This window comes from Brassica rapa, chromosome A07, assembly GCF_000309985.2.
Source record: "Brassica rapa cultivar Chiifu-401-42 chromosome A07, CAAS_Brap_v3.01, whole genome shotgun sequence".
Lineage (NCBI taxonomy): Eukaryota > Viridiplantae > Streptophyta > Magnoliopsida > Brassicales > Brassicaceae > Brassica > Brassica rapa.
Window position 1 is genome coordinate 12,843,107 of NC_024801.2, and position 115,019 is coordinate 12,958,125.

At 34.2% G+C, this 115,019-nt stretch overlaps 21 protein-coding genes, 1 long non-coding RNA gene and 1 pseudogene across 27 annotated transcripts; 15 read left to right on the plus strand and 8 right to left on the minus strand.

Annotated features, from left to right (window-relative positions):
- Positions 1 to 9,675: 9,675 nt before the first annotated feature.
- Positions 9,676 to 11,483, minus strand: LOC117126895. The gene is made up of 2 exons (XM_033276149.1): positions 11,008 to 11,483; positions 9,676 to 10,677 (listed from the first exon to the last, which is right to left on the minus strand). Exons 1-2 carry the CDS (start codon positions 11,013 to 11,015, stop codon positions 9,711 to 9,713), a joined length of 975 nt encoding a protein of 324 aa, XP_033132040.1. The 5' UTR covers positions 11,016 to 11,483; the 3' UTR covers positions 9,676 to 9,710.
- Positions 11,484 to 11,514: 31 nt separating this feature from the next.
- LOC117126896 lies at positions 11,515 to 12,910 on the plus strand. Its single transcript, XR_004449619.1, has 2 exons — positions 11,515 to 11,636; positions 12,531 to 12,910. It is a non-coding gene; the product is annotated as an uncharacterized LOC117126896 (long non-coding RNA).
- A 4,375-nt stretch (positions 12,911 to 17,285) lies between these two features.
- LOC103829834 (protein FAR1-RELATED SEQUENCE 5-like) lies at positions 17,286 to 19,387 on the plus strand. The gene is made up of 3 exons (XM_033275976.1): positions 17,286 to 18,231; positions 18,580 to 18,728; positions 19,319 to 19,387. Exons 1-3 carry the CDS (start codon positions 17,286 to 17,288, stop codon positions 19,385 to 19,387), a joined length of 1,164 nt encoding a protein of 387 aa, XP_033131867.1.
- Positions 19,388 to 19,955: 568 nt separating this feature from the next.
- On the plus strand, positions 19,956 to 25,447 carry LOC103829836 (UPF0725 protein At1g23970). Its single transcript, XM_018653031.2, has 6 exons — positions 19,956 to 23,075; positions 23,341 to 23,493; positions 23,617 to 23,806; positions 23,910 to 24,064; positions 24,155 to 24,241; positions 24,338 to 25,447. Exons 2-6 carry the CDS (start codon positions 23,443 to 23,445, stop codon positions 24,668 to 24,670), a joined length of 816 nt encoding a protein of 271 aa, XP_018508547.1. The 5' UTR covers positions 19,956 to 23,075; positions 23,341 to 23,442; the 3' UTR covers positions 24,671 to 25,447.
- A 931-nt stretch (positions 25,448 to 26,378) lies between these two features.
- LOC117126931 (UPF0725 protein At1g23950) lies at positions 26,379 to 29,225 on the plus strand. Its single transcript, XM_033276301.1, has 3 exons — positions 26,379 to 26,465; positions 26,943 to 27,098; positions 27,181 to 29,225. Exons 1-3 carry the CDS (start codon positions 26,385 to 26,387, stop codon positions 27,349 to 27,351), a joined length of 408 nt encoding a protein of 135 aa, XP_033132192.1. The 5' UTR covers positions 26,379 to 26,384; the 3' UTR covers positions 27,352 to 29,225.
- On the plus strand, positions 27,383 to 27,967 carry LOC117126835 (UPF0725 protein At1g23970-like). Its single transcript, XM_033275977.1, has 3 exons — positions 27,383 to 27,460; positions 27,557 to 27,643; positions 27,743 to 27,967. The coding sequence occupies exons 1-3, from the start codon at positions 27,383 to 27,385 to the stop codon at positions 27,965 to 27,967; spliced, it is 390 nt and encodes a 129-aa protein (XP_033131868.1).
- A 2,796-nt stretch (positions 29,226 to 32,021) lies between the features above and the next one.
- On the minus strand, positions 32,022 to 38,051 carry LOC103829252 (AP-1 complex subunit gamma-1). The gene is made up of 18 exons (XM_009104903.3): positions 37,805 to 38,051; positions 37,377 to 37,679; positions 36,971 to 37,112; positions 36,687 to 36,860; positions 36,245 to 36,424; positions 35,520 to 35,674; positions 35,185 to 35,275; positions 34,937 to 35,100; positions 34,767 to 34,821; positions 34,523 to 34,645; positions 34,341 to 34,436; positions 34,090 to 34,217; positions 33,744 to 33,848; positions 33,379 to 33,635; positions 33,047 to 33,292; positions 32,785 to 32,960; positions 32,581 to 32,682; positions 32,022 to 32,428 (listed from the first exon to the last, which is right to left on the minus strand). The coding sequence occupies exons 1-18, from the start codon at positions 37,834 to 37,836 to the stop codon at positions 32,333 to 32,335; spliced, it is 2,625 nt and encodes an 874-aa protein (XP_009103151.2). The 5' UTR covers positions 37,837 to 38,051; the 3' UTR covers positions 32,022 to 32,332.
- Positions 38,052 to 38,416: 365 nt separating this feature from the next.
- On the plus strand, positions 38,417 to 39,102 carry LOC103829253. The gene is made up of 4 exons (XM_033275978.1): positions 38,417 to 38,420; positions 38,591 to 38,791; positions 38,866 to 38,926; positions 39,006 to 39,102. The coding sequence occupies exons 1-4, from the start codon at positions 38,417 to 38,419 to the stop codon at positions 39,100 to 39,102; spliced, it is 363 nt and encodes a 120-aa protein (XP_033131869.1).
- On the plus strand, positions 38,593 to 51,759 carry LOC103829254 (UPF0725 protein At1g23950). The gene is made up of 8 exons (XM_033275325.1): positions 38,593 to 38,926; positions 39,006 to 39,121; positions 40,102 to 40,577; positions 40,755 to 40,901; positions 41,001 to 41,244; positions 41,292 to 41,416; positions 41,521 to 41,607; positions 41,700 to 51,759. The coding sequence occupies exons 3-8, from the start codon at positions 40,479 to 40,481 to the stop codon at positions 41,985 to 41,987; spliced, it is 990 nt and encodes a 329-aa protein (XP_033131216.1). The 5' UTR covers positions 38,593 to 38,926; positions 39,006 to 39,121; positions 40,102 to 40,478; the 3' UTR covers positions 41,988 to 51,759.
- Positions 41,224 to 46,578, minus strand: LOC117126653 (annotated as a pseudogene).
- Positions 51,760 to 53,472: 1,713 nt separating the features above from the next.
- Positions 53,473 to 55,638, plus strand: LOC103829258. Its single transcript, XM_009104906.2, has one exon. It carries the CDS (start codon positions 54,411 to 54,413, stop codon positions 55,536 to 55,538), a length of 1,128 nt encoding a protein of 375 aa, XP_009103154.1. The 5' UTR covers positions 53,473 to 54,410; the 3' UTR covers positions 55,539 to 55,638.
- LOC103829257 (spermidine synthase 1) lies at positions 55,345 to 59,059 on the minus strand. The gene is made up of 9 exons (XM_009104905.3): positions 58,552 to 59,059; positions 58,382 to 58,458; positions 58,188 to 58,310; positions 56,696 to 56,800; positions 56,516 to 56,588; positions 56,363 to 56,434; positions 56,089 to 56,284; positions 55,884 to 56,007; positions 55,345 to 55,798 (listed from the first exon to the last, which is right to left on the minus strand). The coding sequence occupies exons 1-9, from the start codon at positions 58,703 to 58,705 to the stop codon at positions 55,733 to 55,735; spliced, it is 990 nt and encodes a 329-aa protein (XP_009103153.1). The 5' UTR covers positions 58,706 to 59,059; the 3' UTR covers positions 55,345 to 55,732.
- A 5,807-nt stretch (positions 59,060 to 64,866) lies between these two features.
- On the minus strand, positions 64,867 to 66,686 carry LOC103829255 (spermidine synthase 1). 2 transcript variants are annotated; one of them, XM_033274439.1, is made up of 5 exons: positions 66,529 to 66,686; positions 66,342 to 66,417; positions 66,130 to 66,252; positions 65,645 to 65,750; positions 64,867 to 65,190 (listed from the first exon to the last, which is right to left on the minus strand). In XM_033274439.1, the coding sequence occupies exons 1-4, from the start codon at positions 66,651 to 66,653 to the stop codon at positions 65,703 to 65,705; spliced, it is 372 nt and encodes a 123-aa protein (XP_033130330.1). In that variant the 5' UTR covers positions 66,654 to 66,686; the 3' UTR covers positions 64,867 to 65,190; positions 65,645 to 65,702. The 2 variants fall into 2 exon arrangements, with proteins under 2 accessions (XP_033130330.1, XP_033130329.1); XM_033274438.1 differs by lacking the exon at positions 64,867 to 65,190 and adding an exon at positions 65,279 to 65,537 and having other exon boundaries at positions 65,627 to 65,750.
- Positions 66,687 to 67,322: 636 nt separating this feature from the next.
- LOC103829259 (F-box protein SKIP22) lies at positions 67,323 to 68,986 on the plus strand. 2 transcript variants are annotated; one of them, XM_033274437.1, is made up of 2 exons: positions 67,323 to 67,649; positions 67,683 to 68,986. In XM_033274437.1, exons 1-2 carry the CDS (start codon positions 67,384 to 67,386, stop codon positions 68,770 to 68,772), a joined length of 1,356 nt encoding a protein of 451 aa, XP_033130328.1. In that variant the 5' UTR covers positions 67,323 to 67,383; the 3' UTR covers positions 68,773 to 68,986. The 2 variants fall into 2 exon arrangements, with proteins under 2 accessions (XP_033130328.1, XP_009103155.1); XM_009104907.3 differs by having other exon boundaries at positions 67,323 to 68,986.
- A 174-nt stretch (positions 68,987 to 69,160) lies between these two features.
- LOC103829260 (uncharacterized protein At4g28440) lies at positions 69,161 to 70,643 on the minus strand. Its single transcript, XM_009104910.3, has 3 exons — positions 69,993 to 70,643; positions 69,549 to 69,783; positions 69,161 to 69,416 (listed from the first exon to the last, which is right to left on the minus strand). The coding sequence occupies exons 2-3, from the start codon at positions 69,769 to 69,771 to the stop codon at positions 69,229 to 69,231; spliced, it is 411 nt and encodes a 136-aa protein (XP_009103158.1). The 5' UTR covers positions 69,772 to 69,783; positions 69,993 to 70,643; the 3' UTR covers positions 69,161 to 69,228.
- Positions 70,644 to 71,667: 1,024 nt separating this feature from the next.
- Positions 71,668 to 78,362, minus strand: LOC103829262 (beta carbonic anhydrase 3). Its single transcript, XM_009104912.2, has 9 exons — positions 78,353 to 78,362; positions 77,212 to 77,276; positions 76,991 to 77,131; positions 76,654 to 76,702; positions 76,222 to 76,338; positions 76,032 to 76,085; positions 75,817 to 75,905; positions 75,615 to 75,720; positions 71,668 to 75,522 (listed from the first exon to the last, which is right to left on the minus strand). Exons 2-9 carry the CDS (start codon positions 77,262 to 77,264, stop codon positions 75,355 to 75,357), a joined length of 777 nt encoding a protein of 258 aa, XP_009103160.2. The 5' UTR covers positions 77,265 to 77,276; positions 78,353 to 78,362; the 3' UTR covers positions 71,668 to 75,354.
- LOC103829261 lies at positions 74,003 to 75,154 on the plus strand. Its single transcript, XM_033275979.1, has one exon. It carries the CDS (start codon positions 74,003 to 74,005, stop codon positions 75,152 to 75,154), a length of 1,152 nt encoding a protein of 383 aa, XP_033131870.1.
- Positions 78,363 to 87,001: 8,639 nt separating the features above from the next.
- On the plus strand, positions 87,002 to 89,144 carry LOC108868970. The gene is made up of 6 exons (XM_018652846.2): positions 87,002 to 87,417; positions 87,589 to 87,690; positions 87,773 to 87,940; positions 88,022 to 88,144; positions 88,224 to 88,367; positions 88,459 to 89,144. Exons 2-6 carry the CDS (start codon positions 87,595 to 87,597, stop codon positions 88,888 to 88,890), a joined length of 963 nt encoding a protein of 320 aa, XP_018508362.1. The 5' UTR covers positions 87,002 to 87,417; positions 87,589 to 87,594; the 3' UTR covers positions 88,891 to 89,144.
- A 145-nt stretch (positions 89,145 to 89,289) lies between these two features.
- On the plus strand, positions 89,290 to 91,156 carry LOC103829839. Of its 2 annotated transcripts, none has more exons than XM_033274440.1 (6): positions 89,290 to 89,598; positions 89,690 to 89,788; positions 89,875 to 90,027; positions 90,096 to 90,272; positions 90,385 to 90,528; positions 90,612 to 91,156. In XM_033274440.1, the coding sequence occupies exons 1-6, from the start codon at positions 89,539 to 89,541 to the stop codon at positions 90,936 to 90,938; spliced, it is 960 nt and encodes a 319-aa protein (XP_033130331.1). In that variant the 5' UTR covers positions 89,290 to 89,538; the 3' UTR covers positions 90,939 to 91,156. The 2 variants fall into 2 exon arrangements, with proteins under 2 accessions (XP_033130331.1, XP_033130332.1); XM_033274441.1 differs by having other exon boundaries at positions 90,156 to 90,272.
- Positions 91,157 to 91,805: 649 nt separating this feature from the next.
- Positions 91,806 to 93,663, plus strand: LOC103829264. The gene is made up of 6 exons (XM_009104914.3): positions 91,806 to 91,979; positions 92,076 to 92,186; positions 92,285 to 92,437; positions 92,563 to 92,712; positions 92,802 to 92,945; positions 93,032 to 93,663. Exons 1-6 carry the CDS (start codon positions 91,923 to 91,925, stop codon positions 93,440 to 93,442), a joined length of 1,026 nt encoding a protein of 341 aa, XP_009103162.1. The 5' UTR covers positions 91,806 to 91,922; the 3' UTR covers positions 93,443 to 93,663.
- Positions 93,664 to 97,138: 3,475 nt separating this feature from the next.
- Positions 97,139 to 99,145, plus strand: LOC103829263. The gene is made up of 6 exons (XM_009104913.3): positions 97,139 to 97,439; positions 97,529 to 97,636; positions 97,712 to 97,864; positions 98,177 to 98,326; positions 98,415 to 98,558; positions 98,631 to 99,145. The coding sequence occupies exons 1-6, from the start codon at positions 97,380 to 97,382 to the stop codon at positions 98,952 to 98,954; spliced, it is 939 nt and encodes a 312-aa protein (XP_009103161.1). The 5' UTR covers positions 97,139 to 97,379; the 3' UTR covers positions 98,955 to 99,145.
- A 5,222-nt stretch (positions 99,146 to 104,367) lies between these two features.
- LOC103829265 lies at positions 104,368 to 107,315 on the plus strand. 2 transcript variants are annotated; one of them, XM_009104915.3, is made up of 5 exons: positions 104,368 to 105,898; positions 106,005 to 106,169; positions 106,284 to 106,412; positions 106,496 to 106,639; positions 106,719 to 107,315. In XM_009104915.3, the coding sequence occupies exons 1-5, from the start codon at positions 105,839 to 105,841 to the stop codon at positions 107,028 to 107,030; spliced, it is 810 nt and encodes a 269-aa protein (XP_009103163.1). In that variant the 5' UTR covers positions 104,368 to 105,838; the 3' UTR covers positions 107,031 to 107,315. The 2 variants fall into 2 exon arrangements, with proteins under 2 accessions (XP_009103163.1, XP_033130333.1); XM_033274442.1 differs by having other exon boundaries at positions 106,005 to 106,412.
- A 1,409-nt stretch (positions 107,316 to 108,724) lies between these two features.
- LOC103829266 (probable inactive poly [ADP-ribose] polymerase SRO2) lies at positions 108,725 to 110,975 on the minus strand. Of its 2 annotated transcripts, none has more exons than XM_009104917.3 (5): positions 110,014 to 110,975; positions 109,697 to 109,935; positions 109,487 to 109,620; positions 109,301 to 109,402; positions 108,725 to 108,980 (listed from the first exon to the last, which is right to left on the minus strand). In XM_009104917.3, exons 1-5 carry the CDS (start codon positions 110,442 to 110,444, stop codon positions 108,954 to 108,956), a joined length of 933 nt encoding a protein of 310 aa, XP_009103165.1. In that variant the 5' UTR covers positions 110,445 to 110,975; the 3' UTR covers positions 108,725 to 108,953. The 2 variants fall into 2 exon arrangements, with proteins under 2 accessions (XP_009103165.1, XP_009103166.1); XM_009104918.3 differs by having other exon boundaries at positions 109,280 to 109,402; positions 110,014 to 110,967.
- Between the last annotated feature and the right edge of the window lie 4,044 nt (positions 110,976 to 115,019).

Here is a 115,019-nt window from a genome sequence, read left to right on the forward strand (position 1 = left end):
CACTAGAGGGGAATCGATCCCTGGCCTGGACTAGCAGGGCAACTCCTTCCCTAGTAGAAACCACTAGACCACCGCAACGTGGTTTACAATATATATGTTTAAAAAATAGTTACTTTATTTTTTTGTTATTTGTGACGTAAGAAATAGTTTTAAACACATTGGATACTCATATAATAACAAAAGTTAGTAATTTTTTTCCTTGAAAAAAGGGCTTAAAATTAGGAAGTTGAGTGACTTAAAAATCTGCAGATGTTTATTTTTCATTACATATACTCATTGGTCAAAACTATTCTCAGTTCATGGAATTCGTATCAGCACACATAATTAGTTTTAGAGATACAAACAAATGGTTCCAATTACTTTCTAAGTTAGGCAGATAAGAAAAAACAGCACGTTTTCTATATCGTATAATGCAAGGATCTGCAACTGGTTCATTAAAAACAAAAACTGGTACATTTCAAGAAAAAAACTATTTTTGGTGACTCATGCAGTTATGACAGAACAATTCATCAAATCTATTTATTAAAACATAAGTATGTACGTATAGATTCACCCTAAAATTTACCACTTAGGGAGCGACTGGTTTTCCCGCTACCATCCGCAAACGCAGTTTTTGTGGTTGGTAGCGGTTGTCGGCAGTTTGCAACAATCACTCAAATCGCTCTAAACCACTTTAAACCGCTTTGAATCTCATAAATTCAAAAGCTGGCTCCAGCTAGCGTTTGCGGTTGCGGACGGTTGCGGGAGGGTAAAAATTTTTTCTTTTTTTTTAAAACAATATATATACAAAAGTAAAAATATTTAATAAAAAATTTAAAATTGAAATTATGAAAATATTAAAATATATCTATTATATTTTAATTAATATTATAAAAATTTATAATATAAACAATTTCAATAAATTTTCAAAAATTAAAATTATAACTTTCTAAATATAAATTTTATATTTATTATAATTTTATAATTTTTGATATTTTTATAACTATATTAAATATAAATATTGTTAATTTATTATTTGACTGTTACCGCATTTGGTAGTTAATCAGTCATAAGTTACCCGCAAACGCACCAATTTTTAACCGCAGTACCAGTCGTACAAATCTCTTAAAACCGCTAGAAACCGCAACCGCCCGCATCCACAAACTCATGCAACCGCAACCGTTGCGTTTGAACCAGTCAGGCCCTTATTTACAATAAGATACCACCGAAGTATTAAATAATCCTAAGTTTAAGCAATAAATGTCTTTTCCTAATTTAACTAAATCATTTTCTAAATAAAGTTTAGCTAAATTTTCATGTTCAAAATATTTTCTAAAACGATTTAGCTAAACTTTAGGAATATCTACTTTATTAAAACATGAGTACACTTATAGAATAACCCTAAAAGTTACACAATGTTTACAGCCAAATACCATTGAGAATTAAATTAATCTCACATTAAAAATGATTGTCTTTTCCACATATTCATTATTTTCCTAAAATAACTCAAATGAACTACAAAGAAAGAAACCGATTATTAATAACTCAAACGAACTACATTGTTTTTCTACATGTGATTTCCACGACTATAATAAATGAACTACATCAATCTAGAATCCAGAATATTAAAACAATCACAAAATCTTTTATTTTACTCTAATAAATAAACAAGCATAAAATCTTAAATAAACATTTACGCCTACACTTGCAGAACAAGCACAATATCTTATCACATTTTTTACATTTTGTTTTTACTTTTCCAAATTACTTCATTAATTTTATTTACCATTTTAATTCGATTTCATTTATTTTGCGTATTAACCATAATAATTTCATGTGTTTAAATGAAATTACTCCATTAGTGACAAGAAGTCAAACCGGTTAACAAAATTATTTTTATTTGTTTACTAAATCATTTAGACATGGTCATTCATGTATTCGTTCAGATACATATCGATTTTTATGGATATCAAATTTTTGGATTTAAAGTTAAACTATGTTCGGGTGTTATAAATTTTTGAATAAAGTTCAAGTTGGATTCTTCCGGATCCGGGTAAGTTTGTAGGAACCTAAAATATTTAAATAACCTATATGTTTTAAAAGTATCACTAAACAATTTATAAAAAGTAAAAACCAAACCCGCACGGATGTGCGGATAAGCTCTAGTCTAATCTATTAAATTAGGATCATGACCTATTGATATAGGTTTAGTCCAACTAATTATTTTATAACTGCATCTAAACAGCCATAACCTCCTTTTAAATATTGATACATGTTATGTCTAACTATTTATTACTAATAATAACTACCTTTTTGCGTTTAATTTATAACCTCTTTTTTTATTTCCTATATTCTAAGAACCCATAACTAGCATTTATACTAAAGAAAATTCACGAATATATTATATATAGTGAAAAAATTAAATATAAATTAGAATTCAAGAAATAATTGAGAACAATGGCAGTTAATTTAATATTTGTTAATAATTATTATCTATATTAGTAATTTTATGTTAAACGGTAGCTCCTCTAATAATAATAAGGTATAAATAGTACTTTTAAGATTTAATCATTTCAAGACTCATTAATTTTTTGGCATATTGATACCGCCAGGAAGGGAAAAAAAAAAACTCTTTCCAAACAAGCACAAGCTTATTGACAAATATTATTTATACAAGTTTAATATTTATTAAAATAAACCACTAAAATAAAATCAAATTGAAATAACAAATGATGTAGTTAAGAAAACCATAATGCGGGTCTGAATTATTTTAAATTCTTAATAAATAGTTCCATTTAAAATAAAAAACTAAATCATGTAAAGTAAATTTAATATAATTATAGAAAAGGTTTAAAACACCCAAAAATGATTTTTTTCAATACAGATCGGGTTTGAAATATAAAATATTTTATTTAAACTAAAATAATAAAAATAAAATTAGTGTGAAATAAGTTTATCAACGGGTTAAATAAACAAAATTATAATATAGATTAGAATTATTTGGAGTTTTCAAAAATTTAGTCATATTTAAAATAACAAAAAGTCATATAAATAAATTGAAGATAAATTTCATAAAAAAGAAAATTTATAATTTATTAAAGATCATAATTTTCATTACGTAAATTAATTTTTTCAACAAAAAATATTAACCCCGCATTTTTTAAACGCGGATCAAAAAATATACCTGCCTTTAGAGAGACATGTCATAATCTAGTTTTTGTTTAATTGTTATTTCTTGTTAAGAAAGAAATGAGCACAAACTATCGTCTTCAATGGCAACACTTATACTTTTCCAATGGACCATCCAATTTTCCTTTATACAAACTTTTTTTTCTGAGCATCACTTAATCATCATTTGGATAAACTAAAAGAACATGTTAATATATATTTCCAATTAAAATTTTGTTAGAAAAAGTTCTGTATTTTTCCATGTACCTATCAAATTAAAGCATACAATCTTCAATTTGATCAACACAATTTGTGTATTTTCAACTTGTCTTATTTTAGTGAAATCTGTAGTGGTATTCATAGCCAAGCCAAATAAAAATTTCTAAAACTAATTTCTAAGTTGGTTATTGAAATCACCTGAACAGTCAGTAATGGAAACCATTTTAATTTCTTTACCCACATCACATATATGTACTTTTTTGAACATTGCATATATATATACATGTACTTTGCTTTAAAATGTAATAAAGAATCAAAATGCAATTGCTAAAAAATTGTAAATTTTATCAGAAATTCTCTTTAATTTGTTGAAGTGAAAGGAAGAAATTATATATTAATTCTTCCAAATACTCATCGTTCTAATATATTACTAAAAATTAAGCACAACTAAAAGTAAATAAACAAAAACCTAAACATTTTTCAAGCGACAGTCGAGTTGTAGCACAATCTTCAATTTACAAAAAGTAAACTGACCAGACGTTCGCTCTAATATTTTCTTGGGAGAGAAATCCCTGGTCACCGTTGTGGAAAGTGACGGTGATAAACACGTGACCATATGACTTGTAGTGGATTTTCTCCTGTGAAGCCTTCCAACAGGAACCACCGCTCACTTCGCCTGCGCCGGCTAATTTTACATTTTCAGACCCGTCGGTTCCAAGGACCCAGGTTTCAAACGATTATTTTTTGCTATTACAATTTCTGAAAAATTAAACAAAGTAATATTAAAAAAAAAACTAATGAAACCATGCATGTGACAAAGGTTATTACTTTCCTTGCGCATCAAGCAAGACTACGACTGCTTATTATCCAATAAACTGATGTACTAAGCGTTTTTGTGAAACGCACATATGTGTTGCAGACAGGAAAAAAGTTACTAGAGCATTTGTTACTAGTAATCATGAGATTCATTAGTCATAACCATTTTTAATTTCATCACATACACATCAATCTGTTGATACTAAACGATAATCAATTAAATTACGCTTGGTTAGAGTTCGTTTATACATTAGGCAGCTGATATATTGAGGTAATGTGTGTTTGAATGTCCTGATTTTGTTTTTACATTGAATATATTTCTTGAAAAACCATCTCTGATATTTGTTTTGTTCCAAACAAGGCTGATGGGTTTCACTACCGTCAGCCTTGGGTGTTTGGTGTCCAGGAGCAGATGGAACGCTTACTCAAGCGTCTTGAGGAGGCAGAGGAGGTGATGAAGTGGGTGCCGAGTCTCAAAAACAATATTCAAACTCTGGAGGTGAGTAAATAATTTTGTATATCGTTTCCTATTTTGCTACAATTTTTGTAATGACTTATTACCTGACTATCACAATTTATTGTTTCTATGTGCAGGCCGAGGCAAAAGGGCTGAGTGACCAGGTTGATCGACTAACTGGGGAGGTTTACAACCTGACGGTGCAAGTTTTTGTGCTGGAGAAGCTCTGCTTCGACTAACAAGCAAAGGTAAACACTCAATCTTAACTGAACTAGAACAGAACTGCAAGTAGATGTTGGTTACTTCGTAGGTAGAAGTGAATTAGGATTGAATTAGGTTGAGTAGAGCATTAAATGTTTAAAAACGTTTCTGTTAAAAACTTTTATAATTTTTAATAACTTTTCAAACTCTTAACTAGGTAGACTACAACTCGTACTTGATGTTTAAAAACTTTTCGAAATTTTTTAAAGTGATTTGATAGGTAATGAATGGTAACTGTGAATAAGTTGTTGTGTAATTAAGTTTAGTAGTTGTGTAATTTACTGCAGTAGTTGTTGTGTAATAAAGCAATGCGAAACTAGTTTAAAACATAGGCATTTCACTTCTAAAAACACAAACAATCAAACCTTAAAAATCACACAAACCTCTTAACAACAAACCTAAATCACAAAATGGACCCTTTTTCCCTAAACTCTCACGGGTTTGTTAACTTGTTAGCTTCGTAGAGCAGTCCTCCAATAGACGTAGACTCTGCTGAGGCACCTGTTAGCTCTCCCGGGTTAGTTAAACCAGCGGAAAGGAGAAAGTGGTCCACAAAAGAAGATCTTGTGTTGATTAGTGCTTGGTTGAACACCAGCAAAGATCCGATAATTAGTAATGAGCAGAAGTTAGGCGCTTTTTGGAAGAGAATAGAGGCGTACTTCAATGCTAGTCCTCAGCTCATTGGCTCCCTTCCTAGAGAGTGGGGTCAATGTAAGCAGAGGTGGGGAAGGGTGAATGCGGAGGTTTGTAGGTTTGTGGGTTCCCATGAGGCCGCTCTGAAGCAGCAAGCTAGTGGGCAAAGTGAAAATGATGTCATGAAGGCGGCTCATGACATCTATTTCAATGATTATAATGTCAAGTTTGCGCTTGAACATTGCTGGAGGGAACTTCGGTTTGATCAGAAGTGGAAGTCACACTCTCAGCCGAAGGAGAAAAAGAAGGAATCTGGTGCGGAGCCGGTGGCTGAGGAGGCAGAGGTTAGGCCTCCAGGTATTAAGGCTTGCAAAGCTGGGAAACGCAAGAAGCCAGACAACGTAGCTTATGATCAAATACATAGCATCCTAGCTGATAAAAACACCATTTCCAGACAAAAGATCCTTGATCGTCTGCTAGCAAAGGACACACTTTCCCCTAGTGAAGAAGCTCTCAAGGAGAAACTCATCTCTGAAATGCTTTGACGTCTCATGTGTAGGAACTTGTTTGAATATGATTGATTTTGATTGTGTTCATTGAATGTGTTGATTGAATGTGTTGTCTAATTGTTTTGATTACATTTTGAATGTGTTCATTGAACTTGTGTTTTCTTTTGCAGGTACCGGGTGGGAAAGCGTCTTGAAGTCACGGGTGGGATGGTGTTGTAGGTGAAGGAATCTCTTGTCTTTTCTCTGTTTGAAGCCACGGGTATGATGTCAGTTTTTAATCACGGGATAGTGTAGAAAGTGTAGCTTTTTGTTTCATGCTACATCTTTCATGTACTATGTCAAGACTATATGTCATTTCAATTCACGGATGTTGATTGTTGTAATGTTGCTGTTGATTCACGGATGGTTGTGTAGCCTTAATCTATGTGTAAACTTAAACTCTCTCCCTTTATATAAATGTATTGTCTTTGGTTATTGTATTTGCATCTCTCTATCGTATGAAAACAGGACAAGGCAAACTTGAACTCTCTCCCTTGACAAACTTCTCTTCTATTCTCTTCTTTCTCTTCTTTATGTCTCTCCATACTCTCTTATGTAACAACACACTTCCACAAACTTCTATCTGATCGTGGTGCTCTGCACAACTCAACAAGCTTCTAACCACAACAACAACTCAACTTGAACAACCTTCACAACCTCAACAAGCTTCACAACTCAACAAGCTGCAAACCACAACAACCTTCAAACACTCAACAACAAACTCAAGGTAAGTGAACATAATTTATGAAATATTAATGAAAAATAAATAAGATTAGGAAAAATATGATAGAATTAATATAATTGAATAATGAAAACAAAAAAGATTAGGAAAAATATGATTGAATAATAAAGGTCAGTACACACGTGGTACGGGAAAGCCGACAATTGTCTTAGAAGCTGTGGCATCACAAGATCTTTGGATATGGCACGCATTTTTCGGATTACCAGGTATCCTCAATGATATCAATGTTCTTGATCGGTCACCGGTTTTCGATGACATTGTACAAGGTCGAGCACCAAAAGTTAAGTTCAAGGTCAACAACCACACTTATCGTATGGCCTATTATCTTACTGACGGAATTTATCCAAACTGGTCAACATTTATCCAATCCATCCCACTTCCTCAAGGTCCTAAAGCCGAGAAATTTGCAAAAAAGCAAGAATCCGCCAGAAAAGATGTCGAACGGGCTTTTGGAGTATTACAATCAAGGTTTGCAATTGTTAAAAACCCAGCTCTACTATGGGACAAGGAAAAGATAGGAAAGATAATGAGAACTTGTGTCATATTGCACAAGATGATAGTGGAGAACGAACGACACGGATACGCTCAAATTGACACATCTGAATTCGAGTCAGGAGAGTCAAGTAGAAGTTCGAGGGTGACAAGGAGGGATAGTATTCATGTCGATATGTTAGGCATGCGCAGAGAAGTTCGAGATCCAGCGAAACATGCTCGTTTGAAAACTGATTTAATGGAAAATATATGGCAAAAGTTTGGTGATGACGATGAATAAGCTTTGTATGTTATTGAATTTCTTGTTTTATGTATTCTACTCTTTATGTATTGAATAAAATGTTTAAAAATATTTATAATATATTTTAATGTATTATTTTATTCATGTTTTCTCAATAATTTGAAATTTGAAAAAAAAAATTATTATTATGAATAATAAATATTATTATTTTATTTCTATGAACTCTTTCTTTAGGTTCACTAATGCAGAAAACAAAAGATTCAGATTAAATATTATTAAATTATTTATTATCATTTATACATTGTTTTAAGATTTATAAGCCTTTAAAACTAATTTATAAATTTTAATACATTAATATATTTGTATATTAATTTATACATCTTAAATTAATAATTTTTAAAACTACTTACAACTTATTATAACTTTGAAATATTAAATTATTTGATATTTGGCAATAGTGATATAAAAAAATTTGTGTGTTTATATCGTCATTGTCAAATATGAAATAATTTATAGTTTCTAAGTTATATTAAGTCTTAAGTAGTGTCGAGATAATTCATCCATGAAGTCAATCTTTCTATTTAGAGTATGACACACTTTTTCCTATTTTCATGATTTCTGTCATCCGATTCATACTTCTCCCCCTCCAAAATAATGCATGATTATTTTTATTCTCATTGATTTCTGAATAACTACATTATATTTTTATTTTCTTGATCAATAATATATTTGAAACGTAAAGTAATACAATAAATCAAGAACAATATAGGAAAATAGGAAAGTATGAGCCTGATGACGAAAATAATGAAAATAAGAAAAAGTACGTCATACTCCAAATAGAAAGATTGACTTCATGGATGAATTATCCTCAATACTACTTAAGACTTAATATAACTTAGAAACTTTCAATTATTTGATATTTGAAAATGACGATATAAACACACAATTTTTTTTATATCACTATTGCCAAATATCAAATAATTTAATATTTTGAAGTTATAATAAGTTGTAAATCATGTTGAAAATTATTAATTTAAGATGTATAAATTAATTTTATAATAGATTAATATATTAAAAATATAAATTAGTTTTAAAGGCTTACAAATCAATCTAAAACAATGTATAAATGGATAATAAATAACTTAAAAACCCTTTAATGACTTTTAGTGATAAAACCCCTCAACTATTTTTGAATCGTAAAAAAAACCCTCAACTAAGTTTTCAACATTATAAACCCTCAACTTATAAACCGTTAACATATGTCACCCTCCGTCGCGGTTTTTTAGACGGAGGGTAATATATGTTAACGAAACTAAAATTGAGGGTTTATTTCACAGGATTTTTAGTTGAGGGTTTTTTTTACGATTCATCTTTAGTTGAGGGGTTTAATTACCAAAAACCCATGAAATAACTCCTTAACTTAAGTCTGTTAGTATAGTTAGGCTTGACTGTTTAAGAACGTCTAACCCCTGAAGCTTCCGTTAAAAACATAAGAAAGTGTTGTTGTTTTTTTTTTTTTGTGACAAAGCATGTTGTCAAAATTCTATACGTAAAAAAACAAGACGCTTTCATAAGCCAATTGGAATTGTGCGACAATCACCATCATCATGAACAAGCATTATAATTGTTGTTCACTGGTTCCTACGAATAAAAGTTTGAAATTTTAAAAGTAAATAACAGTTCAAAATCTGAATACACTGAAAATTAGTTTTAAAACTAAATAATTTTGATTTAAAAAAACATCTTGAACCATTATCTTTGTCTCGCCAACAATATATCAGACTAACATGATTTTACCACAAAAACATAGTATACCAAAAAAAATAAAACAGAGCACCGTATACGAGAAAAAACAGAGCATCGTAAAATGAAACATAGTTTCACCAAAACAAAAAAGCACCAAACAGTACAACTTAATAAAAGAAATTGAGTATCATCCTCTAATAAACTAAGGAGATTGTGCTGGTTGATTGGTAACCTCTTCTTCCGTCATTATTTTCTGTTTTTTTCTCGGTCTTCCTTGAGGTTTCTTAGGTGGTTTAGGCACAGCTTCACGCTTACATGACCGTATATTATGTCCGACTTGTTGACAATTACTGCAGATCTGTAAATGCAAATAAAGTAAAGTAAGATATGATAAAAAGACAAGTGATACTACCCAATGTAATACATAGTAAATGATAATACCATTTGAACTTTTTCACGTGCAGAAAGAACTTGGGATGGCAGAGCTTCAGTTGGCTCATGAATTCTATCATTGTTCTTTGGTCTCCCTGGCATGATTCTGTCCGGAGGAGGCATAACTACAACATTAGTGTGAGTTTTCCACAGCTCCATTCCATTCACAGGACGAAGACCTTGGATTAGCAACCTTTGCATCATCTGATCTGCACTCAAATTTTGATTTGTCCTAAACTCATTCAAAAAATCAGCTGCTATCTTCGGTGCACTATATAATTTCACTACACCAGTTGGATAACAAGTGTGAGTGCAATTGTACGACCGCACAACCATATTAGCAGGCCGGCTGTTTACTGAGGCATATATCCTCCAACTACAACAATCTTGTACACATACTGCAGCTACTTTCTTACTTTCAGATTTATGAAAACGAATATTGACCTTCTCTTTAATAGCATACTTCTCAATAGCCTTCTTGCAACTTTCTTTGGAGAGAAACGCTTGACCAACAAAAAAAGAAACTTGGTGGCCATCATCATCTGAATCGTCAGTCTCAGCATAATCATCACGATAAAAGTCAATAGGTTCATCTTCAGGTTCTTCTTCATCTTCCTCTTCCTCTTCTCCAACAAGCACATCTTCCAAATATGGATCATCATCCCTAACAACATATAGATTCATACTTTCCAACTCCTGAATGCAATTAATCATTTCTGCAACGTCAATGTCTGTAGACAATTCCTTCCGATTATAGTCTTCTTTGGATGGGAAATATGAAAACTTCCTCATATTATCTGCAAAACCTTCATTCTGAACCATATCTACTAACATTGATATACTTGGATTTTCAAACTCTACCCTACACCGCCTTATATCACCACCAATATACGAACCATCGGAGGTCCAATATCCACCCACATATAATCGAAAAAAACTCGTTCTGCATATACACATCAAAATGAACAAAGGAACAAATCAATATCAGATCAACAAGAATAATTTTTGGATAAGTGTGTGTGTCGTACTGATTCGTCAATGCATGTATAAAAACAAAGACACAAAGCATCAAGCATGTTTCAGTTTGTCAAATGAAAGAGGACAAAAATTAATACTTTTAAACTCCTTGTTGGTCGTAATGTGCAAATAAAAGACGGTGGGAATCAAACTCAAAATAACGTTTGCAATTATTTTTGTTTTCTCTCCCTTTTTAATTCTCCATTTGTCAAAACAAAAGTGGAAATACAAAAACCAGCAACTGAATTTGATTTACCTTATCATCTTGGAGCAAGATGAAGTAGAGATTTCCAAAATCCTTTTTTGCCTACGGAGAATGATGAGTAACGAGCAATCGTTTATGAAATTGCACTAACAAACTCTGCCTCTATAGCCACCACACTAATTTTGAGATCTCTATCATACTTGTCGTTGAACCTTTTGAGATTTTAGGGTTTATGAAATCAGATTTTTCTTGATCTCCAAACCAATGTGTTTTATTGTGGTTTAATGCAAACCAAGCATTCATAAAAAGTTTACCGTTTCTGTGATATGTCTTGTTGTTTTCTTCATTTAATAGGACATAAAAGACAAAACTCTTTGGTTTAAACGTTGCTAACGACGGAGAGTTACTTTTTCTAACAGACTTAAGTTAAGGAGTTATTTCATTATCAAAATACTTAAGGGTTAAAAACTGGATGGGCCCAAAGTTAAGGGTTTGTTTCATTAAAATCCCCATAAAAATATACTTTCTTGCTAAACAAAATATAAAGACGTAGAGGGAGAGAGAGAGAGAGAGCATGGCACTCCATGGGGATTCTTCCGGGGAGTTTGACATCAAGTCTCCGGCCGACAAATTCTTTACATCTTTCGCCGACGACATAAGTAGCACTTTTCACATAATATGTAAATCATTTAATTCTTCCACAATTCTTTTTTTTTGCAACACAAATTTTTCCATTCATACTTAGACTCCAATGTCAAAGGAGGTCATTACAAAAGGTTCATTCAACAAGGCTTGCTTAGCCAAGGCATCTGCCTCCTTGTTGTTTCCCCGTTGAATCCAAGAGAAATAAACAGACTCAAAAGCAAGAGAGAGGCTGAGGATATCAGCCACCACACAATACACCTCAGGGTATGAGGATCTAGAGTTTATCGCATTGATAAGTTGTAGCGAATCAGACTTGAAATGCACTCGGCGGATTCCCGTATCGATGCATGTTGCCAGTGCTTCTCTTAGTGCTAGCGCTTCTGCCACCAGTGCTGAGTTGACGAAGAAGCAATGCGCCATGTAAGAGCGGCTGTTGGCTCCAGTGTCGATGGTCCATCCAAGCCCTGCAAGAAACCGTTCTGAGTGCCAGGCCGCATCTGTATGTATAACAATACAATCCAGTGGGTGAATATGAGGTGGGTTCACTGGTCCTCGCAGAACAGGTACCACCGTTGTTTGCGCCGCTAACCATTCCCTTGCTGCCGAGAGGGCTTTGGTCATAGTTTCCTCTGGTGAAATTGCTTTGTTATTAAAAAGGAGGTTATTTCTGGCTAACCAGATGGACCATAAGATCCACGGCGCTAGCAGTCCCGAGCCAACACCCGTGGGCGGAAGACAGGTCAATCTGGTTAGAGTAGGCCAACAAGAGGCAAAATCTACCAGTCCTCTAGAGTCCAGACAGTGAGTATAGGGAGCTCGAGACCAGACTTTTTGGGCATACTCACAGTGGAATTCTTCCACAATTCATTCACACATATTTCTTTATCATCGATCAAACCCCTTAACTAATTAATGTTCTTTCACCGTAGCGAAGGAGAAAAGAACAGTAACGCTGAGTTTGAGTGGGAATCTAGTCTCGGATTGCTACAAGACGTTCAAAGCAACCATCACGGTCACTCCTGCGGAAGACGAGGGCAATGGTAGCCGCGTAGTGTGGACCGTCGAGTTCGAGAAGATCCGCCATGACATCGAGGATCCAATGTGGATCATCGACATTCTTATCAATTATTTGAAGACTTATTCTTAGGTCCACTCCCCTAGGGTGAACCTCTAGGTTCACCAACCAATAGAATTGTTTTATTTTATATTCGATATCTTTAAAAAAAAAAACAAAATATTGTCAAATTATATTATGTTTTTAAAATTAAAAAGTAAAAATAAAATAGTAATAATTACAAACAAAAAAAATTTACGTCGTCAGCATAACATTAAACCCTAAACCCTAAATTTTAATCCCTAAACCTTTAATCCTAAACTCTAAACCCTTGGATAAACCCTAAACTCTAGGATAAATCCTAAACTCTAGGATAAATCCTAAACTCTAAATCAAAATCACTATACACTAAAACATTCAAGTGTTTAGGGTTTAGGGTTTTAGTGTTTTTTATTTAGAGTTTAGGATTTATCCAAGGGTTTAGGGTTTACCCAAGGGTTTAGGGTTTACCCAAGGGTTTAGGGTTTACCCAAGGGTTTAGGATTTATCCAAGGGTTTAGGGTTTAGGATTTAGGGTTTAGAGATTAGGATTTAGGGTTTAGTGTTTTCTTGAGAACATTAAAAATATATATTTTTTTAATTCTTTTTTCTGTAACTATTATCTTTTTTTATTTAAAAAACATAATATAATTTGAGAATATTTTGTTTCATTTTTTAAAAGATATCGAATTTGAAATAATGAAATCCTATTGGTTGGTGAACCTAGAGGTTCACCCTAGGGGGTGAACCCAAAAATGACTCTTATTTGAAGGAGACTGATGAAAATCTTAATATATAGCTTTTTAAATCACAAGGTGCGTCTTTATTTAGGATCTAACAACTTAGTTGAAAAAGGTTTTAGATATGTTTCTAGTTTATTGCAGTATTTTGTTTTATCACGTTCGGCATATTAGAGTGTATTAACTCGTAAGGCTTTTAAGATGAATGATATATAGATCAATTTGCAAATTATTGTTTTTACTATGGTAAGTTTAAGAAAGAGTAAAAGGTAACATCTATTAGCACAAATATGATTTTTGAGTTAACTACAAGTCGACTCCTAACTATGGTATCTTAAACTTGTTGAATTATATAGGAGAGTATTTTTAATGCTGAATTTCATTTATATATATATATATATATATATATATATATATGAGTGTGAATTCATTTCTAAAAAGGAAATTTATGTTATTACTAAAGTGCATTTGATCGGCTAGACCATGTTTTCCTCGGCCAAAAAAGTAAAAGCAGTAAAAACATAAGAATATGTTTTGCAGTGCATACTGATGAGTTGTCATTTACTTCTTTTGCCTCTGGCCAGCAACATGTCAATAACGCAGCAGTCAGTTTCTGAATTTTTTACTTGCAATAATCAAATTAAAAGCACAGTTTCCAGTTTTGTATTAACTAATGGACCTTTTACTAATGGATACATATACCAAGATCCAAACTAAAATCAGAAACGAAATCGTTTATCAAATTCTCGAACTAAATTGAAGTTGCATACCGATTAACATCCCTAAATTGATAAATTTAAACCAAAACCAAACTGAAACACACACTCTATTTTTTTTTTAATTTCAGTGTTCTTCAAATATTAAAACCGGTAAAACATGAAACTAAAATATCTTATTAAAATCTGAAACATTTGAGGGGCTTTATTGGTGGTGATGTTTGGTGCATTGTCAAGAGGGAAATATGAGCTGTTAGACTAAGGCGATCCTATAATCTTTATTTTATTTTTCTGTTAACGTATATGTTTGAATTAATTAGTAAGAGAATGGTGGGTGGGACACATTCTTATTATTTTAGACCTTTCAATTTCTCTTTCTCATTTCCAATCCTTGTCCTAAACTAATCCCTACATCGGCTCCACTAGTTTAAATTGGGGAAAATCACATAAAAAACCTTGAAAGTGTCACTAACTAGCACTTTAAACCTTGAAGTTTTTTTGCTAGCACTTTTAACCTTCAAAGTGACATTTTTATCATAAAAAACCTCCAAACAAGAAAAATGACCGGTTAAACAGGTTAAAAAATGTTTTTTTTTTCAAAAAATAATTATTTAATTAATAAAATAAACAAAAAAATTAATAAAAATCGAAAAATTTAACAAAAAACTCACAAATTAAAAAATGAGAAAAAAAATATTTAAAAATTAAAATAAAAAATAACAAAAAATTCAAAAAATAAATAAGATCAAATTAAAATGAAAAAAAATTAAAAAACATAAATTTAAAAAAAAATTGAAATTTTTTGAAACTGTTTTTAAAATTTTTATTTTTAATTTTTTAGTATTTATTTTTTATTTTATAAAATTTTAAACCCTAATTCCAAAACCTCACCCCTTAACTCTAAACCCTAAAGTTTGGATTAATTAACCCAAGGGGTATAAGTGTATATTTACCTCTTTAATGAAACTTATTTTTGTGACTTTGAGCCTTGAATACTAGTTTGAGATCAAAAACTTGGTTTGGTGTTATCTTAGTCTTTTTTTTTTATCAACACATATCTCCAATGATAATTTCCGACATTATATTTGAAAATGAAAAAAAAAACTTTTTGAATTTTCAATTTTTTGAAATTTATTATTATTTTTTCTGTATTTTAATTTGATCTTATTTATTTTTTAATTTTTAGTTATTTTTTATTTAATTTTCTAAATCTTTATTTATTTTTCTCACTTTTTTAAATTTATGAGTTTTTTGTTAAATTTTTCGATTTTATTATTATTTTTGTTTATTTATTAATTAAATAATTATTTTTGAAAAAAAAACTGTTTTTAACCTGTTCAGCAGGTCATTTTTCTTCTTTGGAGGTTTTTTATGATAAAAATGTCACTTTGAAGGTTAAAAGTGTTAGTGAAAAAATTCAAGGTTTAATGTGCTAGTAAGTGACACTTTCAAAGTTTTTTATGCGATTTTCCCGTTTAAATTGTATTTGGGTTTGTCTAATTGTCTAACTAGATAAAAAACGCCGCTAAATTTTGATAACCGATCAATATCGAGAATGCAATCAAAATTTAGCGGCGGTTTTTTATCGAGTAATTCTTGTGTCCACCCTCTAGGGTGAACCTATATAGGTTCACCTAGCCAATAATAACTTGCCACATCATATTTAGTTTTTGGAAGAAAAAAAGGTAAAAAACATAAATAGAATTATCTACAAAATTAAAAAGAGAAAAAGAATTAAAAAAAAAGGAAAACAGAATATGACGTGAAGTTGGTTAACGCCGTGGAATACAATTTTTCTTCTTCGTCGGCTGAAGAAAAAATAGATCACAGAGAAGAGATGAAGCTGTGTTTGTGATTTTCTGAGTCTTTAGTTCCTTGCTTTCAAATCCAATCTCGAATTCACCTCCGATCAATGTACTGGTAACCCTAATAATCTTTTTTTTGTCAACTAAACCCTAACAAGATTTTTAATTTCTTTGCTTTTACAGAAAGTTTGAGAAAGAATGGAAAATAATCAATTAAGTGGTCAGGAAGCTATTCTTGGTGGTCAGTATGGATCTACTTTACAAGTTGTCTCAGGTGATTCCACTTTGATATATCAAAAGTTGGTTGATGGTTGGAACTCTATTTATTCCAAATTATAGAATAAGAAAATGCATAATTAAAATAGTTGAATTCGTCATTAAGTTTACCTGTTCATAATTAAAAGAGTTGAATCCATTAGTTTTGTGGGTGAATGAGAAGGTGACTTTAGTGCAAAAAACGATAACTGAAGTTAGGTGTCAGCATGTCAGGGACATGAGGTTTTATTGCTACAGGCAAAGTTGATTCTCCTTTAGTCAATTTATATTAGTAGTTGTAGGTAACAAAATAAACACGTGTTCTTATGACTTTTGTTCTCACATGTCGACAAAAAGATGAAGAGGTCTTTTTTAATCTGTTGTTATATCTCTTTTCAGTTGATTCTAGTGAGGAACATCAAAAATTGGTTGAGTTTTTAGTCGAGGAAGACGACACTTCAGTCACTGAATCTGAGGAAGAATATGAAATAGCCAACATAGAGGATGAAGTTGAAACTGAAGGTGTTAATGCGGTAGAAGCAAACAATGAGAATGAAAAGAAAGATGAATTTTCTATTGGGATGGAGTTCAGTTTTGATGAGACTGCGCATATAGCTTATTGTAAGTACGCATGCAATCATGGTTTCAACGTAAGAAAACAAAGGAGGACGAAAAAGAAAAAAGAAGATAATAAAGCAGCAAGGATTCTGTATGTATGCTCAAAAGAGGGGGTTAGGAAAGAATCTAAGGTCAAGAGATCATATACCCGACCAATCACAAGGTGTGGTTGTAAAGCTCATATGGCTTGCTACCTTCAGAGTAGCGGAAGATATAAGATTGTGTCTTTCGAGCCGAACCATAACCATGATTTAGTGAGGACACCCATGAAGCATTTGCTGAAGGGAAATCGAGCAGTCACTGTCTCTCAAAAACAACATGCTGATGATGCCGAGATGTCAGAAATTTCAGCAAAAGCAACCGTTGAAATGATGTCCATGGAAGTTGGGGGAGAGAAAATTTGGGTTTTTTGGAGAAAGACTATCGCAATTACATATACCGTAAGCGGATGTCAACAATGGTAAAAGAAGATGCTGGAGCAGTTTTGGAATACTTTCAGAAAAAGAAGGAAGAAAATTCATCGTTTTTCTATTCAATGCAACTTGATGTGGACGATATGATCACTAATATCTTCTGGGCTGATGATCGGTCTATAAGTGATTACAATCTCTTTGGAGATGTTGTTTGCTTTGACACAACTTATAAGAACAATGATTATGATAGACCGTTTGCTCCATTTGTCGGGGTTAATCATCATAAACAGACTGTTGTGTTCGGAGCTGCTCTCTTATATGATGAAACCACTGAGTCTTTTAAGTGGCTTTTTGAGACTTTTCTTGGAGCAATGTCTGGGAAACAACCAAGAACAATTCTCACAGACCAGTCTGCAGCAATGGTGAATGCAATAGTGAAGGTGTTTCCAGAAACAAAACATAGGTTATATGTCTGGCATATTTACGTAAATGCTGCAAAGAATTTGAGTCGTGTGTTTCACGGACCTGACCAGTTTGCCAAGGATTTTGGAAAGTGTGTATATGACCATGAGGAAGAAGAAGACTGGTTATTGGCGTGGGGTGATATGCTCAACAAGCATAAATTGGCAGATAATAAATTGCTGAAGAATTTTTTTGAGGTGAGAGAAAAATGGGCAATGGTATATGGTCGTCATACTTTTACAGCTGATATGGTGAGCACACAGCATAGCGAAAGTATGAATAGTATTTTGAAAAGATACTTGAAGTCCAGTTTTGACTTGTTGACCTTTTTTAAACACTATGAGAGAGTGTTGGATGATAGGCGATATAAAGAATTAGTTGCTGACTTCGGTATGATGCATACTTCGCCAGTATTAGTTGCCTCTGTAGAGATGTTGCAGCATGCAGAAGAAGTGTACACACCAGAAGTGTTTACCTTATTCCAAAAGGAATACACGGTCATCGGGGATTATGTTGCAAAAAAGACCAGTAAGTCTGAGATGGTGTATGAATACAATGTATCTTATCGTGGTGCTGCACGGGAGCATTTGGTTAAGTATGATGGTGCAAATCAAACGATACAATGTAGTTGCATGAAGTTTTCATTTGCTGGGATCTTATGTCGTCATGCATTGAAAGTGTTGGACAAAAAGAATGTTAGAAGAATTTCACCAACTTACATTCTGAATTGATGGAGTAAAGAAGCAAAAGCACGAACCATATCTTATTATCATTCAGAGATACCTAATGAAGCAGTGAAGCAATTGATTGGAAAGAGATATAGTCATATTTGTCGTACTTTCCGTGAGATTGCATCTGTTGATGCTGAACATATAGAACTGACATTGTGTGCTGATGAAGATGCGGTTGAGTTGCTTAAAAAACTGGAGGAAAAGAAAAAGGAACTTGTGAGAGCTAATAAATGGATGCCTCATGGTTCAGAGGATAAACTTGTGGAGGAAGAAGAAGACGAAGACGTTCAAAATGTGCGTGGGATAAAAAGGAAAAATCCTGTTGGGCGACCAAAGAACCAAAAAGATGGACCCAATAGTCGATTCAAAGGTGTTCTCGAAAAAAAAAATCGTGGTACATCAAAATCATCAAGTAAAGCTGGAGCAAAGAAAAAATTATCATTTCAGGTATTTGATTTATTTTATTAGTTTTAGGTTATGTCAATTTTTCATCGAAAAGTGACTTAATCAATATATGTATATACTAATTATTGAATAATTGATAAATGGTCCAGGAAGCAACTCCAAGTCAAGATACCCAATTATCGTTTGCTACCACCGGACCGATCTTACAAAATGAACAATTTTTCTCCCAAGTACCCCAGGTAAATATTTCATTATGTCTAGTATTTATAATTTAGTTATATGCCAAATATTTAAAATTTTGATAAATGATTCAGGAACCAAATCTTACTTTCGGTACCCAATTATCTGTTGCTGCCCCCAATTCAACATTATATAGTGGGTCATTTTTCTCGCAGTTACTCCAGGTAAAAATTTAATTCTATATGTTATTCATAATTAAGTTATATGTCTTTTCTTAAGTAGATTTTTTTTTTTTGTAGGATTTCGACAAGAATTATGGCGATGGTTCATCGAAGGACTTCGACAAGAATTATAACGATGATTCATAGGGTTGCATGTTTTCATTCATTTTTTAATTTTTGAATAAAATATGTTTTGGACAAGCTCGGGTATTATGTTTTTGACAAATGTATACACGTAATCATTTTCAAGTTGTCTCTATATGTTCTTTGAGCTTTTATTACAAAGATGCTTACATTTTTGACCAATGTATTCAATACTCTAGTGAATACCAACCTTTTTACAAAAGGATTACCGAGCTTAAAAGCAACCTAGAGATAATGATTAGAAGAAAGGGTTTTGTTAGTTACTTAGTTGTCGAGTATTTTAGAGCCTTCAAAATTAAAGTTCAACTTCTTATAATTATAACTGTTACAAACGTGTTTCTTGTAGATGAATCAGAGTAAAGAGACTCTTTATTTCTATTTTTTTGTAACTCTATCCCATATGTACCAAGCATGATTCAAGTGGAGGTGGAGATGGAGATGGGTTTGAAGTTACAAAGTAGGGTCATGGACGTGTTGCACTTATTGGCTTTCTAAGGTCCATCTTTAACCTCTCTACTCACATGTATATGTATTTATTTCAGCTATGCAGTCCTGATGAGGACCTCAAGTCATATCAGAGAAGGAGAAAGGAACCAGGAGTAAATCAGTGAAGAACATGAAGCTGAGGAAAGCTAAAGAAGCTAACCAGGACATAGGTGCAGTCAAAACGCCATATCTTACAAACCAGGAGAAATTTATCAATAAAACCGGTTTTCCTGGATTCTACACTCAACAAGAGCACACAGCGAATTGGTTTCATACGAAAAGTAGTAATGGTTTGGGAGATATGCCATTTACAAGTCAGACTATCTACACTGCATCCGAACTGGTTCTATTTAAGGAAAGTAACCCTTTGCTTAAGGAGTGTGCAACTCAAACTCACGTGTAGAAACCAGGAGATCATTCATTACATCTAAGACCACTTGGAGAGTTCATACCATGCACTAAACCTCACTGGATCAGCCAGCAAACCGTTCTATCAGATATCATCATCATCATCACTTCCATCCAGCCGGTTTTATAGTTGATTAGATCAATTAGAAGAACTACCCCTCTGGATCGTCCATCACTTTGATCCAAGGATCTTGTGAGCCTTTTACAGCTTAGGCTTACATCAAGTCCTCACTTTGGATTTTCTTGGTGGCTGTAATTTGGCAGTGTTGGAAAGTCCACGCTCTTGATGATGTTAACTGGAACACTCTGAAGCAGCCTCATATGAATTCACAACGCTTACAGCTATTGCTCCCTCTCAGTTGTCCTTCTTCTTTTCTGTTTGGTGTCTTCTTAGATCACCAACTTCTGATGTTCGGTTCCCTTGACCTGAATCTTAGCTTATCTGTTTTTTTTTTTTTGTCATTGGACCTTCTTGGTACTCAACTTCTGTTACAAAGTTCTGCTTCTGAAGGTTCTGGATCATGTGATCAACCTTTGATCAACAAGCTCAGTCTCTCTCTTGACAATAACCCAGGCTTAGCTTCTCTGTTTTTTTAACTTAGCTTCTCTGTTTTTAATTTAAAATCTTAGTTCAAAATAATACCAAATCATGGACACTTACTAGATGGAAGTTGGTGAATATAAAGAGCCTAGAGAAGAAGGAAGAGTAGTCATCCAACCATCTCTAGCAATGAAAGGTTTAGTTTTTATTTTATTTTTTTTGTAAAAAGGCTAACGAGGTTAGTGTTTATATGAAAAGCATGCTCAGAAAAGGATGAACATGGTATAAGGTTTCTTGAACATGGAATAAGCAAGGATTGAAGAAACAGAAAAGGATGAACATGGTTTGATTTGCTTATTCCATAATTTATTCTCCCATCCAACTCTTTCTTCTTATTCTATAATTTTCGAATTGAAGAAACAGAAAAAGATGAACATGGTTTGATTTGTCGATAAAGAAGACGACGGCGTTAAAGATTATTAGGGTTACAAGTACATTGATCGGAGGTGAATTCGAGATTGGATTTGAAAGCAAGGAATTAAAGACTCAGAAAATCACAAACACAGCTTCATCTCTTCTCTGTGATCTATTTTTTCTTCAGTACACGAAGAAGAAAAATTGTATTCCACGGCGTTAAACAACTTCACGTCATATTCTGTTTTCCTTTTTTTTTAATTCTTTTTCTCTTTTTAATTTTGTAGATAATTCCATTTATGTTTTTTGCCTTCTTTTTCTTCCAAAAACAAAATATGATGTGGCAAGTTATTATTGGCTAGGTGAATATGATATAGGTTCACCTTAGGGGGTGGACACAAGAATTACTCTTTTTTATATAGTTAGACAATTAATAATTTACAAGTCTCAGTTTTGGATTGATATTGCCTTCATCCTTTACTGGCTTCACCCGTTATCCTTTTTTTTTTTGATAATTTTGGTGTGATCTCAAAAGCATTCTAGACTTAATAACTAATCACTAAGAGATTCATAAAAATTCGGATTTTCTTGCCACTTAAGCCGTCTATGGGTGACCAAGGGGAATCGAACCCATGACGGAAACTCCAGATGAAACCCATTTACCACTAGGCCAAGACCACTTGGTTCTTCATCCGTTATCCTATCGGCTTCGTTTCGATTTTACTAAGATATAACTCTTATGTTCTTTAGTTATGAACTTATGATTGTGTAAGAAAATCGATTGACGTAGAATCTGAAGAAGTGTTTGAACTTGCCTGCGCTAGGTATTCTCCGAAGCTGTTTAGCCACGAATTGCAGTTCAAATGCAATCAGCTGGATTGGTAATGCCTGCGTTGTGTTACTGACTCATGCTTAGAGATTCTACATATATAGTTTTACTTAGTTTTTTTTTTTTTTCTTAGTCGCTATCTCAGCTCGTGCCCCAAAATAAGAATACAAACCTTGGATAAATTTTTGTTGCTAGGAGCTCATCGTGATGTGATTTGGTTTAAAATATTCCAGAAGTTCACAAGTGTATATCATATCTTTTTTTTTGGATCGAAAGTGTATATCATATCTAAAAGTCTAAATCAACGTTGATGATGGGGTACATATGAACCAAAATACAACAATGGTAGATACACCTTGAGGGGGGTAATATGACGATGATGGAGTATTTATGTGGACATAGGGAATATTAATTGGCGTCAAGTGGAGAAAATTCGAAGTAGTTTTCATTTTCTTATTGGGATTTATCCTTGATTGTGATTTGTTGGATTGTTCGTTTTGCCACACAAAAAAAAGATATTATCCTATCCATGATCCTAGTTATTCTTCATAACTTCTAAACAACTCAGTGGAATCGATCGCTTTTAGGGTTGTTTATGGACTGATTATCCTCTGAGCTGTCTTAATTAGTTTACCATAAAATTACAGTTTCTTTTTATTTAATTATCCACATAAAAAATTAAAACAATCAATAATTTGCAGTAATTTAATTATTTTTACTGGTAAACTTCTATATTCTCCAAATAAAATGGAAATTAATATCAATAGTTGTCAAGAAAGAAAAATTAGTATCACAGAATTAAACTAAAGAATATTTTAAGGAAATTAAATTAGATAGATTTATAAATGTAATAGTCATATACTCATATATATCGGTGTTCGATAATTAAAATAAAAACAAAGAAGCATCAGCCACCACTGCGACGACGAGGAGATATGTCGACCCTGGAAAATCTATTGGTAGATTCTTATAGCGTGCAGAGGGATTACTGGCGTCAAGTGAATGAATCAGAGGTAAGTCTTCCAACTTCTTATTGTTATATTGAATTTAATTTATAATATATGATGTTCTTAGAATTGATCGAACTTTCTAGTGTTTATGGAGTTGATTATTTGCTGATTGATCTTAGATTTCTGATATTTAAAATAAACCGATCGCTTCTAGATTGTTTATGGACGGATTATTATCTAGCTGATGAGTCTTAGGTTTCAATATTTAAGCTAAATTGAACCCTTCTATGGTTGTTTATGGACTGATTATTTTGCTGACTGGTCTTAGGGCTTCGATGTTGAGAATATTTCATTACCATCAAATTCTGGAGTGATCACTGGACTGATGCCCTAAGATTGTGTACGTTTTAAGAATTATCCTCATCCTGTAATGGTCAACCTTTATGCTAAGGTGGGGCTTCATCGTTACAATATGTTTAAGGTAAATTAAAAAAAAAAAACTACAAACTACTCTCCTCTTCTCTTTGTGCTTTACCAACATGCATGCTATTGTTCCCTTATACCACATTCATTCACTTTTACTTCGTCTTTTTTCATCTGCTAGGAGACAAACTTCCAGCTTGATTCCCTAGTGAAATTCAACATGTTACAGCATTGTTTATCCTCTTTCTACATCACTTTGCTTGCACACGATCCAGCTCTTCACCCACTGGAGAAAACCTTCCAGGTGAAAGTTGGTGAGCAAAAAATACACTGTTTGCATATTATCACCATTTCTAGAGTTAAAGATGAAGGTGACTTGTTTTGCACTATTGTTCATTTTTTGTTTTTGCTTTTTGTTCTTTTTTGGTATAAAATCTTCACATCTCTTTTATGATTAATCATGTTGTTGCAAAGTGAACCCCAAGAAGCCCTTTGTACCACACTTTCATGATGCAGCAAAGGAGGATGGTCTCTTCAAAGGTGAATTGCTTGCAGATAGTTTCTTCAAAGTTGAATTACCTGATTGGCCGTCAAATGATGCTTTGAATGATGGAAAACGGTTTTACTTGGTACGATTTTTTGTAAGAGACACTATTAACTTTTCTTTTCTCATGATCGATTAAGCAAGTAGTGATATCCTTTTCTTTTGGCTTTTGCAGGTGAAGGAATCAGAGTGGCAAGCCAATGATTGGATTCCTCTGTATCTGGAACTTGTAATTTGTGCAGATGCTAGACTGGTCGCAAAGGTAAATTTTACATATCAATTAATCACATATCATGATTGATACTAATGGTAATAATAACAACTAACATCAACAATGTTGTTGTTGACTCTGCTACAGAGGGATGTTGTTTCCAAATTGGAGATTCTGGAAGTGGCCATAGAAACTGGTATTGAAGATGTGGAGCCGCCGAATGAGAGACTCAAGGCCACACGTGCATATGTCTACATAAAGTTTAAGGGCCTAGCAAATGTTTGTTCCCCTAGAATGATTTTTGAGATTGGTGAGCATGTCGAACGAAAAGCTGTGGTTAGAAGAGTCCTCGATAAGTATGGATGCCTGACTATTTTGGGTAAGTTTTGTGGTGGTCGAAGTACTAAAAACCAGCCTTCTGCGGCTCTCCAAAATGGAAAGAAAATCCAGAGTTGTAAAAAGCAACCTCGCTCAGACTAGTACAACTCATGGAGTAAGGCCCTCCTCTTGATGATAAGATCCATTTTGAATGTGTGGATCAGATAATCACATGCGACAAAGACATAAACACGTGTTCTGTTTGGCTTTGTTGTTTACACCCATCTAACTTATACTAGTCTCTCTTTATATGCAATGCAATGGTAGAATCTTCTTCAACCGTAACTTGCATTAAAATGTCAGACTGTTAACATTGGAACTCTGAACTCAATATAAACTCCTCATATTGATAAATACGAACCAATTAAACATGCTTTATAAACATGTATCATCACGGATAAGAACTCATAGTCTCTTAAAAGCATACAAATACAAAATACAAACGAACAGTGATCTTCAACGGCAAGTTGAAAGCTATATTTGCAAACAAGTTGACGTGTAAGCATTAGAAACATATTTTCCTATTTTAATGGTTGGGCTGATACATAGACGTTTGTATCTTGTGTTCTTGACGAACATTCAGAGTTTCTTACGTAAGTTTTGGATTTTCTATGTTGTGTTAGTATGAGTTATTCTCACCCAAAAAATGTTAATATTACATCAAAGAACTGTTAAATACATGGAAAGAAAATAATAAATTGAATGTTCTGTTAGCAAGTAAGACTACTCTTGGGAAAGCGTCTTCAAATTCAACTTTTTATATTATATTTTTCAATTGATGATGCATATACTTGGTTGTGTAATAATTTGTTTTTCGAAATTTCTGAATATTGACTTTGTAATCTTCAATTCTTATTAATAAAATGTGTTTATTTGTCGTAAAAAAATGGTTGGGATTCAAACTGAAATGTAGTAACAATAATTGATATTGATAGTGGTTCGTAAAATCTTATCACTTGATTATATTTTATCATGATTCTATTTTGAGAAGTAATTACTTGCAATCAAACGTCTTGAGATCTATAGAGTGGAACACATAGATTCAGTGCGAAAGAACGTTAAAAAGTGTATATATATGCGATGACCGGACATATCGACAACATGTTTGTATAGGTGATGTTGAAAAAAGGCCATGATCGGACATATCGAGAGCCAAGTAGATTCAATATGCAAAGGAACGTAAAAAGTGTATATAGATTATAGGCAATGATCAGAAATATCGGGAAAAAGGTTAGGGTATATGGTAGTGTTCAAAAAAAAAAAAAAAAAAAAAGGTTAGGGTATATGGTATATACGTAATACCCAACGAGGACTAAGATTTTATCACGTCAGCCATGTGGATCAAGCGACGGCACAACAAACCCAGTGCATGGTTATTGGTCACGAACTGCCGCTCTGTATCACTTCTTCCTCTGTTAAACCCAATATACGAGTCTATTCGAAAATCATTACTAGTTAGTAGATGAAATACAATTTTATTCTACAATTTTTTTTCAAGTCAAAAATATATTTTGCTGGAGGAGCACAACTTTTTTTGTTAATGTACATGTTCTATTTTTACATGAAACGATAGTTGTAATTCTTTCCCCACAAAAATTCCTCCACGAAATTATAAAATCCTGGTTTATAAACGGATCAATTCGTATACCATACCCGATTAAAGATTCAAATCAGATCATATCCAAAAATAAACTTGACCCAAAAGAGAAACCGACTTTGTATGCTTTTAAAAACCTGTAACACAGAATTTTTTAAATAAAATTTTGTAGAAGAGCCCTAAACTCGTGTTTGAAGATCAGTCACCACGAGGAGGAGAATGATGACGACAGAAGATAATGTTCCGGACGAGTATGCAAGAGTTCGTGACGATTACTGGCGTGTTGTGAGAGAATCTGGAGTAAGTATTTTTTATCATATTCTTCTAGCTAGGGTTGCTGATTATGGATTGATTCTAGTCGATTTTTGATTATGGACTGTTTATTGTGGTGATGGTTTAGGGTTTTGATCTCGAGGATGTTTCAATTCCACCATATATGTGTGGAACACCAATTTGTGTAATGAGGAGTGAGGACTTATGAATGTAATGATCGTTACGCTGACCGTGATTTAGTGAAGAGTTATGTATTGAATATCAAATAATGTTCTTTAATGATCGTTTCTTTAGTTTGCAGATTAGGTCAAATTTTGGGCAATCCAAAGAATCATTGGAAGAATTTTCAGCCTATTACACCTCTTTGTCTTACTCTTAAAGAAAAAATAAAACCTTATGATGAGTCATGGGGACATAGAATTCACAATGTTTACTAAGAATTTGTTTATGGATTGACTCTAGTCGATTGTTGTTTATGGACTGATTATTTTGGTGATGGTTTAGGGTTTTGATCTCAAGAATGTTTCAATTCCATCATATATGTGTGGAACACCAATTTGTGCGATGAGGACTTTTGAAGGTCATGATGGTTGTTATCCTTACCGTGATTTGGTGAAGGGTTATTGTATAGTGAGACTACAACGTTATAATATGAAGCATGTAACTAAATATATTTTATTTCATTCTAGTGGGTGTTTAATTTGTTACTTCTTTCACTCCATTTCCTTTATTCATCTGTCAGGGGATAAACTACAAGATGTCTTCCCTAATCAAATTCAACATGACGACGAACAGTGTGAGCTCGTACTACCTGACCTTGCTTGCACGCGATCCAGATGTTAGTCCATCAGATAAGACCTTTCAGGTTTGGATTGATGAAAAATCTTTTGGGCGTTTAGATTTTACTTGCTAAATGTGAAGGTGACTCAGCCAAAGAGTCATTCATGCCACACTATCATGGTGATCCAGAGGCCAGCGTTCCCTTCGTAGGTGAATTGCCTCTCTGGCCATCGGCTGCTGATGTAATGATGAAAGCCAATTTTACATGGTAAGCTTACCTTTTGTTTTTCACATTATCAATTAAGGAAGTAGTTATATATTGTTGTTGATTTTTGCAGGTGAATCGATCTGAGTGGAAAGCCACTGGCTGGATTTTTATGTATTTGGTACTTGTAATTTATTCACATGATAAGTTTATCGTAACGGTAAGGTTTTGCATATCAGGTAATGATATTTCACGAGTGTCATTGTTTGTTGTTCATAATAATAACTAATACCAATATTGTTGTTTGTTACTGCTCTAGAGGGACAAAGACTATCAGTCCAAGTTAAAGATTGTTAATATGGCCATAGAAACTAGTGCTGATGATTCAGAGCCGTCGAAAGAGAGACTCAAGGGCAAAAGTGCACATGTTTACATAACCTTCAAGGGCTTAGATGAGCCTCAAGCTCCGCGACAGAGTTCTGAATTTGGTGAACATGTTGAGCGGAGAGATATAGTTAGAAGAGTCATCTTTGAGAGTACATGAGAGATGAGCCTCTTGGGTAAGCTTTGTGGTGGTAAATTTACTGGAAAGCAGAGTTCTGTGACACACCAGAGTAGAGAAGAAGCCCAGAGTTCTAAAAAAGCCCGGACTCGCCGTCGTTCTTAGACTATGGCAGGTGCATTTAACAATGTAGATCAGATTATAACAAATTGGGCTATTTTATGCGTCTGGTGGTTTGTGTTTTTTCCTTTCCCGTCAAACTGGCAATATCGAGTTTTCCCACCAACCTCAAAACCATGTTGTAATTTTGTAATTTTGATAAATCTACAAGAGACAAAATCTAATACTTGTTTAGTTTGCAGATTATACTTCATTTTATCTATCAGATCAATTGCTTACTAAATATAAACAAAACTCATTTATTTGGCATGAAAAGGCTCACATCAAACATGGTAGCATCCCAAACAACTTGTAAATTAATTGAACCATTAGAAAATGTCAATTTTTTTGCTACATGTTTCAGATACGCTTCATGTAGATGAGTTGATAAGTTGCATGCACATGATGGTTCCATTCTACATGGTAAGGAATCAAATTGTATTGGATGTCAAATTGTTTGTGAGCCATTAATCTTTTCTAACTTTGTTCTCTTATGAACAAAGAGATGTTCAAAGTAGCGTGGTTCTTGATTCCGTGAACTGTCTTATCTTGCTTCATTTTGATAAGGTATTTTTTTCTTACTTTATGTTAAAACTGTTACGTTTTGAGTATCAAACAATGTTCTTTAATTATCGTTTCTTTAGTTTGCAGATTAGGTCAAATTTTGGGCAATCCAAAGAATCATTGGAAGAATTTTCAGCCTATTACACCTCTTTGTCTTACTCTTAAAGAAAAAATAAAACCTTATGATGAGTCATGGGGACATAGAATTAACAATGTTTACTATGAATTTGATTATCTTTACCTAGTTATCACTGAAGCTAATGGTTTCCCATAAAGAACAGTTCACATTCTTCTAAAAGAATAAATATTTGTTATTTTACATGTATTCCATACAAATATAATAAACCTAAAGTATCTTCTAACCTCTCTAATTAAGTCACCAATCCGACTTCTCATAAGCCGGTTTATGTGTAATTTTATTTGCTCTCTAGTAGACAAACGTTCATTTCTAGCATGCCGATCCCTAGCATACACCTATTAAGAAAATGTATATCTCCATCATGTTTTCTTTGTTACAAACATGATTATATGCCAAAAGAAAAAAACTCACATTTGAAGGTAATAAAACATCAAGTTATTCGAGACATCAGCTAAATATCCTGCAAAAAAATCAATCTTATAACCTAGAAAAGAAACTCACACAATGAAATACAAAGATTTCAGCCACCTTCTTTATTTTGCTGGAATTCTTCCAAAAACCTCTTGCGCACCTTCCCACGTTCCTCATTTGCCTGCAAAGCTGTATTTCAAGTTCAGAGCCAAAAAACGACACCCATTTGTAATAGATTCAAATCTGAGATGTGTGTCTAGAAATTATCACTTGCTTCTCAGCCTTCTCAAGTTTCTCAATCAACATGGGTACTTCGGACATGATTCATACACTTAGGAAAGTGAGGAAAATAGCTGAATCTGGTGAAAAGTTCATTTTCTACGTTCGCTCTCTCTCTCTCTCTCTCTCTCTCTCTCTTTCTCTCTCTCTCTCTCTCTCTCTCTCTCTCTCTCTCTCTCTCTCTCTCTCTCTCTCTCTCTCTCTCTCTCTCTCTCTCTCTCTCTCTCTCTCTCTCTCTCTCTCTCTCTCTCTCTCTTCTCTCTCTCTCTCTCTCTCTCTCTCTCTCTCTCTCTTTGTTGAATTAAAGAAAATGATATAAACGTGTCATTTTAATCTTCTCGCTTCTTTAAAGAAATGTCTTTTTTCCTTTTGGAAACAATACCATGAGGTTTTCAAATTAGAAAAGATTAGCAACTAAACAACGGTATTAAGGGCTTGACTGGTTCAACCGCAGCGGTTGCGGTTGCGGGAGTTTGCGGATGCGGGTGGTTGCGGTTTCTAGCGGTTTTAAGAGATTTGTACGACTGGTTCTGCGGTTAAAAATTAGTGCGTTTGCGGGATACTTATGACTGGTTAACTACCAAGTGCAACAGCGGTTAAATAATAAATTAACAATATTTACATTTTATACAATTATAAAAATATCAAAAATAATAATATTATAATAAATATAAAAGTTATATTTAGAAAGTTATAGTTTAATTTTTTTTAAAATATAGAAAATATTTTTATTTTAAAGTTTTATAATATTAATTAAAATATAATAGATATATTTTAGCATTTTTATAATTCCAATTTAATTTTTTTATTGAATATTTTTATTTTTGTATTTATATTGTTTTGGAAAAAAAGAAATTTTTTTTATCCTCCCGCAACCGTCCGCAACCGCAAACGCTAGCTGGAACCAGCTTTTGAATTTATGAGGTCCAGAACGATTTGGAGCGGTTTGGAGCGGTTTGAGCGATTGTTGCAAAACGCCAACAACCGCTACCAACCGCAAAAGCTGCGTTTGCGGGTGGTAGCGGGAAAACCAGTCATACCCTAACTGGATTATTTTTGGAAGTTATAAAACTAATATAGTCATTAGAATTATAAAATAATTTTCTTTTTAACAAGGGTTTCAGAAACATGAATTTTTGGAACTTCTGAATATTACAAAGTTAATTTCAAAGAAAAAAACTATTGAATTACATCATTGTTTAAGAAATTAGGTATGGGTGTTTTTTTGGGTCGGTTTCTTTTGGGTTCAAGTACTACAAACTTGGATTCAATTGGGTTTTTAGACTCAACTAGATAGTTACAATTTGGTTTCGTTTCGAACCGGTTCTGGTTCGGATTTTCAGGTTTGGATAAAATATGCATGCTTATAAGAAATAGTGTTAAACACGTTGGATACTCATATATCAACTAAAACTAGTAAATTGAGTGACTTGGAAATTTGCAGATATTTATTTCATTATACACTTATTAGTCAAAACTATCCTCCAGTTCACCGAATCCGTATCAGCCCACATAATTAGACTCTTAGAGATACAAACAACTACTAAGTGTGGTTCCAATTAGTTTCTAATTTTAGCAGATGAAAAATGTAACACTCTTTCTATATTTTATAACGAAAGGACCCACAACTGATTCATTTTCAAGAAAAAAGCTACTTTTTTGTGGGATTCATTTTCTAGTAATAGAAAAATGAGCAAAAGCTCAATTCTTTCCAATGTGGCATCACTTTTATTGACTCATAAAATCATACTGTATGATACAACCTCACACATTTTATTTTCGTTTCATCTTGAGTAGAAATCAATCGCGTACTTTTTCAAGGGACCTTCCAATTTTCTGTTAAATAATAAAATCAAGAAAAAGGTTAATTTCACCAAAATCACATTGGTCACACAACAAGACGACTATTCGTGCAAATTAAGCCAATGAAATAAATTTGCTCTGAAACATTATATATTCGTCCAGGTGGTGATTCGCTATATAACGTCATTGGATTAATTATTATTAACAGAAGTTTAAAATAATCTAGTAGTTAGCCTTACAAAAAAGTTTTTCTACTAACAATGGTGGAAATCGAACATGTGACATAAAGAGATTACAAGTGAGTTCAAGTTAGGGTGTGTGGCCTGGCCACTACTAGACTTAGTTAAAATTTATATATAATAAATATTCTAAACGTTTTTAAGAAATATTTTGAAAGCCTTCCAAAAAGTAAAATAAAATTTTGCATACAGTGGTAATCGAACACACTACACACGGTATATGGTGATCAAGTTGAGGTATGTAGGCAGAATATTAATAACAGTTGCCATATTATATACACTTTAGACATTGAATCTGTGATGACTGTTTCGTATGTTTATATTTTTTAAAATTGGTATTTTTGGCTAGTGGGGCCCAAATTACCTAGAATCTATTTCAACTGTTCTCCAAATTAGCACAGCTAATCTTTGATCCCATACTCAAAAAAAAACTTTTGTACACTTAGTAGCAATAAACTGCGTGATCTTGCTAAAAGAAAGCGTGATCTGGGGCTTTGGTGCATTTACAAAAAGGTTAAACATTAGCTACTAAATCCAAAACTTTTGCGTAAATCACATCTTTTAAAGTTTTATACACAACGAGACAAATCTTCGATCACTTTAGATACGAAACATGGGAAGATTTGTTCAAAAAGAAACCCGGAGAACCTCAAATCCCAAACAAAGCCATAAGTTCTTGTTTCAACAATGGAAATGTAAAGAAAATAGGAAGGGTAAAAGCTGATTTTGCAGCATCTAACGGCTCGGGCAAGACCAGTCTTTGTTTTTGTTCTTGAATCCGGATGATGAAAACAAATACTCAAGTCCTTATGCTCACAACCCACGAGGGAAGTTGTTGATTTGTCCTTCCTCCAATACATCTTTTCCGTTCACTTTGTACCCAATCCTCATGCGCATCACAAGAGATTTCTGTCATATAAACATTCAATCCCTCGAGTGTTAAAAGAGGATCAACCAATCTTTATTTGAACATAGATTGAGCTGCTGATCTCATGAAATGATTCACTTAATGTTGAAGACCTGAGCTTAGAAAGGAAGCTCAACAAAGAAAGTGTAGATACCTTCCCGTGCTGGCTGTTAGTGACTCTCAGATTCTGCGTTACCTTACCACCGTTTGCCGGGAGTGTGTTACTGCTAGCTGGATCCAAGTGCAGCTGGAGGAACTGGAAATTTCCAAGAACGACAGACAAGGCTAAGGAAAGAAAACTTTATACTAAGGGGTAAGAAAAAAGAAGATAAGGACGAAGTTAAGAAACTGAAATCACCTTTGGAACAGCTGCCTGGAAGACAAAATCAGTGAAAGTATTAGGAGATAAGTTTATAAAAGTGGCCTCGACGTTTGTTGTTTGTGGGTTCCCTGATGGCTTTGAGAAAGTGAATTCAATCTTCAAGGAGCTGCTCTCGTATGCAACAATAGGTGGATATGCTGGACCATTGGTTGCTGCAATTATGTTACTAATCTTCGTAAAAGGGTTTCAATGATTATATAGATTCTGTTTCAGTGATTATATAGAGACATTTATTTACCTTCCTTTGATGGACTTGGAGAAAGGCCATCTAACAAATCAAACATACCACCAGCAGACGCGGTAGTTGCTATGTGAGGTGGAGCTGATGAAGAAAGTGTGTCTAGCGCAGTAGAAGAATTATTGTTCATGTCGGCTGTTGATAACAAATCAATTGCTGATGTGCTGTTTTGTGCCGGAGAAGGGGTCCCAATTGATAGAATATCCAGCAACAGATCTGTGCCGGCTTTAGGAGCTGGGGTTGCACCTGAAACATTGCAAAGCTTAAATATCATAACAAAGGACACCATAAAATGAAACGAGCAGCTGTAGAGGCGCCACCAAAGAACTAACCAGATTGTGCTGATGATGATCCTAAGTCAACACCGAGAAGATCCTGAAGGAAATCTGCACCAGATGAACTACTAGGTGCAGCCAATATATCGTCAGAACCCAGGTCCAGCAAGTCCACTAGTGGAGCTGCAGAAACACCATTTGGAATACTAACAGAAGGCTTGGCCATTGTTGTAACTGACGCAGGCAAAGAGCCAGCCCTCCGCACATTGAAGGTAGCCTCATCTAGCACTGGCATTCTCTCAACCAGGGAAGACCTATATGCCCAGAGACCTCGCTTTCATGAGCTCTAAGGGGCAGACACAATGAAAAAATACACTAGAAGATGGATAATGAAGAGACAAACAAGGGATTTCATTAACCACCTGATATTTTTATGCCTCTCAACGATAGAATTGAACTCAATAGCTCTCTGCTGCATTTCAAGGAGAAGGCTCCCTTTCTGCTTCAAAATTACATCTTTAATTCTCCTGCCAGAATTTTATAAAATTGTTTAATCACCAGAAGAGAGTTGAGAGCAAGGATGAATAATGTATTTCTAATCATTTCTCTGAAGGTTATGTACGCACTGCAGTTTCTGATAGACAGCCAAAACTCCATTATTCATATACTCAGTACGCATATGCATCTTGTGTAGAGTTGAAGTTGAGAAGTAAAGATATTAGATGAACGAGAACAACAGACACTAAGATTGAGAAAACTTTGACATACTCTGAGATAGAAGGAAATCGAGATGACAGCTTCAGTAGAGCAACCAATGCCATCGCTTTTGTAGTCATATCTGAGTTATGGCGAGTAATGGCATCAACGATAACGTCCACTGCGTCACATTCCGTTACCTGCTTAAGGCAGACAACTAGTCATTGCATGTTTTATTTTCAAGTCAGCAAGAAATCCGAAGTAGCAAGATCATCTGCCTATTAAATATGGATAAATATGAGTTAATATTGGTACTGGCTCACCGTTATTGGATCTTCAATGCCAAGCATCCCCACATTGTTGACCAACAAATCACCATATTCCCCAATGCACCATATGGCCACTCGGACAAGGGTCTCCTGTTTGAAATCTCAAAGAAACCATATTAGGAAGGATTACACAAATTGAAGATCGAAATCAATCAAACATAGAAAATAAGAGGTACCTGTTCCGAATATGTCAAGACAGCGTTGTATAATGCTCTGACTGTATACCCATGAAGCTCTGATGCATTGGTTATGACAACAATCAGAGCATGCCACACATCATCTTTCACAAACTTTCCAGCCTACTAACACGTAATAGAGGACAATAGGTTTAAGGCCGATACAAAATGTCAATCAAAAAGAGCTTAGACAACTATAAACTCTCAAAACATAGCATACAATGTCTCGTATTTTAATCCATACCTCAGACAGAACCTTGAGCATCTGATCAATGTACCAGATTTTCTCTGGAGAAAACCTGCATTATTGAAATTGTCAATAAATCAACATAAAATCCAGTTAACTCGACACTCACATCTCTTGAGCATAAAAAAGTTAAGGCAAGTGCTCACTTTCTCAAACAGATTACTTACTTCTCAACGATAGAACAAATTTTTGCACTAAGATCCTCCTTAAAATCTTCATCGCTGATTTCCAAATAATCAATTAGCTCCTTTGTCAGTTGTTTGACATTATTCTCATTCACCAAAAGAGAGACGAGTTCAAGAGCTCTTTTCCGGATAGAAGCATCTGGATCCTAGATTGTTGATGGAAGCAAAAACCAAATTAATATGATTTTTTTCTCTAAGAAAAGTAGACAATTATTACTTAAAAGCAATACCTTAACACATTCCAAGATTGTAACTCTGTGCCTTTGCACTGCTTGATCATCAAAAGCGATTGCTTTCATCAGCATGTTTAATGCAACATATCTGAGAGAACGAGAATATGAATTTCATAAGGGGAATGCAGTGCAGCATGTCTGAGAGAACAAGAGTGAGAAATTATAATATAAAACGAATATTAAGAAGCACTGGCTGATAACAAGAGGGCAATGTGTTTCATAGAGTTGCATTGATAAACAGAAAACAACAAACTAGTAATCTAGTTCTAAACATATGGTATCATATGATTGTAACAGATAAAAAACTGAAGTGAAGGGGTTGAAACTTGAACCTGATATTATTGTCACGGTTAGACAAGAATCTTCCCAAGATATTGATAGCAAGCACCCGCAAGCTACTGGTGTCTTCAATGGCCATGATTGTTTCAACACACTCATAGAGTACGGCATTTCCTGCGTTCTTGTTTGATTCAGTTTTTGTTGCCACCTACAATAGCATGAAACCAACTAGAATAAAGATATCTCTCAGCGTAACAGCAATGATCAAGGAACTAGGAAAACAAAGCAACCAACAGTGGATCCCTGACTCTGAAGTTAGAAGATTTCTAAAACAAGACATGCAACAGAAGCAATATTCGCCGTGGTGATAGAACTGATTGAAGCAAGCTATAGACTTATCTGGCCACAAATAAGCACTCGCTAATAAACAAAGACCGGCATCAAAAGAGGTAAAATTCAACCCGGCCAAAAGTACGTGTAATGCCAGTACCCAACAAGTCATGTATCCAACAAAAAGAATGATATCCCATCAGGCCATCACCTATCAACTAGTGAAGCTTTTTTCTCCCGTTATGATATACTTAAACAGGATCAGTTGTAGCACATGAGATAACAAAGCTATCATATAACACTAATACTTCCTACAAAAATTTAAAAATATATATTTAATGAAACTGAAAGAAAATTACGATAAGAACTTGATTGTTCCTAAGGGAATTACATCCTAAATGTGAAAATGGTTAGCCATATCCAGAATCATTAGCTATTTGTTACTAACCTGGGCAAGTATATCAGTCATCAAATCACTAGCATCGGCGTCACCGTGGCCTAAAACACGCAGGAGCTTAAGTAACCGTATGTGTAAAAAAGGGTCTGTGATCCCTGCAACATCATACTCAGGCTGATATGCGCTATTTGTAATATCCCTCAGAGTTTTTATCAGCCCCTCCGTGCATTTCTGCATAGACAATACAAAGACAAAACTTTATCAAAAAACCTGTCTGCCCATTTCAGCACAGTGATCTAGTTCTAAGCGAATACCGCACGTGAATCAAACTCATTTGAGGGCGTAAGTGAAGGAGAAATAAAGTACACAGAAGAATTATACAAGTAATATAGTGGGCACATGTACGGATGTTCAACGAAAAATAAAAAAACTACAATATGCCGCTGCTCATGTATGCACTAATTAAGCGATTTACAGAAGTTTATTGAGCTACCTTCCTGAAGAATTCTAGGGCCTCATCATTGATCGTGCATAGTTCATAACAAAGTTGAACTCCTGTTATAAGAACCCCATGATGCTTTTCTTTAAGCAAGGAGGAAGCAGCATTTATAAAGTTCTCCGCAAGATCTGGAACTTTCCTTACTATTCTAGTGGAGCAAAGTGCCGCCTACATATAAGACAACAACACAAATGGTCAAAGAAATGAAGGAACAAAAGAAAAAACAGCAATCGAACTCCATCAAGCCAAGCCATATATAGGAACTACGAAAACTTCACCTTTTTACGTATATTAGGGTCACGAAACTGGATCAACCTTTCTACTTCCGGCGCAAGATCACGCGCCATTTCTGCAGAACAAATATTCCCTAGAGCACAGAGCGCGAGTCCTACAACATACTGGTTCGTGTGGTTAAGATCTCTGCACGTGAGTCAAGGCTAAACCGGGAACAAATCTATTAAGCTATTTTCCCCTCCTAAAATTCCCACCAAACCAATGAATCCCAAAAGTGAGATCTTTCACCACTAACATTGAACAAGAATCTAAGCAAAGGCCATGCTATTAAAATCAATACAATAGACTTTCCTCTCCAATTCACATCACAGCAAAATCAAGAATTCAATCTTTCTCCACTAACACTGAACAAGAATCTATGCAAAGTCACTAGTAACAGTAAAAGGATACTGTTTCAATGAGTTAGTGACGAGCATCAAGACTTCTTGTCTCTCATCAAGAAGCAACATCAACCCTAAATAACCAATCCTCTTCTCTGGAAACCCCGGAGACGCAATAAGCTTCAAGCACTCCATCTGCCCAAAGTGCGTAGGGTAACCAAGCATGTGTATGAACATGAGCTTAGCGAGGTTCCGGTGCCTATCATGAGGGTCATTCTCGTTGATAGATGCTCTGATATCAGCACACTCTTTTCTCACAACGCCACGCTCCTCCGCAGCTGTTTTGCAAGCTCTTATGGATCTGATCATGTCCCTGAATCATACAATTTTAAGTAAATTTCAAACTAATCTGAAACACCTAAGCACCCAAATCCTTCTCGCATTCATTCGTATATTATGAAACGTGAGATGGAAATGGAAAGAGGAGGATCCAATTACCTTAGACGAGTACTGGAAGAGAAGGGATTCATGATTGGAGCAACTTTGAGGAAGAATCTACAAATCTAGTTAGCCGCGCGGAAGAATTACGCCGCCGGGAGCTCCGAGTAGCTGATCTAGAAGCGAGGGATGAAAACGAAAACTGAGTGATTTGGATCTCGGTGGACACGACGACGATTCTCAGTCTTCGTAAAGCCACATTCCAAATTAAATACGTTGTAACATGATTATAGATTAAACGGCGACGTTTTGTCAGCAGCCAGAAAATATAAACTAGACGATTGTGGGCCTTATTTGGGCCCAAGTATAACAATTACTTGAACAAGTGCGCGACACTGTTCGATTGTGGGCCTTATCTGCTTCTGAATTTGTTAACTTGCCTCAATTTCCAAACCCAAAAATGGGATTTTTAATATAGTTTCATAAGTCGAATGAATCCACACACGACTCATGCTCTACCACCAGGATCATCTTCCAATTTGATTCGTTAGGAAGCACATTCTACACTACTTCTTTTCCTCTGTCCATTGGTAAATACGCACAAATGGGCTTATGGGTTTTGATTCATGTGTAAAAGTCTTAAATTTTTACTATCAGTTTTAGCTCATTTAGATGGGTAACAGCCGGTTCAGCAAACCTCGTGGTGGATACTAAAGGGAATGTCTATGTTGCTGATAAGAACAATAAAGCCATACGCAAGATCAACTCTTCATGTGTTTTATGCCCCTTTTTGCTTTGAATGCTAGTTTGTTTATTATCTAATCTTTTGTTGACTGGACTTTGTAGGTTATGTAACCACCATTGCTGGAGGAAACTCAAATGATATTGGACATAGAGACGGACCTGCACACAACGCAACTTTCTCTAGTGACTTCGAGATAACTTTTGTTCCTCAAAGATGGTGTTTGCTTGTCTCTGACCATGGAAACGAACTGATCCTTCAGATAAACCTAAAGGAGGATGATTGCCTCGAAATCTCTCATACTTGTATGTTTGTTTTTGTAAATTTTGATATACTCTGCTTTTAGAAACTTCAAAGACTCTTCTTTTGATGTTTTCAGGTTTAGGGTCATACTCTCTTTGGTCATTGGATTTGCTGCTCGCCCTTACATCACTCATCATGTGAGTTTCTTTATATTAACTATCATCATCACATTTGTTTATGTCTAACTCTCTTAATCAAATTGTTATAAACTTATAGACAGGAAGAAGCGAATCACCACTGGTTTCATCATGACATGGAAGCTTCTCCTAATCAAATTGGGGAAACAAGTTCGGACCTTCTTCTCCTACGTTAGAAACTTAGTTGCTGGATCGGTACTAATTTGTCTAGTTATGATGCTTGTCTCTCACCTTTCCCTCATGCAGTGCCGGCTCAGTGGGGGACAAGCGGTCGCACCGCTTATCCCCGTATAATAATAAATAAGGGGTCCAATTTTTTTATAAATATATATTTTATATATAAAAAAATTATAAATATAATAAATCAAAATAAAAAGGGCCCAGGATTATTTGATATGTATATAGTTTTATGAGAAAAAGACTAGGATAGCACCAAACAAGTTTATGTTCCCAAAGTAGCACTCAAGGTTCAAAGTCACAAAAATAGGTTTCATTAAAGAGGTAAATATACACTTATACCCCTTGGGTTAATTAATTCAAACCTTAGAATTTAGAGTTAAGGGGTGGGGTTTTGGAATTAGGGTTTAAAATTTTATAAAAAAAAATATTAAAATAAAAAATAAAAATTATAAAAACAGTTTTAAAAAGTATTTTTAAATTATAAAAAGAAAATTTGAAAAAAAAATAAAAAAAAATAAATTTCGAAAAAAAATTATAAAAATTTCGAATCTGAAAACATATAATCTGAAACTATATAAAAAAATATTTTTTTTAATTTTTTAATTTTTATTTTATTTATTTTTATTTATTTTTGTTTGTTTATTTAATTTTAAACCAAGGGTATTAGGGATATTTTACCCTTTAATGAATGTCATTTTTGTGACTTTCTCCTTCTAGTGTTATTTTTGAGACATAAACTTCAAAAGGTGCTATTATTGACAATTGCGTTAGTTTTATTTTCATTACAAATATATACAAAATATTATATATTAAATTTTATATATATTTTAAATATTATAAGTATATAAATTTTAGAGGGTAAAATTTTTTTTTGCCCTAGGGCCCCTAAAAATGTTGAGCCGGCCCTGCCCTCATGTATTCCGCAATAACTAGATTAGACTGTCACTTCTTTGACTCTTCCTCGTGCAACATTAGATGACATGATAAACGTTCAGGTTGTAGGATTTTCAAAGATAGCTGAGGACAGCGCTGCAGCTCGTGGTTATTCCTCTGCTGACTAGGCTTTTGTTTAAAAGCAGATGAAGTATGCGTCTTCAGTAAAATTGTTAATGTTCTTGGAACTAAAAATAGCTTTGTGCTGAACCTTTGCTTAAGAATCTTTATGGAAGTGCTCATCTTTTTCCTTATATCACGGAATGAAATTAATGTGATTTCTAGAATTTATAATGTTTCCTTTTATTTGTTGTAAAAATAGAAAACTTACTAAGAAAGGTTAAAAGCCCAACTGAAGCCCATAATTGAATCCCTCCGACGATGGATATATAACTAAAGGTCACTCACCAGTCGCCAGAATCTTTAAAAAAAAAGAAGCATGCACGAGGAGGAGGAGAATATGTTGACGTTGGAGAGTCCGTCGGAGGTTTATTGCAGGGCGTATAGGGATTACTGGCGTAAAGTGAATGAATCCGATGTAAGTCTTCCATCTTCTTATTGTTCTATAGAATTTAATTTATTCTATATGATGTTCTTAAAATCGATCGGTTCTAGCTAGGTTGTTTATGGATTTGATTATTTGTTTCGATATTTAAAATTTACCGATCGCTTCTATGGTTGTAGTTGTTTAATGGACTGATTATTTTGTTGACAGGGCTTCGATCTTGAGAATATTTCAACACCACCATACTATATGTTCAAAGGACTGCTTCCCTTCGATTGTGTAAGTTGTGGTTATCCTTATCCTGTAATGGTCAACCTTTATGCTAAAGTGGGGCTTCATCGTTACAATATGTTGAAGGTAAATTAAAAATTACTCTTCTCTTTGTGCTTTACCAACATGCTATTGTTCCCTTATAACCACATTAATTCACTTTTATTTCTTTTTTTCATCTGCAAGGGTACAAACTTCCAGCTTGATTCCCTAGTGAAATTCAACATGTTACCTAATTGTGTGTCCTCTTTCTACATATCTCTGCTTGCACACGATCCAGCTCTTGACCCATTGGAAAAAACCTTCCAGGTGCGAGTTGATGAGCAAAACGCCAATTGTTTGGATTTTACGTGCTCCATTGCTAGACTTAAAGATGAAGGTGACTTGTTTTGCACTATTGTTCTTTCCTCTCTTTTTTTTTTGGTTTTTAGTATAAAATCTCACATCTCTTTTATGATTAATAATGTTGTTGCATAGTGATCACGAAGAACCCCATGATACCACACTTTCATGGTGCCGCAGTGGCGGATGGTTTCTTCAAAGGTGAATTGCCTGATTGGCCGTCAGATGATTCTTTGAATGATGAGAAACGGTTTTACTTGGTAAGATTATTTGTAAGACACTATTAACTTTTGTTTTCTCATGATTAGTTAACCAAGTAGTGATATCCTCTTCTTTTTTTTTTTTTTTTTTTTTGCTGTTGCAGCTGAAGGAATCAGAGTGGCAAGCCAATGATTGGATTTCTATGTATTTGGAACTTGTAATTTGTGCACATGATAGGCGGATTAATAAGGCAAGTTTTACATATCAATTAATCACATATTATGATTGACACTAGTGATATTACTAATAACTAACATCAAATTTTTTGTTGTTGTCCTACAGAGGGACGTTCTGTCCCAATTGGAGATTCTGGAAGTGGCAATAGAAACTGGTATCGAAGAAGTGGAGCCGCCAAACGAGAGACTCGAGGCCAAAAGTGCAAATGTCTACATTAAGTTTAAGGGCATGGCAAATGTTAGATACTTTAGAATGATTTTTGAGATTGGTGAGCATGTCGAACGCAAAGCTGTAGTTAGAAGAGTCCTCGATGAGGATAGCGGCTACATGACTCTTATGGGTAAGTTTTGTGGTGGTCAAGGTACCAAAAAGCGACCTCGCTCAGACAGTTAGACTAGTGCAGTTCATGGAGTATTACCGTCCGCGTGATGACAAGATCCATCGAATGTGTGGATCAGATAATCACATGCGACAAAATCATATCATTTCCCATTCTAGTTGTAAACTAATTCTTACATCTGAAGGCCCTTAATAAGAGGAACCCAACCTAGGAATATACTACAACCATAGAAATTTTTGCACATATTGGGTTTTAACTTAATTTTGGAAAATAGGAGTTATCAGAACATTTGATTTGTCATATAATTTAAACTAGATCATGACCCGCGCTTCGGAAGCACGGAATATTTTATTCAAAATTCTACGAACAATGTTACAATTTTTTTTTAATTTATAAAAAATTTGTCTATTTAATAATTGGCATTTAAATCAACACTTTTAAATCTAACTTATACCCTCGAGCCGGTAAACCTGTTAATCTGATATGTAATCCAATTTAGATTGGTTAAAGGGTAATGGGTTAAGAAGTTTGACTTGAATCCATTTTGAATATATCATATAGTATGGCTATATATATAATTAATTGGTTACAGAGTAATATACTGCATGGTGATTATCTCATAGACTTATTGGATGGTGGTTATGAAATCTCAAAATTAAACATTATTGCACGTTGTTTATGAAATCGATTGGGCAAGATTTTTTATTTTGAATATAAGGCATATGGGCCAACTGATAAATAAATGAATATAAGGTATTAATTTAGCAAAATAGAATAAGGAAATGATTTACTAATATTAATTGTTAACTAATAGAATCAGAAAATATATCATATCTAATAGTAAGTCCAACTTAAAATCCACCTAGAAAAAGTCACAATGTTTTTGTTTTAATAAGATAGATGCATTGTTTTATGTTATGCATTTTAATTTATATGTTTTGTATGATTATTTTAATGTTACATTTGTGAGTTTAGAACTAAAAACTGAGTATAACAACATAGTTAGAAACTTTAGGGAAAACATATAAATATAAAACATAAAAAAAAATTACATAATTAATAATTAATAATTTTTACATAAACTAATAATTTGTTTGTTTATGGGAAATTCAACTTATATATAGAATTACAATTTAATATTAATAATTTTTATATTTTTAAATACAATCAATACTACTATAATTTTAAGATAATTTATTTCTTTTGTTTAAAATCATACAATGAGTTTATGAATATTAAGAAAATCAAAATTTTGATTGTTGGAATGAGCTTTTTTAATGGGTCATGAATGTAATGAATTAAATTAATGGTTAAGTATATTTTGAAACAAAAAAAATCAAAAGACTTAATTGTCATTAATGAAAATTTTAATAACTTTGGTAATTTAAGAAGATTCTTTTTCATGAAAAGCGTAAAATCATGTTTTAATAGTATTTATATATATTTCTTGTTTTCCGTTTCTAGAATCTATAATGTTCACAAGCCCTACTAAAGCCCTTCTAAACATTACTAAGAAAGGTTGACAAGCTCTGCTAAAGCCCATAAGAGCATCTCCAAAAAGATTATTTATTTTAAAGTTTACAAAATTCTGTATTTGAAGTTTTAAAGTGTTATTCTCCAAAAAGAAAATTCAAACCTAACTTCAAAGTAATTTATATTTTATTTTATAGTCCTTATATTTTTTTATAATTAATATAAATCCATAAAACTTTTATAAATAACTAGCACATATATAAAAATATTACAGCAATATTAATTATTAAAATCTTACTAAAATATAAAATTATAAATAGAATACAAAATTAAATATTAAACTACAAGCAAAATATCACATTATTCCATAAAATTATTTCTGTAATGCTCCAGCTTCGGTTATACAAATTTGTTTGGACAATACTTTGGAGATTTTGTAGGCTTCAGAGCAAATTTACAAGACTATTAGTGTTGTTGTAATATTTAAACTTGTGTAATAGTTATGTCTTCATATACCTTATACAAATTTTTTTTATTAAGTTTCTTTTGTAATATTCTTGTTGTCTAATTCTAGTTTTAAAATAATATAAATTCTATTTTAAAATTTTATTTAATTGTATATGTAAAACTTGAATTAATAAAACAAATCTGAAATATTTTTGAGATATAAAAATTTTAAGGATAAAAATGTTAAAGAAAATATTTAAGAATTTTATTGTAATGTGTAATTAAATATAAGAACCAAAATGCAACAAAAAAGATGTTCTAGTTCCCTCCAACGGATGTATATAACTAAAGTCACCAATTGCCAGAATCTTTTAAGAAAGAAGAAACCATGCACGAAGAGGAGGAGAATATGTGGACCTTGGAAATTCGGCCGGTGGATTTAGACAGGGCGCAGAGGGATTACTGGCATCAAGTCCGTCAATCTGAGGTAAGTCTTCCATCCTCTTATCTTATTGTTTACAGAATTTAATTTATACTATGAATTGTTCTTTTGTCACACAAATTTTGTTTTTGCTTTTGAAGGTTAAGAAATCAGAGTGGCAAGCCAATGATTGGATTTCTATGTATTTGGAACTTGTAATTTGTGCACATGATAGGATGATCCACAGGGTAACTTTTACATATCAATTTACATATCATGACTGACACTAATGGTAATAATAACAACTAACATCAACAATGTTGTTGTTGTTGCTGCTACAGAGGGACGTTTATCCCAATTGGAGATTCTGGAAGTGGCCATAGAAACTGGTGTCGAAAATGCATGTGGAGCCACCAAATGAGAGGCTCAGAGCCAAATTACATATACAAGGAATTACAAAAACCAACGTCCATTTGGTTTCTCCGTGTACATACAAACCACCAGAGAAACTTCAGAAAGATATTTTACACAAAAAGATGAACACTGCAATTCTAAGAGGGGGGGGGGGGGGGGGGGGGGGGGGGGGGGAGATGTAGAAGAAAACACCTTTCTCAAGCTCGGAAAAAGAAAAACACACTGACAAAAATTCTCATGTTAAACTTCCTGTACACAACCCCAATCTCAATATTTTCCAAGTTATTTGTTGGTTTTGGTTACTCACACTGACACACTTCTTCAGAATCATTTATTGGTTATCAGATGATGCTCTCAAACGCTGCAGTGTATGTGAGGAGGATTCTTGTTGATACTCAGGCTTCGAGCTGCTTGATGCAGCAGCTAGTCCTCCTAATAGCTTCAATACGCAGAGACATCATCTAAGAAGTTGCTTAGCTTTGTTTGGTTTTCTTCCCACCGTGCATGCAAAGATCTTTGGTTGCACTGGGAAGTCAGTCAGGGTTTGTCATTGAGCTTAATATGCTTTCAAACATGTCCGCAGCTGATCTTTTATCTCCTATACACATCACCATGTCAGTTGTCTTAGTTTTTTTTTTCCAGTCTCTATTATAAAACTTAGCTGAGAGAAGCATTTTATGCTAAACTCTTGAGCATGTAATATACATTATGGAGTAACCGTGTTCAGCTGCTATTCCAAGATTTTTACATGGGGATAGCAATCACTCAAAGACTCTTAGCCTCCACCACTGACGATAAACACAGTATTTTCAGGATCTTCGCAAAGAGATTTCAGAACAGAGAGGACTTCAGCAGTAGGGGTTTTGATAATAAAGCTCTCAGGAACGAGAGTGCCATCATAGTCCAAAAATATTTCCCTTCTCTCCGTATTTCTGTACGTCGAGACAAGGTGATCTATAGATAGGGACAGAACTCTGAAACTCAAGCCAAAACCAATACCCCCAACAACGTTTATTATAATGATCATGGCACACCCTCTCAAAATCATGCACAAAGCTCTTTGCCCAATGAAGCAATGACCCACGTCATGAGTACTAACATAGTGATAGTGTTTCTCATGCCTAAATCGCTTTTCAGCCTCACTCATCTTGAGGGCTAAGTTAACCGCCTCTGCAACAGCATCTACATCTCATGGGTTCACCCTGATCACACCACTCAAAGAAGCATGCTTGAGCGTGGTGAATCATGTAGTAGTCTCATAACGATCAATCAAGATAATTGGCTGATATCCAGAAGAACCATAGCGCTAATTGATCCCTTTTTGCAGTTAGATATGTCTCCCTATCTGATTGTTCCACATCCTTACCGAGGTCAATGCTGGATTCATTACTTAAATCAAGACAAGTTTTCCTCCCATATGCCAATATGTATTAAACAGATGTTATGTGGATATAAGTTTAAGGTTTATGCCATTAAAGATGTACATGTAGTAAATACCAAGAATCAAATTTTTCCTCTTAAACTGTTTTTGAAACTCTTTTCATTTTTCAAAAAAGATTCTACCCTACCCATATGGATGCCAAGAGGAAGAATCTTAATAAAAAATATTCGACCAAAGTAATCAATCATGATGTGCATGCGCTTAGATTCATAATCAAGGCCAAGCATCGTAATCAAACGTGTGGAAACCAATGATATTACAGTTCAAGAATCGTCTCATAAGGTAATCTCGGACTGGCAAAGAGTGACAGTTTTTTATGAGGGAGGGATCTTGATCCTGTTGAACTGCTTCCTCATGGGAAGAAACATTAGATGATAATACTGAATCTAGACATAACCTTCCCCAGTTAATGATTTCCTTCATCCTGTACTAAAATATCATGGATATGGAACATGGGAGCCATAGAGTGGAAGAGCGACCACAAGTGATGTTTACAAAAACCATGATAGACTTCTCTTGCATCTCCCTTTGTATAAACGTAGGAACACAATTTAAATCCTTCATAAGCTGCCGGAATAAATAAAAAGACAATCCAAGTCTCACATTGGATATTAGACATAATAAAATATAATATATATATTTGGTCCAGTCCCATTTAGTATCAGTTTTTTTTGGGAGTAACGACCCAAAAACAAATCCGTGAAAGCTTAAGCCCAAAACGGACAATATCATACTAACCAAGGGGTTGGACATCTGATTCTAGTTGAGCGTCTGGCCTCCAGCACATGCATCCATTCTGGCTTTAGTAGAGCATCTGGCCCATGAGTGCATCTGATCCGTCACAACAGATTGGTACCATAGCCAGGTTCCTTGCTCCTTTGTTTGAGGTGAGGGGGTTGTCAAAATATATAAAAAGTCAATCCAAGTTCCACATTAGATATTAGACATAATAAAATCTAATATATATATATATATATATATATATGGCCCAATCCCTTTTAGTATGAGGCCCTTCTAGGTGTAACGATCCAAGAACAAATTTGCGTGGGCGTAGACCCAAAGCGGACAATACTAAGCGAGTGGTTAGATATCTGGTGATGGACGTCTGGCCCTACTCGAGCGTCTGGCCTCCAGCACGCATTCAGTCTGGCTCTAGTAGAGCATATGGCCCATGAGTGCATCTGGTCCGTCACAACATAAGCTTTTGTGAAATTTCTTCTTTGTGATGGGATGGATAGATCATGATATGGAAACTTTTCGTGAGCTCGAAGATAGGAGGATCAAAGTCTAGAAGGTGGTCATGAGGGAAGAAGGATCACCTCAATGATCTTAGATCTTATGATGATACTGATGATGGTTGATGATGAAGGATATAATGTTTCAGAGAAAAAAGGAGAGAGAACGTAAATATTCTTTTGATCATTTTTTCTGGCAAAACTGCCTTACATAAAGTTTTTCACAAAGATGAACCAGCTAAACTAAGACCCAAAATTGCTAGACCAAAACATAAAATTAATCAAAATAGATATGATGAACCCGATTGTATTTCATGTTACAATATTCCTTTTTTCAGAACAGCGTTTGTCTCCAAAGATGTTAATCTTGGAAGCTTGTAAAGCAAGGAATGTTGAATCTCACGGTAAGAATCTCCCTCCAAACCTTCTATCTATGTTTATCTTCTTTCAATTATTCTTTCACAATGCATTTCAGTTGATTCTCTGATCCATTATTTTATTTATTTATTTAGACATGACTAAAGTGTGTGGTGAGATTCATTTGTCTCACTTTTCATCATGCTAAATTCTCATTCCGAAGCATCAACTTTCATGCCAATCTTACGAAGCTCATAAATAGTCTGACAGAGTTTGGCCATCAGGTTCAACTCTAGTTAAATCTAGGTCTTTTGTTATACATGGTTTGCTCTGAGATATTTTCATCTAATTAATCAATAAACGTGTTGTAGGAAACCACATAGCTTGATGGGGTCACGAGACTTTTAAAACAATATTTCAGCACGACAAAAATGGTAAAATTTCTTGTGTTATTTTCAATTTTTGCAACTCACAATTCCTCGTGTTAAAATTTGGTTTTGGGTGGTAGAATCTTTGACTGAATTTTTAGTGTATGTTTATTTTTGAGAGTTTCTTATCATTGACTAAGATATTTCTTATCATATTCTAACAAATTTTACTATGTCTACAGATATATGTATTACTTCTTACGTTTTACATGTTAGACAATGAAAAGAAAGAAATCAGAAGACATTTAACCGATTTAGTGAGATACTAATATACATAATCGTTTGAGCTAAAAAAAAATAGAGTATTTCATGTTTATGTGTGGATTTGATAATTTTTTCCTCATAAAATCTCATGAAAAAGAAGTGATTGATATTCTTAGACTTAGAAGAGCTAGATTTACCGTTCATCTTCACAAGAGAATCATAAGGGAAAATGAGAATACACTAAGACATGCACAACTATATATGACAAAGAACACATCAAAACAACAAAGAGAAAATTAACCATTCTTTGAAAAACAAGAAGATCTATTTGTTACACTTTTGTCGTGCTATTTCTCTTGACTCTTTTCTACCACCATTTGATGTGTCGAGAGCATCAAAATGAAAAAGATGCATAATTTCTAAAAAAATTACATAATTTATTGAAAGACTTGTTGTTTTGGATGAATGAAAGTTTGAAGTGGGTATTTTTTTGCAATTGAGCTAAAAAAATAAAGGTTTGAACAAATTGTGAACCAATTTGTAGTCTACATACTTTTGATATTAAAATGTTATTTTCTTATAGGTTTCAAATACATACCATGTTGACAGCTTGGTTTCATGCATGCAAATTGATGTTTTAGTCTATGCGGTATTAATTTCATACATATTTTTGCATTTACATTTGGATTTCAGATATTTAAGTGATAATGCTTACTAACTTTGTTCTCTTCTAGAAAGAGAGGTACTCTAAGTTTGTTTCTTGTGCTTATGAAAAACCGATGTATCTTGCTTGATTTGGACAATTAATTACCACATTTTCTTAACTTTTTCTTAATTTTTCCTTAATTTTTCAAAACGTTTTATTGTATTAAAACGATCTCTTTGTGTCCTCCTCCGCATAATAAAGATATACTAGTTAATAAGGTTAAAGGCATGAAGTCAATTCATAGCTACTTTCTACATGCATGTAACTCTTTGTTTTTACATAATTATATGGCTTCAATTTCATCATTCTTTTAGTGAAATCTATACAGTTACTACAAATGAAAATGTTTTTAGGAAGAAGCTCTTGGAAGTGTTCGTAAGAAGAAAGAGGCTCAACACTGTTATGGAGATACAATTGAGAAAGGATTACGTCATAGATTATCAACCTTCAAGTGCCGATGAACCTCATAGTCTAAGAGGAAAACTACTGGTTTTTAGAGAATCAACACACTGCAAGAAGCTTTGTCAAAACTTAAGAATCAACTAATGGGGCTAATATGTGTCATTATATAGGATTGCATCTTTCAGGAAAGCGTATCTATTATGGTCCCTATTCGAAGTTCTACAATTCTTTTGTCGGGCATCGCGATGTGATAATAGAGGCCTTTGAAGTTATTGATGGACGATCATGTAGCGGTTTGTAAAATGAGCAATGTTGAATATGTGGATGATGGATGATATGTTTATGTGTCCTTAACAACGGTGTACATACATGTGGGTGTACCTGCTGATAAAAAGGATTATGTTAGGAATTCATTTGAGCCCACACATCTGCTTAACAATTTTAAGATCCCAATTTTTTATGATGGAAAGATTGATAAAAATGATGAAGAAAAAGTGGACACAGATTCTTCCCAAGTAGAAGAAGAGATGGACGATGATAAAAAAAATAAAAATATGAAAGACAACAAAAAACCGGTGGAAGAAAAAATGAAAGAGTTTACCGCAAAAACAAAGACTTTGTACGCAAGCCTCTCATCATGTTAAGGTATTGTTTTTAAGACTAACCGGAAAATATTTGTATACAGTTGTAAGTAATAGTTATCCTAGAGAAATAATTCATCAACAATTCATGACTAGAATGGTTTTATCCGGAAAAGAGCTTTTGAGATTGGATCTCTTTTTGGTGAATAAGAATAATGTCAAGCAACTGACAAAGGCGCTCATTGATTATCTGGAAGTTAGCGATGAAATTTCAAAGATATCATTAAAAGTAAGTATTCTATTGTTGAAAAGGAGCTCATTGATTACTCTTTGGAAACTACAAAGAGAAACTGACCATAATTTGAAACATAAGAAGATCTATTTGTTACTCTTTTATCTTGATATTTATCTTTACTCTTTACTAACCTTCTGTTGATGTGTAAGAGCCTCAAAATGAAAGCGATCGAGAATTTCTAAAATTGCGCATAATTTATTGAAAGTCTTGTTGTTTTGGATGAATGCAAGTTTGAAGTGAGTATTTTATTACAGTTGAGTTAAACAAAATAAAGGTTTTTTGAACAATTGTGAACCAATCTGTAGTCTACCTACTTTTGAAACTTTGTTCTCTTCTAGACAGGTACACTAAGTTTCAAGTTGCTTGCCAACACATATTTCTTGATTTCGACAAATCACCACGTTTTTCTTATTTTTATTATATTAAAACGATTTCTTTATGTTCTCCTCGGCATAGTAAGGATATACTAGTTAATAAGGTTAAAAGCATGAAGTCAATGTTTAGCCACTTTCTACATGCATGTAACTCTTTGTTTTTACATAACAATGTCATCCTTCTTTTCGTGAAATTTATACTGTTACTCTAGATGAGACCTTTTTTAGTCGGTACATAATAAATACCAAATCCTTATTATACTAGCTGTCAGAACATAGTGAACTTGATTTTTTTAGAGCTTTTGGTGAGATTTCACTAGTCACAACAACTCATGTAGCAGACGAGATGTTTCCCTCAATAGTTGAGATTTTAGAGGTATCTCTTATATATATTTTATGTTTTTATCGATTATATAATTAGAGACTATCAACTTTATGTTGTTATTTTCTATAAGAAATACATACATATCTAGAAGGGCAAATGTGACGAAAATAAGAGCTCCACACACCTGGAGTGCTTGTGATACATGTTTCATCACTTTTTCATCACTTGGTCCACAAGGTATTCATTCCTTCTAACTTATGTGTTTAGTTGCTCAACTAAGGCTTTTTGTCTACCTTTTATAACTTACGTTTTCTGTTTGACATATTTATTATGGTTCTTATGCGAAGTTTTATAATTCTTTCATCTCGTATCACACTGTTTTAATAGAAGTCCTTCAGATAATTGATGAACAACTTGTGGCCGTTTGTAAAATGAGAAAAGGTGAAGATGTGGCTGATGGGGGATATGTCTATGTTTCCTTACCAATTGTGTACATGCATGTAAGTGTACCCGAGAGGCTAAGCACTTCAAATGACGAGAATCTAGAGTACGTCTTTTTGCTATGGAAATGTAATCTATTTTAAAATAGCTTATATTTCCATAAATGTCAGTTAAATTTAACAATCATATATCCACATGTTATGAGAGAGGTTGAAAATGATAAAGAAACTTGCAAGAATTTTGAATCAACATCTGTAACGAACTTGTATGCTCAACGAGAATAAGAATGTAACACTTAAATAGGGATAGGAACAGTACAAACGCGACACTGTTTTAAACTTAATTTTTATGGATTGTACAAGTTGTGATCAAGTTTAATCTTGAGAAAATAAGGTTTAACAAGTGTTAAGCGATGTCTAGAACTAAAAATGATACATAGTCTTACTTGGTATATACATTGTTAGGCTCTCTACTCCTCTGTCCTCACGAAACACATAGAACAGATTGATTAAAAATCGATGTGTAAGAACAAATTGATTAAAAATCAAAACATAAAAATAGCTTTGAATTCTTAAAATTAACTAAATATTAAAAAGAATATATATACAAAATTGATGTATACGCTACATTCACACTGAAACAACTGATTGTATCTTGATTTCTAAACGAATAAATCACTAAGAAATATTTAGTATCCAGTCACTGGTTCCGTGAATCATGCTAAGATACTCAATCAACATATGGAACAGCAACAAATGTCGAAGAATAAACTTCTGGAACATGCATAATATAGCAGACTGAAGATTAGTGGATGTATGAAGTAGGAATTAGTTGATAAATTTATTTGTTGATAAGGGTTGGATAGCATGGAACATATGAAAGCAATTCTCCAACATCTATATAACTACATAAAATTTTTGCAATATAACTCCAGGAAAGTCAATTAGATTTACACTGCCATTTCAAGGCCCAAAAATATGTTTAAATATCCAAAACAACTTAAATTGTAAATATTATGGCCAAAATCAGTTTGAGCTGTAAAGTTAGAAAGGTTTGATTGCTAACTAATATAATCTCCAAAAACAATTTTATAATTTTGAATATAAGGTTTTTCAATTTTTGTACTCCAAAATTAATTTTTGAACTAGATCTTGATCCGTGAAACAGTGCAGGTGTTATTTTCAGTTTTATATGCATATATATTTATTTTAGATCATTAGGGGTTTACATTTTTAATCATATAGTTAAAATTTTATATAACTATTACAATAAATTATAGTTTACATGTTGTAAATAACCAACTGTTTAAAACTATCATATGTATTTTTTGTTTCATATTATATATTTATCTTATTGTACTTGTATTTAGTTATTAAACAAAATAATATGTGCATGAAAAAACCATATTTGAAAATTATTTTGTATTTAATTTATTTTAATTTTATATTGAAAAATAAACTTTATAAATATTTTTTACGTTTATTCATTTTGCATAATATATTATTGTATATACAAAAGTCTAAGATATGTTAATTTATATACATGTATTATATATTTTGCTAATGTTAAGCCGTTTTATCATCATATTAGACTTTTAACATAAATATTTTATATTTACGAAAATAAAATTTATAAATTTATCAATTTCATAAAGTTTTATCATATTTAGTTCATTATAATAATTTTAACATGATTGATTATGATTATAAAATAGATAAAAGTAAGATATAATTTTTAATTTTATAAACAATAACTGAATATATATTAATGCATAATAATAGTTCATTGCTAATTACGAAATTAGTGAAAATATTTACATACACTTTTAAAAAATAGTATATTATTAAAATATTTATATCAACATAATAATTTTATTTTAATATGATTGATTGTGATTATATAATAGATAAAAATAGGATAGCATATTTATTTTTCATTTTATAAATGATAACTGAATATATTAATGTATAATATTATTTCAAAACTAATTAAGAAATTAGTTAAAATATTTACATATAATTTTTGAAAATTAAGATTTTGTTACAATCTTTTTAAACAGATTTTAGAAATTTTTAATATATATATATATATTAAATATATATTTTAAATGAAATGATATCAAAAGATATTATGATTAAAATAGTTCAAAGATTTAATATATTATTAGCTTTATTAAAATTTATTTAATAAAATTTCTCAAGGGTGGTCCAACTTAAAAATCGCACATGAAAAAAATTGTGATTTTTATTTTAATATAATAGATTTCTGAATTTAAAATTTTGAATGATAAATCTCAAATTTGATGTTTCTTAATTCAAAACTGTAGATTTGAAGTTTAATATTTTTTAGTCTTACTTTTTAGATTGCCTTGTCTCTTCTACTCATCACCCTTAACACAATATGCAACCAAGCTTCTAATGAGAAAGATGAAGTTGGTTCTTCACCCTGCTCTTTCATGTACTTCATCGTATCGACAATAGTTTTACACATCACTTAGCTTCTCTGCTCATTTTTTGCTCACTGCAGTTTCCAACAACTTTGTCACACATCTATTGGCACTTTTAATATTCTTGTGGTTAAATGCTAAGGTTAAATCTTCATGTGACCTTAATTGGATGCTTCCTTTTGTATGCGTGTGAAAGGTGTTGACCTTCTGTGATCATTATTTTGTTTTCCACTGAGACGTTCCTTGGTGAGAAAATAGAACGATGTGGACCAAGTCTTTCGTTTAATAGACTTGAAGCTGCTTATTAATATTATAGTGATAAACCCCAAGGACCATTCAAACGTGACATAGCGTGACACAGATGAAGTCAAAGTCAATGAAGGACAACGACCATTAATTTAATCGAATACTAAATTATTACAGATCTTTGATCTTCTTTCTTCTACTGCCAACAAAAAAAAAGAGAGTGCTTCATAATCAACAGAGATGAAGATAGACAAGAAGCTTAGTGTCGTTGAGCTACTAAAACGAGCTGTGAAGTTACTCTTGAGCAACATCAATCTAGCACTCATCATCTTCCTCTGTTGTCTCCCACTGTTCTGTTTCTTGATCTTCTTTGAGCTCTCCCTCCAAACAACCCTCTCTTTCACTTACCATTTCCTCTCCAAACAAGTCAACGTCGGGAAGGATTTGCCGGAGAATGATCTGTTTCTCCAAACCACCACCAACTATCTCACTTACCAATCGCTTTACCAACAACGCAATATTTGGGAGGACTTGTCTGAAAACGATCTGATTCCATGGCTGATCAAGACATCTCTTCTCTACTTCTTCCCCTACACCATTCTCGACCTCCTTACCACCACCATGATCGTTGCAGCATCTTCCACTGTTTACACGTCCAAGGAAGAACCGTTGGGGTTGATTGATCTGGTAGATAGATCTATCAAGATATGTCGGAAGAGACTAGGAGGTTGTCTGGTCACAACTCTTTATGTTCTTCTCTTGTCAACCTCTGTGTTCCTTTTCTTCCTTCCTCTTTGTCTTTTGTTTTTCTTCGGTTTCTTCTCTCATTGGGCGGACAGCTTAAACATTGTTGGTCTCATACACGAACGCCAAACCTTCCTCGACCTAGTACCGTTTCTGATCTACGCGATGGTGGTCCTTGTTCAGGCAACCCTCTTCATGTACCTGACTGCAAAGTTCATTAAGTGGAGCGCAGGATGGAACATGAGTTTGGTAGTTTCTGTCTTAGAAGAAGGAGAAGATGGTGAAGAAGGCGTATATGGAAGCGATGCTTTGTCTCTTGCAGCTTGGTATCGAAAAGGTCACGAGACGCGTGATGTCTGGATGATGTTGATGTTCTTGATCTTTGCTCTAACTACGAGGATGCCGTGTTTATACTCAAAGTGCAGTTTAAGTTCAAATGGAAACAGAATGTTGTACACTGGTCTCTATGTAGGTTTGATTTGTTTTGGGAATGTGCTTAAATGGTTGGCTTGTGTTGTACGTTACCATGATTGTAAAGCTAGGCCTTTGAGAAAGAAGGCTGATGTAGAACAAGCTAGGCCTCCAGCTACTGAGATCCCTCCAAAGGTTCTAGTCTTTAAATAAATGGTAAAGAGGCATAAAGAAATGAGACTTGTAGACAGGCTTTATAATATGTAATGTGTACTGATGCTATTGTGGCTGAAAGAAAAAAAAGTGGTTTGCATTTGTTGGGTGGTCACAGAAACATGCTTGAAAACAAAACAAAAAAGATTTTATTTTGATAAGTGCTACGATCCTATCCTCAATTCTTTCTCTTTTCAAGTGGCCTTTGACTCGATCACCTTCTTAGCGAAAGAAGGTAAGCAGAATGCAGCTGAATGAATCTGAAACCGCAGATAATATGAACATATGTTAAGAGGAATCAAGTGTCTAAACGCATGAAATAGTTTTTTTTTGGTTTAGTTATACCTCAGCGTTGTAGAACTTCAAGGGTCCATTTGATTTGCTGGAGCTGTCATCAATAGGGTTTACGGGGTTTTTGAAGTCGACATGAGGCCCTTCAGTTGAACAGAGCATGAACCCAATAACCCCACTGCAGAAAAAACCGTGAAATGATACACATTCAGGTTAAGTTATAGTCACGAAGAGTAGAGACTGAAGTCATGAAACATGCCTAGGGTATGTTGGGACGCTAGTCCAAGCATAGTTTACTGAACCCTTGAAGACGTCACGACAGTTGGAAACAATATCCTCGATGATGTCCATGTGAAGCCACAAGCTTTCAGCCTGAGTGCACACAACTCCACCAGGACGAAGAGCTCTCGCCACGGATTGGAAAAAAGGTTTCTCAAACAGCTCCTTTGCAGGACCTAACACACACCAGAACGCATAATCGAAATTAAAGGTTGCTTGTTAATAACAAATTTGAAGGTAGTAGTAGTGGTTACCGATTGGATCTGATGAGTCAACAATAACCGCATCATATGAACCATCAACAGCATTCTTCAAGAAAGCAACACCTGCATTGATCCACCAACCGTAACAGTTAGAATAAACTGGATTCAGAAATGACAACATAGTACATTGTGGTAGTATTGTACCATCACCAATGACGAGGTTCACGCGAGGATCCTCGAATCTAATTGCTACATTAGGGAAAAACTGCTTAGAGACCTGAAGAGTCAAAAAAATGTGGAAACACATTAAACCAAATATACTCATATGAACGTTCGTTTACTATGATAACAAAGCATTCATCGAAACAGAGATGAAGCACTCACGTCGACCACCATTTTATCAATTTCACACATGTCAATCTGCTCAACAGAAGCATGGCGTGCAACTTCAGGCAGGACACCTCCACCTCCTCCTCCAATGACCAATACCTATGAAAGAACTAGAAGGAAATTGATCAGAATCTGACTAAAAGCAAAGTCAGAGTGATAATCACTTTCCTTCATAATATTATTACCTAACTTGATTTCTCTCTGTTGATAAAATAAAAACTATAGTTCTCTAACTTTGCCAGAAGAGAACGTGAGACAATGCACCTATTTTTGTCTTGTATATCTAAAAAGCTAAAGTGATCATCATCATCTCTAGCCCTCGGCATTCGGTTCTCGGTTCTGATTCCGTTTCGGTTTTTTTGGTTCTAGAAGTTTAAGATCTGTTCAGGTATTTAGAAAATTTGATTTCGGTTCTGGTTTGTTTTTTTCGGTTCTTGGTTTGGTTCGGTTAGTAAAGTCAAGACCAACTAATATCCAAAATAATTTCATATTCCATTTGGTTCTGATTCAGTTAATTTTGGTTTAAAATCATAAAATTTGAATTTTTCAGATGAAATATAAAAAAATCAGGTTTTCGGATAGATAATTCACATAATTTAAAATTATTTGATTATTTTAAAACAAAATATAATTTGTCTTTATAAATATTTAAATTATATTATAGAAATTTGGGTACCCATTCGGTTCTTGGTTCGTTCCAGTTCGGTTCGGTTCCAGTTCGGTTATGGTTCAGTTCTAGTGATATAGGATCTGCTCAGGTATTTGATAGGATCCAAATCCGAACCAAACCTCTATTTTCGGTTCGGTTTGGTTCGGTTTTCGGTTCGGGTAAACGTGTTGAGGCCAAATCTCTATCTTTTCTCTAGTGGACATTCCTATCACCACTCTGGAGTGTGATCTATTAATCATCTATGCCAGCTCAATTAGTTTCTATAAATTTCACATCTGAATCTGATAAAAAGAAGTTTGGTTACTCTATATTTCTCTACAAGTAATTAATTGATTAAGTCCTACTAAACCGGAGAAGGAAAACGTGAGCATACTAGTAGGCCCGGCTCAAACTTAGAACATACCATGTGCTAGAATGAACCAAAAAAGAATCTAGTTTTGAGGTCCATTTTAAGTCTTGTTTAGATAAAAAAAAAAAGTCTTGTTTAAATGACTAAGTCTCACGTGACATTTTTCAGTTTTAGCCATCACGTGGTTTTCAGCTTCTTCTTCTTAACAAAGACCAAACCTAAAATCTTTTTCGGGCTCTTTTGTTTTTGACCGAGAAATAAGATTTTCCTTAGATTTTGGACCTTTTCTTATAAGAAAGATTACGCAAAATTTTAAGACCATGTGTATTTGCACTGTCCGCACATGCTTAGAGACCGTCCAGTAGTAAATAACCTTTCATTACAAATCATGGTTCTCTGCTACACCTCAACAACTTACAGTTCGCAAGATATGTAATAAACAAAGCAATAGTGTTTGATTAGTTAACCTTCTTTGGGTTAGGAATAGAGCACAAAGGAAGATGAGTGATCATTTCCTGATAAGCGCATTCGTCTCTCTCCGTAAGTTGGATTACTCCATCCAAAACCAACACTTTTCCATATGTGGCAGACTAAAATACATACCAAACACACATATAAAGATGGTTAAAATTTTAAGCAAAAGTCATCGTTAATGTGTTACCTGGAAAACAATGACATCTTGGTAATCTGATTTCCCTTGAAACAAAACTTTCTCAACTTTCAAAGAGTGTGCCTCTCCTGCATCATCACATCATCGAAAAACTTCAGCTACAAGAGGATGGTGGTGAAAAGAAGGCTTCTTTTACAATAAAACAAGAAAGAGGAATAGACCTGGCCACATGGGACTCATCTCGGAGAACCACCCAGGAATCACTGATGAGAAACAAGCAGGCTCCTTCTTCTGATCTCCATTAGCTGCAGTGTTGTCATCATCCTCTTCTCTCAGTCTATTAAAATTGGTAACTGAGGCTTCTTTGGAATCCATTGCTGCTGTTGTTCTGAACAAGAAACTCAGAGAGATAACGAAATGAGAGAGAGGGAACAAGGTTTTTGAAGGATTGTGTATTGATGTGAACTGAAGCGAAAGATATAAAGAGGAAGCAGGTGAAGTGGATTCGATATCAATCTGTTTTTATATTTGTTTTATGACTTTGTTATTAGAGCATCTCCTTTCACGTACTATCATAACAACTTGTTCCCAGAAGGAAAATAAAGAATACTTATAAAACCATTAACAGTGAGCATATGCAAGTGGATTATTTGGAGTTAGAAAATTTTCAACTTGTTGAAAGAAAAATATAGGTGAATTATTTGGATTGAAAGTAAAATAAATGAATCATGCATTGTCATACGTTCTATTCTCATTGGCTATTAATATTTTGTATTTTTTATCTCCACTAACTGATCTAAATTCAATTATTTTAAAGTAAAACTTTTTAGGGCTTTTTGCCAAAACTAACCCACAACTTGATTTTAATCCCAAACCTATACCCAAACTTGAATCAAATGCAAAACTAACCTAAAAGCCTAGTGAAATTACAGCTCAGCCCCTTGTGACCAAACAAAAAAACAGAAGCCATTTTTACGAATATAGCCCCAGTAAATCGTCTGAGTCGTCTGAATTGTTGGAAGTCGTCTAGACGACTGAAGTTTCAGTCGTCTGGTACCAGCTTATTTTAAAAATAATTTATAAATCTTGTAAAAAATATTTTGATGCGTGAAAAATAAAAATCAAGTAATTATAAACAGTTTTAAGTGATATAAATTAAGATATGATAAAATTGATTTGTTTTGAAGATAGATGAGTGGAAGTAGTGAATCATGAAATACTTTGGTTTAGGAGTTTGGCAAACATATGTTGTAGTATTGTATGGATTGTTAGGGTTAGATTTTGGAAAACTAAAATGTTTTTTTCAGAAATTAGTTTTCACTTATATGTGTTTATTTCTGTGTATAGTAAACACTTTTCAAGTTTGATTTGGTTTTATGAAGTGTTTAATTAGATAATTAAGTTTAGGGGTTATGTTTAGGGTGTGGACGACTTATATTTCAGTCGTCTGTTGAATAATTTACCCGGACGACGTATATTTCAGTCGTCCAGACGACTTACTTGTAAGTCGTCCAGACGATTTACTTGTAAGTCGTCTGGAAAGTCTTCTATTTTAGTTTCCCACTAAAAATATTTAATTTCCCGCTAAAAATATTAAACTCTTCTGGACGACTTACATGTAAGTCGTCTGTTTTAATTTCTTCACCAGACGACTGAAATGTAAGTCGTCCAGGAAGTCGTCTGAGTCAAAAATATTTAACCTAATTAGATTTTTTGCCTCCCTATATAAAGAAAAATTTACACATTCTCTCTCCTCCTCTCAAATGGCTGCAACAAAAATGTAATGTTCATCATTCTAAAACTCTCCAACCTCTCTCTAATCTCTTTGACTTGAAAACACCAAACTTTATATGAATTTTTCAGTTTTGTCTCATGTATTTCTTACTAATCTATCTCTTTTACAGGTTTTTAATCAAGTGGTACTCATCTTCCACTAATTTAGAGGTAGATCTATTAATTTTAGATATGTATTTTTGTGTGTTCTATAAATGTAGATTTATCTAATCTTCCACTCATTTTTTCTATTTTTAAGTCATTTGAACGTTTTTGGATATGCAGGTTTTTCAGATCTGGATTTGATGTGCAGGTTTTTCAGATCTGGAAGACTTCTGGGACGACTTACGTGTTAGTCGTCTGGAAGTCGTCTGGAAGTCGTCTGGAAGTCGTCTGGAAGTCGTCTGGACTTCTTGGAAGTCGTCTGGACTTCCAGGAAGTCGTCTGGACTTCCAGGAAGTCGTCTGGACTTCCAGGAAGTCGTCTAGACTTCCAGGAAGTCGTCTGGACTTCTAGGAAGTCGTCTGGATTTTTCTGAGCGTTTTGGTAAGTTCTTATGTCTGATTTTTCTTCATTTGGTAACTTCTTGTTGTATAAAGTTCTTACTTTTTTCCCAAACTAAAACTCTCCAAACCCACTTTAATCTCTTTGACTTGAAAACACCAAACTTTATATGAATTTTTCAATTTTGTCTCATGTCTTTGTTACTAATCTATTTTTTTTTGCAGGTTTTTAATTAGATGGTACTCATCTTCCACTAATTTAAAGGTAGATCTATTATTTTTAGATATGTATTTTTGTGTGTTCTATAAAGGTAGATTTATCTAATCTTCCATTCATTTTTTCTGTTTTTAAGCCATTTGAACGTTTTTGAATATGCAGGTTTTTCAGATCTGGATTTAATATGCAGGTTTTTCAGATCTGGAAGACTTTTGGGACGACTTACTTGTTAGTCGTCTGGAAGTCGTCCGGAAGTCGTCTGGACTTCCTAAAAGTCGTCTGGACTTCCTGTAAAGTCATCTGGAAGTCGTCTGGAAGTCGTCTGGACTTCCTGTAAAGTCGTCTGGACTTCCTGTAAAGTCGTCTGGAAGTCGTCTGGACTTCCTGTAAAGTCGTCTGGACTTCCTGTAAAGTCGTCTGGACTTCCTGTAAAGTCGTCTGGAAGTCGTCTGGACTTCCTAAAAGTCGTCTGAACTTCCTGGAAGTCGTCTGGACTTCTTAGAAGTCATCTGGACTTCTTAAAAGTTGTCTGGTCTTGTCTACTCATCTACTCAAGTTGTCTGGTCTTGTCTACTCATCTACTCAAGTTGTGAATTGCATGTATACTCTTTTAGTTGTGAATTTTTTGTAAAATCAGTAATAATATTTTCCAAGATGTGCTAACAATGTGTTTACACATTTACAAATCAATGAAATAATAGACTTCAGTAGCCTTTTTCTTATCTTTGGATCTCTCATATGCAATAATAAACTCCAATGGCCTTTTTCTCATCATAATAAACAAGAATGTTGGTAAGAGATGGAAACAAACAATAGTAACTAGTCAAAGCATATCATATTTTTTATAAGTTTGCATTGAAAAACTTAGTCAAATTTAGTAAAACTAAGGGAGAGAACATATTTTGTAAATATGAGTTTTACATATCTTGAAGTTACTTATCATTCTTAAAAATACAAGTTATTCAAAAACTAACGTAGAAGACTTAAAAACTAGTGGAGAAGACGCGGACGACTTCAATCTAAGTTGTCTAGACGACTAAACTATATGTCGTCTGGTCAACGCAGAGGTTATTTTTGCAATTGACTTTGAAATCTGTTATTTCGGACGACTGAAAGTTAAGTCGTCTACTATTGTTTGGTTAAAAAAAAAACTCCAAAAAAGCTAGACGACTTACATTTCAGTCGTCAGAGGTTAGTTTTGCATTTGACTGGATTATTTCAGAAGTTTGACTTTTTGGACGACTTACATTTCAGTCGTCTAGTGAAAATTAAAATAATAATATTTTTTTAAAAGTAGACGACTTAAAGTTAAGTCGTCGTAGGTTAGTTTTGCAATTGAAAAAAAAAACTTCAAGATTTAATTATATACAGACGACTTATAATTCAGTCGTCCACGAGACGACTGAAATGTAAGTCGTCTAGGATTTACGAGGTTTGACCAGAATCTCGGAAAAAAGTCCTGGACGACTTACAATTAAGTCGTCTGGTGGACGACTGAATTATAAGTCGTCTGTGTATAATTAAATCTTGAAGTTTTTTTTTTCAATTGCAAAACTAACCTATGACGACTTAACTTTAAGTCGTCTACTTTTAAAAAAATATTATTATTTTAATTTTCGCCAGACAACTGAAATGTAAGTCGTCTGGGGAAGTCAAACTTCTGAAATTATCCAGTCAAATGCAAAACTAACCTATGACGACTGAAATGTAAGTCGTCTAGGTTCTTTGGAATTTTTTTTGAATCCAAACAATAGTAGACGACTTAACTTTCAGTCGTCTCAGGTTACAGATTTCAAAGTCAATTGTAAAAATAACCTCTGCGTTGACCAGACGACTTCCAGGTAAGTCGTCTACAGCCAGACGACTGAAAGGTAAGTCGTCTACAGCCAGACGACTTCCCAAGTAAGTCGTCTGACGAACAGATCTGGAAAAAAACTCGATGTCATACCTTAAATTGGTGAGATAAGTTCCTTAGCATACATAAGGCTTCTCCAAGCACACAGAATCACAAACGAAAGTCACCCACCCATAATTGTTAGCTTCTATGACTCTATGAACCATAAAAAATTTAGAATCAAAATCTTGGGTTTTTTTAGCTCATTGTGGAGAGAAATTGAGAGATATGTTGTGTTTAGTTCACAAGAATGGAAAAAGAAGAAGGGTAAATCGATTTTGGGAGCATTAAGAGCTTCAAATTGGTTGTTCATGGTGGTTGTGGTATTGATGACAATGGCAATCTTGTAATTACTTGAAGATGATGAGGGTGAGAGAGTAAAAATGTCATTTTCGAAAAAAAAAAGAAAAAAAAAATTGATGGCATTTTCGTAAATTATATGAACTTGTGGGGTGAATAGGGCAAAACCAATTTTCAAAAAAAAGGGAGGTTAGTTTTGTGTTTGACTTTAAGTTGTAGGTCAATTTTGCAAAAATCCCAACTTTTTATGACGAAAGTAAAAATTATACCAAAATTTAACATTGTTTATAATTTATAGAATATAAATAGAAACTAGTCTGATTTCATTTGGATATAAAATAAAAATGTTCTTTTTATTAAAAATATCAATAATAATTATATTAACACTTAAATTTTATGTTTCTCTTTTAACTACGAAATCCCAATAATTATAAATTTCCAAAGTAATCCTCCAACCAACAGTAACTTTATCAAATTATTTTAATTTTTGTTATCTTGATTTTAAAATTTATTTTTAATGAATATCTTATATATTAAAACAGAAGTCATAACCTTTATTCATGTGTGATTTTTTAAAAAATGGACCTAATGGACCTATTCATAGAAATTCATATTACATTTTAGTTCAGACTAATAACAAATAAAAATTTTAAAATATTTTAATCATAATATCTTTTGATATCTTTTCATTTTAAATATAAATATATTTATTTTAAAATACTAACAAATCTGTTTAAAAAGATTTTTACAAGATCTTCATTTTCAAAATTATATTTAAATATTTTTGCTAATTTCGAAATTAGTTTAAAATATTATTATACATTAATATATTCAGTTATATAAAATAAAAAATAAAAAAAATTTATAATATTTTATTTATTATATAATCATAATCAATTATATTAAAATAAAGTTATTATATTTAGCTAAATATAATAAAATTGTATTAAATTTATATATTTATATATTTTATTTTCGTAATTATAAAATATTTATGTTCAAAAATAAAATCTAATATGTTGGTAAGATGGGTTAACGTTATCAAACTATATAATACATGTATAAAAAATTAACATGTATTTCTTTAAAGTTAATAATATAAAATCTTTGTAACTACTTTAATCATAATATATTTTTATTTTAAATATAAATATATTTATATATTATATTTTAAAAATTCTAATAAATCTGTGTAAAAATATTTAAACAATAACTTAATGTATTTTAAGTTATCGTTTAAAAATTAAAATAAATAAATTATATCATATTTTATCTACTTTATAGTCATGATCATGTTAAAATATAATTATTATACTAAAATAAATATGATAAAATTATATTCAATTGATAAATTTATAAATTTTATTTTCATAAATATAAACTATTTATTTAAAATATAATATGATGATAGAACAGCTTAAAATTAACAAACTATATAATACATGTCTAAAAATTAACATATCTTAGACTTTTATATATACAATAATAAATTATCTAAAATGAATGAGCATAAAAATATTGGTAAAAAGAAATCCAGTTTTGAAAGACGGGTCCGAATTTAGCATAATTAAATACAAAATAATTTTAAAATATATTTTTTCATTAATATATTAATTTGCTTAATAACTAAATGCAAATACAATAAGATAAATATATAATAAGAAGTGGTAAATACATACGGTTTAAACAATTAATTAATTATAACATGTAAATTATAAAATTATTTTATTTGAAATAGTTATATAAATATTTAAGTATATAATTAGCATTAAAAATATATACCACTTATGTTCTGAAACAATAATTTATGTATAGAAATGTGAAAATAAACACCCGTGCGGTTGCACGGGTCAAAATCTAGTTATCTTTTACAAAACAAACATAAAATAACGATATTACATAAAATATTGAAATAACGCGTTGAATTTTATTAAACAAAACTATTGTAAATATAAAATTTGAATGTATGTTGAATTAAAATATGAAAAAGAATAAAATATGATGTAAAGAGTTAAAAAGTGTTAAATAGGGTGTTAAATAACATTCACCTTGTACATTGTCTTAATAATCTTAATAATGACCTTTCACACCCTTCTCAATTCTTGCACATTCTATAGCTTCAGATGTTTACTTTTCAAAGATGAACTTCAAATAAAATTTATATTTCAATTAGCATTTTGGTTCTTATAATTACATATTATATTTATGATTCTTAAATATTTTGTTATCTATGGTTTTAATGTTAAATTTTTTTCCACAAATATTTCAAATTTATTTTCATAAATTTAATTATACATAAAATTAAATTAAATTTTGTTAAAATTAAAAATATGTTAAAACTAGATTTAGTCAACAACAATATTATGAGAAGATAAAAATATTTTGAGTTCTCCCTCTGAAAAAAGTTTTTATTTTGATAAACGCAACGATCCTCCAAACTACTTGAATCCCTTTTCAAGTGGCTTCTGACTCGATCACCTTCTTGGCAAAAGAAGGTAAGCAGAACGCAGCTGAATGAATCTGAAACCATGAAGATATGATAACATATGTTAAGAGGAATCAAGTGTCTAGACGCATGAAATGGGTATATATACTGAGAGTTTTATTACCTCAGAGTTGTAAAACTTCAAGGGTCCATTTGATTTGCTGGAGCTGTCATCAAGTGGGTTCACTGGGACTCTGAAGTCAACATGAGGTCCCTCTGTTGAACAGAGCATAAATCCAATAACCCCACTGCCAAAATAAAGTGAAATGATACAGAGTCAGGTTCATGTTACGTTATAAATCACCAAATACATGAACGGGGTGAAATGATACAAAGTCAGAGACTCTGAGTGATTATCATGTAAGAGCATCTTCTTCTAAAATAGAGATCTCTATTATAGAGGTGGATTTGCTCCAATGTATGCCTCTATAATAGAGTTCCTCTATTTTAGAGGAAAATATAGATTAGAGTAAAAGGAGGAAGTCTGGTTAGTGGTTACTCTATTTCTCCACAAGTAATGTGAGCTTAATAACCTTTCATTATAGTCCAAAGCAATAGTCTTTGATAAACCTTAACTACTTAATTATAGTTCCCAAGAGATGCAAAAAGTCTTTTGATTAGTTATACCTTCTTTGGGTTAGGAATAGAGCACAAAGGAAGATGGGTGATCATTTCCTGATAGGCGCATTCGTCTCTCTCCGTAAGTTGGATTACTCCATCCAGAACCAACACTTTCCCATATGTCGCAGACTAAAACACAGAAACCAAACATACTTACAAAAGAGAGACATGGTTACAAATTTTAAAGAATAGTCATATTGTTTTTGTTGGTGCGTTACCTGGAAAACAATGACATCCTGGTAATCTGATTTGCCTTGAAACAAAACTTTCTCAACCTTCAAAGAGTGTGCATCATCAGTTAATCGGTTTTAAGAAAAAATCTCAGCTTTTAATCGAAAATGAAACAGAGGATGATGAAGATGAAAATAAGGCTCCTTTTACAATAAAACAAGAAGGAGGAATAGACCTGGCCACATGGGACTCATCTCGGAGAACCACCCAGGAATCACAGATGAGAAACAAGCAGGCTTAGCTGCCGCGGCGTTATCATCCTCTTCTCTCTGTCTCTTCAAATCGGTAACAGCGTCCATTGCTGTGAAGAGGACCAGAAGATGATGAAATGAGAGAGATGGGATTAGCGTTTCTTGGAGGATTTGTGTGTTGATGTGAAGTGAAGCCAAAGATATAAAAGAAGAAGGAAGCAGGTGAAGTGGGAGATTCGATATCAATTTTTGTTTCAAAAAAGATTTTGTTAATTATGATGTGATGATGTTACGAACGGACACGTCACTTCTTTCCCTTCGAATATATCGTTTCTCTTTTTAGCTCTTGTTATATGTCTGTTTTTCATTCGTATCTTTTATACTCTCACTCGTCTTTAACCACGTTTTTGTAACGCGCTATCTCACGCGCAACGCATGACCGGTTCGAAGCTTGACCAGAGCACATTTAGAGAGAGATTTATCAAAACGCTATCAGACAGAACAACTGTGTAAACATTTTTATAAACAATCAATTGTATGGATTTACAACGGAATAAACAAGATGAAATTGATCAAAGACAAGACACATCTTCCAGCAAAAGGCTAGTACAAAGAAAAGTATGAATCATATTTGATAATTACTAAAAGCCCATCTAATCTTAAATCAATGGGCCCAAAACACGGCTCGCTTATATTCTTCTCTCCGATTCCCAGAAACGATCGGATATAGTATAATCAAACCCTTATCTCTCCTCCGACAAAAAAAAAAAAAAAAACTCTGCTTTAGCCTCTCCGTTTATGAGCTTAGATCGATATCACCGAAGAAGTGTACGACAAAATGAAGCTGCGATTGAGACGCCACGAGACCAGAGAAACCCTGAAACTCGAATTACCCGATTCCATCACTCTCCACGATCTCCGCCAACGGATCAACGAACCATCCCCTTCCTCCGTTCATCTCTCCCTTAACCGCAAAGACGAGCTCCTCGCTCCTTCTCCCGACCATACCCTCCGATCCCTCGGCGTAACATCCGGTGACCTAATCTACTACTCCCTCGTTCCCTCTGCTTTCGCTGCTTCCCTCGAGGAGATCGCCTTAGCCTCGTCTTCAGAAGTTAAATCGCAGAATGAGATGGGGATCGGATTCGCAGCATCCGATGTAGATATGCATATCCAAGATCCGGGGGAAGCTTCGGGTCACGCCCCAGACCCGATGGATGTTGAGGAGCTTGATGTGGAGCTCGCCGCCGCGGGTAGCAAGAGGTTGACCGAACCGTTCTTCTTGAAAAAGGTTTTACTTGAGAAGTCTGGTGATACAAGCGAGTTGACTACTGTAGCTATGTCTGTTCACGCCGTGATGTTGGAATCTGGATTCGTTCTGTTTAACCCTGACTGCTCTGATAACAAGTTTAGCTTCTCGAAGGAGTTGCTTACTGTGTCCCTTAAGTATACTCTCCCTGAGTTAATGACCAGCGACAAAGGGGTTGAGTCTGTGACTGTGAGGTTTCAGAGCTTAAGCGATAAGGTTGTGGTCTACGGTTCTCTAGGTGGGAAGCTGCAAAGGTTGTATCTTGATAAGCGTAGGTTTGTGCCTGTGATTGATTTGGTTATGGATACTTTGAAGTCTGATAAAGACGGCTCTTCGAGCATCTACAAGGAGATGTTCATGTTCTGGAGGATGGTGAAAGACGGTCTTGTTATCCCTTTGTTGATTGGTCTTTGCGATAAGTCTGGTTTGGAGCTTCCTCCGTGCTTGATGCGTTTGCCGACGGAGCTGAAGCTGAAGATACTGGAGTCGCTTCCTGGGGCTAGCGTTGCGAAGATGGCTTGCGTTTGTACGGAGATTCGGTACCTGGCGACGGACAATGACTTGTGGAAACAGAAGTGTTTGGAGGAAGCTAAGCATCTGGTTGTGGATGGAGAGGGTGATTCGGTTAACTGGAAGGCCAAGTTTGCTGCGTTTTGGAGGCAGTACAAACGGCAGGTTTCGTCATCAAGGCGAACCTTAAGGAACTTTGGCATGGGTAGAAACCGCGTTCCTCCATTTCCTCGGATTCCAGACCCTGACCATTTCGGATGGATTAATGGGGGTGGCTTGCCTGGACCTGGACCATTCATTATGCTCCCTGGACAACCGGCGGGACGACTTGGGGGACGAAGATTGGGACGTAGTTTTAGTCCCAGATGCAATCTTGGAGGAAACAGCTACCAACAACATGGTGAGTGAATCGTATGGAGGATAGGTGAAGTATATGGCTTTCTGCATCAGCAAATAAATGGCCTGGATACTTGTTTATAAGTTTTTATCTATAAATATTTCTTTTGTTTTGGATGTTTTTTCTCTTTGTTCTTGCCATGCTTATGCTATCTTATAATAATAATATTGCATCATATATTTTGCTATTGCTCTTAATTTACAGATGTCTTTATGATTCGATTCACTAATGTCAAAGCTCATGTCTGGGATGCATGTAGATTTTTTATATGTTTGAGAAACTCTAGCCGTGTCTTATCTAAGCTTTCGAACGTGTACCAAATGTTGAGATTCATTAGTGTTTGGCCTTGAACTGCTTGTGCTCCTAACTTAACATGTAGTGCAACATAGATATCACATCAATGGTAACTCTTTAATTATTATTGATCATCGGTTTCGAAAATAAAAGTATTTTGAGAGTTTTGTTACTCATTCGACAACATTGACGACTTCATACTCAACAAGGGACATGTTGGTGTCTTCTTTAACTTTGAAGCTCGCAGGCTCTGTGACTTCAACGCGACCCCACTTGTCTACAGCTAGCCTCATTGATCCTTTATACATGTCGATTTTTGCATTGCGTAGAGTTACAGTGGTTCCTTCTTTCATCAAGTCCACTACACACATAAATATGTAACAATTGAATTATTCACTAACATTTGGATCACACACATTCCTAGAGTCAATACCACATACCATCAATGAAAGTTACAAATGTGAGTCTCACTGATTGAAATAAGTCAAAGTACCTTGGTCATTCCTTGCGGTGAAGACGACAATTCCGGTCTCGTCACCAACGATACATTCAGAAATCCGCATCTGGCGAGCCTGAGGACCATCTGAACGACCTTTCTGCAACACCATCTTGGTGCTAACGATCTTCACGGTGACATTGTGTCCACTAGTTCCCGGACGCAGCTGATCAACCTTAGTGAATTCTGGCTTTCTCAACCCGGGTTTGGTGTCTGCCATTTTTCAATGAGTCTGTAATGACAAATGACAAAGAATAAAACATAAGTTTCTTACCATAACAATTCGAAGTCATGGAAGATGAGTTCATAATATATTATTCAGTTTCAGACAATACATTGAAATCCAGACAACGATGGAACCACATTGTAGAAAATAAGAAGAGCAACATACAAATTCTCAGAAAAAAAAAATCTGAAATTGGGATTTAATTCGAAGCTTACATTTGGATGATCGAATGATAGATCTGATTAACGTCACATTCAATGAAAGCTTTCACCGTTTTTGAGTTCTGTGGGGTGTGAGGACACGGACGGTCGATTTTTAAGCTTGGTCTCTGATCAAACACCGACCGTCCACGTGTACAATCGTGCTTCATTGTGCGCGGTTGTCTTGATCATCATCCATCGTGCCTAGATCAATGTTGCAACTCGACTTTTTACAACAGTTTCTACTTGGACCTTTACTTGAAGGACTTTCGTTATCAAGCCCAATTATGATACAGGCCCATATATGTACACTGCGATACAGGTTAGCATCGAGTTCATCTCATATTTGTCATGTGTAAGTGTAACACGGATTAGTTCTTTTATGCAAGATCCCGAGTTCAAAATCTGGAAAATACGTTTTACCTGATGATGTCCATTTACCTGAAATTTTGGAAGCTTTAATTTTAGTACAAATCTTAATGTTTTTCCCCATAATTTAGAGGCTACTAGACCTATGTATATTAGTTTAAAATAAATAAATTTAGGAGCCAAGATGAATATAATATCCGATTGCGAGAGAACCTGAATTAGTTACATGTAGATGTAGTAAGATCTGCTTATTTATGCATAGTATTTCGTCACTTGTATAAAAAAAAAACATTTTTTTCTGGGAGACTATCGTACCAAATCAAATGAAGATAAATGCTTGTGGTCTACCAAGTTTCTATCTTCTGCCGGGAAACTTGTGATGATCCAGAGTGTGCTCTCGCCCGTTCCGTCCTACTCTATGACGTGCTTTAAATTACCGGTCTCACTTTGCAAGAGAATTCAGTCAGTTGTGACTCGTTTCCTGTGGGACAAGAACGAGAATGAGAAGAAAATGGCATGGGTTTCCTGGGAAAGAATAGCGAAACCAAAATCTGTAGGCGGGCTGGGACTCCGCGATTTTCAAAAATTTAATGAGTCTCTCCTAGCCAAGATTGGATGGAGAATGCTTCAGAAGCCAGACAGTCTGCTCTGTTAAACTCTGCTGGGAAAATACTCCCCCGATGAGAATATTCTCAACGCTACGGCCTCATCATCAATGTCTCATGGTTGGCGGAGTGTCCTCATTGGACGCGACCTCTTGCTAAAAAATCTGGGCTGGGCAGTAGGTGATGGAAGGTCCATCAATATATGGCGAGACCCTTGGCTCTCAACAAACAGGCAGGAAAGGCCTATGGGACACTACAAGAAAACATCAGGTTTACAACTACAAGAATAGTTACAAGTTAGTTGCAAATTAAGGTAATGTAACTATTTTGCAACTACTATGTGTAGTTAGAAATCCTTCGTCGCAAAAAAAAGAAGTCGCAAGTTAGTTGCAAAATAGCAACCAGAGTAAGACGATGCAATTGGTTGTATATAAGCGACTAACTTGTAACTAACATTGCAGCTGGACAAAATTTTAAGACCAAGCTTTTTGTCTCTCATTAGTCGCAACACGTAGTTTCTAATTAGTCTCTTTTCTAATTTTACGACAATGTTTATGTTTGTTACAAACTAGTCACAAAGGTTTATGACTATTTAGCAACGACGATATTTATATTCTGACTAATTAAATTGCAAGAATTAATGATTAATAAACTATTTAAAATTAATAATTAATTTTAAAACTAAAATATATTGAATTTTAAATATTATTTCGGAATTAAAATTAAAATATTAGTTTAATTAATTAGAAAGTAAAATTACAAAGATAAATACAGATATATATACACACAAATACACCATCATCATCTCTATGGGTTCAGCCACGGCGGCACGGATTCCGCCACCGGCTTCTCCACCGGCTCCGGTTGAACGGCACCACGACGACTCGGAGTGGTTCCATCTGAAGCGACGACTGGATCTGGTCGGGAAGCCACTGCTGTTGGTCTGATACATACAGCATCTGCGGTTCCTCCGATTCGTCACGCCACCACCACCTCCGGCGCGTATGCTCCGTTACACCACCACTTCCGCTTCCCGTTTCATCACTGGTCCTTCTCAGATCTGTAAACAAAACAAAAATCAGTTAGAAATAGCATAAGTACATGAAGATAAAGAAGACTAAGAGAGACGTAAGAGGAAAAAAGAAAAAGAAAATAAAGTGACGAGGAGAGCAGAGAACAAGAAGAAGATGAAAAAAGGTTCAGTCGGTGAGAAACTAACAAGGAGAAAGCAGAGAAGAGGAAGGAAATAAGAAAATCTGATTAAGTCTTGGCCGTTAGATTTACTAATCTCAACGGTGATGGAAGAACAAAGCCAATCCTTCCCTTTGGAAATTGACCAATCAGAAGTAAGCTTTCTAATTTCTAGTTAAATTTTATTAGCCAAATTATGCTACTAAACTGCGAGTACACTAGGTCAAATGGTTGCAAAATAGTGGCTAACAATACCCTAAACCTTAAAATTAATCTCATTACTTTAAAAAACTACAATATCTGAAAAAGGCATGCTATTATATATATATTAAGTAAAGAGAGTATAATCATTTCTGTAGAACAATCTAGTTGAAAAAATTTCAACCCAAATCCAAATCATTACACATGAATGTATTACATTTAGGTAACATATGTTTTTTGAAGATATAACCATTTGGGTGTCTTAAGTTACTAAAATGCTACAAAAAGATGTTTTATTATGTTATTTATTAATGATTTATGGTAAACAAAATTTAAAATGATATATTTGTCTAATTATTAAAACAGATTTAGCTAATGAAACCCTAAACTCTACATATCATATTTATTTTCGAAATATATGTAAAAGAAGATATATGATTATATATTAAATGAAGGCAGACTTAGAAAACTCTTAATGTAAATGACTATATATTTGATACTCCAATGTAACTATGGCTGAAAAGAAATATTGGTAGTCACAAATTAGTTATAAATGTTTGTAGTAGTAAATCGGTCACAAAATAAGTTACTACATTGCGACTACCGTACTCTTAACAGTTGCAAATAAGTTACAGAATAACTGACGTGTAAAACTATGGACAATATTGTAACTATTTTGCAACTACTGATGAAAAAATGTGAAAGTTATACCCTAGACCCCAAAATAACTTATAATCATCTTAGAGTGGTCTAGCTTCAAAATAATTTTTATATATACAAGTTATATACTAAGTTATGAGGCATTGCATAAAATGATTGTTAATTTTATAATTTACAATCCAAATTCAAAAGATAAACATGAAATTGTACAAATGTGTTAGTTGTGTGGTCATATCCATTTTTTTAAATGACTCAAATTTATTCAAGATATAATTTTATTTATTTGATTATTAAGTATTGATATGTAATTAAAATAAAGCATATGAACAATTAAACTTATATAATTATAAGCAATGATACTATTTGCTACTACATTGCAACTACAACACATTTAAGAGTTACAAAAAAGATACAAAATAATTGTATTAACGTTGCAACTAAACCTCAAAATACATTTTACGTCAATTACATGGTTTAGATACATGAAAGGTAGCCATTAAAATACCTGCATCATTCAAAGTATTATATGTAATTGTTTTATAATATATGTATGGAAAATTTGCAACTAATTTGTGACTTGTTCGCTTTTAACTAAACCAAGTAGTCGCAACATCGTTGCAAAGCTACAGCTACCATTTTGCAACTACGAGTATTACATAGTTTTGTGACTAATTTATAACTACAAGTTCGCAACAACATATGTAGTTGTAAATTGGTTTTAATAATGCTACTGTATTGCGACTATGTTGACTAGTTACGAAAACGTCACAAATGTGTTTCAAAAAAGCAACTTAAATACTACAATTGGTTGTGGTTGCATATTTGCAACTAATCTATGACTTATTCTTTGTAGTTGTAAAATAGTTGCAAATTAGTTTGAAATTAGTCACATAATTTTGCAACCACCGGTTGTAGTTGCAAGAGAAGTCTCTAAATTGTTGTTTTCTTGTAGTGGGACCTCCAACAGAGCAGACACTAGACTTAACGGTCGCAGACCTTATGAGTTCAGGAGGGCTCCAATGGAACCGAGAGAGAATCCAACTCATCCTGCCATTCTATGAGGATCGTATCCTCAGCATAAAACAGAGTGTAACCGGGGCTCCGGATAGATTGGTGTGGCTGGGAAAAAAAACAGGGGAGTATTCTGTGAAGTCTCGTTACTATACTGCCGTCGAGGACGATGCTTTCGGCGCTGAGGCGTTCATGGATCCAAATTTTAATTGGACAAGAGAGGTGTGGAACTTGGACTGTGCCCCAAAAGTCAAACTCTTCGCTTGGAAAGTGTTAAAGGGTGCCTTACCGGTTGGAGAAAGGCTGGTAGAGAGGCATGTTCCTGTTGACCCACAGTGTAAGCGATGTGGATGTACTGAATCTATCACTCACCTTTTATTTCACTGTCCTTTCGCCCGTAAAGTCTGGAGATTAGCTCCTCTTGTCAACGAAGTCGAATGTAGTGGAATGATAGATTTAGTGGCTTCCTGGAAAGACATGTGTGCAAACAGGTGTCTGCCTCCGTCAGGAATAACAACAGGCCCTCTGTTCCTTTGGATCATTTGGAATTTGTGGAAATCCCGAAACCGGTTTGTGTTTGAAGGTTTCTACTCCTCCCCGGAAGATGTCTTGACGGCTGCGATTGTTGTGGCAAGGGAATGGAGTACAGAGCAGAAGCAAGAGAAAGTTTCGACCAAAGGAAAAATAAGACTGGATCAACAAAGACCCTATAACACGATAGTGGTGAAGACTGATGCGGCTTGGGACGCCCTTCGACAAGCAGCAGGCCTGGGATGGGTTCTGCAGTCCAACTCTCAAAACAAGACCTACAAGGAGCGTGTGGAGTTTGTGTCATCACCTCTGATGGCGGAAGCGCTAGCCTTGCGAATTGCAGTCCTTACCTGCCGAAGATTGAAGATGAAGAGGGTGTGTTTTGAGTCGGATTCTGCTCAACTGATCAAGATTGTTAACTCGGGCTCGGGTGCGCTGGATCTTCATGGCGTTGCTTCTGATATTATATCTTGTATCCCTGCTTTTGATTCTGTTTGCTTTGTGTGGATCCCTCGTGAGAGGAACACCGATGCAGATTTGCTAGCTAAAAGTGCTTTGAATGCACCAGGACAGTTTGTAGTTGATGGTGTTGTTAATGCACTCAGCTAACTTTTCTCCTTATTAATTTAATCAGTGTTTCAAAAAAAAAAAAAAAGCTTATTCATTTATTTTTAAACATAAAAGATGAGATTATACAAGAAGTTGAGTAAAAAAACAAAAAGAGACAAGAAACTGAAGATAAAGTAAGATGATTACTGATGAGAACAAACTTAGAAGCAACATAGGGAGAAAACATGAGTATGACTCTTTTAAGACAAAGCAAAAGCAGGGGTGGTCTTGAAGTCAAGTTCCCAGAGATCAAACGTTCCTTTCACAAAATCATAGTGAGCTCCTCTTATGGCGAGCTTGTTCTTCACCACTCGCTCTCTCACGAACGGGTATGATAACAGGTTCCCCAGCGACACGTTCACAGCTTCCTTCTCGCACCATAGAGACAATCTCAGTGTCTACTTCAAAGCAAGACAGAAAAATAGAGTGAACATTGTGTTTTTTTTTCCTTATTACGTACCTTCTCACAGTTGGTGCACTGATCGTCGAAGCTCAGGTCTTTACAATCCTGCTTGGTCTTGTTCTTGGCCGGTGCACAGATCTGGATCCAGTCTTCTATGAATTCACTGCCATTAAAAATGTATTTTAAACCAACCCCTTAGTCTCCTGCCTGATCATATAATTGGACGATGTTGGTTAAGTTAGCCTTTTGAGAGAAGTACCTCTTATAGGGAGCCGCATCATCTTCAATGGCCATGAGTCCCTTTATTCCACCACAACAGCTGTGACCAATCACGAGGATGCTCTCCACCTGATAATCACAAAACATTATATTATCTAAAGACTCACTTAAGGTTAACGTTAGGTCACATAAGCCTTTTACTAAGCATCTTATGCAAGACAAGAGGGGCCATTGATTAGTTATTATGGCACGTACATTGAGGACTGTGATTGGATATTCAAGGGCGGCACCAACATTAGAATGTTTTGTCTGAAAATTTTTCAAAGACAAAAACTATTTATAGTTAGTTGTTGTTGTTCAACCAATAACAACAACCTATGAATGTTTATCTAAAATGATTAGAATGAAGTGAAAAAAAAAAGACATTCTCTTTGTTTGGACGAACCTTGTCATAAGGTGGCACCATGTTTGCAATATTTCTAACGATAAAAGCTTCCCCAAGTTGGAAATTCAAGATGTGAGATGGGCAAACTCGAGAATCCGCACAAGCAAACACCAGAAACTGAAAAAAAAAAATCAATTTCAAATTGAATATATATTAATCATCTCACTGTTTGGGTTGTGTACGTTCAGACTATTTTACTGTGTATGACTCCGATCCTCCGGAACTTTAGTTTCATTTGTACAGTTTTATATGTTGAAAAAAACATTTCCTCATGTCTTATTTAATCCTCGTTTATAATGTACTGTTAGGGTTTAGTGTTTGATTTCTTTCTTGCTCATAAAGTTACCACTATTTTCATAACTTTGGCTAATCAGAGAAAAGTAAAATCCCTAAAAGGAAAATAATGATGTGACGGACAGAATAAGTCAAAACCTTGGGGCTCTGGCTCTTGGCAAGTGCACTGTACAACGAAGGATTCTTCCTGGAAATGATTGAACCAATAATATAATGAGCAGATATCATAACCAGACAAACTATTTTCATTAATAATTTCTATAGAAAATATTTTTATGGATTTTACCATTTTGATTAAATAATTGAATAAAACAAGTTATCTAACTTTATAACCGTTGTTATTATATCAGAGTTGGGGCAAAAGGTTGATATCCATATAAAAAGCCCTCTCGAAAAAAAAGAGAAAAAGGTTGATATCCATATAGAAAAAGCATTGAAACGTACGGACGTATCATTAAATAAGAATACAACGTACTCGTAGTTATGAGTCTTGAAATGGTTAAATCCAGACTTGATCCTTTCTACAGAATCTATCTTGCTGGAATCAAGTTCCTCTAGCTCACTAGTTAACTGCTTGATCTTTGCGGCTGCGATGTTACCTAGATCCGATTTCTTGCTACGAATTGACCAATTCATATTAAAAGAAAAATAATCATATATATATAGACACAGGTTACGAGTTGCGGGAGTTTGTACGTGAGAAGCTCTCCAAGTTTTCTAAGGGCATCTTCGTACGAGTCCGTCGACATATCTTTTCGTTCCTATAAGAGAGAGAAAAAGAAGAATTTTGGATAAGGAAAAACTGATTGCATGTGAAAAGGTGCATGGTTTATAATGATTATGTAAGAGCATGTTTAATGGGAGATTCTTAGCGGAATATAAGAAACCGTCTCTTAACTTTTAACTAAAAAAGTTAAGAGACGAGTTCTTATATTTCGCTAAAAACCCCACTCAAAGAATTCTCCATTAAACATGTTCTAATAATAGCGTTGACCTTCGTGGCTAGACTGCCTAGTAATTTAACCTTGATCACATTGATATTCTTGACTTAGCAACTACAACTTTTAAGTATATACATATATATATATATATATATATAGAATGTTTTCTAATATGAAGGTTTTTAATATTATTTTATCGATTTATGTCTTAATACTACAAATGTCAAATATACTCCATCTGTTCCTAAAAGATTCATGTTTTAGAAAAAAAATTGTTTCAAAAATATACATTTTTTACATTTTTAATACATTAATTAATGAAAAATTGTATTTTTCAAAAAATACAATTGTGTTTAATAAAATCTCATTGGTGGAATAGTTAATTAAGAAAAACAATTTATTGGAAAATGCAATTTTATATGTTTTCTTAATAAGTGTGAAAAAACTATAATATAGATTTTTTAGGAAAGGAGGGACATAGGCAAGTCATAACAAAAAAGAGATTAAAAACATAAACATATAATCAAACTTGACCAATTAACATCTTTTCACTAAGGCACTTTCCAACAAGCTGGTCAAGAAATTTTGGATTTTATTTTTTTTTGGTAAAAAGAAATTTTAAATTTTTTACCAAAACATGCGTTAATGCGATAAGATTTGCAAAAGTTTAAGAAATTTGAAACTAAAACAACCGAACAAATCGGAAAAAAAAAACGATGGTTTCATGTCGAGAGAACAGAAACATAGATCATCATTAGGATCATCTACATTTACAACAAAAACGAAATGGTAAAGTGGGAAATATAAAGATTATATATGCTGGTTTAGTATTTACAATTTTACACGGATCTCGGAAGGTATATCTGGAAATAGAAGATTTAATTAGAGAGTGGTACCTGAAGATTGATACAGTTTTACTGATATGAGAAGGTGTTCTTTACTACACTATTTATAGCCCGAGATACGTGACATCTTCTGACTCGGGTATATGCTTGAACTTGTCTTTTAGTGGAAAAAATCCTACGAAATTGGAGGTTTTTTGGAGTTAAAAGCAGATACTATGAAAAAGAAAAATAGACGCCAGTTATTGGTTTATCATATACATTATTGTGTCTATATACATTCTGTATCGGCCTTGATTTTTATTTCTTGTCAATGGATTCTAGATAAACTTCTATTTTAATCGGAATATAGATAACTGTATATGAATGTAGAAAATTAAGAATATAGATTACATTATTTTTCTAGTTTTCATTTTCAAAAATAAAGAATTTCATAATTTAGCCTATTTTATTATTTTTGGGTTGATCATTTTCATGTTTCTAAAATGATGACTAATATCGTACATTAAAATATTTGAATAGAAACATGAGATACTTCTCTTGGAATAGAAATTGATTTTTGTATCAACTAGTAAAAATTGTTGATAATTTTGTCTAATTATTATATAAGATCGTATATTTTACTGGTTTTATTAGGATTGATGACGAGTTTTTGGAGTAAAATGTATTTTAAGCCTTTTTATATAAAATAGAATTTGAAGTCAGAATTTTGATACTTCAATTAGAAATAAAAGATTAGTCCTTGTATACTTAGATATATCATCTATGAAAACAGTGTGTATAGTATAGCTTTTACTTTTGTATTGAATAACATGAATAGTTTATGTGTTTTTTCGTAAAAAAAAAATGGTCTTTAGTTTTATTGAGAAACATTTTTTTTATGTTAGGGCTTCCAAATTTAAAAAAAAAGGTATATGTTTAGATTATATTAAATGTATTTTGATTTTTAATATATTTTTAATTTTTTTTAAAAAAAGTTTTTGATAAAATTCCCTCAGATATATACCTATATATATATAGAAATTACGTGCATCCATTTCTTACTCTAAATATAAAAAAATTATATTTATTATTTTAAATATAGAAAACAAAAATATATTTATTTGACAGAAATACATAGAAGTGTATTAGCCTATTATGATATATATTTTTTCTATAATAACTTTAAACGTAAATAATAAAGTAGGTTGAAGATGTTCTTATGTTCAAGTTTTCTCTCCTTTTTAACATTTTTTTTCTGTAAGAGCTTTATCTCTTCTTAAGTTTTTGAAGATATGTTTAGTCCGTAACTCATTTATTCAATGTAAGTCTTTATTCCAAATTTTTTTAATCTATTTTATTAGATTATCCTTACAAATTCTAAATTCAAAGCGTTTGAATTTTCAAATATCTTTAATCATCTATACTGTTTCCAATCAATTTTTAATGTACTTCAATATATTGGTACTTAGGGTTTGGTTGGACGCTAATTTATCTGGTTGTTAATTAGATCATTTAAGTCATTTATAAGTTTGCTTTCATAGCTATGCAAAAAGTACCGCAGTTTATTCTAGATCGAGTTTATCCCTAAATTTCATTACAATAGTTTTGACATCTTAGAGTCTTAGTCTTCCCATGAAAATTAAGATATATCTTATAATTGCTTGTCATTGGTGTAGTTCAACTAAAACATTATTTCTTAACGAACCCACTAAGATTGGTTTTTTATTCTCGTTTTTTTTTCCTTATAATTATTGAGTCAAATGTTCTAGTTTTATCCAAAATTTTCAAATTTGTCGGGTATTATATTGTTTTCTTCTGTCATCAATTGGAATTTGAGAAACATCCATGTTTCATTATCATGTACTCCATCGCTAATCAAGGCCCAATTCAGAAGCAGTTTAATCTTCAATCGTCATTATCTTTAGCAATTCTCTAGTTAACCAAAAAGAAAATAAAAAGAAAATCCGCAACAATGATATACATTATTACAATCGTTTTCGGGTGAAAGACAGCAGACAGATTGGACGAAACTTAGATTAACAAGTCGCAAATAGACAAATCAGTTTTCAAAATTTGATTATGGATATTCTTATTTCTATATATCTAATTCATCTTTTTCTGAATCCAGGCACTATTACAAGTCGACTCATATACATAGAACTGATAATATTTTTGAACATTTTTTATAAGATCTTATTTTTCCTTATAGTCATAACTCGAACATTCTTTTTAACAAAACCATTACTTGTGGTATTTTATTATTATTTCCTTCATGGGTATTGAGTCAGATGTTATTGTTTTCTTCCCGATTTTCATATTTGTGGGTACTATATCGTTTTCTTCTATCATCAACTGGAAGTTAAGAAACATGCATGTTTCAATTTTTGTATGCTCCATCATTTTTTTTGAATTTTATATTTTTAAAATTTAGATTTTTTTCTTATATGTTATTATATTTTAAAATTTAAAAATGACTATAAATTATTAAAAATGTTAAAAAGTCTCACATTTATTTTTTTTTGATCAATGGTTTAATTTTTTCTTATATTAATATTTTTATATTAAACTATATATCCTATAAAAACATAAATATTTAATTTCAAAACTTGCATTCGAGAAATATTGAGACCTTAATTTTTTTTATTCAGAAATTTGCATTGAAAAAGAACTCACAATGAAAATTATGCGATTAATGCTTTAAATTTTCGTTACAGCAAATATACAAATTTTAATAAAATTATATGAGAAGAAAATATTAATAATAAATATTAATATTAAAATATATTATATATCTATGTCAATATCATTTAAATTTGATTATATATCATATAAAATAAATATATGATTGTTTTGATTTATTTATCAAAACAATATTGTAAAAATACAAGAAGTATTATTTTGATTTATGTGTTTATTATAATTTTATTTTATTCATAATACATAATTGAACACAAAAAAAAAATAATATACAAAAATTATTTGCAGACCTAATGTTTATCATGCGCAAGGAGCAAATTTAACCTAATCACTAATCATATCCAGCTCTTAGTTTTTTTTTTTTTTTTTTTTTTTTTTTTTTTTTAATCTACTTCTTCTTTATTCCTTCCCAGAAGGGATACTGTTTTGAATACAAGAAATTGAAGCAACTTAATTAAGGACAATCAGAAAGGGTAGCTAAGTAAATATAAGAAACACATGTGAAGCTATGATTTGACGATCATGAGTTCCATGGAGCAGACTTTGACTATAAATCGAAGTGGCGAAACCAGAGAAGAAGGTATGTTTCCAAATGTGCTGCAGAATGCTGCAATCGCTGAGGCCTGGAAGAACTTCTTGTCCGATCCAAACCAAACAACTTTGCCTTAATAAGAACCTTGACCTCTTTGACCAAAATATGGGATGGTTTACTAGTTGAAGTATGCAGTCTCAGATTTCTTTCTTTCCACAACACATATAAAATAGCTTGGACAAGGAGGTAGCAAATATCTTTGACTTTAGAATTACCTGCTGCGGAAGGTAACCAAGAAATGATGCCTTCAAAATCAGCTGGAGGAGAAAAGGCAGGAGCACTGAAAAACTCGGTCCATACTTCTTGGGAATAAGGACAAGCAAAGAAGATGTGATCACGATTCTCGTCCGAAGCATTACAGAGAAGACATGACGGAGAAACATTCATTCCCCACTGCTGCAGCCTGTCTTTCGTTGGTAACCTATTGAGGATCGCCACCCACGAGAGAAAGGCATGCTTAGGAATTCTCGTTTTGAACCAGATTGTCTTGTGCCAAGGAACTGCAGGGGGAGCTGGATACAAAGTCTCCCATGTTTTTGAGGCTGCAAATTGACCAGGCTCCGAGGCTGGGCTGTTCCGCCATAGGAAAACATCAGGAAGATCCGGTGACAGAGATGGGGGACTGCTGGGTAAACAAGCTCTGATGAGCTGAGTAATCCTATGACGACCTCTTGGAAAAAGCCAAGAATCCCCTGAGATAGCTTCGGAAACACTGGCTGTAATGGAAATGCCAAGGACACGGGGACCATTTTCTCCCGATATGGTGATCAAGGGGCCAAGACCGGTCCAATTATCATGCCAAAAGAGAGCTTGAGAACCCGAGTGAATCTGACAGAAGACAAAAGGACGAGCTACAGACCTCAATTTCATCAACTGGCGCCAAATTGAGGATCCTGACTGGTCAAAATTCGCTTCCCAAAAAATCCCATCAGCTATGATGTGTTCCTTTATCCAAGCTACCCAAAGAGATCCGGTTGCTGCAAAGAGTAACCAGATTAGCTTCAGACCAAAAACTACATTAGAAGCTTCTAATCTGCGCAGACCGAGACCACCCGCGGATTTGGGGGTGCATACGGACTCCCAAGAAACCTTTGCCCCTCTAGCTGAGTCTGGTCCTCCACTCCACAAGAATGCATTGCACAACTTCTCAACAGCATCGATGCATCCTTTAGGGAGCTGAAAAATTGAGGCCCAAAAATTAAACATGCCATATAAGACAGACTGGATCAAAGTTAATCTCCCAGCAAATGACAAGTTCCGAACAGTCCAAGAAGTTATCTTTTTCCTCACTCTATCAAACAACGGCTGATAGTCTTGTTTTCCAAGCCTACTAGGCATCAAAGGTACGCCCAAATACCGAACAGGGAGAGATCCTGGAGAGACGCCAAATCTGTCGGCTAAATCCTTAGTCGCTTGCGTGTTCTGACCATCTCGAAAAAGTCCCGTCTTTGGTAGATTTAATCCGAGTCCAGATCCCATATAAAACGAGTTGAGGACACTGATAATAGCAGCTATCGAGTCCGCACTTCCATCAAAGAAAATGAGCATATCATCCGCAAAACAAAGATGCGTAATTAGGGGGTACCGACATTTAGGATGCGGATTGAACAGGTGGTCTTGGGCAGCAGAATCCAAGTTCTTAGACAAGATATCCATTGCTATAACAAAAAGGGAGGACGAGATAGGATCACCTTGACGAAGACCCTTTTTCCCGGGGAAAAACCCAACAAGCTCCCCATTGAAAGCAACAAAATAATATGGTGAAGTAATGCAAGACTGAATCCACTGAATAAAGACTTCTGGCAGGTTGAGAGCCTTCAGAATATTCAGGAGGAAAGACCAATCTACGTTATCATAAGCCTTTGTAATATCTATCTGCAAACATCCTCTAGTAGTGTCTCCCGGAGAATTAAAATCTGAGACCAACTCTGAAGCTAAGAGTACATTTTCACACAATAATCTCCCCTTAATAAAACCCACTTGATTCCTTTGAACTACAAGAGGAGTTAGCTTCTTGAGGCGACGACCAATAATCTTCGCAATGACCTTATAGACCGTGTTACACAAAGAAATGGGACGAAAATCTGAAAGATTGGCTGCACCTGTAACTTTAGGCAAGAGAGCAATGACAGTGGCGTTGACCTGCCTAGACAAGCTAGGGTTAATAAAGAAATCGCGAACTGCTGCCACTAGATCGTTGCCAACCAACTCCCATGAAGAAACGAAAAACTCTACAGAAAAACCATCGGGACCTGGAGCTTTATTCTTAGGTAGAGCAAATACCGTTTCTCTGATCTCGGTCTCCGTAGGGAGAGCTATAAGCTGAGCAGCCAGAGATTCAGAGCACCGGAAGGGATGAATATTCCTGATATCTTCCACCGAGTAGGGCGTAATAGAAGAGTTTGCCGTGCCAAGGAGTGCTTCATAAAATTGAGAAGTCATGGACTTCAAGGTGATAGAGTCGAAAACCTTATTTCCCAGCTGGTCCAACAAGTAGTGAATGACGTTTTTGGATAAATTAGCCCTGACCGCCTTATGAAAAACTCCCGTATTTGAATCACCAACAGTCAGCCATCTAACTCTAGATTTCTGATGCAAAAAGGACTCCTCGGCAGCAGCAAAGAACATCCAAGACTTCCTAGCTTCAGATTCTTCTTCGAAAAGCTGATCCGATGGTTCTGTTAAGACTCTCAGCTGAATTTGATCTAGAGCTTGACGAGCTTCTTTTGTTCTGAGTTGAATATTGCTGAAGCTATTCCGGTTGAGCGATTTGCAACAAATCTTTGCAGCACGGAGCCTTTGATATAACGCACTCATAGGAGAAGCTAAATGGGATGAAACTGTCCAAGCATCCTTCAATAATTGGTGAAACTCCGGGTGTGTCGAGAACATATCAAAATATATAAACCGACATTTCCTCGGAGATAACTGATTTGCTAACTGAATGAGGCAAGGCGTATGATCTGACGATCCAGGAGAATCAAAGAAAGCGTAAGAGTCAGGATAACAATCCACCCACGCTTCATTCACTAAAGCCCTGTCTATCTTCCTGGACTTAGGATTCGAAACGCTCTTGTTATACCATGTGAAGAGACAACCTCTGTAAGCCAAATCAAAAATGCCACTCTCCTCAAGACAATCCGAAAAATCTTGCATTCCCTGCTGACAAAGCACTGATGGAGATGAAGAAAAGACCTCATCAGAAGACAAAACTTGGTTGAAATCCCCTAGAAGAATCCATGGAGTATCACGTAGAGTTCTGGAGTGAGCCAACTCTTTTATCTTTTCCCATAACTCGAGTCTTTCTTCTCTGAGATTACGAGCATAGATGAAAGCTACTGTAAAGGACTGTCTATTCTGAGGGTTGGAGACACCACAAAGAACCAGTTGCGGAGAAGAGTAAAAAATTATGACTGATAATATCGGGTCCCATGCAACCACTATGCGTCCATTATCAGCTTCAGGAGAGTAGTTCCCTCAAATCTCCAGCCTGGAACCACTAAATTCATAACGCCAAATAAATTTTCTTGCTGCACATGTGTTTCCAAAAAGCCACCTAGAAGAGGCCGATTATGCCGAATCCAATCCTTAACTAAAGGTTGTCTTTGTTTTCCGTTTATGCCCCGTACATTCCAAAAAAAACTCTTCATTGAGAAGACAAAAAGGGGGCAGTGCTGAGCACTAAGCTTCCTGAGAATGAGCAGAGCGCGAACGCCTTTGCTCATCAGAAGCTAATCCAAAATTAATTTCCTTATCCTTGGAGACAGAAGCAAAAGAACTAGAATTCTGATCACTTCCAGAACAACTCGCCAGCAAGAACATTTTCTGACGAATCTTCCTTCTTGCATGCTTCCTGGAATTAATAGTAGAGTTTTCCAGAACATTTGAATCAATTGCAGCCAGCCTACTACGAAGGATGCACTGAGCGGCTGAGATTAGCTCCTCTTCCTCGGCGAACTTATCATTTGAGATTGGATCATTTCTTTCTGGTCCAAGAGGAGGTATCTCTTTGCTTTTCAAGACCTCTGACCGCTTTGCAACATACTTCCAACCCGAGGACGCCGAAAGATCTAGTCCAAAAGACAAGTTAGGAGGCAAACTCTTAGATCTTTCCACCTTACGCCCGCCTTGGTTACTAGAGGAAGCTGGAGACACAGAATTTGGTCCTACTTCTTGCTGAACCAAGGAAGGCGAGGGAACTGGAATTTCATTTCCTATGGGAACATCAGACGGGGGAGAGAGAGGAGAGTGAGCTGCCGAATGAGAAGCTGGCGTTAAAGATGACTCAGACGCTGATGGTTGAGCATGAGCCATAACACCGGTAAATGCTGGAAAGTCATTTGTCTCTGGTGCCGACTTCTTCGGAGGCTGCAAACAACGCAAACGAAGATGACCAAATTCCCCGCAGGCGCCACACTTAGGCGGAAGCTTTTGGAATTCGACTGGCAGAGTAACCGAGTTCCCTAATTTGTCAGTCACACGAACAGTAGAGGGTCTGATTTTTCCTAACTCGATGACCACCCGGAGCTTAACAACTCCATTGGTATAAGGCTTCAAATCAGGGTACTCTGAGTGAACCGGAAAACCCACCGCTGAAGCCATGGTGCTGAAACCCAGAAGAGACCACAACTCGATTGGAACCTTTTTAAAGAGTACCCAGACCGGAGCATGTAAAAGCTTCATATCAGATAGATTAATTGAAGGATGCCAGAGCATAGCCGTGAAAGAACAATTTCCAGAATGCCAGAAACCAACGTCTAAGGCCCACTGACGCATAACCGGACATGGAATGAAAATCAAGCAAGAACGCTTAGAGTGATGCTTTACTGAGATGTTCCCATTTTTCCCCCAGATAGGGTTTAAATCGGCAAAAACCTTTGCTGGAGATGGAGGTCGCCCATGAAAAAAAGCTACTAAATGGTCCTTCCAAACTGTAGAAGAGACAAGGGTAATCGAATCTGGAGCTTTAATAGACGGTATTCCATCGACTGAAACGGTAGGAGAAGCAACTTTAACCAAAGGCTGAAAGACCGATTTGGCTTTGTTGACCCACGAAACAGAGGACTTCATCGCAGGTGGAACCACCGCAGGAACCGGAGACGAGCCATGAACCTCTGCTCCAGAAGGAGAAACCAGAGGAGATTGCTCGCCTTCAACCGAAAAAGGCGAAAAAGAAGAGAAGGCCACTGGATCTGGAGATGGATGGAGAAACAATAAATCTGGCGGAACGGGAAGGGGGGACAGCACCGGAGCTAAGCTAGAGGATGCCATGAGAGAAAACACGACAAGAGAGGGAGAGATTTCTCGCCGGAGAGCGTGAGGCGGCTCCGACGGCGGCGGAAGGGAAGAGAACCCTAATCGCCTTTAGAATCGCATGAGAGCGTTTTCAAAACCAACTACGGATTCATATACGTTCTTACTTGTTTTAACCAGCTCTTAGTTCTTAAGCCCATTTATCGCAGATCTAAACAAGTCCACGATGCTTAGATGTCACGTCTCTCTCCAACAGCCTTGTTAAAAATGGGGTTATTGTCTCTTATTCAACAAAGAGACAATTACGCAGATTTTGGCTCCTACGCTTGCACATAACTTTTTGATCAAACTATTTTCAAAAAAGGAGAGATAATTATTGAGTTTGAAATGTCCTTTGAATTTATCTTGTTGTAGTAGACCCGACGAGATTGTAGTTTTGTACAGGAGAAAAATTAGGGTTTCACGGGTTCGACTTGCGACACAGGTCAGTAAAACGAGTGGAAAGCAATGTTCAGCCGATTTTCCGCACATGCTTTAACGTCCACAAAGGAACTCACGAAAATGGAACTTCCTCCAGATTTTTAGTACCCCTTACGTATGTTACACTCAACATCCACCAACTGATTCTTGATATTATCACTAACCACTTTTTGTTTACATCTAAATCAATCAAACCTTCTCCACTAGCTTCCCTCAAGTTAACTTTCTATTTGTTCTGATCAGTTATATTTCATCTTGCTCTGCTTTGTGTTATCTAATTTTACAGAAACAAATGGGTGGATCTGAAATTTCAAGATCAGAGGAGAAATCGTTTGAAAATAATGATGTGTTTGTATGGATTAGTAAGAAAATTCAAGAGCCCCTTAAGGTCAAACTTAATATTCATCTCAACAACCCAAGAAGCTTAGTCAAATGTTCCAAAATTTTCAGATTAATTGTTGTGGTTGTAGGCTGAGTTCAAAAAATTAAGGACTGTCAAAGAGCAACAAAGCATGATTAAGCCAGTGTTAGAGATAGAGACTACTCATGATGAGGAAAGAGAGGAGGAGAAGTTAGAGAAGCAATTACAAGCTTGGAGAGATAACCCTTCATGGATAGATCAACCTCCTAATGTGCAGGTAAGATGAAAAATCTAGAAACTTAGATTTGACATATTTCAAATCTTTCAAAATTTCCTCAAATTTTGATGTTTTTTTCAGGTGAAATCACAAAATGGTTTGTTTTGCCATTTGAACGCAGAATTTAACGTAGGATTGCCTCCGAAGTCAGTCTACAAAATTTTCACTCATCCAGACAACAAACGATACTTCAAAAACATTAAGGTGCTTTGCATGGTCTTGTCCTGGATGATTTGAATGGTGTAAGTGATACTTAAGGCAATTAATTTTAATCCAAAAACAGGAATGCATATCAAGAAAAGTTTTGATGGAGGATGGACCAATGCAGACCGTGGAGGTGAAGCAAGCCGCGGCCTGGAAGTTTCTTTGGTGGGCTGGAACTTTCCCTATACATCTAATTGTCCAAGAAAACCGAAAACATCTCATGGTATACATATATTCTTTTATATCCCTAACAAGAATTTGTATGTCTTCATCAATTCAAATTTGATTTTATATCTTTCTTATTTTGAGGGAAGTCCAATTATAAACAAGAGAAGACTATGTTCATGAAAGTGTTTGAGGGTTGTTGGAGGGTGGAGCCGTTGTTTATAGACGAACATTTGTGTGAGCGTTTGAAACCGAAAACACAAGAAGACTACGATCGTTGTACCAACGGACGAGGAAGGATCGGGTCTAAGGTGACAATGGATCAGATGTTTCAGCCTTCTGCTATTCTTACACCACCTCCTCTTTCTTGGTATATTCGTGGGATCACCACTAAAACCACAGAGAGTATGATTGAAGATCTTCTAGCTGAAGCTGCTAGGATCCGCGGAGGAGGCCGTGATGATGATCAAGTAAGAAACAGCAACGAATTGGATAAGAGAAAAGTTGAGGACATTAAGGACAGATGGAGATCGAGGAGGAGGTGTAATGGGAGGAGATTTACCAATCGGAGGAAGATTTAAACCTTTTATAAAAGAAACATCCTCTCAGTTATTGCAATGATATACTTTGTTAATCTCATCGTAGTTCCAATGGCTTTAGATAAAATCCAGCATAGAGGGTGTTTAAGTATCTGTATCCATAGGGGCTTCATATATCTTGACAAATCATTATTAATTAAAATAATTATATCCTCCAGATAATGATTATGTAATGGCATTAAGTTCTTTTAAACCACTCTAGAGGCAACAACAATAAAAATCAGACAATTAGATTTTACTGTTTTAGTTCTGTACGAATTATGATTCTTTTGTCATCAAAATCATGATTCCAAAAATTCAAAACAAAACTCATTATACGATTAGGGCATCAAAAATTGGTTATTTTGATGGGTTTTGATTCCGTGACATGCAGCATCATTCTACCATTTATTGAACACTTGGGTCTCCTTTCCTCAGGAAGGTCTTTGCTTGTACGTCATATAATTCACGAGAACTTAGCTGCCCACTTCATTTTTTCGTTATAGGAAGAACTTAACGTACACCATTCTCTCAAGATGCAGATACTTTAACTAACATCCACAAACCATAATATATACAATCTTTAGATCGTCATTTCTCTTGCCCTCATCAGATAAGTATTAGTTTTTTTAGATTAACTTTGGAATAGAAATGGGTATATTCCCCAGATTTGGTGGCTGGATCACTCAGAATATTCAACAACCCCTTAAGGTCAGTTCATATCCACCAATCAAAGGACCCTTTGAAGTCTACTATATCGGTTCTTGAATAGATGAGATCATGATTATGTTTGCTGTTGTAGGCGTCGACCAAGAGACCTGAGAGTAGTTCAGTTTCAGAAACAGATAGGTATATTCAGGGACCATGGTATTTTAATCCTGCTGCAAGCCCTAAAGAGAAGGTAATAGCAAATCAGCAATAAGTATTAAATACTTGTGTTGGTGGTTAATTATGTAAATGATATAACGATTCTGCTTGTTTTTGTAGGCCGAAATCATGAAAATAGATCATGTTAGATCTATGTCAGTGTATCCTACCGATCCTAAATACTATGACCTAGCTGAATTGTGGAGGCAAGTAAGACTTTGGAGGTCTGAAAATAGCAAACATCCATGGTACGATGCACCTGCTAAGGTGAAGGTAATAGCAAAGAATCAATCATAATCTCAACACTCTTGGATATATAATTTTTGTTTGTTTTTTTATAGGAAATGCTAGAACTTAGGAAAAAAGTAATTTTAAAACGTCTTTACATATTTTTTGTGAAGATGAAAACAAAAAAGGGTCTTTGCCACTTAAACATAGACTTCACATTGGGATGGCCTCCTCAAGCAGTCTACGAGATGTTCACTAATCCAAGAAACCTGAATTTCTTCCATTCAATGGCAAGTACCTATGGCGCACACGTTTGGTTTGTTTTATTCACTAGTTGTATGATTCGAATTTAAGAATCAATTGATAGTAATTGAGAATGTGGTCTTTTTAATTCTTTTGAAGGACACAATAGCAACAATGGTTTTAAAGAAGGATGGACCAAGGCAGATCACGGAAGTGGAAAAAGTTTTGAGATGGAAGATACTTGGGTATAATGGGGCTATCCCAATACATGTAATAATCGATGAAAACCATCAAAAAGTTACAGTAAGAAAGCTTCTCTATATTCCTCACAAGAACCAATTTGTTTTTCGTTCATTTTTGGGTGAACTAATTTGTGTTCTTGCTAGGCAACATATAAGAAAGTGAAAGTGAAGTACATGAAAGTTTTTGAGGGTAGCTGGAAAATGGAGCCATTGTACGTAGATCAGGAACGGTTGTGCAAGTCTAGGTCGCGGATTAGTGAAGAAGAGTACAAAAAATGTAGCGGCGGTAAAGGAAGGATTGGGTCAAAGGTGACAATGGAGCATATATTTCAACCCTCTTCTCTTCTTAATGTGCCACCAGTTTCTTGGTTCATCCGTGGTATCGCCGTCAAAGTCACCAAGGCTCTGCTCCAAGATCTTAGAGAATATGTAATCAGGATGAACAAAATGAAGGGTGCTGGCGAAACATAAACAAAAAGAATCAAAGTATTAAATGTTTGGATTATAGTCAATGAGGATCAACATCTAGTCATCCACGTCACTAGAGATAATCGACCAATTAGAATACAATTTATGAAAATGTCAATTTCTAATTAATTAGAAAGTAATTCATTAGTTTAATATTTATTCTTTTCCTAAGTCGTACACTACATCATGCCTTTTTCAAGACTGTAAGTCTATAACCTCTGGATGACGATTCACTCTTCATATTCTCCTTCATCAGTGTATATATATATATATAGGACTCTCCCAACTTACCCGTTAATATCTTCATCCCTCCCATTCCACAAATACCTGCGCAAGAATGGTTCTCTGGATCCTTATATTTTCCCTAGCGTTTATATGTCTAGTTAAACACATATCAATTAACTATTTGAATCCCAAATTACACAAAGGTACGAGATAAGAGAACTAATTGAATTCCTAGTAACGTTAAAACTGGTGAGGGTGAGTTTCTGGATAGACGTAGCTTCTTGGATGGTTTCGGGAAGTTCCCAATGAGAGAACGGATTGTTCTCGCGAACAGTGTCGATGAGAATTTGGTGATGATTCAGCGCGACCGAGTGAGACCAGAGAGATCAGGAAGAGCCGTGAGGTTGTGAAGATCGGCAGAAAGATTTCCACGAATCCCTTTGGTTTTTTTCAGTTGGTTAGCTACATCTGTGAGTTTAAAGATTCCGTGACAGGCATCATTCTACAATTTATTGAACATTTTGGTCTCCTCTTTCATCAGGAAGGTCTTTGCGTATACGTATACGTCATATAATTCACGAGAACTGAGCTGCCCACTTCATTGTATCACCAGACGAAGAACTGAACGTACACAATTCTCTCGGGATGCAGATACTTTAACTAACATTCCGCAAACCATAATATATACACTCTTTAGATCGTCATTACTCTTGCCCTCATCAGATAAGCATTAGTTTTTGTAGACTAGCTTTCTAATAGAAAATGGTATTCCCTGGATTTGGTGGCTGGATCAATCAGAATATTCAACAGCCCCTTAAGGTCAGTTCATTTCCACCAATCAAAAGACCCTTGGAAGTCTAATATATCCGTTAATTAACTGCAAAGATCAGATCATGATTACGTTTGTTGTTGTAGACGTCCAAGAGATCTAAGAATGGTAAATCTAGATCAGCTTCAGAAGAAGAAGACGATAGGTATCTTCAGGGACCATGGTATTGGGTTCCTGATTTAAGCCCTAAAGAAAAGGTAACTAGTAGCAATTCAGCAATCAAATATCAAATACTTGTGTTGGTGGTTAATTATGTAAATGAGATAACGATTCGTCTTTTTTATTTCTTTTGTAGGCCGAATCCTTGGAATTAGACCATGTTAAATCTATGCCACTGATGGCTATCGATCCTAAATACTATGACATGGATGAACTGGTGAGGCAAAACCGTCTTTGGAATTCTGAACATAAAAAACATCCATGGAACGATGCACCTGCTAAGGTGAAGGTAACAGCAAAGAATCAAACATATCTCTCAATACTCGTGGAATATATTTTTGTTTGTTTTATGGGAATTGCCAGAATTTAGGAAAATTGGTCTTCAAACGTCTTTAACTCTTTTTCTTTTTGAAGGTGAAAACAAGAAAGGGTATTTGCCATTTAAACATAGATTTCACATTGGGATCTCCTCCTCAATCAGTCTTCCAGACGTTAACTGATCCAAGAAACATGGGAATTTTCCATTCAATGGGCAAGTACAAGAATAATTGGCGCACACGTTTGGTTTGTTTTACTCACTAGTTGTATGACTCGGATTTAAGACTCAATTATTAGCAATAACTGCGAGTGTGGTCTTTTTAATTCCTTTGAAGGACACAAGAGCAACAAAGGTTTTAAAGAAAGATGGACCAAGGCAGATCACGGAAATGGAAAAAGTTCTGAGATGGAAGATACTTGGGTATAATGGGACTATCCCAATACATTTAATCATCGATGAAAACCATCAAAAAGTTACCGTAAGAAAGCTTCTCTATATTCCTCACAGGAACCAACTATTTTCGTTCATTTTTTTAGTTGAACTATAATTTGTGTTATTGCTTAGGCAACATATAAGAAAGTGAAAGTGAAACACATGAAAGTGTTTGAGGGTAGCTGGAAAATACAGCCACTGTATGTAGATCAGGAACGGTTGTGCAAGTCTAAGTCGCGGATTAGTGAAGAAAAATACAAAAAATGTAGCGGCGGTAAAGGAAGGATTGGGTCAAAGGTGACAATGGAGCATATATTTCAGCCATCTCCTCTTCTTAATGTGCCACCGGTTTCTTGGTTCATCCGTGGTATCGCCGTCAAAGTCACCAAGGTTTTGCTCCAAGATCTTAGAGAACATGTAATCAGGATGAACAAAATGAAGACCGTAGACCCGGAGGTGTATGCTAAAGTAATTGAATCAATCGAAAAGAAAAAGAAAAAAGAAAAAGAAAAAGAAGCTAAACTAAAAGAATCGGAGTATTAAATGTTTGGAGTATCTCCAATGAGGATCAATATCTAGCCATCCACCTCACTAAAAATAATTGACCAATCAGAATACAAATTAAGTAAATGTTATTTTCTATTTAAATAATAAACTATTTATTAGTTTAATATCTATTGTTCTCCTAGGTCTTTCTAATCTATATCCCTAATGCTTTCTTCAAAACTGTAACCCATGGATGAAGAAGATTCACCCTTCAGATTCTCCTTCTCCTTCATTTCTTTCTCTATATATAGTACTCTCCCAACTAACACGCCACTATCTTTATCACTCCCGTTGCACAAGTACCTGCATAAGAATGGTTCTTAAAGGCTTTAAATCCATCGTAACCCCTCCTAGCGTCTTCTTGGACGACTTGGTTCCCGGTTTTCAAGATCGACGACAAGGTAAGGCATGATACTCTGAATCCCTTATATGTCTAATCACTACAGCATGAGATTTTTTTCTAAGGCTGTTAAGGGAAAAGAGATTACTCAAGAGATTCTTCTACACAAATAAAAGAATGGAAAACTCTTCTTCGGGGACCATCAAGCAATAATGATTCCAGGTCCCTGAAAGGGCATTGTCGAGGACTCTATGTACTAGTATCTAGCCTTTCTTTTATTAGTTGGTTAGCTCTATCTATGAATTTAAAGATACCAGGAGTGTTTATGGATATGATCGTGTTACTGATCTCGGATGACAGACTTATGTGTTCAAAGTTAATACTACTCATATTCAAAGATCAAAGTATATGTCTAAGGGTAACACAACTGATGTAATTGCGTTACTATCAAAGTTAGGTTCATATAGTCACTAAACTAAGATCAGTACTAGGGTAAAAAGATGATGAATTGATATAAAAGAAAGATAAGAAAGTATCTTACTACTAGTCATTTTCTTAATCTTTCTGTTGCCAAATTTCAGATTTCCAACACTGGGGGCCCATTGGAGACAAAGGTACCCGTACTTAATAATCTCAAATAATGCAAACTACATATGTTATAAATCCTCCTTCCTTTTGGTTCATTGCTTAGTTATGATGTTTCAGTTTCTGGTTTTTCTAGATATGTTTGTCAGCTGAAGTCAATGCCATACTCAACAAAAACCGTGCATCTGCGGCTGGACATGTTAGTTTTTCTTTAAACATTTCTTTCTTGCTAGCGCCAAAAGTTCAAAATGAATATGCTATGGAACAGCTTTTAGTTACTGTTAAGGTTCTAGAAGGATCCAGAACAGACATACCTGTTAGATGAGAATATTCTGTTGTATGAGATAAATTACGATAAATACCAAGTAGATATATCTCGGGTGTGCCGAGATGTATATAACAATGTACGTAAGCTAATGTGAATAACAAGATGTTTTCTCATATTTCTCTTGTCGTACATGGTATCAGAGCCACCAAAATTAATTTTTGAGTAGAGTTTGTTGACGAGAGAAGAAGAAGAAAATGGGTGACAGCAAGTCTATGGTGAGTTCGTCGAGTGTTGCAGGCGAAGGAGCCTTGTCGCCATATTATTTGGTTCCATCATACAATCCGGGGACAGCGATTACTCTGGTGGTCTTGACCGGACAGAACTATGCCGAGTGGGCACTAGAACTCGAGAATGAGCTACGTGCTAAGCGTAAGATCACGTTTGTTAACGGGAGTTTGAAGATTCCTGATGAAGCGGAGAAGCCTTTGGAGGCGAAGATGTGGAGAACGGCGAATTCCCTGATAGTCGGGTGGATAAGAGCTTTGATATCTCCAGTACTGCTATCGACTGTTTCTTTCACACCTAATGCCTACAAGATGTGGACAGAGCTCAAGAAACGCTTCTCAGTAGGAAGTGCCGTGCGAGTTCATCAGCTCAAGGGGGAGCTGGCTTCGTGTAAGCAAGAAGGATCTAATGTTATGGATTACTTTGGGAGATTATCTAAGAAGTGGGAAGAGTTGTTGAATTGCAAGCCTATCCCTACGTGTACGTGTAAGGCTGAAGAAGTGTATGCGAAAGAGTAAAAAGAAGAAAAGGTTCATCACATCCTCATGGGATTAGATGAAGCAAGATACAGTAATGTGTGCACCAACATTATCGGAATGGAGATTTTGCCAGACCTTAACTCTATATATCAGAGAGTTGTGCGAGAAGAGAAGAGACTAGGAGCCTCTCGAAGTGAGTCTAAAGAAATAACGGTGGGGTTTGTGACTTAAAAACTGTCGAGAGAAGGAGCGGAAGTTGGGATAGAGGAGTGATGGCAACCGTAGCAAGAAGCTGATCTTCTGTAGCGTGTAACAACTGTGGTAGAACTGGACACGAGAAGAAGGAGTGTTGGCAGATTATCGGGTTTCTTGAGTGGTACACCGAGAGAAACTAGTCGAGTGGAAGAGGTGGCAGAGGCGGAAGAGGACATGGTATAGTGATGTCTTGAGATTTTACATGATTTACTTGTCATTTCCATACTCATTTGAATCACCTAGTATGCATTTAGAGTCCAATTAGGTGCATATCATATGCATTTGTGGTATTTCAGGTTTCGTGAGGCTCAAGTTGAAGTTATGAAGGCTTGGGCAAGATAAGTGGATTAGATGGAGTGAAGCTGGACGGCCGCGGGCATGAACTGCGGACGAAGGTGGGCCGCGGAATCCGATCCGAGAGACCCATTTATTGCGGTCGGCCGCGGGCGTGTACTGCGGACGAGAGCATGCCGCGGAATCCGGTCTGAGAGACCCATCTGTTGTGGATAAACCGCGGACGACGGGGGCGGAGCATGCAAGGCCGCAGATTCTCGTCCGAGAGGTCGAGATTTGGAGCTACAGACCGCGGACCACGTCCGCGGGTTGAGGCCGTTCGCGGTCGATGCAAAGACTATCTCATCCATTTGTCTTTCGGGTCAAACCCCAGTTTGTCGGGTCGACCCGGTTCAAGTTTTAAGCCTCTATAAATACTTTTTAGACTTAATCTTAGAACTTATCTTGTTATCTACCTAAACACAAAACATATTTTGGTGAAAGATTCAATATTTAACTTTTTTTCATCTCGGTATATTGTGTTTGCTTGATTATCTTGATCACTAATCATAATTAATCTTAAATCATCATTGATTATTTGGTTTATCATGACTATTAGTAAGTAATTACCTTTAGGATTCATGGGTTAGGATGATTAGAATGATTAGGATCTAGAATGTTAGTATAAAGATTTTACACCTTCTCGATGACAATTTGTAAACTTCAACTTTTATTTTGTTCAATATATTTATATTCTTAGCAAAAAAAAACAAACAAACTACCACTCCCACCACCATTGTCCACTTCATATGTAGTAACACTAATCCAATCTGGCAAAAAATTGGTCAACGGGAAAAATGTTATATTATTAGGTTTCTAAGTAAATATTTCAGCATTGCAATGGATTAAAGATTAAAAATGTATTTCTATGAACCCAAATTAATCATAATCTGATTAATAATTTATCACCCTTAACGAAGTTTTCAGATTACAATTTAAGATTTAAATCCCAAAGTAAAGCAGAAAAGTTTCAAAATTAAAAATAAATGCTTCTTGTCATATGTCGAAACCCAAACACAAACTCAAAGCTTGTGGCGAACGTAACCATAATAAAATTTCGGAATAAATATTGCAGATTTACCCAAAAAGGAGTACGGACTTTGATAGGTTTTGAATCCGTGACAGGATTCGTCATTCTACAGTTTATTGAACACTTCGGTCTCCTCTTTCCTGAGGAAAGTCTTGCTTGTACGTCATATAAGTCACGAGAACTGAACTGCCCGCTTCATTGTTTCACCATACGAAGAACTTAACGTATACCATTCTCTCATGATGCAGATACTTTAACTAACATTCCACAAACTATAATATATAAAATCTTTAGATCGTCACTTACTCTTGCTCTCATAAGATAAGCATTAGTTTTTGTAGACTAACTTTGGAATAGAAATGGGTATGTTCCCCAGATTTGGTGGCTGGATCAATCAGAATATTCAAGAACCCCTTAAGGTCAGTTCATTTCCACCAATCAAAGGACCCTTGGAAGTCTACTATATCGGTTAATTGAATAGATTAGATCATGATGTTTACTGTTTTAGGCGTCGACCAAGAGATCTGAGAAGGGTAAATCTAGTTCGTTTTCAGAAAAAGATAGGTATCTTCAGGGACCATGGTATTGGAATCCTGCTATAACCCCTAAAGAGAAGGTAATAGCAAATCAAATACTTTTGTTGGTGGTTAATTATGTAAATGAGATAACAATTCTTCTTGTTTTCTTGTAGGCTGAATCCATGGAAATAGACCATGTTAAATCTATGCCACTGTATGCTACCGATCCTAAGTACTATGACTTGGATGAACTGGTGAGGCAAGTAAGACTTTGGATGTCTGAAAATAAAAAACATCAGTGGCACGATGAACCTGCTAAAGTGAAGGTATTAGCTAAGAATCATTGATTGGTTGGGCTGCAACTGTAAAAAATTAACTTTAAAATTTAGTCTATTTATTGTGTTTTTTGGCAGTAACTTTATTTTTTTTGTTGTAGTTTTAAAAACCAATATAAAACATGATTGGTAGTTTTTAAGACTGTAGATAAAAACTAAAGCTAAAATCATTTTCTACCTCCCAACCAATCACTATAATCTCAATACTCTTGGATATATATTTTTGTTTGTTTTTATTATAGGAAATGCTTGAATTTAGGGAAAATAGTCTTCAAGCGTTCTTCTATATATATTTTTTTGAAGGTGAAAACAAAAGAGGGCATTTGCCATTTAAACATAAATTTCACATTGGGATGGCCTCCTCAAGCAGTCTTCGAGATGTTCACTGATCCAAGAAACATGGGATTTTTCCACTCAATGGGAAAGTACAAGGACCATTTTCGCACACGTTTGGTTTGTTTAATTCACTAATTGTATGATTCAAATTGAGTATCTGCTATTAGCAATAATTGAGAGTATGGTCTTTTTAATTCCTTTGAAGGACACAATAGCAACAAAGGTTATAAAGAAGGATGGACCAAGGCAGATTACGGAAGTGGAAAAAGTTTTGAGATGGAAGATACTTGGGTATAATGGGACTATCCCAATACATGTAATCATCGATGAAAACCATCAAAAAGTTACAGTAAGAAAGCTTCTCTATATTTCTCACAAGAACCAATTTCTTTTCGGTGAATTAATATGTGTTATTGCTTAGGCAACATATAAGAAAGTGAAAGTGAAGCACATGAAAGTGTTCGAGGGTAGCTGGAAAATGGAGCCACTGTACGTAGATCAAGAACGGTTGTGCAAGTCTAGGTCGCGGATTAGTGAAGAAGAGTACAAAAAATGTAGCAGCGGTAAAGGAAGGATTGGGTCAAAGGTGACAATGGAGCACATATTTCAGCCATCTTCTCTTCTTAATATACCACCAGTTTCTTGGTTCATCCGAGGGGTCGCCATCAAATTCACTAAGGCTTTGCTCCAAGATCTTAGAGAATATGTAATCATGATAAACAAAAGTACAGTACTAGGATCTTAATTTACCAAAAAAGGTTCAGAGCACGCTTGAAGCGTTTATACACCAAAATAAACGGTCATGATCATATTAAAGCTTTTGAAAATCAAACTATAACAATTTGTTAAACTTCTTTATGATTGAGACCTAACAAAAATCGTTTAATTGACTTATCTTTTAATATATAACTAGTATGCACGGATCTATTTTCTGTATTTAAAGTTATTTGATTATGTTATAATTTTTAATCATATTTAAATTATTTTCTGTCAAATATTTTATATATGAGCAGTGGTGTATTCAAATTTAATCAAATAGGTTGAAAGGGGGAGGGGTTAAACAATAATTTTGATATAATTTTTAAAATGGTTACATGTTTGTAATATTTTCCAACACTATTGAGATAAATATCAAATTTTAAGATTAAAATTTTGATTTTTACAATTAAAATTTTGATTTTAATCTTACTTATTTTTTTATTTTGATTACTTAATCTGTTTTAATATTAAAATTAACAAATTTAGCTTGTGTGTGTAAGAGAAAATTTTGTTCTTGAATTATTATTTTAGAGTTTCGGAAAATTATTTTATTTAAAATATTATCTCTTTTCTGTTTTAGGTAGTTTTTTAAACAACATAGGAAGTTTGTAAAATAAAACTTGATTAGAATTGTATTTACTTTTGATTTTGTTTAGAATTGTATTAAATCTGAAAATAAATCTAAATAGTTGTGGATAAAAATAAAAATTATAGAAATGTGGATATATTTCTATCTTAGAAAATATATTACAATTAACTAAAATACATCTTCTAACCATTGACTTTAATCTAATTCCCACTACAGCAACTATACCATTTTCAAATTCCTCAATAGTAAGATGGCCTAACTTTTCTTTTGTTCTATAACCATAAATTCTAGAAGAAAAAAAAGCTTTAAACATAATTTTTATGTTAAACTGAATATAAATACTCACGTTTGTATTCCAAATCAAATTAAGGTCTGATGTTTTGTATCTATTTACACAGTAAATAGTCAAAATCCTTTTTTTGTTAAAAAATAGAAAAGAGTAATATATAAAAATTATGTTTTATAGTTATCGTTACCTGGGTTGTTGTTTTGTTGACCGTGATCTGATTCTCCATTTTTGGGAAAAACTAAACTCTTAAGGAGGAGGGAAATCCACTGGCATCATGCAGAAAAATAAAAGAGAGTATCAAGTTAAGAAGAGAACATTGAACCTGGAAATAACTATAAACATTTTTGCTATATTCACCACCTAAAACCAAATTGACGAAGAAGAAGACTACACACTGTAGAGAAAAAAAAAGGGAGAGTAAACAGATAATAAACAAATTGATTGCAAGTTATATAGAAAAAAAAAGAAACCGTTTGAAACTTGCCATAATTTAAGGAGTTGTAGATGAAATGATTTATTTTTAAACGTGATGGTAATGATGTGCTTAAATTTAGGGATACTAGAATTCTTGTCCGCGCGTAGCGCGGATTGTACCTTATAAACTTATTTTACATTTTTATTATTATTATTTTTGAAACTCATTTTGCATCTTTATATATTTGAATATTTTATACCTTTTTACTTTTCAAAAAGTTAAAATGTCTAAGATAATGTGTAACATATGGTGATGGATTTGAGTTTTCGTTGTGATTTTTTGAACTAATAAATTTCACTTTGTTTTTTATTTTACATTTATGTAATTTCTCAGCTGTTAATTTTTTGATCGGGTGTTAATTATAAATCTATTGACTATTTTAAAATAGGAGAAATAGTATATAATAGTGTTTGGTAAATGTTTCATCCAAAAATTTGTATATCCATCAAATATAAAATATTTAATTTTTTGTTTTAATCCAAATTTTTAATCCTCTTATACTTTGAAAAATAAACTGTTTTAACTTAATAGTTTGATTTTTTTTTAAGAAAATTTATTCATATCACCAAACTACTGAAAAATATATATATATATATATATATATATGAGTTTAGTTTTATTATATATTTTAAGTTATCTCTCAGCTAAAATTTCACTATTTATTTTATAACATTTTTGGAATAAATTATTTGTATATGTTTATACATATTTGATTTTAAAAACTATTTGTTTCTATGTTGTTTTCTTTCAATTTGAATTAATGATTCATTTAACTTTCTTAATTATATAGTATAGATGTAACAAAATTATCTGAAAGTGAAACATATTTTTAAAATGATAGGGTAGACATAATTTTTTTTTTAAGGAAGTTGTGTTGGAGGTGAGAGAATCATCAAGGAGGTATGGTAGTTAGCTTCGCTCACTGTTGTTTAGAGTTAAGTTTGAGAAACTGGTGTTCATGTTTTTATCATATTTCTTTTTCTTGCCTGATTTTATTACTTGCCCAATCGATGTGCTTCTAAAACAGATTTTGCATTCAAATGGAACTTTATTGGTTTGTTCAAGCGTGCCCATATTACTTTTCAAGTATGCTAAATCATTTTAAGATCTTAGTAACTATGACCACGCTAAATTATTTTAAGATCTTAGTAACTCTGACCATCTGGAGCCAGGACTTTGGGATGCAACTTATTGGGAATGCTTGCTCGAGCTGAATTACTTGACTTTCGTTTCATGTAAAACTCTTTAGATATGTTAAGATATATGGAAAAATACACCCTTCAATGTTAACCTTTAGGGCATTCTACTTACATTGAATAAACTATCCTATCATGTGCTGTCCCTTTACAATGTTGTAGGTTCTCAAGGTCTACTTAGTAGAAGCAGTCCCTATGAGATTGGAGTGTCATAAGCTCCGGTAATCCTGCCGGAGCTTCATCTTCTCCAGCTTATCCTGCTCAAGGAAACAGTTCATGAATGTACACATTAGACCATATGCAATAAGATTTTAAGGAAGGTGATAACCGATTTTACTTAAAGCTAACACATCAATTAAATTTAAAACTATAGCTACAAAATCTACAGGTTTAATTTTTTTAAAAAAATTAAAGAAAAAGATCCAAAGCTACATCCTATACCATTTAACCCCATCATATAGAGATGAAGAACGAAAGAAGAGAAAAAAACAATAGAAAGAACCTCAAAGAATTCACTTTTCTTTGTCATCGGCATGGCGTACGGAAACGTTGGATACACAGCTTCTAAGCTCTGAACTTTCTGGTTCGCGTAATTTTTGGAATCCATGAACACTCTCGGCTCTGGCTGAAACCAAAAGCTGGGAGTTAGTCAACTCACTAATAGTTTTTGAACCATGCCATGTGGCAGTTGAGGAAGAGTAACTTCTGCGAAAAGACATATGTTATCCTTAAATTGAGTCTCCTAAGTATCACAATATTTCTTCAAGTTATTTTTAAAATGTATCACAAAGTCTTTTGCCATGTACACACTCTATGGCTCAAATTTGTCGAATCTAACCTTCTTCAAAGCCACTATCCTCCAAGTGTAAGTCTCTCGCGCACGGAAGACACTATGGTTCATCCATTTTCAAATCTTTAATATCGCCAAAAAGGAAAAAATAACAGAGCTAATAATTTTCCATTAACTGCAAAAATTCAGACGCAAGCACATTCAAATGTATTCATAACATAACATAATGAAAAGTAAATGAGCTAAAAATGCAAAATATTGTACTTGATTGAGTTGTCGAGCTCTTGCGCAGTTGTGCAATCAAAGCTCCATGGAAATAAACGTGTTACCATGGTGGTAATCGTTCCCTTCAACATTTTCTCTTGATTTCGGACATGAAACCAATCAAAGATCAATGGAAATGAAAATCTCAGAGAGAATTTTTGTAACTATAAATGTCGTAACCTTGTTATTTTTTCCAAAAGCATCAAATCGAAACTGGACCCGGCTGTAGATAGCTTCGCCAGAAAAGTTGCTTAGCCACGCATGCATGGAAGTCGGTGGCGACCAACTGTGAGGGAAATTCTGGCTGCGGAAGGATACATCGGCATATTTATATGGAGCTAGTAGAATTAGTGGAAGATGGCAATTACAGATCTAAGTAACTAAGTAAATGATAAGATTTATGATGACTATTGATTTTTCTTTAAACTGTAGAGAAGGTATAGAGAAAAGGCATGGGAATGTGAGGAAAAAGATCGGTTGAATAAATGTGTCATATTTAATCTCTTGAAAGTTTGTTGTTTAAAGAAAATGGGCTTCGTTGTAATATGATTAGAGAACGGGCTTCGATTAAAGTTGGATTTTATTTAGGCTTGTTAAACTCAAAGTGATGTGTAACTTTGATTGGATAGAAATATTTTTACTGATGTGGCATAGCTTAGGAATCTCTAAATTAGTTCCTTTTATATAGTAGAGATAATTTTTTCAGTTTCAGAAAATGAAGGATTGATTTTTTTTGTTTAATGATAACGGAAAAACCGTTTGTTTTAGTTATTTGTCCTGTATTGAAACTTCATCTTATTTTTAAATTCATCCACGTGTTTTGTTTTTTTATTTTTCTGGAAATTTTTGTTTTAAAGATTTTCCACATGTTAGGATTGGGCGTGCGACTTGCGCTTTAGTATATAGTGGATAGAAATTTTTCAAACTTCATATATGGTTGACATCTAAGCGAAAATTAACTAAATGACTTATTTTTTTAATATTTAGTATAATGCACAAATAGTTTTTGATTGAATATAATTTTTAAGTTCATTCAAAAACAAAATTTGGATGCTGAAAAAAAAAATATTGGATCAGTAATGATGATTTGGATCAGATAATTGTTATGACGTTACTCTTCCATAATTGTAATGCTCTACTTTTTATTCATTTTTGGCAAGAAAACATTTATCTTACTAGTTAGGGATACTTATTTGTAATCTCTTTCTTTTCATTTATATGAGGTTAACATTCTTAGCAACTGTGCGTAGTTGCGGGTTCATCAAGTTTTACTGATCTACAATATAATAATCACAACTACTAACAAATCAACTATTGTATCACAGCCATGAGATTTAAAGAACACGTGATGATTTATAAATGTGTATCTTTGTGATCAGGTTAAAAGTTTGCAGCTTAGCATTATACCTAAAGATTCCGGAAAATTGCATATTTGCGCCAATTTCATTTAAGTCAAATTTTTACCACAACACAGCTCTGAAATGCTGGTGAAAATGTGTTATTCCTCAGCTTTGGTGCAAAATTATGATTTTGTGATGAGGCTAACGCTTGATTATGCTATTCTACCGCAAAATTAGTTTTTGACACGAAATTCTAGTGTTTTATATTATCTAAATGTTCTAACACAAGATTTTTTTTTTTGGTGGCATCTGACGATACTAGATCATTGGAATTACACCTACTTTACGATTTGGAATTTTATAAAATGGCATATATGAGAGAATTATATGCATGTATGCACCCACGCGCACTCTCTCTGCCAGACAGTCTGAAACTCCACTTCGTGTGCTGTTCATTGCAGCATGTATCTCTCTCTTTTTCTTTTTTCAATTTTCTTTTCATTTCTAATCTAATTTCTTTTTTTTTCTGACGCAAAGCTTCTTCTTCTTCTTCTTCTTCTCTCTCTCATTCTCTCTTTCTTTGGTTTGAAATCTTTTTGTTTTCCAGTCCTCATGAATCAAAAACAATTGACACCCGAAACAGAGCAAAAACTTGATGGCTGATTTTGTTTCCATGTGTCTGATCGAACAGCTGTGGTTTAAAATGGCTGGTTTCTTTCGACAGCGGAGCATGTTAAAAAATGCCCTGAGGGAGCCTGATCCAACGACGGAGAAACTTCTACATGTATACTTTAAGCTGTTATAAAAAAAACTCAGTTCTTATTCTTTCTCGGTGCTGAAAACGTAATTGTCTGCTCCAATACTTTATATTTGTCAATTCACATCTGCTTCTAAATAATTTTGTATTGGTCTGCATAGTTGTTCGTATTCTAGTATAAAACAGATAGCATTTGTGTTGCCACAACCGTATGTATAAAAGTAAATATATATGTTTATTGTTAACATGCTAACTTATTTTATAACATGCTAATTTCTTTTATTTGGCTCGTTAACTTTAAAATTAGTTAGTTAACTTTATGTTTTAAAAACATAAAGTTAACTAACTAATATTAAAAACATAAAGTTAGTTAGTTAACGAGCCGAATAAGTTAGTATGTTATAAAATAATTTTAAAAACATAAAGTTAACTAACTAATATTAAAAAAAAATGCAAACAAAAAAAGTTGTAAAAAATTGCAAAACAAAAATGTGTCAGGTACTTTGTTGCGTCAGGTACTTTGTATGTTAGAGAAAAAGGTCAATTTGGGAAGTCCTTGTAACAATATGCATTTGTCTACCTATTTATTTTCCATAATGCATAATTTAGGCCTCTCTTATGGGCATATACCTTGATCACTCCACAGATAATTGGTAGGCTCTCATAAATGTTTTTTTATTAACTTGTAAATATCATTAGATGATTAAAACGTTTTTACAAAAAGCAGAACCTTAAGGTTGGACCACCCCGGCAAAAGACGAGAAAAAACAAAATGAACCAAGGGGGATGAATCAAGAAAGCACTACGCAGAGTGTTATCTTAACCATAAAACCATTCGAGAAGAGAAATTTTTCAAGTGTCTTCTCGCTGAGATACCATTTCGCACTTCCTTTCTACTTAAATGTTATAAAGAAAACGTAAAATGCCATCTTTCTACTTGTAACTTTGAAGGAACCAGATAGGAAGATCTTCTTTTTCCTAATGTAGATTTCTCCTATACGTCAATAACTCACGGGAGTTGAGCTGCTCACTCATTTTTCCCTACGTAACATTTAACGTACACCATTCTCTCAAGATGCATCCATTATATCAAAGATCTCTAAACCATAATATACACAAATTTGATTTCTCTTATTACTATCATTTGTGGTACTAAATTTTTTTAGAAAAATGGGTGGATTTCCTGGATTTGGTGTTTGGATGAATCAGAAGACTCAACAGCCTCTTAAGGTCAGATTTATTTCCATCAGAGCTTTCCAAGGAAGCCAAATCTATATAATTACTATTGGTTAAATGTCGAAGATAGGTAACTAATGATAATACTTATTATAACTAGACCGGGTCCAAGAGATCTGAGGATGATAAATCTAAGTCGGTGTCACCGAAAGAGAGTAATAATATGGAATTATATCACGACTCAGAGGAGGAAGATAAGCAAATAAAACTATGGAACGTTGCAGAGAGAAAGCATCCATGGTATGATCCTCCTCCTAAAGTGAAGGTAAGAACAATTCAGCAAACGAAGTATATGCATTACCACTTTGGCCTTGGAGGAAGCGCTATAATTTTTCTTTTCTTGGATCTGAAATGTTTCTTTTTTTTTTTATGTTTGAAGGTGACAACGAAAAGGGGTATTTGCCATATGAATATAGAATTCACATTGGGAGTGACCCCTTTAGCAGCCTTCGAAAATTTGCGTAAACCAATGTCCTTGTCAATAGACATGTCTGCGCGCCAACTTCTGGTTTTTTTTTCTTATCATTGTACGATTCAAATGATACTAACTATAGTAATACTGGAGAGTGATATTTTTCTTTAATTATAAAGAAAAACAAATCAAGAAAGGTTTTGAAGAAGGATGGTCCAAGAGAGATTTTAGAGACAGAGAACACTGTGGCCTTCGATTTCCTGTGGTGGTCTGGAGCTTTCCCCATAAAGCTTATTGTCGACGAAAACATTAAAGATCTTACGGTAAGAAGCTATCAATAAGTTTGGTTTGTGTTTGTGAAACATAACTTGCTTCGGGTTTCTCTTGCCTTGTTGTGGGCAGGCAAAATATAAAAAGGAGAAAATGATGTTCATGAAAGTGTTTGAGGGTAACTATAAAGTGGAGCCGATATTTGTAGATTCAGAACGTTTGTGCAAGCATAGGTTGCCGAAAACCCGAGAAGAATACAAAAAATGTAGTGATGGACAAGGAAAAATTGCATCGAAAGTGATAATGAACCAATACTTTCAACCCTCTCCTCCGTTTAACCTGCCACCGTTTTCATGGTACATTAATGGGATCACCATCAGGACCACAAAAACACTGCTCCAGATGATTGAACTTTCGACTGTGACCTTCCGAGAGTTGTCGTGAGTTCTCATGATAATGACGTCATAAAGGCATCAAGGCAACAAACATGGAAAATAATAGCCTAAATGAACCTTCACAAAATAGATGTCGTTAGTCTATGAAAGACAACATATATATTTATAATGATTATTATATCCTTTAGATGAACAATTTGAGTCGAGTTTAGAGCACCTCCAATGTATTACTCCATATTTTACTTTAAAATGGTGCAACACCAAAATGGAATAAGGTTTTACTCTAATGTATTACTCTATTTTCTACTCCAAAAATAATATATTTTATTAATAATTGTTAATAATACCTTATACTTAAAAAAATTTACTAATTAACCTCAAATATTTTATGTTTACAAAAATTCCTTAAAATATAATTTATTTAAATTAAACATTTATTATTAAAGAGTACAAGAAATTATAAAAATAAAATAAAAGACAATATATAAGTTGGTTTAATTATCATGTTATGTAAAATTATACACGTAGTCATGATGTCATGTAACACATTTTTTCCCAAAAGCGAACATGTCTTTTCACAATAGCAAAACACAACTGTAGATCCTTTTATGCTATATTTATTTTATATTATTATTATTTTTTAATTATAGTATATATTTTTATGTAAAATTATTAAATAATAGAATATCTTGTTTATTATGTTATTGTATCATTTTAAAATATTATTTAAGTGAAAAATAAAAACATTGAAAATTTAAAGGACCATTTCACAAATAAAAAAAGTTCAACACCAAAATAGAGTAATGGCTAAGGTTAACCTTAGCCATTACTCTATTTTGGGGTTGAAAATGGAGTGGGTTGGAGAAGATTTTACTCCAAAATGATGTTTAGAGTAGAAAATAAAGTAGGATTGGAAATGCCCTTAAGACGACTTACCTATCTGAAAATGCTTCAGCGCTCAGAACTTCATTTTAAAGTTACTAATTATAAAATAAAACTTATTATACTAATGAAATAATTAAATCTATTTTATTAAAATATAACTCAAACATATGGCAAAAGGATTTTTGGATAATATATATTTTAGAGCATCTCATAGTAAGAATATTGCATAGATTTATCAAAATAAAGTTTAGAGCACCTCCATCGCTAACATAAAATAAAGGTTATCAAAATTAAATAATTAAGAAAAATAAAAAGACCCAAGAGACAGATTTTGCTCATTAATTCCTAGAAACTCTAGGTACAGTCTACAGATGACACTTCATTATTAGTTTATGAGTATTTGTACTCCCTACACACAACTTCATACCATATTTACACACAACTTTCAGAAACTAAAAATATAATTACATAATAAAATACTCCATTCGTTCCCGAAAGTAGGATGTTTTAGATTTTTTATTTGTTTCACAAAGATAGATTTTCTATATGTGTAAGATACTTTTTTATATTTTTAAGAAATATTAAATGAAAATATTTGAATTGATTAAATTTTATTGGTGAAAAGTTATTGGAAAGCGTATAATAAAGTAAAAAAAAATTAAATTATAAATATTTATTGAATTTTTAATAAGCATGGACACTTTAGAAAATCTTACTTTCTAGAACAGAAAAAAGAGCATCAAATTGGGTGCACTTTTATTATATCTTTTCTTTTTCTTAATACGGTGATTAAGAAAAAATATTTTAGGCGGATTTTGAAATTTCAAATGAGTACAATAACGGCAGTATTAAGAGCTGAGTTACTTGACTGATAATTTCTGGAAATTTAGAAAACTTCATTGCGTGAAAGAATGGTCTTTACAAATTTCCCAAAGTTCATATCATAAAGGGATGATCCTCTGTTTGTACAGCTAACAGAAAGGAGAAAACAAAACAAAAAAGCTTTAAAACTCTTGATATAGTTTCCGCAATTGATTGAGCTTTTGTCTATGCATGTGTATGACGTGTGTACTTCTATCCCACCATTCTACGCATCACACGTGTAAAACTTTCTCTGCAAGGAATAGAAGAAAGAAAAGAGGTTGGTCAATAACATATAATTCTCTAAGCTTGATGAGAAAGTAAACGAATGGCCACGAACTTTGCGTGAGTTGAAACAACAAACGTCAAAAAAGTAATATAAGCTGATGTGGAGATTCACATGAAAAGATAAGCCTTTTGGCAAATCCTTGCTCGATAAGAAAGAATAAGAAGATGACGTTTCAAAACTTTCACTTTCCATTGATTTGATTAGATGAGAAGCATTCCTTCTTTCTTTGATTATTAATCAAAAGCTAAACAAGACTTGCTTACCCTGTGTTAAACAACCCTGACCTTGTTTTTGTCTCTGTGGTTTCTGATAATCTGAGCCAAAAGGTTGTCTCCAGCCACTTCTCTCATCTTCCGAACCAATTGATCTCTCTGAATCTTCCGTTTCTGCAACAAACCCCACATTGGATTAAAAGTAAAACACGCCCTAAAACCGTGTATTAATCAAGTTAAAACAAAAGCAGAACATACCCTAAAATCATCGTAAGTTCTGATGATCAAGTTCATTCTAAAAGTATCCATCGACTTAGACAGCGACAACATCAGAGCAGCAAAACTAACCCGCGGCGAGCTCAGTCTAGCCGGAGAGCCACCGTTACGTATAACTGAATAAAACCATCCTCAAAATTAGCACTAAGAGCATCTCCAAAAATAACCTTATTAAAATAAAATGTTATATACCTGTGAGACGAGGAGACTTGAAAGCGACGATATAAGTAGGCAAGATGTACGAGTTCATGGTAGAGCTCCATACGACATACTTTCTAGGATTCTGCACATCATCCACACCAGAATCGAATTCAACCGAGCTCGGATACGCTTGTTTAGACCCGGAGCCGATCTCCTCAGGCTTCCCAAGAATCAAACGGCATAGGAGAAGATGCCTTAAGCCTTCTTCGTCTTCCTCTGTAGCTTCCGCTCTGTAAAAAAAAAAAAAAAAATCTGTTAATTAGTACCATCACAATCTTATATTAAAGAGAGGAGAAGATCGGGCTTACGCGAAGAGGGAGAACTTAGAAGGAACGAGATGGATTCCGATTCCGTTAGACGAAGAATCATCGTCGATCTCGCGGCTGCTGAATCCGTACGTGACGATACGTTCGAGATCTTCTCTGGAGCCAGCGTACCAACCGTATTTGACGTTGGGATCTCCGTTGTTCTTCCTCGCCATGGCTTCCGTGAAGATGCGAAAGGCTAGAGACTTGGCTCTCGTGGTGATCGCGTTGGGGGATTTCTTACGTATAGTGACGATCGTGGTGGCGTTAGCGAGAGTGGCGCCTAAGCCGGAGAGGAAACACGTGGTGATGACGTCGTGCTCTTGGTTCCCTTCGCGGAGAAGAATCGTTGAGTCGGTGGCGGAGGAGGAGGAGGAGGAGAGTGGATCGAGAATTTCGCCGTTGTCGAGTTCGATCTCTACCTGCGCCGCCATCTCCAAGTGGAAAGAAAGTGCGAGAAAATGTGAGAGAGAGAGAAGTTTTTCTTGGGAAAATGTGGAAGAAAGCAGAGTCGTCCTCTCTCTCTCTCTCTCTAACGTTATAAACGGTTGGTTACAAGCGGTGCCGTTAGTTCCATTTAGCTTGCGCAACAAGACATCTCCCTCGATCACATATGGAATGACATTTTTACCCCTATAAGAAAATTACGTTCCGTGCCACGGGGGAATAATGGCGCTGTTACTATTATTCTCCACGCGACTATTGTTTGTTTATGGTATCGTCTTTTCTCTCATATTTTGCGTGTAAAAAGTTAGGTTCTTTTGAACAAATTAAAAAAAAAAAAGTTAGGTTCTAATTACTTATTTACATTTTTGGTTTTGGTTTCAATGAATCTGTTTTCATGGTAAGGTTTTCAAGAATATTCTACAGAAGCAATATTGATGGGTTGTTTCTTATGGAAGCATTAGATTGATAGTAGCCACATGTAGAGGTAATAAATTCGGCTAAAAGTGGTTAGGTTTTTCCTTTCAAAGCATGCCTTGCTCAGTTGTCTAAAGTTTTGGTTTTACTTATACTAGGAAACAAATCCGCGCATTCGCGCAGATAATTACATTTTTTATTAAAAATAAATTAGTAAATATAAATTGAATGTATATATTTAATAATTATATAATTTTATTTAAAATTTTTGTTTTAAGCACTAAAAATAATTTTTTTTAATAATTATATAATTTTTATTTAAAATTTGAGTTCTGCTACATTATTATATCATTTTGCGTAGACTACATTAATTTGACTTAAGAAGGAATATTTATGTGTCTGTTGTTTTGTTGTTTGCAGCACTGATGAAGAGAAGCTTCCTTCAATTAGCTTTGAGATGCAAGGAGGAGCTCCATACAATGTTTTCAGTTCCATACTTGTCTTTGACACCTCTGATGTACGTATAGACATCTCTCATCTCATCAATTTATGATGCATAAGACCTTTTATTTCTGATGTCGAATTTTCTTTTTTTCAGTATGTTGATAAAATTTGTAATAATCCTCCATAACTTCTTTTGTTGATTTGGTATTATACTATTGATACCCTAATGGAGACGTGAGTGTGATCACCCTGTATAAAAGGTCATCTACGATTTCCTTTTTTTTTGTTTGTTAATTTTAAAAACATATCAACAATGATGTTTGTCTATATTTGCCCTGCAACAAATATCCGGTTTCCATCCGAATTAGAAGATATCAAACCAAACCAAAACTATATAAATATTTGAACATTGCCTAAATTAAATGGTTAATACATAACCAATTAGAACCGTACCAAAAGATTTTGAATTATGCTTTATTTCATTAATTGGTTGGTATATAAAAACTATTATATTATCATATTAATAAACTCATTCGTATTAAATTACCATATATATATATGTTTGTTGAATTCATTTTAGTCAACTCATTGAGTTAATTAATAAATTAGTTTACAAACATAATTAATATTTTCTCAAGTTAATAATAAATTTTATTATTTTAATATGTTTCACTCAAATGAAATAACTAATTTTTTCATTCATATATACAAACATATTAAAATAAACATAATTATAAATAAAATATTTTCTCAATAAAAATTAATAAGCTAAAAATAAAATAAAATTTATGAACATTATTTATATTTGTTCTAAAAACTAAAAAAAACTTTTTTAAAAATTTAAATTTTATTTTAGAAAATAATATATTTGGTTTTTTATTATCACTGCACATATCATAATACATTGTTAATAATTATACTAATTTAGTAGCAGAATTGAAATGGAAAATTACCTTTCCCTTTCTCTAAGGTGTAACAAATTCCCTTTTTTTTCAAGCTAATTTGGCTTTTTTTTTTTTCGACTTTTCCACTGAATCTATACAGTCTACATCATCTACATCTTCAAGCATTAGTTGCAGTGACAATCGTTGTTTTGAATCCAGACGGTGTTCTTCTCCTTCAGACGTTTGCCCATATCAAGTTTCCGTGTCTACTACCACTACCTCCACCGGGACATTGTTACGAGATGTGTTCCATCTCATCACAGAAGATGAGGATTTGAAACGATGCTAACGTCGCGCTTGTGTAAGTGATGACTATTTTCCTCTGTTAACCAGCAAGCAAAGCAACCTATTTGTTTTACAACGGTAAGACTGAATATGAAATGTTATCTAGACATGCACAAAAGTCTATGTCTTTTGTCTCACTTAAGACTCATGCACGGCTCCGTCAGCTGTCCTGCTGTTTGAGAACCTGAGGCAATCAAGGATATGTCAAAAGAACTGACTCCTTGTTTGTGATGATGCTGCGGTCAGAGAGACTGGTTTTTTCCTGAACCGTCAATCCGTGAATGGCGTTCTCGGGCTTGGTGCGAAGATTATTCTGTTCCTAGCATTCTAGCAAAATCTAAAATCGCTGCAAACTCTTTTTCAATATGTTTCGGACGAATCAGTTTCGGAGACAAAGGCTACAGACCAGCGTGAACCTCCATTCGAATCTCTTGAACCAAGGTACAAAATCAGCTTCATATTACCATCTACACCGATTATGTTACCATCTTCAATTCATTACTTCCCTTTGTGATTCACATTCTTGATCCAAAATGAACATTAGTATGGCTAATGGTGTGCATGTGACGGGATTATTAAGGGCAGCAGCACTGAAGTGACCTGTTTTTCTTCGCATTTTTGCACAGTTCGACACTGGCTCATCATTTACATACTTAAGGGTTCCAATCAAACAATGAATAGGAAGCATTACCAAAAGACGTCTATACGAAAATATGCTTACATAGCGACAACACCTTGATCGAGAGTCGAGACGCAACTTATCGGTATTGAGCGAATGATTGAGTTCTTAGTTGTGGATCCTACTTACATTATCAAATAATGTATAAGAAGCGTTACCAGAGAACATTAAGAAACAGAAGAAGTATTACAATCAGAAAAGTACCTTCTCGCTATTATGATAGAGCGAATGAATGACTTGTATTGAATTGTAGTTTCTATAGATATTCTGAATTGGAAGAATTATAAAATCAAATAATGGTATTGAAATAGATAGGAAAACTCAAGAGAGACAGTAAACTCAATGAATGCATGAGATACAATAAACTCACCAGAAACTCATCCTAGACAATTTTTGTAGAGAAATAGACCGGAAGATACATAAACTCAACATGGCCAGAATGTGAGAGAGAATAATCTGAAAATGAGAGAGAGTACAGAAAAGAAGATCGTCCGCAAAGGACTGCAACAACAAAAAAAATTAAAAATCCAGAAAGAGAGATATAAGAAACAAACAAAATAATGGGAGAAACCTCAGATAAATCTAACAACCTATACAATTCCTTCAATATATAACATTGAAAAGATGTAACTCTTAGAGGAAGATGAATTGTTTAAGAGACACCTTCAATATATAAAACTGAAAAGATGCGACTCTTACAGGAAGATGAATTGTATAAGACACACCTTCAATATATAAAACTGAAAAAATGTTACTCTTAGTGGAAGATGACTTGTTTAAGAGGTGCCTTTGTATCGGTGTGAATTTGTTGGATGAAGACGTCGATCGGTATAACAAATCAATGACGTCATAGCTTCATCTTCTCATAGAATCATATCCATTGGATTATATTTTCAGGATAAACTCTACCGTCAGATTTATATTTTATTTTCCTATAAAAAAGTGATTACGTCATCTGGCAACAAAATCTAGTTTGCTATTATATATAGATGAGAGAAAAATATATCTCTAATTAGAATATGTAGCTCTATTATTAAAATTGTACTAAAAACTGTTTTTCAAATTAGGATTGAGTGAAAAGAACAAGTTATATTAATCTATATATATAAAGAAATGTTCGCCTCTCTCCCGTGAAGCCACGTCATCAATTCGTACGTTCTGGGAGTGACACGTGTCCCATTTTATATTTAGGGCCAAAATAAATAAATGCAGTTAAGGGTAATTGAACCCAGCACCTCTAGCACTGGTAATTTCTCTTAGAACCACTAGGCTAAAGTCACTTTTTATAAATATGTGGCCGCGAAAATACTTATTATCGTGTCAGCTGGAAGCCCATGCTTCTTCTGCTTGTGGCCAGGGCCGACACTGAACTGACGTCAAGATGAAGATCGTGAAGTTAAAAACTTTGCTCCAAACAGTTTTGCAATGTTTCCAACCTTTATAACTTGATGCATATAATATATATCAAAATACATTTGTTGTACACGCTTTTATTAGTTTTGCTTTTAAAAGAAGGATTTACAGTTATAAATGTTTTGTGCCAGTGAAGTAATGGTTGAAAAATCTCTATACATATGTCATTTTAAAATAACACTCAACTTCTATATATAGTCAATACATATGTACATGTTATATTCTAGACTGATAAATATTTTCTCTTTTAAAAATATAGAAAACAATTTTTTTTAGTCTACAAGCAAATGTTGTAGAACAAGTATGCATTATACAAAATAATATATATTTAAAATCCATACACAAAAAAATAAAAGTTGTTATAGGCCTCTATCTGACACATG

Excerpts from the sequence above, each read along its gene's own strand:
- LOC103829257 (XM_009104905.3), bottom strand. The coding sequence starts at position 58,705 with ATGGATTCCAAAGAAGCCTCAGTTACCAATTTTAATAGACTGAGAGAA. Across the intron at positions 56,801-58,187 it reads CTATTCCTAACCCAAAGAAG|GTATTGGTCATTGGAGGAGG; the intron begins GTTAACTAATCA and ends GTTCTTTCATAG. Across the intron at positions 56,008-56,088 it reads AGCGTCCCAACATACCCTAG|TGGGGTTATTGGGTTCATGC; the intron begins GCATGTTTCATG and ends TTTTTTCTGCAG.
- LOC103829255 (XM_033274439.1), bottom strand. The coding sequence starts at position 66,653 with ATGGACGCTGTTACCGATTTGAAGAGACAGAGAGAAGAGGATGATAAC. Across the intron at positions 66,418-66,528 it reads ATGAGTCCCATGTGGCCAGG|TGATGCACACTCTTTGAAGG; the intron begins TCTATTCCTCCT and ends CCGATTAACTGA. Across the intron at positions 65,751-66,129 it reads CTATTCCTAACCCAAAGAAG|TGGGGTTATTGGATTTATGC; the intron begins GTATAACTAATC and ends TTATTTTGGCAG.
- LOC103829836 (XM_018653031.2), top strand. The coding sequence starts at position 23,443 with ATGGTCAACCTTTATGCTAAGGTGGGGCTTCATCGTTACAATATGTTT. Across the intron at positions 24,065-24,154 it reads ATGGAAAACGGTTTTACTTG|GTGAAGGAATCAGAGTGGCA; the intron begins GTACGATTTTTT and ends TGGCTTTTGCAG. Across the intron at positions 24,242-24,337 it reads ATGCTAGACTGGTCGCAAAG|AGGGATGTTGTTTCCAAATT; the intron begins GTAAATTTTACA and ends ACTCTGCTACAG.
- LOC103829839 (XM_033274440.1), top strand. The coding sequence starts at position 89,539 with ATGGGTATATTCCCCAGATTTGGTGGCTGGATCACTCAGAATATTCAA. Across the intron at positions 89,599-89,689 it reads ATATTCAACAACCCCTTAAG|GCGTCGACCAAGAGACCTGA; the intron begins GTCAGTTCATAT and ends TTGCTGTTGTAG. Across the intron at positions 89,789-89,874 it reads CTGCAAGCCCTAAAGAGAAG|GCCGAAATCATGAAAATAGA; the intron begins GTAATAGCAAAT and ends TTGTTTTTGTAG.
- LOC103829263 (XM_009104913.3), top strand. The coding sequence starts at position 97,380 with ATGGGTATGTTCCCCAGATTTGGTGGCTGGATCAATCAGAATATTCAA. Across the intron at positions 97,865-98,176 it reads ATGAACCTGCTAAAGTGAAG|GTGAAAACAAAAGAGGGCAT; the intron begins GTATTAGCTAAG and ends ATTTTTTTGAAG. Across the intron at positions 98,559-98,630 it reads AAAACCATCAAAAAGTTACA|GCAACATATAAGAAAGTGAA; the intron begins GTAAGAAAGCTT and ends GTTATTGCTTAG.
- LOC103829266 (XM_009104917.3), bottom strand. The coding sequence starts at position 110,444 with ATGGCGGCGCAGGTAGAGATCGAACTCGACAACGGCGAAATTCTCGAT. Across the intron at positions 109,936-110,013 it reads TCTAAGTTCTCCCTCTTCGC|AGCGGAAGCTACAGAGGAAG; the intron begins GTAAGCCCGATC and ends TTTTTTTTACAG. Across the intron at positions 109,621-109,696 it reads CAAGTCTCCTCGTCTCACAG|TTATACGTAACGGTGGCTCT; the intron begins GTATATAACATT and ends GGTTTTATTCAG.
- LOC103829265 (XM_033274442.1), top strand. The coding sequence starts at position 105,839 with ATGGGTGGATTTCCTGGATTTGGTGTTTGGATGAATCAGAAGACTCAA. Across the intron at positions 105,899-106,004 it reads AGACTCAACAGCCTCTTAAG|ACCGGGTCCAAGAGATCTGA; the intron begins GTCAGATTTATT and ends TATTATAACTAG. Across the intron at positions 106,640-106,718 it reads AAAACATTAAAGATCTTACG|GCAAAATATAAAAAGGAGAA; the intron begins GTAAGAAGCTAT and ends TGTTGTGGGCAG.
- LOC103829260 (XM_009104910.3), bottom strand. The coding sequence starts at position 69,771 with ATGGCAGACACCAAACCCGGGTTGAGAAAGCCAGAATTCACTAAGGTT. Across the intron at positions 69,417-69,548 it reads CACCGCAAGGAATGACCAAG|TGGACTTGATGAAAGAAGGA; the intron begins GTACTTTGACTT and ends TTATGTGTGTAG.
- LOC103829252 (XM_009104903.3), bottom strand. The coding sequence starts at position 37,836 with ATGAATCCCTTCTCTTCCAGTACTCGTCTAAG. Across the intron at positions 32,961-33,046 it reads TCCAAGTCCATCAAAGGAAG|CAACCAATGGTCCAGCATAT; the intron begins GTAAATAAATGT and ends ACATAATTGCAG. Across the intron at positions 32,683-32,784 it reads TCCAGGCAGCTGTTCCAAAG|TTCCTCCAGCTGCACTTGGA; the intron begins GTGATTTCAGTT and ends GGAAATTTCCAG.
- LOC117126931 (XM_033276301.1), top strand. The coding sequence starts at position 26,385 with ATGATGACGACAGAAGATAATGTTCCGGACGAGTATGCAAGAGTTCGT. Across the intron at positions 26,466-26,942 it reads GTGTTGTGAGAGAATCTGGA|GGTTTTGATCTCAAGAATGT; the intron begins GTAAGTATTTTT and ends GTGATGGTTTAG. Across the intron at positions 27,099-27,180 it reads AACGTTATAATATGAAGCAT|GGGATAAACTACAAGATGTC; the intron begins GTAACTAAATAT and ends TTCATCTGTCAG.
- LOC103829258 (XM_009104906.2), top strand. The coding sequence starts at position 54,411 with ATGAAGATAGACAAGAAGCTTAGTGTCGTTGAGCTACTAAAACGAGCT.
- LOC103829259 (XM_009104907.3), top strand. The coding sequence starts at position 67,384 with ATGAAGCTGCGATTGAGACGCCACGAGACCAGAGAAACCCTGAAACTC.
- LOC103829253 (XM_033275978.1), top strand. Across the intron at positions 38,792-38,865 it reads CCTCGAAATCTCTCATACTT|GTTTAGGGTCATACTCTCTT; the intron begins GTATGTTTGTTT and ends TGATGTTTTCAG. Across the intron at positions 38,927-39,005 it reads GCCCTTACATCACTCATCAT|ACAGGAAGAAGCGAATCACC; the intron begins GTGAGTTTCTTT and ends ATAAACTTATAG.
- LOC103829254 (XM_033275325.1), top strand. The coding sequence starts at position 40,479 with ATGCACGAGGAGGAGGAGAATATGTTGACGTTGGAGAGTCCGTCGGAG. Across the intron at positions 40,902-41,000 it reads ATCGTTACAATATGTTGAAG|GGTACAAACTTCCAGCTTGA; the intron begins GTAAATTAAAAA and ends TTCATCTGCAAG. Across the intron at positions 41,245-41,291 it reads TCTTTTTTTTTTGGTTTTTA|TGATCACGAAGAACCCCATG; the intron begins GTATAAAATCTC and ends GTTGTTGCATAG.
- LOC103829261 (XM_033275979.1), top strand. The coding sequence starts at position 74,003 with ATGAGTTCAGGAGGGCTCCAATGGAACCGAGAGAGAATCCAACTCATC.
- LOC108868970 (XM_018652846.2), top strand. The coding sequence starts at position 87,595 with ATGGGTGGATCTGAAATTTCAAGATCAGAGGAGAAATCGTTTGAAAAT. Across the intron at positions 87,691-87,772 it reads AAATTCAAGAGCCCCTTAAG|GCTGAGTTCAAAAAATTAAG; the intron begins GTCAAACTTAAT and ends TTGTGGTTGTAG. Across the intron at positions 88,145-88,223 it reads GATACTTCAAAAACATTAAG|GAATGCATATCAAGAAAAGT; the intron begins GTGCTTTGCATG and ends ATCCAAAAACAG.
- LOC103829262 (XM_009104912.2), bottom strand. The coding sequence starts at position 77,264 with ATGTCGACGGACTCGTACGAAGATGCCCTTAGAAAACTTGGAGAGCTT. Across the intron at positions 75,721-75,816 it reads GATGCGGCTCCCTATAAGAG|TGAATTCATAGAAGACTGGA; the intron begins GTACTTCTCTCA and ends TTTTAATGGCAG. Across the intron at positions 75,523-75,614 it reads AGTGCACCAACTGTGAGAAG|GAAGCTGTGAACGTGTCGCT; the intron begins GTACGTAATAAG and ends TGGTGCGAGAAG.
- LOC103829264 (XM_009104914.3), top strand. The coding sequence starts at position 91,923 with ATGGTATTCCCTGGATTTGGTGGCTGGATCAATCAGAATATTCAACAG. Across the intron at positions 92,187-92,284 it reads ATTTAAGCCCTAAAGAAAAG|GCCGAATCCTTGGAATTAGA; the intron begins GTAACTAGTAGC and ends TTTCTTTTGTAG. Across the intron at positions 92,946-93,031 it reads AAAACCATCAAAAAGTTACC|GCAACATATAAGAAAGTGAA; the intron begins GTAAGAAAGCTT and ends GTTATTGCTTAG.
- LOC103829834 (XM_033275976.1), top strand. The coding sequence starts at position 17,286 with ATGGTAAAAGAAGATGCTGGAGCAGTTTTGGAATACTTTCAGAAAAAG. Across the intron at positions 18,232-18,579 it reads TTATGTTGCAAAAAAGACCA|AACTGACATTGTGTGCTGAT; the intron begins GTAAGTCTGAGA and ends CTGAACATATAG. Across the intron at positions 18,729-19,318 it reads AAGACGAAGACGTTCAAAAT|GATTTCGACAAGAATTATGG; the intron begins GTGCGTGGGATA and ends TTTTTTTTGTAG.
- LOC117126835 (XM_033275977.1), top strand. The coding sequence starts at position 27,383 with ATGCCACACTATCATGGTGATCCAGAGGCCAGCGTTCCCTTCGTAGGT. Across the intron at positions 27,461-27,556 it reads TCTGGCCATCGGCTGCTGAT|GTGAATCGATCTGAGTGGAA; the intron begins GTAATGATGAAA and ends TGATTTTTGCAG. Across the intron at positions 27,644-27,742 it reads ATGATAAGTTTATCGTAACG|AGGGACAAAGACTATCAGTC; the intron begins GTAAGGTTTTGC and ends TTACTGCTCTAG.